The sequence below is a fragment of the Fringilla coelebs genome (genome assembly GCF_963513975.1).
Source record: "Fringilla coelebs genome assembly, chromosome: Z".
NCBI lineage: Eukaryota > Metazoa > Chordata > Aves > Passeriformes > Fringillidae > Fringilla > Fringilla coelebs.
Genome location: NC_140031.1, coordinates 37,164,152 through 37,301,828, shown reverse-complemented (window position 1 = coordinate 37,301,828; position 137,677 = coordinate 37,164,152). Strand labels below are relative to the sequence as shown.

The 137,677-nt window shown below is 40.2% G+C and overlaps 4 protein-coding genes across 17 annotated transcripts; 3 read left to right on the top strand and 1 right to left on the bottom strand.

Annotated features, from left to right (window-relative positions):
- Nucleotides 1–72,989: 72,989 nt before the first annotated feature.
- Nucleotides 72,990–78,249, bottom strand: RMI1 (RecQ mediated genome instability 1). Its single transcript, XM_084225448.1, has 2 exons — nt 78,136–78,249; nt 72,990–75,725 (listed from the first exon to the last, which is right to left on the bottom strand). Exon 2 carries the CDS (start codon nt 75,701–75,703, stop codon nt 73,814–73,816), a length of 1,890 nt encoding a protein of 629 aa, XP_084081574.1. The 5' UTR covers nt 75,704–75,725; nt 78,136–78,249; the 3' UTR covers nt 72,990–73,813.
- A 51-nt stretch (nt 78,250–78,300) lies between these two features.
- On the top strand, nt 78,301–99,136 carry HNRNPK (heterogeneous nuclear ribonucleoprotein K). Of its 14 annotated transcripts, none has more exons than XM_084225458.1 (16): nt 78,301–78,426; nt 80,829–80,907; nt 81,012–81,091; nt 81,962–82,071; nt 83,400–83,456; nt 84,961–85,004; nt 85,888–85,961; nt 86,447–86,574; nt 87,513–87,641; nt 88,102–88,409; nt 88,758–88,812; nt 92,584–92,634; nt 96,392–96,413; nt 96,491–96,573; nt 97,033–97,202; nt 97,955–99,136. In XM_084225458.1, exons 3-16 carry the CDS (start codon nt 81,043–81,045, stop codon nt 97,986–97,988), a joined length of 1,314 nt encoding a protein of 437 aa, XP_084081584.1. In that variant the 5' UTR covers nt 78,301–78,426; nt 80,829–80,907; nt 81,012–81,042; the 3' UTR covers nt 97,989–99,136. The 14 variants fall into 14 exon arrangements, with proteins under 14 accessions (XP_084081584.1, XP_084081581.1, XP_084081577.1 ...); XM_084225455.1 differs by having other exon boundaries at nt 81,009–81,091; XM_084225460.1 differs by lacking the exon at nt 78,301–78,426 and adding an exon at nt 78,470–78,699 and having other exon boundaries at nt 81,009–81,091; nt 98,016–99,136.
- A 740-nt stretch (nt 99,137–99,876) lies between these two features.
- On the top strand, nt 99,877–106,657 carry QNG1 (Q-nucleotide N-glycosylase 1). Its single transcript, XM_084224851.1, has 4 exons — nt 99,877–100,315; nt 100,906–101,165; nt 104,576–104,771; nt 105,998–106,657. Exons 1-4 carry the CDS (start codon nt 99,979–99,981, stop codon nt 106,228–106,230), a joined length of 1,026 nt encoding a protein of 341 aa, XP_084080977.1. The 5' UTR covers nt 99,877–99,978; the 3' UTR covers nt 106,231–106,657.
- Nucleotides 106,658–109,121: 2,464 nt separating this feature from the next.
- On the top strand, nt 109,122–137,087 carry KIF27 (kinesin family member 27). The gene is made up of 17 exons (XM_084224746.1): nt 109,122–109,440; nt 111,394–111,594; nt 113,731–114,659; nt 121,113–121,256; nt 124,263–124,469; nt 125,023–125,198; nt 125,585–125,718; nt 126,947–127,102; nt 128,111–128,316; nt 129,196–129,393; nt 129,741–129,854; nt 130,852–131,028; nt 131,636–131,848; nt 132,864–133,070; nt 135,457–135,655; nt 136,093–136,257; nt 136,846–137,087. Exons 1-16 carry the CDS (start codon nt 109,143–109,145, stop codon nt 136,236–136,238), a joined length of 3,705 nt encoding a protein of 1,234 aa, XP_084080872.1. The 5' UTR covers nt 109,122–109,142; the 3' UTR covers nt 136,239–136,257; nt 136,846–137,087.
- The last annotated feature ends 590 nt before the right edge of the window (nt 137,088–137,677 follow it).

Genomic DNA, 137,677 nt, shown 5'->3' with positions numbered 1-137,677 from the left:
TTTCCTGTAAAGCTCAGTTTATTAACTTAATCCCCAGAAAAGTTATAAATGTCAGTATTGCTATTACTTGTGATTTTTTATCTCTGGTTTTATATTGTTAGGTATTTTCCTTTGGCCTCATCCACCTAGGTAATTCATCCTCAATTTTCAGTGGTTTTAAAGGATGTTGATAATGCTGATTAGGACAGATATATAATTAATGTAAATCCATTCTAAAGAAAATGCATGGATTTGATCCATGAGTTTAATCCAGCATGCTGGTTATAGCAGGGTTTGGATTTCAAGTAAGTTTAGAGTCTGAAATAGAGTAATATAATATTTCAAGGAAAATTAATCAGAAACATTAGTTCTTGCTGTCAGAAAAGCACACCCCAGATGATTTACTCTGTTAACAAATAATCACTGGCTCCTTCTTTGCTACTCCCTACCATGCTCTATCAGTTTTTAAATGGCTGCTCTTTCCATTTCACGATTGTATGCTGGGTAAAAGGGCTGCTTGAGCTAGTAAATACAATCATGCATAAACTGCTAAAAAAGCCATTCATATAGCTGAAGGTAGAAGCCCTCCTCCCACGGAAGAGATGTGGTGTTTTTCTTTTCCTTTTTAGGACTCCTCTATAGTTGGATTAGATGGAAAGCAATTTTTGCAGAGTATATTTAATATTTCTCTACACCTGCTCAAAGAGATTGCCCACCTGCTTTGATGATGGCTTAATCTAAAGACAATATGTGTGGGGCATTACATCTTAAGTGTAGCAAAAACTGCAGTGAAAGCAGTAGGGGATTGCTACCAAGTACCGTCATGTGTTCTGGTGACTGTTTTCCCTCTATCCTTGGGATGGTGCTAGGAGTCCAGGGTAGAACTTTCTGTATTTCTCTCAACACAAATGTGGAATAGTGCATTTCACCAGCTTGGAGTTAACCTGGCAGCTTGGACCCTGAACTATCAGTGCCCAGGAACACATTTCTGACAATACCAGCAGCAACAAATCTGCATCACAGACCTCAAAAGACAAACTTGATTTAATCAAATGCATGCTAGCACGTGATGGGTTGACCTTGTGGTGAGATGGATGCCAGGTGCCACCAAAGTTGCTCTACCCTTCTCCTGCTGTACAAGCATGAGACGATCCAATGAAAGGTTTATGCTTGAGATAAGGACAGGGAGAGATCACTCACCAAGTACCATCATAGGCAACACTAACTCAATTTGGGGAAGATTAATTCAATTTATTGCTGATTAGTTCAGAGTAGGATACAGAGAAACAAACCCAAATCTTAAAAACACTCTCCCTGACCTCCCTCTGTGCCTTGTGATCAGTTTTACTCATGATTTTCTTTACCTCCATCCCCACCACCCAGCAGCCCAGAGTGACGAAGAATTGGGGTTGTGGTCCGTTTATCACATATTGTCTTTACCCCTCCTTTTTCCTCAGGAAGAGGAATCCTCACAGTCCTCCCCTGTTCCACTGTGGCATCCCTATTATAGCAGACAGTCCTCCACAAACTTCTCCAATGTCTTTGAGTCCTTCCATGGGCTGCAGTTTTTCACTAACTCCAGCATGTGTCCCTTCCATGAGGTGCAGTCCTTCAGGAACAGGCTCTTTCAGTGTTAGTCCCCAACAGGATCACAAGTCCTGCCAGCAAACCTGCTCCAGTGTGAGTTCCTCTCTCCACAGGCCTACCAGGACTCTGCTCCATTACCAACTCCTTTTTCCATGGGGCCATGGGTCTTGCCAGGAGCCCTCCAATGTGGGCTTCCCACAGTATCACAGCTTCCTTTCAGCATCCTCTTGGTCTTGGGTGGGTCTTTTCTGCATGCTGTAGGTGGATCTCTGCATCCCCATGGACATCCCTGGGTTGCAGGAGCACAGCTGCTTCACCATAGGCTGCACCGTGGGCTGCCGGGGAATCTCAGCTCTCTACCTGGACCAGCTCCTGGCCCTTCTTCTCCACTGACCTGGGAGACTTTTTCTCTCATTTTCTCACTCTTATCTTTTGGCTGCTCCTTCTGCAGCAGATTTTTTCGCATTTCTTAAATAGTTATCATAGAGGCACTACCACTGACATTGATAGGCTCAGCTTTGGCCAGTGGCAAGTCCACCTTTGAGCCATCTGGCATTTTCTCCATTGGACAAGCTTCCAGTAACTTCTCTAAGAAGTCACCCTGTAGCATACTTCCCTCTTCCCCTCCACCTGGCCTCATAAATCCAGTACACACTCTACACCTATAGGCTCAAAGATGTAAATGAACATTTTGTCAATTCATAAATCACAGGTAAAGTCTATGTGGAGGCAGCTCTGTTTCAAAGGTCTTGCAAAAAGGAGAGTTTAACTTTCTTCAAAGTTAGCAGAATGGCAGTGCATAATAGGTTAGAACTAATGAAGGTGACAAGTGAATGAAGCATTAGTGGCATGACTCAATTTCTCACCCTCACAAGCTACCCACTGGATGTCAGTACATACCTAATAGCTTTGTGCTGTAGCTTTCACAGGATGTTAGTCACTAAAAGTCACTGGTAATAATTCCAGGAAAACTTTTACGCAGTTTTATGTGCAACAGTTCCAGGAAATCTACTGTATAGCCTTTATCATGCTCAGAACATGTACAATCAATGAAAATTACTCTTAAAGTAAGACAGAGTTCTCTCTCGACCCAATTTAGAAAAGTACTGAAATATGTAAATTAGGGATGTCTGGCAGGTAACAGGAATATTTCTCTTTTAATTGGCTAAGATAAGGGGCAGATAGAAAAAACAAGGACATTTTAAAAACAAGCTTTTTCCAATTCTACATATCACAGCAGCCATTGCAACCTATATACCTTTGTGAACAAGTGAGTAGTTGACTATATGTTGTGACTATATGTAGTTGACTATATGTTAGCTGCCTGCTGGCAGGCAGCTAAACACTACCCAGTCACCTGTTCATTCCCTGCTGCTACGTGGGACAGGGAAGAGAATTCAAAACAAAAAAAAAAAAAAAAAAAAAGTAAAATTTATAGGTTGAGGTAAAGACTGTTTTAGGCACTAATAATAACCATCATAATCATCAATACAGAAGAAATAACACATAAGGCAATTGTTTTCTATCCACTGACTGCTGGCTACTCAGCCCCTAGGCTGCAGCTCCCAGCCAGCCTTCCCCACAGTTTATAAACTAAGCATGACACCATATGACATGGAATATCCTTTCAAACAGCTTGAGTCAGCTGTTCTGGCTCTGTGTGTGTCATGGTTTAGGAATGGTACTCCCCAGTATAGTGCTCTCACTGACACCCTCCAAACCACATCAATCACTCATTTCCCCTCCCTTCCCCCTGTGAGTGGCTGGAGAGAGCTGGGGACACAAAAGGATCACAGCTAAGACCAACTTACTGGATTCAACAATGAGATAAGAAAATAAACAGTAAGAGCAGCAATATGAAGAGCAAAAGAAAGGGAGTGATTCTCATGCAAAAATGCCACCACTACAGAGCACAACCTGTCTGCAGGTACACCACCCCAACAGCTCTCTCAGCATCAGCAGAACCACACAACTTTTCCCTCTGTGTGGAAATCAGCATTACCCTACTGCTCCTCACTTACTCCCACACTTAACACCTCAGCAGAGACTCCCTTCCTCTGTCCCTCAGCAGTGATGTGAGGTGGTATAAAATAATGAGGTGGTACAGAATAATAAATTGGTATAGAGCAACCACCAGGTCCTGGACACACCCTCTCCTGGCTACAGCAAAAATGAACCCTCTCCTGTCTGGAACCAGGACTGTTTTATCCCAAATTCTTGTGCTCCCTCCCAGCCTATTCACTGTTGGAGTGGTACAAGAAGTTAAAGTTCTTGACTTAGGGTAAGAACTACTTTAAAAAAATTAAAACATCAGTGTGTTATCAATACAATTTTCATCCTAAATCCAAAATACAGCATGTTACCACCTATTAGGAAGAGAAATAACCCTATCCCAGCCAAAACAAGGACACAGTCAAAGAGGCATGTCATACATAGCAAATTATGAAGACAAATTAGTGTTCTCCAAAATAAGTACCACCTGTGAATAGAGTGAGGCAAGATGCCAAGGATACAGAATATTCATCCCAGTTCTTCTACAGGCTGAAACTGGTTTTGCTATGCAGTGGTCAGTCTACCTCTCACTATGCAGTGCCATAAATTCATTGTTCCTAAAAGTTGTGAGTCTGTGGATCGCTGACAAATTTCCAAATTTTGACTAGAAACACCTTGCATTAAATGCTTAGCAGTGCCATAGAGGTGTGAAGGTGTCTCTGAACCTCAGCCCCACCAGCTGTTGTAGAAGACATATGCGTATCAAGGGCATTGGTGCAGGGCAAGGGAAGCTCTCCATCCTTGTGAGGTACATGGCATGGGGAGCGCAGCCCTGCTTTGCAGTCACCAGCATAGCTGGATTTGCCCTGGGAGCAGTTGGTGTGTGACAATTGTGGCCACAGTTCATCCATGTGGTACCATCTCAATTCTGCAGACCCACGAAATATTTAGGTCTGCTGCAACCCTAGGCTGTTTTCTGGTATCAACATAAAAACAAGCATCAGGTCACAAAACTTTCATATATGAGCGGCTGAATCAAATTCTCTTCTCATTTGCATCAGTCTAAATTTGGTGGATCTTCACTGAAGCTGGAGCTGTCATACACTTACGACAATGTAAATCAGACAGGAGTTGTTTCCCCAATGAAAGTACTTCATAAAATATTGTGTATTGTATGTGTACAGCTGCTCATATGCTTCTGTTTTGCTTTGAGAAGCTATGCATCCGAAACATGAGAATACAAAGCTAGAAGACTAACTGGTGAAAACCAGTTCACTCTTTGGGTTTTAAGGTTTTCTAGAGGGAGGGAAAATCAAAGCATTTTCTGGTTGCTATGGTATTCTGCAGCATAGGGATTCACTGTAGCAACCAGTGCATTACGTCACAAGACATTGATCAGAATGCATATGTTGCCATGGTTGCCACAGTGAATATTTTATTTTTGCTATATTGATTGATGCCTTTGATGTCAGGTGGCTAGAAATATGAGGGAGATGGGAGCACCCTACATGACAATCTGCTTGTTCCCTGACAGCAAATATGGACGGCAGCTAAGGATCACATTTGTCTAGATGAAATGAAAAAATTTTGAATTTTTATATGCAAAGTCCTGTTTGTTGCCAGAATTAAACACAGGTAAGAAATACCAAATTTGGGTTTGCTTGTTTCCTTGTTCTCCACTAGCTAGGGAAGTGTTCCTACCTCAGCATCAATTGCATTACAATGTTTGGAGTCCCCATGCTAGGGAGAATAACCCTATACATAATATAATAAATCTGAATTTGTGTCCACTTGTGAGTTTTGTACCCCAGGTTCACTTGTGAAAGTTTCTCATCTCTGTTCCTGATCTGTAAAATGAAGCAGTAACCTGGGTGTACTGCTGGAAGTTGTGTTAAAACAAAAATTGTTAGCAGAAATGAGTGGAATTTTGCAGATGTGGGATTATACACCTGGGAAATCCATCTGTGTGATTCTGTGCTGGAAAACTAGGAGAAACTATACATTGCATGCATAGTTTCTGTCTCTTATACATGGATTGAAACAGATACAATTTGGTACTTTGCCTGAGCTAACAACCCTGTTTTTTGGTTCAGAAACAAGACCATGGATAGGTTCATACCAGTGTTATTTCCTCTCTCTGAAGAAAAGCTTTCACACTGCTGCAGCATCTCAGTTCAAGCAACTGCAGGGACACAAATTTGGTGTCCATACCAAACAATTAGTTACATCACACAATCTCACCTCTCTTCCACATTGTTCATAGCCCTAAATAATCCAAGTTTCATTAACTGCTCACTGAAATTTTCTTACAAAACTGTCATTTGACTCTAACTGGCTATGTGGCCATATTACAATAATTATTACATAAGGAAAATCTCTGAAGTGTCTTGTCTCTTTATTTGGAATACTTTCTTTGTTAAAGGTACTTCCCCAAGGAGCCACTAAAAAAAGGCTTTCTCTATGTTCAGTTCAGGAATACCACATAGAAGACATTCATCCTCCACAGTTTTTTGAATAATCATGCTCAGGCATTTCAAAAAAGGAACTGATCCTTGCAGCTATGTGCTATTCTTGTAGACTGCTCAGCTGAAGTCAGCTAAGATACCCTCTGTACCATGCATATTTTCCACTCATTAGTGATTATGGGACCTGGCTTCACCTGAAACCTGTGGTAGGAAAAATAAGAGATCTCCCCATAACAATCACTTTACCCCCTATGCTACTTAAGTGCCATAATAGAGCTGCAGCAGAGCCCAGGCTGAGACTTCATTTCCCAGGTAACTGTTGAGTTCCCAAGCATCTTGCTTCCCTCTCTTCATCCTTTTTTACTCTGATCATTTTACAGAAGCACTCTTCCCATCTCGCTTTCTGTAGCGGCTAATTTTGGTTACCTTTATTTAGATGTCACACACCACCACGGGAATGCTGGAGTTTTTCCTGTGTTGGGTCACTAGATGGCAGAAGAGACTCAGTAAAAACTCTTCCCCAGACACTAGATAGGGACACAAGTTTGTAGCCCTTTTATTTATTGTGTGATCCACTTGGGGTTTTTGTTGATCAAAATTTAGCATTAAATACTTTTTTCCCCTGTTTTCAGGGTTTTTTTTTTAATATAAAAAATGAAAATGTGATATTCTTTGCCTAAGGCAGTTTGCTTTTAAGGGGCCACTCTGGGCACCTTACAGCTCCAATTCCTGGAGTGCCTCACAGGCATTCCTGAAGATCATCTTTTCCTAAAATGATGCGTGCTGCTTGCCCTACATTTCTAATGACGCTTATAGGTTCTGGTGAAGGGTGTTATTGCCTGTCTGTAGTAATGCTAGCGAAAGTACCAGAATTAATTATGGAATACATAAAATTTAGATGCTGAAAGAACTTGTAGAAGATGGAGGTGTGAAGAGGGTAGTTGTGTATCCTGCTACAAAATCCTCATTCTCCTTACCTGTGGGTAATATGGGTCTAAAAGTTTTTAAAAATTATACATGGCCTAGAATAGCAACAGCAATAATTGTTCCAAAGTCAATTTTATTGTAATCTCCACCACCAGTGCATCTCTTACCTTGTCCTCTACCTTCAGGATTGCTGGACACAATAAGGCTTTTGCAAGCTGATATTGATGCCTAAAGATTTTTGCATTTTGTGTATATCTGTAGTTTTATAGATTTTAATGTATAGCTGTATAGTTTCTAATTCTTTGTCACTTTAACATAGTAGCTGCACTTTCCAAGATATCATGGGATTCTTCTTGGAATTCTGCTTAGCCTTGCTTTTTAGCCTAGCAAGAACACATTGTTTTCCACTTAAAAGACATAACAAGAAAACCCCTGGAATAACTCCATTGGGGCAAAACACAGGGGGAAATTGCCTAATCAACTGTTCTTCTAATAGGACAATATTTGATAGGTATACATATCAACTAACCCTAACACTATGTGTGCATGCTGCCATATTGTGCACCTTGAAAGGCTTTCAGTTAAGGATTTGCTTATATATAATAATTTTAATGCTGCTTGGGAAAGATAGGTGTTTTATTCCAGGCAACAATAAAGTTTTCCTTTGTTGCTTTGTAGAGGTAAGGTGGGAGAGAGGGTTCAGACAAACATGCTGGTAATGACATGCCCTTGAGTAGAAGTGCTAGAAAATGGTACCCTTGGAAAGGAGTGGGAAAGTGATTGTGGAGAAAACAATGACAAGACATCCTTATGAGGTGTACTCATTTACTCAAGTAAATGGTTTGTTTCTGGAGTACTGATTGTTGCAGTGTCTGGCAAACTCTTTATTTACAAGGAAGAGGGAAGAACAATGAACCTTCCTTGCCTTCCAGAGGTACTAGAGCTTAATTGAGCTTAAATGCTTACTTCTAAATACAGCAAAGTAATCCACTTTTCAGAGCAGTAACCTGTTCACAGTGAGTAGCAAGAGCTTCAACAGAATTTAAAAGGCTCCTTAAAAAGAGATTGGATGGGCATAGTATTCTCAATACCTAAATAAGGAGGTCTCACCATTTGTTTCACTCCAGCTGTGAACGGTTTCATCTAACAACATGAGACAGCAGCTACTGACCTTGGACTGTTCATCTGTCAGATCTATGACTGGTAATGGGAACTTCAGGAAAGGCATATAGAAGATAAGAGCATGTATTCCTCAGGAACCATCCAAAAAAAACTCTCAAAAATTTTGAAGGGCTAAAGTCCTTAAACAACAATGTACTGTTGAGAGCTTAGATAGATTTGGCTTTCTTGCATTAGCTTTTCTTCATATTTTCTTATGTTATTCTATAAAGCCTGGTGTGTATGTTTGTCAACAGAATGAACTGAGGGCCTTGGGAGCAGTACAGGATGGGTGGTGGATTTGCTCTTACTAATGATGCCTTGAGAGGCTCACCTGGAACAAAGACTAGACAGAGCTAAACAAATATAGTGGGTATTTATTAAAAGGCCTCAATGGATACACCTTGGGCAGTACAAGAGCCTGCCCAGGACTACACCCAAAATGGCCACAAAATAGATGACTGGTCACAGGGTCTCACCCCTTTATAAGTTTTGATCCATTTACATTTTGGGGTTAATTGTCCAACTACAGCTTCAGGTTATTAAGTCCCATCCTCTTTGTTTGATCTTGAACTCGCTGTTGTGTATGCTTTTGGCACCTGAGGCTTGTAGCAGTTGTCCTTGGTCTCAAGCTGGAAAAGGATCATTTTGTCTACCTACCCTGTGAAGACAACTTTCTAACACTTAATATGAAGTTCAGAGTTACACACCAGGGCAGCAGAGAATCTGAAAAATTTGAAAGATAAAACTCAAGGTATCACTAGCACTACCCAGCTTTGATCCTTTTTTTTTCCTGGTCACCTCAACTTGACTGCTTCCAAAGACTTTGCCGAATAATGGTCAAAAGGAAAAAACTAAAATGTTGATATTATCCACCATAGTATTTTCTCTATTTTTTTTTTAACAGGGAAATTCTAGACTTTAAATAGAAGTAGATTTACTTTCCATAAAGCTTGCTCCCCGAAGTTCCTTCAAAATATTAATGCCAAGGGGAGGAACTTTCTTTTCCACATCTGAGTATATTGCAATAACTATAAATAATTTTTTTATCTAACCATTGCTATTCTGATCTATAAAGACCTTGTCCTTTGTAGATCTTTAAGGATTCAATAGGATGCTCAAAATGTGCCAAATTTGTTTCTGCATTAGAAGTTATCTTCACCCCCTCCTTATTCTTTAAATAATCCCTAAAATAGCAATAGGTGCTTTCAGCTGCATCTAGATTTATTTCTTCTCTAAGGCAAGATCTTCGATCTGTGCAAACATCTCCCAAAATCCTACAGCACAGAAATCAGACAAAAATGGATTCTGCACTAGGCTCACTTGCATGTGCTTAGGCAAAAAAAGTATTTTTCAATGTCTTTGACTCCCAACTAAAACTGCATTAGGTGGCTGCAGTTGGTGAACTGCACTCTTTTCATGCTTTATGCTTTCCCAGTTACATTTGTTACAGTTCTACACAAACCCAGTCAGGTAGTTTACTCATTAGCCTTCAAAGAGAGAGACAGCCTAATACCTGAGAACTATTTGACTTAGCTGCTCTAGTAGTCAATAAAAAAAAAAAAAAAAAAGAAGAAGAAAAAAACACATTATCTGACAAGCAAGAATTTACCTATGAAAGTATGAAAGCTTCCATTGAACAAAACTTGATAATGCTGTCCAAAGCAGAGAAGAATGTTAATTTTTCTCCTGGTTTATTTTGGTAGGGCAGATGGAAGAAACCAGTTTTCAAAATACAACAAATCTCCCACTTGCAGATTATCTTTGCAAATATAGACATTTCAGAGAGAGAAAGTTGAGTCCTAAGGTGCTGACACGAGTGACTGAGGAATTATTATGGTGACACTGGGAACTCTTACTGTTGTCTTTGTAAAAGTGATTTCATTTGGGATTCTTGGAAGATCCTCTTATGCTTGCATGCCTGACATGGTTTCAGCTAGGGTAGAGCTAATTTGTTCTCAGCAGCTGTTACAGGGCTGTGTTTTGGATTCAGAATGAGAGTGGTGTAGATAACAATCTGATGTTTTGGGTTTCTGCTAAGTCATGCTTATCCTGAGTCAAGGACTTTTTTGTTTTTTGTGCCATGCTCTGCCAGTTAGGACATACCCAAAAGAAACTGGGAGGGAACACAGCTGGTACGGGTGGTCTGAACTCACCAAAGGGATATTGCAGACCACAGAACATCGTGCCCAGTGTATAAACTGGGGGAGTCACCAGGAAGGGCAGCTGATCTGGGTGTGGGAACAGGGTCTGGCATCCATCATAGGGAGAGATTAGGGGTTGAGCAAGCAAGCGGGTCTGTGGTGCTTAATTTCCATCTGGGCTTAAACTACAACAATGCCACAGAAAAAAAGGAAAAAACAAAAATCAAAACACCAAAACACCTGCTACTAAATAAGACTATGTTGATGGTACCTGTTCTGTCTGATGGTACTGTTTCTGGCAAAACACGTTCTAAAACACAATAGGTATAATTCTGAGTATATTCCTTTATCAGGGACAATAAACAGGCACTGACCTCCTTTTCAGTCTACATTATGGAAAGAAATAGACCAAACTCCAGAGAGCTTTTGATCCAATTTTTATGGAGCAAACAGGAGAACATGTGTAGAGCTGAAGACAAAACTGGCATATGCAATGGTAATCATAGAAGCACTACCATAAAGTCAGTACAAATTAAGCAGCCAGTAATGATACAATGCAGAGCATAATACAAATATGACCAGGCCTCCTTTCCTAAGTACGAGTATGAATGTGTTACATTTGTATATTATTTGTGCAGTGCAGTCCTCAACTGCTGGTAAAACCATATGCTGCAACCAGACAATCTCCTGCTTTTGACAACATTTAGTGGCCTGCTGCTAGGTCTATATCAGTCAGATCCATTGCTGGCAATGCATTAGATACAAAGGTCTCTTTTATTATCAGAGATGGGCTCATGGGGCTTTCTTCACACCACAGAAAACACTGCCTCTCAGTGGTTTGAAACTTGAGTTTTATATACATATGATTTTTGAAGAGACTCACACATAGCTGTAGAATTAGCAAGATTATACAGGGTAAGTATTTTGTTTTAACCAATCTTAGCCCTGGTGACTTCACCACAAGTCTAGGTAGACCAGGACTGAGTACATATGTCTCCCATGGTGCTGCTGGCAGCATCTGTGGGGCCTAAAGACTGTCAATGAAGGCAAACTTTTCATAAGCGTTTGTAAAGGGAGAAGATGGAGGCAATTTTGTTTTGAGGTTTTGTTTGCTGAATTTATAACTTGTCAGCTTGATAATGATCAAAAGTGAAAGAATGATTTTGCACTATCTTGTTTAGTTCTGTGCTACATTGGTTCTAGGACTGGCCAATGGGATGTAGATGGCTCTGTGCTAGATCTCCACTGTAAACCAATATAGGTGCTGCCATTAGAGCTCTTCTAAAATCAATGTCAGAAGTTACAGAGCTGCTCTTGTTGGAGCACTTCAGCACACAAGCACAAAGGAAGTGGTATATTCTTTTTTATGTGGCAAGGTTTTGGTAGTGAGGGACTGCATGTTTGACCTTTGTGAGAAAAGACAAGGGCTGTCCACATGTCAGACACAGCAAGCTCCAAAATGGACCCACCACTGAAGTCCACATATTTTGTACATGAAAATACATCCACAGACTATGGGCAGCTATGGAAAATATTCAGGTTGGGAAATTGTTCTGAATGCCCCAGCAGACTGGACATGAAAAAGAAAACAGTAAACAAATTCCAAGTGCTGTCTATTAATAAAGAGTTAGAAATACCAAAAACAAAACTAATGTAAATATTACACTTTATGCTATCCTTCTGTCTCACTAGAAATATAGAACAAGACAGTTTAATAATATTATTTAACAAAAAAGGGGCTACATTAAACAGCCTGCTCCTTCTAATTAGTGTGATCATAATCTATGCTATTTTTTTTCACGTAAACTCTTAAGAGCCTTTAAGGATAAAGTTCTTTTTTTTTTTCATTTCAGATACTTGAGCTGCAATGTGCTCTTGAATAGCTAAAACCTGCCTGGTAAAGTCTAAAGGAAACAGACATCTGCAGAGGCAGGCTTTGTTTCTATACCTGTACGCATTTCTACAGATCTCACAAGATCACAGAATTGTTAGGACTGGGAGGGACCTCTGAAGATCACCCACTCCAACACTCCTGCCTAGGCATTTCAGTCATGCTGGCACCAGGGCTGCCCTGTGGTTCCACTCCCAAGAAGTTGGGGTGCAACCACAATAGAAGTGACCAAGCTCAGAGCTGCCATGCTGCTGTGAACATGTTAGGAGAGTTTGGGGACAGTTTTCAAGCATGTCTAACTTACAGGAGACTTTTACATGCTCATCATCAAGAACTATGCAGCCTGGCCAGAATGGCCAGAGAGGTCAGAATCCAGAGTCTTGTACATCTGATGCTGAAATGGGATTTGCACCCCTCCCAAACTGTGCACCAACAGTGTTCCCTGGGGAAGCTTGTCAGAAGACTTTCCATGGGGTTTAGGCTTGTGAGCTGTGGTGCTCTCCGTCATCAGCAGAGGGGTTTTTTTTCCAAATGTACCTTCCTCATCATCATTTTTCTGCCTAAAAATGGCTTTAAATTTGCTTCAGTCTGCTAGAGCATTGGAATCCTATGATTCTTCCACAAACATATGTCAGGAAAGAAAATTATTTTAGAAAACAGCAAACAACCAGCAATGATGGCATGGGGCATGCAGGATTGAATGAGAAACATTCTCTGGGTTGAGAAGTCCATGTGACAGTTTTGTACGGCTCATCCATCAGGAATAAAGTATCCTGAAGTATCCTGAAGTATGCCTACTACTCTAGGTAGAGAGTACTGCCTATTCCTCTGGATTTCAGCTCAAGTCAAGGACAAAGCAGCAATTTACAGGATTTGTGGAAGAAATGTAAAGTTTTATGCCATGGAGTTTATTGTAATTATATGCTCTCAATAGGTGAATGCTACAATTGAAAAGAAGTTTGAAATCTTCACACTGAAGGATCCTAACCACCAGCTCATCATATGTATGTTTTTAAGCCATTTCTAGTCATCATTTACTACTCAGATCTGAAAAATCCTCTCCATGCTGTTTACACTGTGAGACTGTAATGATCCATATGGCATTGGTGACATACTGACATATGTTGTAGCATATGTTGTGAAAATTTCTGAGCATCAATCTTCTCCTGAGGAGCAGGAAGCTGGGGAGGCAGGAAAGAATGTGCATCTCCAAGCAGAGAAGGCATGGACGCCTCCTCCTGCTTTAGTGTTTGTGGTTTTGGCAGATGTTTCTTTAAGTCTGCATCTTAAATCTTTTCAAGGTTTTCAAACCTCTTTTCTGTCCTTCATGTCTGCTCTGACCCTTTTGTGAAGGAGCTTTCCAAAGGTCAGTGGGCTCACTCATCTCACCAGCATCCATGGAATGGGGACTTCCCTGCTCCTCTCTCCATTCTCCCTCTGATGCTTTTCTGTTTCTTTTCTGTTCTCACCTCTGTGGTTCCCTGTATTTCCTTGTCTCTCTTTTCAGAGGCCAGAGTGTGTTGCTGCCTCCCAGTTGACCGCTTTCCCTCTGGGGGACAAGAGGGAGGGCAAGGGGTGCCACAAGGAGGAAGGGGTGAGGGGAAAGAAGTGGTGGGACACATGGTGTGGGTGGGATGGGAGGGAGGGCTTTGACCTCTTGAGGAGCACCCAATTTCAAAGCTGTTTTTGCAAAACAAGAACCTAAACACTGCTCATGAGCTGAGGACTGTCATACTCCAATAGGATTTCAGTACTGTGTCCTCTGGAAATACTCAGAAATACCTAAAATTTCTCACCAGCCCAAAGGAAAAAGATGACAGCAGTTAAGAAACCCTGGAAAGTGGGCCTGAAATACAAAATTCAAACTAGTAGGAAGTTAAAACCTCTCTACATTTTCCATGCAACTATTATTTTCTGAGACAGATTTTTCAGAACACACTTGGGTTTTCCATATGATGGCTGACACCATCACTCATTTTTGTTAGTGTTCTGTGTTGGTACTTCCCAACATGCCAAAATTATTATGTGTTACACAACTGACATGTGATAGGTTCATTGCTGCTTTCAATCAATTTGTTTAAAGCTGTATTTTTTCTGACACAGATAGTGGCAAAGGCTTAAATTTAAAATTAGCTTTCAGACAACATTTTGACAATGTGCATGTCCAGAAAAATGTGGAATAACTCCCATCAATGTTGAAAATTTGACTCCTCCATCTCTCATTTGTGAATCTCGTTGTGAATGTATATATTTAATTTTGTTATCTGATATTTTCTGCAGTTCTTGTGTCACCTGGTTTCCAAAAAATTTTAAATTTTAAATAATTAAACACAGAGGGGTGACTGGAAATGTTTTTCAGAGCTGGAATTAATTTTTACTTTGTCAACTTCTTTACTCTCTGGATGGGTGTTTTTCTATTTGTCTGTTTGTTTTGTCTACCACAACATCTCTTCACACAGCTAGAGTGTATTTACTGTGATGAGAAACACTCTAGAAAGAAAGGCTTGAAACTGGCTTGCATCTATGGGCCAACACTTTGTGGGAATGACTGATCTCACTTTTAGCTTCCTGGTTTTCAATTGTAAGTTTTCTGAGCTCAGGTTTGCAAAGCATCAGAGAAGTGACAAGCACAAGATTTGAGAGAAGATGATAGAATAGTAAGTGCACTCACTTTTCATCAAGTGAGTTTTCTGCAGTAATCATTCTTGAGCCCAAAGAGACCTATTACTTAAAACATCCATCTCTGGAAAACTCTAAGCTTCAATGTGAAAATGGAATATTCCAACCCTCCAAATTTTGTGTAGACTTTCAAAGAGGCATATTTGCTCTTTTGTCACCTCATCATCTCTGGCTGATTGAAAACTCATCTCTAACCTCTTCATTCTCTGAGAATAATGGGAATTTCATCTACTTTAGAAACTTCTGCCACCTTCTAAAATTTCCTCTTTTTTAAACTATTGCTTCCTTGCTTCTTTTAGCTGGTTTTAAGCTGGCTTTGCTCCACTCATGTCCTACTGACTCAGCTGTGTGCTGTTTGTGTAGTTCTCCACTTTTAAAAATACTTTTCTGAGCCCATTGGATACACCACATTCTATTTTCTAGCCCCTTCTCATAAACCTGTTGAACAGTTCAGCCTTTCTGACAATTAAGCATATTAGGACCATCCAGTCACAGTCATTCCTAGGCTCTTGGTATCCGTCACTCACTGGTGGATTTCATCCTTCTCCTGTTTTTCTAGTCTATTTTTGAATAGGGAACAGCTGTACATATATGTAATTAAATGTCCATGTAACTAATATCTGACCATAAAAGGGGGAGGAGGCCATGCCAACAATTAGGAAGTTTTCCTACCTACTGCTCTGTGAGAGAGTCACAGTAGTGTGGGGCCTGTTTCAAATGCAAGCAGAGTCAGAGGAAGTCGCAATAATTTCAGAGAACTTTTGAGTTTGACAGTAGCTGAGGTGTGATGTGTTATTGCAAAATTATGAATTAATAGATCTGTATGTGTAAAACGTTGATTAAGTTATCTGTCATTTTATAACCTGAAGCACATGAATGGAAAAAACATAATGTATGTGAGTTCTTGAGATGCCACTGTCAGGGGAAACTGATGGGGAGGAGTTTGCATGTAACAGATACTGCGTAGGCTTAGATGTTTGACACAGTCTTTTCAAGGTCACTCTGAAGTGAGATCAAAAATATCCACAGTAAATATGTGTTTATACAGGACTAAGCAACTAACATGTTCTTTTATATGATTTACATCTGAATTAATGAATAAAACCCATGGGTTTTGCCTCTTTTTCCCTGAAGAAACTTTAAGAACAATGAAGCTTTTAAAACTAAAGTAAAGAGATGCCTATTTAAGGATTTTCAAATGGAATTTTTTCAAAGCGTAAAATTATGATTTATTGAAAGAGAAAAATCGTTACTGGGAGTTATAGTAATGTAAAATTATACTGAGGAGTTGATTACATAGCAATCATAAGTGACTCTCAAGCGTCCCTGCCAAATTGGAACCCTGAGGGGCTGAATGCTTGTTACTACCCTCAGTGGCAGTGCAGTTCATGGATTGATGGGTTTTATCATCCTTTAAAAAGAAATACTTTTCTGTTTTGGTTTCAGCTGGCATACAGTTAATTTCTTCTCAGCAGCTGGTACAATGCTGTGTTTTGGATTCAGGATGAGAATGGTGTGGATAACACACTGATGTTTTGGTTTTCTACTAAGTTGTGTTCATCCTGATTCAAGGACTTACTCAGTGTCTCATGTTCTGATAGTGAGTAGGAGCACAAAAGAAACTGGGAGCGAGCACAGCTGGAACAGGTGACTTAAACTGGCAAAAGGGATATTCCACACCATAGAACATCATGCTCAGTGTGTAAATTGGGAGGAGTTACCAAGAAGAGCCACTGATCTGGGTGTGGGAACAGGGTCTGGCATCCTTCCATGGTCAGTGAGCAATCGCATTGTGCATCACATCTTTTTTTTTCCTTTTTACTACTATTACTATTAACTATTATTACTGCATTTCATTTTCAATTTATTAAATTTTGTTTTCTATTATTTAACTGTTCTTATCTCAACCTACAAAGCTTACCTTGATTCTCTGCTCCATTTTACAGGGGGAGAGTGAGGAGAGAGTGGTGGTTGACCAAGAGTCTGTGTGGTTCTTAATTTTCAGCTGGGCCTAAAACCACATGTCCCCTCTTCCTTCTAATATGAGAATGCAAGTAGGTATAATTTCTACAGATTGATTCATTTATCTTACTGCAATTTGTTCTTTCTTCCATTATTAATTCTTCTTGCCAAAGAAACTGAACAGTCTGCTGTCATTTGGGCCGAGATTAGAAAGAAAGGGATCAAAGGAAGAAATGAAGTGGATGGAGTGAAAGAAAGGTTGCAGAATTGAGTAGAAGCATTAAATTTATAGGACCAGGATGATGAAGCAGAAATAAAAATCAGAGAAGACCATATTAGGACATTAAATAATTCAAAAGCCCAGGAAAACATGCAAATGCAAGCCACAATTACAGGGACGGATTTTTTCCCTATGCATTAAACATCTTTCTATGGTATATTTCCCTGTGAAGAAAAAAAATGACAAAAGGATAGCAGATGATCCAGATTAAGAAAATATTGGGCCGGTTCTGGCCTACACAAAGTGGATGAAAACCTTCAGTTCTTTGCTATGAGCACTCCATAGATCTGCTAAGTACAAAGGCCAGAAGGAGCTGCTTGTCTCAGAGTAACAGGAGTATCTTTCTAAACTATTAACTGGGAAATACGGTGAAAGGGTTCAGTCTCAATGCCCTGCCCTTCAACTTGGGGACCTATTGATTAAGGTCCATTAAAGTATTTCTTTGGCATACTTCCAACAATCTATTAAAATTATCACTATAAGTAGTATTTTGCACACTCAAGAAAAAGACTCAATTTTGCATCTTGAAGAGACTTTTCTGGTAGGTCTGAAACTTTTTCAAACATTTTTTGAGTTCAAGAATTTGCATAGTATTGGAATAATATCCCAATATTACCGGATGGAACGTGCCTGGGCCCGTCTGGCCCTTGCTGCTTGACCAGAGGCAGCAGCTGTGGTATTTCACCACAGAGATCCCTCTGGCTGGCTGGATGTTGCAGCTGGGCACTTGGGACAAGTCCAGGCTGGTAGGAACTCAGGTTTACCTCTGGTGAAAGTCCTTAGGCTAGGTAAAGAAGAAAGGAGAGGATTCTACCGTAGGGTTTTAATCCAGAGCTTTATTCCAGGGTCTCAGATCTCTGAATCTGGTAACAGCCACAGTAGAATCCGGCCACATGGTCTCCAGGTCCTTTTAAGCCCAGGGGGAGGGGGAAGGGAGAGGATAGGTGAGCCACCAACCAGGTGGGAGGGGGCGAGTCTCAGGGGACAATGACACTTGGACAGCCCAATGGCCCAGGGCTGAGAAGCTTCTATTGAACTTCTGCCAATCACACACCACCCTTGCTGGAATGTTAAGCTTGATGGACATCACTTAGGAAGAGGCAAGGGGAAGGGAAGTGAGAAGCTATTGCTACCTGGAAAAGGACTGGGAAGCCTAAAACAGGAAATTGCAACACACTGCAACAGTTGAAATTATTGTTTCCTTAAAAACTTTTTTTTTTGTTTGAGAAATTTGCATTTTATGAGAGGAAAAGGATGCTTTGAATAATTCCAGGCTCTAAATACTAAGGAAAAAAGGCTCATTTGAAAAATCCAGTGCAATTTGCTAACATGGATGCAGAACCCATTTACTGCTGTTTCAAAGTTAAGACTTTGTAACCAAATACTTTATAGACTTCATGACTAATGATTCTTGTTACTCACTTTGATTAACACAGGAAAACATGTTCATTATTAAACAAATAAAGTCTGTTACAAAAGTTTATCTACTTGTGGTTTTCAGTAATGTGGAAATACAGATTTAAGTCCTCCGGAAATGCCTTTGCAGATAGATGACAGGATGTTGGATATGTACAGTCTCAATGAGGATCATGCCAAATGTCTTGGCTTGTCACCATGTTCAGGACCATGGTGAATGTTGCACAGTAAATGGAACTCAGAGTTTCTTTAAATATTTTATAGAATTTATATGGAAAAACATCCAATCCAGCTGTTTTCCTATAATTCAGTGAATTAATGATCTTCTTTACTAATGCTTTTTCTAAGTCAGCTCTTTGTGTATGTAGGCATGTGGAGGGCACTTGGAGGCTGTTAAGGAATGCATTAATTTTATTTTTATGTGCATCAGAGCAGTGATTTTTCAAGTATATATAATCAGAGACCTGCCTAAAGGCTTTATCTTTTTGATTGCTTAAAAGTTATTTCCTTTTATCTTGAATTTAAATGGACCTCGCTTTAATATTGTTGCTTTGTTTTCTAAGTACTGCCCTTTTAAATGCCAATGTACAGCATATTCTACATTGGGACTGGAGACAATTTTTTCTGTAAAAGCTGTAAAATGGGAGACTTGTCCCTCTACTACAATAAGGTGTCCTTGGGTTTTACATTTCACAAATCACAATTTGAGATGGATCAATAATTGTTGGCATTTCTATAACAACCTACATTTCAGGAACTTAAAGCACTTAAAAAACCCCCATGACCAGAGGCCTGAGAATGCCCTGAAAATGTTAGTAATAGTGTGGTGTGTTATTTTCTCCCACATGCAGGGCTACGTTAACATACTTTAAAACTGAAAACAGTGCAAGCAACTCTTCCTACTTTGGGTGCAGTACTATGACTGGAACAGAAAATGCAGATGTGGCTGTCCACAGTCCCTGAACAGCACCTAAAGAAGTCTGAAGAGGTTCATCTGTGGGATTCAAGGGGAGAAGGCATCTACCTGGGTCTGATGGAGAGCTGAGGTTTTTGGATAAGGTTTATTATATAACAGTTGCAGGGTAAGGAAAAGCATTTATACGAAAAAAAAGCTTGTTATTTGTTTGAACGATACTATTGCAGCAAAAATCCTTTGATTAGGCCTTTCTCACTATATCTGTAGTATACCAATGCAATGTATGTTACTTTCTAAGGCTCGTCTCCTTTCAGTATTTTTTTAGATGTAGCTTCAAGTGACTTGGCATTTCTATTTCCTTATTTAAGCTCCAAAAGTTTAACTGGGATCTTCCAAATGAAAGCTGATCCACTGACAAAAAAAAAGATATGGCTGGAAAAAATCCCCCAAACAAAAACGAAAATGAAATGTAGGGGGAGGAAAATGTTTTCTTTTCTTTAAGTTTAAATCCTTTATTTGAAAATAAATATTGCTGCTGAAAATATTAGTAATAGGGTCCAGAGACCCCAAAAACAAAAGTCCTTTTTGAAGTCTGAGAGACTTGGAAAATCCAGCTGGAATAATTTATTTCATGGTCATATTTCTTTACTTTGAATGATTTAACATATCTGGAATAGAAAGCAGTTGATGAGAAATGTCGGCCCTGGATATGGCAAATAAAAGAAATGACCATGTTTGCTAAACTGAACTTAGTGGTTATGTTCAGGAAATTCACACTTTTGCACTCAAATATATTTGCTTCATCCTAATACAAACTATCCCCTAATATCTGTTGCTGAGGTTTCCAGGGCAATAATTTCTGCAGCCCATCTGCTGAACTGAGTTTTCCCTGGAGAATTTACTTGCTTTTGGTACTTGTGCTCCTGCAACTTTGCTGCAGGATGTAAATCAAACAGAACAAAGAGCAAATCTCCAAGTATTTCCTGAGCATCCAGCGTTTATACACTCCCTGATTTTTTTCTCTTTCAAATACTACTCTAAGCTGCATCCAGTACACTGGATGAACACTGACATTGTTCATTCCCTCTTATGAGAACTGTAAGACTGAAATCTTATCCTTTGTACATACATTACCAAACAGGGGGATCATTCTCTCTGAAATATAAGTATTTTATAACAGTCATGGTGCAGGTGCAGCTCTATTTAGTGAACATGCAAACCGTGGAGGGACTGAGAAATAGATTATTAAACAAACAGTACCTTGCAAAAATAAAAGGAAAAAAAGGGAGGAAATTACCACTTTCAAATATTCCACTTCCCAGGAAAATTCCAGTTTTTGATGACTCTTTGTCCAGTAAAATCCATTTATTAAGCTGAGCAAGACTCTCTCTGCATGCTGTGGCTGTCTATTCCAAATGGCTGACTGCCAGCAGTTTTGTTGGGAGTGGGAGCCATCTGATATTACAGCACAAAGAGAGCAAGTGCATCAGCAGGACATGGGGATCAGAGAACCAAATGGTATTCAGAGCACAGCCTGTGTTTTCTGTGCAGTTTGAGGGACAGCCCAACTTGAACAAAAGCATGATTTTGTTGGTAACCATCTTTTATCCAATGGGCTGTTTTTAAGCTCTAAAAATGTAAAAGATGTGCTTGTTAGTTACAGCTTGTTAAATAAGGGCTTGAATAGCTCCAGTCTCAGTCAAACAGTCCTTCAACACAAGAGTGAAGGAGGAAGACAGAATCACAGAACTAGGCTGGAAAATCACTGTGTCCAATGAACCAACACCACCTTGTCTCCTAGACTGTAGCACTAAGTGCCACATCCAGTCTTTCCTTAAACACCTCCAGGGATGGTGACTCCACCGCCTCCCTAGGCTGCCCATTCCAATGCCCAGTCACCCTCTCTGTGAAGAGCTTTTTCGTAATGTCCAACCTAAAGGTCTCCTGATGCAGCTTAAGACTGTGTCCTCTTGTCCTGTAAGTGATTCCCTGGGAGGAGAGACCAGCCTTGACCTGCCTGCACCCTCCTTTCAGGCAGCTGTAAAGAGACCTTACGCCTCTTTCTGATGAGAGCCTGTCACACTGTGTGTTAGCCTCATGCTGCACTTTCCTCAGAGCCAGACTTCAGCACAATGTGCTCACAACTCTTCACATATTCTGACCTAGAAGTACTTTCCAAGTCCACTTGTCTCTGTCTGAACAGTAGCAGAAAAGCTAGCAGAAACTTCAACCCTTCAAACATTCCCCCAGTGGAATGGGGGAGGAGCGAAGGAAGTGAATTGGCAAAAAACCTTTCAGATCCAGGTAAAAATTAGTCAGTAAGAGAAGGAGCGGGAGAAGAAAGGAATACATTGAAGCAAAACAAGTGGTGCAAAACCACTCACCGCCCCTTGCAGGCAGACTGAAGCAAAACATGGCCAAGGTCTCAAAACCCTCTCCTCTTTGTTTCATTGCTGCCTGTGTCATGACACAGTGTGGAATATCTTCTTGGTAACCCAGCTCATCTGCCTTGTTGTGTCCCACCTCAACATCCTGCCCACCCCCAGTCCCCTCACTGGGATGGCAGAGGGAGAAACAGAGAAGCCCTGGATGCTGGGAAAAGCTGTTCACCAATACAGCTGTGTTATCAGTATTGTATTGGCCACAAATCTAGAACACAGCACTGTGCAAGCTGCTACAAGGCCATTAATTATATCCCAACCAGACTCAGTACTCTTGTTTTTTTGCTTTATCCCCACTGCAAATTTCTTTGACTGATTTTCCATAGCTGAAAAGGGAGACACCATCATGTGTTCTGTGACTAAGGGGATTGCAGTACAAACTGCTTTGGTCCCTCTAGAAGTATGGCACAAGTCCTGCAGTAGTCACAAGACCTAGCCCATGAACAATAAAACCCATGTCATACTCAGAGCTACCAACAGTTCCACCAAAGGTGAGGGATTGGAGAACAGTGAATAAACCTGCATCCAGTCAGCTCAAAAAAATTAAACTGAAGTGTGCTTTCTGCTGATAATAGCTCCTACAGATTCAGAAAGAACCATATCATTCCCTGGAGGAGGTAGGCTCTGACATAAGACAGACGTTGCTGAGCAGTCCCTAACAGGCAGTAAGTCTGTATCTTTTCTGAGATCACCCCAAGCTGCCAATGTCTGCACACTTTATCAGTGTAATCCCCACGGCTGTTTTCCAAACAAGACAAAACCCAGAAGAGAGCGTAGTTGCTGACTGGAGGTCCTACACAGGCGTGGGTGGAAATGTGTTTAAACAAGAGAGCTGTTTCACATGAGGACCAATGGGTAAGCATCCTTGCAAGAAGGGCCCCAGTAACGTGGACCATTGAGGTATTGTGTAAGGGCATTCAAGAATACAAAATTTTGTGCCAAAGTACCAGCTTGAATCCTCACCATACTGTTGGTCTAATTTGGGTTTTTTTAATATATTTGGTATGAATTTGCACTAATTTTAGTGAAACATGATCATTTAGGGAGTTTTTGGAATGAAAGCTGAAACTGCATATTATGAGATGGCCCTAATAAATGAAAGCTGACCTGCCACTGAAGCAAGGCAATGCAGGAGTATTCAGGCTCTAGAAATATGTGCTCAGGTAACAAATAATAATACTACTAATAGTTACAGTTCGAGAACTTTTGTCCACATTCATCTTAAGTTTTATTTATGTTTCTGTGTGAGTTAATAGGACATAAATTGGTAAAAGTGGCATAATTCTCTCTTCAAATAATTGAATTTATGTACATATATTGTGCTGAAAGAGACAGAGACAACAAACTTAAAAAAAATATGAGCTGGCTTAAATATCGCTTTCAAATTCACTCAAATAATGCCTAGGCATCAATTAATTTATGTGACTGCCAGGTAGGCAGGTTCTGATTTGATTTCTTTTCTTAATCAATGAAAAAACATATTAAACACAAAAGAAAGAGGATAATTTCAATGTTTCCATTGACCTAAAAACTAGCACTTTCTGACAAGAGAAAAAAATGGGAGTCTGATTTCTTAAGTACATCTAAATGAACACAAATCACTTAAGATTGGGCCATCAAACACCTTATCAAGCGTCCATACTTTATACTTATTAACACTATTTGTTGCTAGTATGATACAAGGCAGGTTTTACTAAAACTGAGCAGTAGGATATTAAGGGGTTTTTTTAAAGGTTTTTCTATTTTGCAAAACAAATTGCCAACATCAACTATTCAAAATGTACAAGTCACTTCATACTTTCAAAATTATAGTGGGATTCGTGACTTCAAAATGACAGATGGATTTATATAAATTCTACCAATTTAAAACATGGCAAAATGGTTAAGTGCTTTGATTAACTCTAGGAAATGTTTAGTGTTTCTTAAATCAAAGCCTAATACCAATTAGTATCTGATCTTGGTTTTGTTTTTCTTGCAGATGTTTCAAACTGACAAGGAAAGGCAGTTAGTGCCTAACCTTCTGTTCAGTTACGTTGCTTATCCCCAGTTGCCTTTTCCAATTTATGCTAAAAACCAAAATCCTAATAATAGTTTTTGAAGCATTATTCCATTCCTAAGAGCCAAAGTGAGGTCTGTTTGAGTTTACTTTGTACAACCATTTTTATTTGAGAGCATGTGTACATGCTGCATATTTGTGAAACACAGCTACTGACAGAAAGATCATCAGCCTGGGGTTGAAATGGTCTAAAAACTCTGCTTTGTCCAAGTTAGCAACATGTGTTGTATTTTCATCTTCATTTGCATATATTAAAAGCTACGCATGCAAAACAAATTCCCCTTTGTGGAGAATGAACTATGTAAATGCAATTTATATCTTTAATTTGGACTTGAAAATTTAATACATTCAAACATAAAAAGGTTTTCATGCACTGAATATTTCTGAGGTGGTTTAAAATGCTTAAAATAAATATTGAGCAGATGACAGAAAAACTTGCCCTCCAGATCACAAAAGCTGTTTTAAAAAATAATTTAAGTGCCCAATTAATATTGAGCACTCTGGGATTCTAAGCTATTAATTGTGCAATCCATATAGGTGACAGGCATTGACAGAAATAGAATGCAAATGGGCAAGGCAAAGGCACGTTATAAATTTTGCTGTATTAAGAAGTACTTGCCATGAAACAAAAGAAATTGATACAAAAGAGAGTTTGTTCCAGGTCTTCAGCTCCCAAGTTTCCTGAAGGCAAAGGTTGTGTATTGTGCTCAAAAAACCTTTTGTTTGAAAGGATTGTGTCAGTCACAGATGATCAAATGCTTGTTCTCCGAGACAAACATACTGTGAGGTTGCCACACTGTAGCTCTTTGGGATTGTACCTTTCTTTTGACCATTAGCTGTTTCAGCTTCCAAGCTGACCCATATATCAGAACTTGTTCAACTTTAACAGATGGAACTAACCTGTCTCTGTATTTTGTTTTAAAGTTTAAAAAAAACAAAAGTTGGACTGGGTGAAATAAGGTAAACCTCTCAAACAAAATGTATACCAATTTGTTTTCTAGATGAGGCAGAGAGAAGGAAAAAGCTCATATCTCTGTAATTACATGCTCTCTATGTTTTCTGAAGTGCACTTTAGTGTATATCAGGGATTATAACATGCTCTTATACAATTGTTCATCTTGCCTTGCTTTGGCCAATACTCCTTATCTTCAGTAATGGATTAGTTTTCATCTTTTTCATCTAGACTACAATCAAAACCCTCATGTTACTTTTCTGAGCACTATATTTACTACAAAATTGTGTTTTGCAACTTCAGCTTAATGCAAATCTAGTAGCTGCATAATGTTTAACCTTACTATGTGTCCATCCAACTGAAAGTGAGTCTGAGGAAATCAAGACCAGAAATGTGAGATCCAGGCTTAATGAAATTTAACCAAACTGCTGGTGGGGTGACTTTTGTAACCTGATGCTGATGCTTCCCAGACTGAAGGTGCTGGTCTGCTCATAAAGGAAATTAATTTATTTGAACCAAGGGTTCTGGCATGACCACTGAAAAGATTAAAATAAAAAAGCTAGCATGTGGGTAGAAGGTCTGTTAGGTGTTTGACCACCTGGCATTAGAATGTAATGATATCAGGGCTTGAAGAGGAGGAAACAATGCTTTGGAAACTGCTACTGACCTGAACAAATGGTCCCCAGGAACATGGTGTATCAGCATCAGTTTGTCTGTACTTATGTACATAATTGGTGTTTCAAGCCAGGCTGAGTGTGGCATACACTAGCAAAAGCCAAGAGCCAAGAGATTTCTCACACTCTCAAGGTATTGATAATTGATTAGTATTGATTGGCCTGACAGTCAGGCTTCTATTAAAAATAGAAATGTGTTGAAGGCAATCAGTGATTTTTAAGTAAATACCTTAGTAATTACCTATATACAGTATGTTCACCCAAGTGTGAATTAATCTAAATTTTTTATTGCACATTGTAATCACAGAAGGTGCATGTGATCTGAAGGTGCAATCATTCATAAACTCTTAATCTCTCTTATTTATAGTGGAAGACAAAAATTACCTGCAGAGGTAATTGTACATTGGCAGCATGTTCTTATAATCTTCATGCACTGTTGCCAGGAGGCATAATGTTCCTGTTTCCATATTATGAAGTCTAGATTTGTTTCATGTTTCTTGTAGACATAGAAGTTATATAAGTAAACTGCAATGACAAACCACTTAATAACTGTTTAGACTTCTAACACATTCAAGTCAAGTCCTGGATTTTATGAAATTGTGAAAAAGGAAGAGAAGAAAAGTATTTTCTTTTAAAATGTTTAAAATTTTTAGCAGAAGGCTGTTTTTCAGGGCTCACTGAAATCATTTAAGGCTTACTAAATTACTCTTCTGGTAAAACGAAAGCAGAACTTCATGATTTTTCAAATCATATTGAGTTTGGATAAGAGCTATAACAGCTTTTGAAAGAGCCTTTTAGTGCTCCAGCAGTGAATTAATTAATTGATTAATTAATAATTTTGGAATAGGGAGTTTGCATCTTGCTGATTTTTTTTCTGAATCACTGCTGGCTATCTTTTAAGTGGGATTCTTGTTGAATAGGTCACAGTATTTAGGAAAGTTCTGAAAATTCTAGCAAAGAGCATTTTCAAAGACTATGTAAGTTTACTAAGTCTCAATATTTTAAACTTCTCTTATGTTATGGTAACCATATAGTTCCTCTGTACAATCTGTAGCAGGACTGTAGCACAGGAAAAATGAGGGAGATTAATTCTAGCAAAGCAGCTTTGTATGCAGCCTGCCTTATTTCACTGGGGCAAAAAGAAATGGTAATGATACAATGGCAACCAAGTGCAATGAAGCACAACTCAACAAATGTTACCAGCTGGCTCTTGAAAGAGTTTCTAGGGTATACATTTCTCCATGTTTTCTCTTTCTGTCTCTGACCTCAAAGCCAATTTTTACAAAGGAGGTTATATGGCATAGCTCAGCAACCTTTGGGAGCTCAGACCCTTTCTTCTCCAAAGAGCCTGGGAAGGCTTTTGCTGATAATCAAAGACACTGGTATCCCCTTGTGGCTCTTTCGGTTAAGTATGGGAATAACTGATAGTGGCTTTAAAGATGCCTGGGACTGAGCCTTTTAAGATAATAACTATGAGGAGATACCACGTGATTCTTTATAAAAATGATCCAGAGTGACACTACAGAAGGCATCACAAGGAGAGAAAGCTGGAGAGGTGTCCTCAGTGACAACCTCTAATCCCACTGGGCCATTTCTTCTGGGGTGAGACAAGGGAGGGCAGACATCGCACAAGCCTGTGGCAATCAGGGTCATCAGCAGCAGCAGCTCGTGGTAACAGGAGAGCAGGATGCAGGGGGGGATGCCAAAGAGCAAGAGCTCACCTCTGAGTTACAGCCTGTCATGGGAGAAGAGGAAACAGAGTAGGATGGAAGATGAACACCAGCACAATCACAGCAACTAAGTGGAGACTGGGAGACCGTTCAAGAGTGAGAGCCCACTCTTTACCCCAGGGAGGGGGGCATGCTCACAGAAGGAGTGTGTGAAGGGAGAAAGAAGAAGGGAGAAACATGTCATCATGTTTCTTTGAACTATTACAAATATTACAATTTTACTTGTGCAAGAAGGGAATGTATTCTTTCACAGAACTGAACCACTAAGAACTAAGAGGAGTGTGGGAGATCAGACAGCTACAGAGGCTGAGCTGGGTAGTGCTGCAGACTTCCTGAGCCTGGTAAAGTGGAAGCCGTGGGAGAGATAAACTCAAGGCGAGAACAAGAAATGAAGACATCATGTCTGGTCACTCTGACTGCTCTGACAAGAGAAGATGTAAGAAGGATGGCACAAAAGAATGTCACAGCAACTTGATAACCAAAAGGGCTGTCTTGCTAAGGGAACAGGGGCAAAGGGATCCAAGTGGAAAATTTTGTACAGAAGTTAGAGAACTATAAATACTAGTGATTAGTGTAATAAAGTGATTTTGCTTGCATAGCATGGTCCTTGTACTTCAATCACTGCAGAGAGGCAAGAAAAATTCTGATGTGACAGTTCCGCCACAGATCATGTATTTCTTGCCCAAAAACCTGACAGGAAATCTAGTATTATTCTAGTGAACTATCCTAACCACTCCTCTGTGGCATGAGTGACCTAGAAAATTTTCTTTGCCCAGAAGAGTGGCCTAATGCCAGTTTAAAGTGGCTCCTGTGTAGCAGCTGAAAAACAAGGCCATGCAGTACTTCACTGGACCATATCTGTGAAACTTATATTCTTCCTCTCATCCCTACTCTTCACAAGGACCCTTATCTTCTTTGTCTATAGAGAGCAGCCAGCCTTCTCCTTCCCTACCGTCACTCATAGGACATGCCCATGGTGTCCTGGCAAATCACCCTTAGTATAGCATCTGTTGGGCCTGTCAGGATTGCAGTTCACAGCCTAAAGAAAACACCAAAACCTCAGAACCTTCAGAAATCCAAAGTTGCAGCACTTTATTTCAGCTATAACTAACTATATATAATTTTGACATTTACTGTTCCCAGATATTTTTTTGTATAAAAGATTGATTTGGAAGATGACTAACACAACTCCTCTCCTTTAGCTGCAGGATTTGTAATTTAATTACAAAATTCTCATGTCATTACCATTAGTGTGTCTGTCAGAATTAAAAATTATTAATGTCTTTTACATAGTATGTAAACTTTTCCTGCAATATAATAAGAATTCTCTTTTACTCTTACAAATTCAAGCGCAAAATTCCCAGCCAGCTTGATTTTCATTTCTTTTAGCTATAATATATTACCCCAAATATATTACCTGTAAGAGAGATGAAAATTTGAAAATCAACACAGTGGTCTTTCAGCATAAATCATTATTGGAAATTAATTAGAGTTTACCTCAAGTAGAAAAGCCACATATTTATTGTTGATGGTGTTTAGCAATTACATCTTGGTTATTTACAACAACAACAACCACCCCCTTTTTCTGCTTTGGGACATGACATTGTGCTTCAGAGTGTCTAACACTGTTGTGGTATAGCTTTGGAATAAAAAATTAAGAATTTTTCGTATCAGTAACCACTTACCCACAGAGAGAGCTTGATAACAGCATGATAGACAGAATCCATAATAGAGCTAAATAATTTTAGCATTAATCCCAGATTTGTTTACTGGTAAGGAAGTTATACATGACTGTGACTACAGAAAAGGAGAGGTTCTCCCCATGGATAGGATCTGCTCTAGCCATGGCAAGGCCACAGGATCCTTCCTGATGCTGCACAAACGTGGGGTGCCCAGCACCTGAAGGGATGTAAGGTGCTTCTGACTACCTATAATCCTCTTCTTATTCTGTCTTAGTCAAGCAGACACCTTCTTATGTTGGTTTTTTCTCACCGAGATTCAGAAATATCCCTTCACTGGCTCACTCTCACCTGACTCCACTTTCCACCCCTGCGCAGAACAAATCCTTGAGTAGCAGGCCAATATCTCTAGAGCAGATGGCTTGGCACTTCTAAAAGGTGTATTTCTCATTAGAACTACAAATAAGACTGCCTCAGTTTTTCCCATTAGACAGCCACCCACAGGTTCAGCTCCAGACAGGCTGTACCAGATCCAGCACACATATGGAGGGCAACAGATCTACATCCCATCACAGAGTGTTTATCTATCCACTTCTTTTGCACATAAACATTTGTGAGCATAACAAATCACCTTGCTGTCAAAGTTGCCAGATATGCTATATCCTCACTGTGCTGGATGCTTCAAGAGGGCATAGAAATTGTCCAAACAGGACTGTCCAATATTTTTGAGGGCAGTGATATTTTGGGAGCAGTCTTTGGCTCAGCAAATCTGTTTGCATTCAAATGCATGCAGAAATAGATCTTCATGTTTAGTAGCATGTTTAAATGCTGAATATTGTTAATATTTAAAAGAGCACATCCTCAGAAAAGGGAACCCAAAATGAATTTTGTCTTCTACATTTTCATGGGGCTCTCTTGCTTTCCTGGCTTTCATTTAAGTAATTTATTTGGATAGTGCCAGGGTACGGTGGAAAACAGCTCAGGAGCCATTTCTAGTTTGGGCACTTCTGATGGCTAAGTACTGGCTTTTCTGAACTGAGCTCTATTGCTCTGAAATACTTAAGTGACCACATGAACAATGCTTTTCTTTAGAAGCTTAGCATGTATGCAAGAAATTATGAAATTCCCACCCCAAAGCTGGTGAAAAAAGCTTGCCTTGCATAGCATCTGTTGTGATGCTATTTTGAAGCTAGAAGCCAGAAAGCAGTTTATAGCTATTGTTATTTTCAGATTGTTCTACAGGTGGCATGATTTGAGTATTATAGGATGGGAGAAGGACATCAAAACAAAGCTAGATATGAGTGTGTTTGACTCTGTCTTCCAAAAAAAAAAAAAATTTCCTGCAAGGTAGGTGTCTTTTTGACAGGTCCTTGGGGCCACAGCAAACGAGCACACTAAGAACAGACCAGTCTTGCTGACACAACTTCCAAGATTCGTGCTTGAGCTGGGAAATCCACTTTAGTTTGAAATTTGGACACACAGATCACCAGTTTTCTTATATCTTATATATCAATATATGATTTGCTAATTTTACAGGAACCAAAATCTGCCAATAAAATACAATAGAATATTTATGTTGGAAGAGACCTACAGCTACCATCTAGTCCCCTTGCCTGACCATTTTAAAACAGTTAAAACACATTTTTAAGGACATTGCCCAAATGCCTCCTAAACACTGAGAGTTTTGGGACGTCAACCATCTCTTTATGAGTCTGTTTCCATGTTTGCCTACCTTCCTGGTAAATAAACACTTTCTAATGTCCAGACTAACTACTCTGAACCTGAACCTACCCTGACATGGCTTCTCATGGGTCTTGTCCCAGATCCCAGGCAGAAGAAGTCAGCCTCTCCCTCTCCACACCCCCTCATTAGGAAGCTGTACAGATCAATGAGGCCACCCCTCAGCCTTCTTTCCAAACTCAGAGTCCTCAGCTGCTCCTCACAGGACATGCCTTCCATCCTTTTTTTGTCTGGCTGGTGCTGCTGTGTCTGCTGGATGGGGTCTGCCCTCCTGGCTGCGCGGGCACACGCTGCTGGCTCACCCCGAGCTGCTGCCAGCCAGCACCCCCAGATCCCTTTGGCAGGGCTGCTCCACACACACTCCTCTCCCAGCCTATACTTGTGGGGAGAGCTTTACTGCATCCCAGAATCTGGATATGTTCTTGTTAAATGTCATGCCACTGATAATTACCCAGTGCTCCAATGTCTCCAGGTTCCTCTCTGAAAGTCGTGCTGGGTTCTTCAGCCTGGTGGTCCCAGGGAGGCCACATGTTACCATCAACAAAGGACCTGGTCTGCAAACAGGCGTTTCTATTCCATATCACAAGGCATTTCCAATACCATACCTTCCTGTTGTTTCTTCTTGCATTGGTCTTAGTGCAGGTCATGTTATATATCTTTAATAATCACAGCATAGCTGGGGAGCTGTCAGGCAGCTCAGCAGACTGTGCAGTCTCAACCCCTGCTGAAAGGGGAGAGCTGGACTGCTAGAGCAGATTACCCAAAAATTGTGTCCAGTTAAGATTTGAATGAGGCCAGGGATGCAAATGCTACAACACTTCTCAAAACCTCTTCCAGTGTTGACCACCCTTACTGTAAAAAAAAACAAACTAAAAAACAAAAACAAAACAAAAAAAAAGGCAGCATTTTCTTTTGCTCAAAAGGAACTTTCTGTATTTAAATACCTGCCCATTGACCTTTTGCTGGTGCACTGAGAAGACTGGTCCCTAATCCTCTTTACTCCTTCCTCGCCCATTGAGCTAGTCATTTTGGTTTAGAAGGTTATCAGGCTGGTCACACATGATTCCCCTTCACAAGACACCTTCCTGTCCTTCACATAAATAGAAATTATTTCCAGGATTATGTCCTCCACCAGGTTTCCAGGGACTGAGGTGAGGCTGAGAGTCCTCTAGTTCTCTGGGTCCTCCATTTTGCCCTTTCTGAAGACAGGAATGACACTTTCTCTTTTCCAGTCCCCAGCAACCTCTCCAGCTTGCCACACCCTCCAAAAGGGAATTAAGAGTGGTCTCATAATGGCATCTGCCAGCTCTCACCACACTTGTGGGTACCACCCACCAGGCCTCATGGATTTGAGTGTCTGCTCTACTCAAACACTCCCTAAGATGATCCTCTGCACCAAAGGTAAGTCTTCCTCACTTCCATTTTTCCCACAGGTCTCAGGGCCTGGCATTCCTGAAGATGAGCTCTACCAGTAAAGACCAAAGCCAAGGAACAGGTGGGTTTTGGCTTTCCTAATTTCATTCCTGCACATTTGGGCAGTTTCTTCATTCTCTTGAATTGAAGTCTTCCCTTAGGTCCAAGTTCTGTTAATGAGTTCTTTGTTCGTCTTCGTAGGTATCCTGCCATCTATGCTTTAATTCCTCCTGTATGTTCTTGAGGTAATCCCTGGGCATCAGCCAATATAGCTATTGTAGTTACCTTGCATATTGTTAGTCTCATTACAGGCATTAGGGTTTTTCCATTTAAAATAAAGGAAAAAAGAGAAAATGGTCATGGCATTTGAACACCAGCAAAATTGTTATCCATATCATTATTAAAACAGCAAAAAAAAGGTCTGTATTTCAGAGGCTTTTTCTTTTTTTTTTTTTTTTAATTTGATGCAGTCTTGATTGTTCTTGGCTAAACATTTTACATATTTTTATTCATAATTTAATTTATTAAATTTTAAAAATTAATATTTTTTAAAAATATATTTTTTAAAATTTAAAGATTGTAAGGCTTCACCTTTTAAGTTTGTGTTTTGAACCTTGTAAAGTTGCCATTTACTAATAAAATACATTAATCAAGCAGTAAATGAATAAAAAGTTTACTTCCTGAGTCCCAGTTTTCACCAAGACTCAGCCTTGGGCCAACCCTGTTTAGTATCTTCGTCAACAACATGGGTGAGAGGATTGAGTGTCTTGTATCAGCAACAGTGCAGCCAGAGCAGAGAAGGGGCTCTCCCCCTGCACTTGGCTCTGGTGAGGCCACACACCAGTGGAGGTTTAGAATGAATATTGAGAAATGTTGTCAAGCACTGGAGCAGACTGCTCAAGGAAGTGTTGAGTTACCATACCTGGAAGTGTTTAAAAGATGTGTGGATATTGCATTTGAGGACACAGATTAGCAGTGAGCACGGTGGTGTTGCTGAGTTGACAGTTGAACTTAATGATCCTAGAGGTCTTTTCCAGCTTTAACTATTCAATAATTCATGATGAAGTACTGAATAAAAGAACAAGAAATGGAGGTTTTTATGAGGTTCTTGTGTCTCTCCTAATTGAATTTAAATGCTAAGAAACGGTAATGTTAAAAAAAAAATACAAACAGGAAAGACAATATGTGGAATTTTTTATTTAAACCAATATTTAATGATGTAAATATATTTTTGAGGTATCTTAAAGTATCAATTTACATTTTTATTTTTTGTGCTGCAAGTACAACTCACACGTTGAATTGCTATTATTATCTCTGGAAGTATCATTTTGAAGAACATCTGATGAGCAACAAAATCTTTAAGATAAACTTACATTTTGCATAAAGAAACTAATTATTTACTAATTAGGATTAGGATTTGCTAACCTCTCTGCTTCCATGAGCTCAGAAATACCACAGAAAAATCTGCTGTTGCATAAGGGTATTACTCATTCTCGCCACCTGCTTTAAGGATCCTTTGCCAAATCTCTTTATGGTCAGTTTTGAGACTTAAAATGAGCAAGAATTAAGAAGTATCACTTCTTCAACTGCTTTTCATTAAAAAGGTGGGGAAAACAGTGTCTGCAACTTCAGCTCTTGATTTTCACTGTTTAATAGCTCTTGGTACTTGCAGCTCTTTTTCAGTTCACTCATACAATACCTCCACATATTTGGAACTTCTTAAACCCAGGCCATGTTTACTTTTACAGAAGTAAGGGAAAAGAACCCAACTATTTGAGCACTCCCCAGACATCCAGACTTGAAGTCATTGACCACACTAAAATTATTAAAAAGTTTTTAACATTATGATGGCAATACCTTGCCCAAATGGTTTATCTGAAGTGTTTCATCTTTTTACCAGACAGGAACATTGCTGTGTTTCATGATGCAGAGAGGTATAGCTCTAAAAATCTTTGGAAAAGTAAAAAAAAAAAAAAAAAACAGTTTTTGAGTATTTACTCATTTGTGCCTAATCTCTGTGTATATGACAGCAAGATAGATCCATTTTCAGTGCTTGCACACCACTTCTATCAGCTTCTGCTTCTATGATGAGGATAGAAAGGTTATAGAGTTACAATCTACTGCCCTGCTCAGCAAAAGAAACTGCAATGCTACCAGTTCCTCTTCTCGTGAAAGTCAGAATTGTTTTATCAGGAACTGAAGTGACAGCAGTACTTTGCCCCTTGCAAATACAAATGCTGCAAGGCAAGAAAGAAATCTAATAATGGAAAAGACCCAAAGAGCCAACACATAATGATCAATTTTTCAGTTACTTAATCAGCTATACAATATTCCATATGGGGATTCCCCGGCTCTTTCCAGTACAGTGCATTAATAAATAGCAAACTTCAAACAAACACAACTAAGATACACTCCAGAAGTAAGTGGATCTTGTTAATGGAAGATTATATATATAATATATGCTTGAGGAGGTTCTCTTTGCTTCTTAACAGTGGCTGTCTGGTTAACTTGTATGCGCATGTATTTTAAATGCCATTGGCAAAAAATTTGATTAAATGTAATGCTGTAGTAAACAGGAGGCCACAGCACCTAGGTCTACAGTAAAACAACAGATGGCACAGGTTAAATCTATTTATTAGCAGTCACTTGGCAAGGAGACTGGAAAAGAGAAACAAAAGAGACAAACAGATGCCAGGTGAAATATAATAACACTTGATATAACAGTTGCAGTAAAACATGTTTAACTTTCTTGTCTCTCTTAGCCTTCCACCAGAAATTCAAAGAGTCTACTGTTTCTAAATAGGAATCTTTAAAAATATGCACAATGCTTACTCTAGGATATGCTGAATAGCTGGTTTTCTACTGATGAAAAACAGGAACATTTTTATTACTTTACTGGAAAATCAAGGACAAAAAGCAGTGCAAAATCATCAAAATGTGATGGACAGCTAGTTTGCCATGGCAAAGCTGGTTAGCTTAACTGCCTTTCTGTCTGTTAACTGCATTCACACTAAACTCCCTCCCCTCTTTGATTATTGTAACATTGCACTACAGTTCCTTCAGAATTAAGATTCCATTTTTCACAGGCATTATTTTAGTTTTCACTGTGAAGTTCCTGAAGGGATCAAAAAATGGGTTTTTTTGTTTTAACTTTGGTTTTAACCTTGAAGTCATAGTGAGCAATACAGTGGTTTATGTGTTCTGAAGAAAATTATGCTGTTATTGTTCCTTTTAAAGATAACTAAAATGCCAGTGCATTTTTTTTCAGGAAATAAAGCTGTTAACTGGTGTGCTGACAATATGGTGACCATCTCACTGTTTTTCCCCTCCTCTTCTTTCAAAGGTTTGGAGTTCATGCAAAACAAGCGAGCTTGGTTACTGTTAAATCAAACTCACCTCATACCCTTTTGTAAGTGTAACTTTAATTCTGAGTGATAATGATGATAGTAACCGTATCCCAGCCATTGTCAAAGTGAATTTCTATTTCACATGGCATCATACTCTGTTGTTGCTTCCAGGTAATGTGGCCTTTCTTTCACATGTCAGCCTTTTCAGACAGCTCCTTGTTAGTGCATAACAAGAGCTGAAAAAACTTACAAAAGTCTCAGATGACCTTTTTTGCATTGTAAAAAAGATATGTGGAATAATAAATCTATTAGGATGTGTTACTATCCATTATTCAGTTCTGCAGTTATTGAACATCTGGCATGGGGAAGATGAGATGCTTATTTACTTACCATCTGTATTAATATTGATTTCCAGCAGGCAACACAAGCCTACCACTTTCATCTGTTAAAAGGAGGCAAATGTGAAACAAAAATAATTTAACTAATACAAAGAGATACTGATTTAAATGTTATCTTTAAAGATTGTGCATTACGTACCTTTTCTTAAAGCATCCTTTATACAACATTTCTTTATGGACTGGAAACAAGACCAAGAAGGATTGTGAAAGGTAGTTTATCTCAAGTTTACAGAATAACAAGAGGTATAACGCTGCAGGTGAATATAGTCAGATAAAAATAATTTTGTTTTGTCTAGCTGATATCATCCAGAAGAGCTGAATCATGGTGATTTTCAAATATAGTTAGGAAAAAAAAACCAGAACAAAACACAAAAGCAGCCTCTTCTGTAAATTGCAGTTATGAATGCCTGATAACGTTTGACCTCTGTTGGTTGTTGGTTTGTTCTATGTCTTTGGCTTCCAAATTTAACACCTTTCCATTTTAATGTGCAGGCTAGAGATTTGAAAGAAACATATGGACAAGTCATGTTCAGAAATCACCAGTAACTTGTAAAGAAATGAAATGTTGAACAGAATTAAGAGGAACAGATTATGTTAAGAACAGCTATAAGAACCTCCATAAATTCACATCTAAGACTGCAAATGAAACAAGTGGCACAGATGAAAATACTAATTAGTGAAGATTAGTTAGACTACTATTCATGAAATAAAGGAAGATTATGCACAAATTCGTGGATTATTTTTCTTTTTTCTCTAATGTGTGCAGGAGTGTGTTTTTCCCAGCATTTAATGAACTTCTGGATGGTTCACTAAAAACAATGCAACTTTTACATACCAAGTGGTATATTTACCAAGAACATTGAACTTTTGACCCATTTATGTCAAAGTAACCCATAATGCTTTTCAAAAAGGAATACGCAGAGAAGGAAACTAAAAGAAATTCTTATTAGAGACTACCAAGGAAGAAAAAAGAAAGACATCTAAAGGAATATGTTTTAAATACAAATAAAATTATGAAATCATCCTTGGTCTGTGTCACATGAAAGAGTGACACAGAATATAATTGGGTAGGGTAGTTGGCTGTAAAAGTACCTCATGAGATGCTCATGTGCTCAAGAGTTGGGCTGCTGAAGAACGTTGCAACAATGGTTGGGTGGATCAAACTGCCAAGATTAAAATCTCAGGAGGAGCTGTACTGGCAACAAAAGGGAGAATTATCTCTGACTTGGTGTGTATTTATATAAATGTACATGCATATAGCTGGATGGTGTAGGACTCCGACGTAATGTCAATGGTATAGAATACAGGGTGGATAATGTCCTAGTCCCAGCCACGACAGAGTTAATTTTTGCCATAGCCATGAGGGAGTGGAGCCCTGTCATAAGCAGAAGGTTGTTCTGTGCCACCTAGCATCATTGCTGGGAGTGGGACTAGGGGGCCCTCCAGCTTCTGGGAAGAAGGTCATGGTTTCCAGATGGAGAAAAGCAGATGTTTCATTGGCAGATGTTTCATTGTCTTGGACTTTGTGACCATTTTACATGTAAATCATCCTCTTTTTGTACATTTTTCCCATTAATATTGTTGCTGTTACTGCTCATTTTCTTGTCTCATTCTCCTTCCAGTAAAATTGTTCATAATCTCAAGCCATGATCTTCTGTGCATTCTGTTGGGGTGTAGGGAGGGAAAGTGAGTGGTGGAGTGGTTTTAGCAGAATTACTAAATTGTGCAATACCATTCCTAAACCACAACAGTCTTATTGTCTGCATCCCAATTCCTATATTCCTAGCCACATGTTGAGGATCGCCTCATATTGGAAGATCCTGATGCCATATTAAGTTTTATTTGCACAGAAAAATCACATTATCATATTCTGGCCACCTTAGTTTTCCATTCCCAGCAGATAAATCTCTACTTCTAGTAAGTAATCACAATATTCAGTCTGAAGCCCAGTTCAAACTGAATATTGGTCCCAGCCTGGGACCATGTTGCCTTCCTCAGTTCTCATCCTTTCAGTTCAATTTCTCACTCTACCTCACATAACGTAGTGACAGCTGTGATTGCTCAGTTACTTTCTACTGGCTCATATTGGTAAAAAAAAAGACCTTGAAGGACTAACAAATATAATCAGAATCTGAGTTCTTCGTCACAGATCTGCCAGAGACTTCTGCTGCCTGACCATAAGCTGAATTTTTTATCCTTTTTAAGGTACAAGAGTAGCTCACAGGGAATTCCAGAGCTTTTTTCAGAAAAGTCTGTTGACTTCATTATTTGGAGAAATAATTTCCTGAAGGCAGGATTTACCAATTTGTTCCTCCTCTGCTCTTCTGTGTAAGAGACAGACTGGAAAATACAGTCCTTTTTGATTCCTGCTTCTTCAGGAATCCATAGGAAGATGTATATCGGACAAAGATTGTTATACTTCTGCCTGTGAGACCAGTGAAGAACACTAGAAGTGTATGGCTGCAGTTCAAACATCAGCTTGAATCTCCAGCAAGCCCTAGTTAGTTTTGGGGCATGGGAAACAGATAAGGAGACACAGAATCACATTTGCAGTCACTTCTGAGTGGAAGCTACATGGGCTGTAGCTTGGGCTCAGGGACAGTATATTGAAGTTCACGGAGAAAAAACTGTTGATTCTGTTTACAAGGGGATATTAACTTGGGGTTGTGGCTGCAGTCTTTAAGAAACAACATATGTCACACTTTTCAGAGTCACATATCAATAAACAGGTAAATAACTCAGTTCCACGCCTCTCCTGGTTTACTGCAAAAATGAAAAAAAGTACATATCTGTATTCATATAAAAATCTCTACACCTACATACCTTCATGTTTTCATCTAGAGAAACCAACACTTTCATGATTGTCTTGGTTTGAAAGCCAGGTGTCTGCTAGGGAAGGTGCCTCCCTTGGAATGGAAAATGCAAACCCTCTCCCACTGAATTATTATAATTTTGAAATTAAGGGGCTCTCAGGCAAAGAGGTGAGCGTAGGAGTGGCATTTCTTTACTTGTGTGTGTGACAAAGCAAACAAGCCCGCCCGGCCGGGCGCTGGCCCCAAACAGGGCGCGGAGCCCCGGCCCGGCCGCGGGCCCTTTCCCTCGGCTGCAGCTCCGGGCGCGGCCAGCGGGGGCGCTGCTGGCTCGGGGGGCGGGGCAGGGCCGTGACTCCCCCGCGGCTGCAGGGGGCGCTGTGGCGCGGGCGGGGGAGCGCGCGGTGATGGCGGCTGGGCCCCGATGGGAAGAGATGGAGGAGAGGCTTCGCCTCACCAACCTTGGGGCAGCTGGTCCCGCTGCCCCAGCAGGACTCTGAAGAGCACCAAGCCGGGACGGCGGCAGTCTCGGCAGGCAGGGGGTGCAGGGCTGCAGTGCAGCAAAAACTCGGAGCAGTGCCAAGGAGAGGCGGGGGCGGGACAGCGGCGGCCCGGCTCCCAGCAGGGCAGGGAGAGGCGAGCTCGGGATCCCGGGCACCCGAGCAGTCGGGGATGGGTTCCTCTTTTAGGAAGAGATGGGTGATAAAAAGGTCTCAGTTCAGTGGCTGCTCTCACGAGCAGGGGCTCACCCACGGCAGAAGAAGAAGCTCCAGGCTGGGCTCCGGTGGCAGCAGCGAATTCCCTGCCCCAGGCAGCAGCTCCAACCGCCCTCCTCCGACACCAAGAGAGAGAGGGAGCAGCTGCCCCAGCCCCGTCCCTTACCTGCCCAATTCCTGCGGTATCTCTGCCCCTCAGAGAGAAACTCCCAGACAAGAGAAGTGCAACCAGATGCCCTCCTCCCCTGAGCTTGGCCACTTCTTTTATTTACTTAAATACCCAGCTGTTAGTGCTTCCTAGCAGTTTATAGGGAAAAAATTCTGTAAGTAAAAAGGAATGAAAGGAAAGAAACCTAACCCCAAGAATGATGATAAGCATAGTGGCCACTCAGATAAGTCTACATCTCTATATAACAGGAGGTTTCAAAAGGTCCTTCAAAATGCCTGAAATGCTGGAACAAAGTTTTAACTTCTTATGCCTACATACCTGCCTTTCTTGAGCTAGATTATAATAAGTAGGTCCAAGATAATTAGACCTACAATCTCCCACTTTAGTGCCAGTAATGGCATTTCCACCTTATTGTTTGCATCCTAAGTTCTGTTTCTGTTCCAACCAACCCTTTGACTGCACTCAGAAGCACCCCATTTTTCCAAATATTTCTGAAAAATCTCTTCCCATACTGATGTTATAAATGATCAAATTGACAGCCAAATTTATAAAAAAAATTAACAAGGATTTATTAGATCAACAACAAAAATAGAATTTTGAAAAACCACCACAGCCAAGGCAGCGTCAATTCTGGAATTTGGCGCTGGTGAACCTGGATCCGACTGACAGGGTGCCGGCGCATCCTCAGTGGTTCAACCTGACTGCTTCATGCCGCTACCTTATATCCCGTTTATTCTGCCTGAGGCAGAAATGACAGAAGGTTCTTTTGTGTCCCTTCGCATGTAGAACTGGGACCATACAGAGCAGAAATATACAAAAGCCAGTCCAGATATCCGGATGGCTGTCTGAAATTCCCCAGAATAGCCTTCTTTCACATGTAACAGAGTGGTGCCGGTGCTTGAGTTGGTAGATGCAATCTCTCCAGGTGCAGGTTCTCGTGAATGGCTCAGACATTCCTGGGAAGTCGGTACTCAGGGGCGGGCAGGAAGGTTTCATTCTTATGTTAACGGACTTGATATTATCTTAACAATGTCCGGGAACTAATTGAATAGAAATAAGACTCTGCTCCCAGCCAGAGTAGTCAAAGACATGAGTTGGATCTTACAATATTTTATACACATATATAGCATGAATTATCTCTACTATATACTACAATCCCTCCCCATTTATTTCACCAATTTAATTCATGCTTACAATTTGTTAAATTTTCAACTTTCTACTTCTACCTGTCACTGTTGAGGGTTCCTCACAAACCGAGTACTCTTTTACACTATTTGGTACTCCTCTTTTGGGATGTCTTGATATATCACATTACTCGTTTCTCCAGTTGTCTGTTTCTCAAACTTGGCCAATGCCTCTGCAGCATTGCTGGCATACTTTCTTTCTCCCAACCACATTATCTTGGATGCATCGCCTCCGGAAGATCCCTCCGAGTCTATGGGAACTATTGCAATCTGCATTCCCCTGACCACGGAGTGGATCAGTCTGATAAAGCATGGAATCAGACAAGGGAGGAATAGGATTCCGGCTACTGAGCAGAGCACAAAAAACATCACTTTGTTCTACCATGTCCCATCAAATAGTTTGTCCCACCATGAAGACTGTAAAATAGAATTCCATTTTTGGACCAGGACATGGGCCACCTTTTTGATTTCAGCTGCCAAACCTCTTATGGTCTACCCATAATCATCAATCTTGATACAACATTCTGGCTCATTGAATTTTCCACACACTCCCCCTTCCTCGGCCAGCAAATAGTCTAGAGCTATTCAATTCTGGTACACAAAAGCCCGTACTGGGTGTGCTGCCAACTTGGTAAATCCAGGGCTTTGGAGGTGTGATTTGAAACAATTTCCATAACTGCTTGCAGTCTAATCAGTCTGTTCAGTAGATAAATCAGAGCCCTATACCCATAGCTTCCATCCTGAGCCCACGTGGCCAGCCCATAATAGTCAATTATTCGTGCCGCTGGCCACTCTTCGTCCCCCAAGATTGTTTACTGCTTATCACCGGTATTATCTTTTTCAGACCTCTCCTCTCCCTTCTCAGGGTCTCGTATAACAGAGCCCCTAACAGATTACTTTTTGTTCTCGGGAGAGTAAAGAAAACGGGTTGGATCATGCCTAAAGTGCAAGACCACTTCCACCTTGAGGGTAACTCACTGTATGCCTTTTTACCACATATCCAGTAAATTCCATCAGGGGCTTTCCATTTAAGATTTATCTTCCCTGGGTCTCCCCAGTATTTCCTCACACCTTCCAAGGATTGGAAAGGGTTGGCTCCTGGACTTTTGACCCAACACAATCCTATTCTTTCATCCCATTCACAATTTTTATCATTTTTCAGGCTCCAATACCCCAAAGGAGGGGCTGGGTGCCAGGCTCTGCTCTTCAAATCTGAGTTCACCATCAGGGTAGATGCACACAGAGTGTATCCCACCATTTCGGTGTATTCTCTTCCCTCCCGACTGACACAGATTGTGCTAATCACCCTTTGATCCAAAATCCACCCCTCAGGTCTCTGCACCAATTTTGAGACCCTTGGATTGTCCCATTTCAAGAGCTGTTCTGGAGCCAAACCTTCCCCTTTCCAAGGCTATTTTTCTGCAGATTTCAGCCTCCCACAAATCCAACAATTTGACAAACCCAATTCCGTTGCGATTTCTTGCATCAAATCAATGAACAGGTTTCTGTCTGGGGAAGGTAATTCCCCATCATCATATTGCCTTTCCAGTACTTCATACGGCTCACCCAATGTTTTCAATTGTTCCTGTTCAATTTTCTGTCTCCTCGATTCTGACTCCCTTTGTTTCATTTCCTGAGTTACTTCTCTCATCTTTCCCTCAGGATCCTCATTAATTTTATTTTTCGCAAAGCAAACCACCCTATCATATTGTAGGCACACCCTGTCATCGTTAGCCGGTGCCAGGTCCAATACCAGCATGTCCTTGTTCAGAGTAATCTTACTGTCAAATTTCATATTCTTTGTTACCCAGTACATTTTCCCATTCATCATACATATTTCCAGCCTCACGTTATCATAACACAATGGGTTCACCTGGTGAAATCCAATGAAAATAGATTCTGTCTTCCCCCGACACACATGGTTCAATTACGCTGGTTACAAATGGGGGTTGACATCTGTTCCATGTCTCATTTCCTCCTTTGGTGCCTGTGATCATTTGACTGTCCGTTCCTTAGCCCAGCCTCAGGATTGATACACCAAGTCCCGATCTCCAATTCACATAATTTTACCCAAGTGTCATTCCTCCAACAGTACCTGCCAGTTCCCCTGAGACGTTCCCTTTGTGGCTTGGTATGCCGAGTGTCCCCCTGCCCCTGTGACTGGGACCACCTGAGTGCACTTTCCGCACTCATCCACAGAGCCCTTGCCTCCGCCTTTCCTTGGGACCTTAGTGCCCAGACTCTGCGTCCGGCACATGGCTAGGCTCAGGCCAATCAGAATTCCCACTAGGCATGCTCCTCTAACTTTGCCTCCGCCCCCTGGGGTGCCACCAGCGGCAAGGAAGACCATCTTCACGGCAGCAGGAGTACTCTTCAGGGAAGACGCCCTCGGACCTAGTCACATACCTCCTCTTAAAGGTTCCCGACCGTGATACCCTGATTGCCTCGGAACTGTACAGGACTCTGATGGATTTCCGTCACTCCATGTCCAAGATTTCTGCTTGAGATCTAAGCTTCCCACGCACCCCGTTTTGAAAAATGCGAAACCATTCCTGCGAGTCCAATTCAATGATGCCCAAATTGGTGGCTAAGGTCAGGATACGGTCAAGCTCCCCCTCTAAACACTGGGTACACAGTCCCTTTGGCCTCTGTCCCCTTCTGCAATGAACCACAAAAGCCCCCTGACAATATTCACACTTAAAGTGTACAAACGGATAGCATACACAATCTGACAGTATACAACTCGTTGTTTGTCATTTATGGGGACATTGGAGTCTGATCTTCAAGTCGCCAGGGGAAGAAGTGACCCTCCACTCGGGTGCTTCCTCCTCTGTTCGACCTTTTTCACTCTAGACACATGTGTCCAGCCTTTCTCCGCGGTCCGAATGGCTGTGTCTGTTGTCAGGAGCACAAGAAAAGGATCTTCCCAGTGAGGATAGAGCAGCATCTCTTTCCACACTTTCACAAACACCTTTTTCCTTGGTTGGATTTTGTGAATAGCGAACCCCAGAGGAGCACTCTATGCTACTGTTCTCTGTTTTCAGAGTTTCTGTAAATTTCTGTTGGTTGCAACCAGATATAGTTGAATCTGACTGTCCTCAAAACTGGAGTGTCCCACCAGCGTTCCATGTTTATATGGCATTCCATACAGCATTTCGAACGGTGAGAGCCCTGTTTTTGAATGAGACATGGTTTGGATATTAAGCAATGCCAAGGGCAGACACTTCAGCCAGGACATCTTTGTTTCCAACATTAATTTAGATGACTGTGCCTTCAAAGTTTGATTCATTCTTTCCACTTGTCCTGAACTCTAGGAGTGCCACAGAGCGTGGTACTCCCATCGGATGCCCAGTGCATCGGCCATTTGCTTAATAACCTTTGATGTAAAATGTGTTCCCTGATCTGAATCGATGCAATTCACTTCCCCATATCGGGGTACAATTTCCTCTAGCAATTTTCTGGCCACAGTCTGGGCTGTTTCCCGTGAGCTGGGGAAGGCTTCCATCCAATGAGTCAATTTGTCTACAATTACCAGTACAAATTTGAACCTTCCCACCTTTGGCAATTCTGTGAAATCAACTTGAATTCTTTCAAATGGTCGGTACACAATGGGGCGACTCCCCAGGGCAGCCCTTTTGGCCCTTGATTTGTTTACCTTTTGACAAATCAAACACCCTTGTACCTCTTGTCTTGCCAATTCATAAATTCCCTTGCACCCAAAAAATTTCAAAAATTGCTCTGCCAGGGCCTGTGCCCCCCAGTGCATTTTCTGGTGTAATTTTCGTTAAATCCTTCTGGTAAAACCTCTGGAAACTAATTCCCTCCCATCAGGTAACCTCCGCTTAACTTCCTTCAATTCACCTCTGATCTTTTCATAGCATTCGATTTCTTTTTGAGAGAGCAGGGGTGGGTCGTCAGGGGTTTCTTCCCTTTTGATCTGCAGGGTACTTACCACCATCAACACCAAGGTTTTGGCCTCCTGATCTGCCAAATTGTTCCCTCTGGTCCAGAACTGAATTCCTGTCTGATGCCCCTTCACATGGACCACTGTAATTTCCTCCGGCTGTCTTAAAGCTTCTAAAATTTGCCAGATCAACTCCCCGTGGATGAGTTCCTTTCCTCTCGTGTTGATCAGCCCCCTCTCTTCCCAAATTTTCCCAAATGTGTGAACCACCCCAAAAGCATACCTTGAATCTGTGAAAATTGTTCCCTTTTTCCCTTCCAGTCCCTTCAATGCCCTCAAAACTGCGTACAATTTGCATGCTTGTGCGGACCAGCTCGCATTCAAGGGACCTGCTTCAATCACCTTTCCTGTTTTCCCATCCACAACAGCATATCCCGACTTTCTTTTCCCTTCAATTACTCTGCTTGACCCATCTACAAACCACTTCTCCCCCTCATCCAATTCTTCTTCTTCCAAATCCTCCCTGATCTTGGTTTGCAGCTTGACTATCTCCACACAGTCATGAACCAATTTCTCTGCAGCTTCTCCAAACAGAAACTGTGCCGGATTCTGCGCAGTCGTTGTCCTCAATTCCAAGTCCTGCAAGTGAATCAGAATGGCTTCATATTTTAGCAACCTTGCATCAGTGAGCCATTTGTCTGCTTTCTGCTGTAGTATGCCCCGCACATTGTGCGGTGTGAACACTACGAGAGGTGCCCCGAAGGTCACTTTTTTTGCCTCTTCCACTAGCAAAGCCACAGCCACAATCGCCTGTAAACACGTGGGCCAACCCCTGACGACCGGGTCTAAAAGCAGAGACAAGTACCCCACAGGTTTCCTGATCCCCGCCCAGTCTTGCGTCAATACCCCGTGTGCCGTGTGATTGCTGGTGTCCACAAACAACTGAAAAGGTTTCCTCACGTCAGGGAGGCTCAGCACTGGTGCTGCCATGAGTGCCTCCTTGACTCTCCTGAATTCTTCCTCATCTTTTTGCGTCCATTTGATCCAATCTGTGGTGAGTTACTCATAGAGAAATTTCACCTTTTCACTGTAACTTTCAGTCTACTGCCAGCAGTATCCCAACAACCCCAAAAGCTGCCAGACCTCCCTTTTTGTGGGGGTGGCAGGGCAATAATCCCTGCCACTCTTTCCGGGTCCAGTTTCTTTTTGTCCTTAGTTAACCAATGTCCCAAGTACCTGACCTCCAGCGCTGTGAACTGTAACTTTGACTTTGAAACCTTCAATCCCCTTTCTCACAGGAAATTCAAAACTCAATTGTGCTCACCCTTACCTCCCCCTCCCCCTGACCAGCAACCAACAAATCATCTACATGTTACAGAAGCTTTGTCCCTCTGGTGGGTACAAAATTACTTAAAACCTGTTCAAATGCCTACCCAAATAAGTTTTAAGAGTCCACGAAGCCCTGAGGCAACGAAGTCTACCTGAGTTGCTGCTTCCTGTTCATCTCTGGGTCCTCCCACTGAAATGCAAAATAATCGCAGCTGTTCTCGGCGAGAGGGCAGGTCCAGAAAGCGTCCTTTAAGTCAATTACACTGTACCAAGTGTCATCTGGGGAGAGGTTGTTCAGCAATGTGTAAGGGTTTGAGACCGTGGGGAACAAAGTCTTAGTCCTCTGATTCACAGCCCGTAAATCCTGCACCAGCCTAAAGCTGCCGTCTGGTTTTCTGACTGCCAGAATTGGGGCGTTATGCCTTGACATGCACGGCTCCAGTGTGCCTTTCTTTATTAATTCATCGATCACTGGGTTCAAACCCCTCCTCCCTTCCATGGAGGGGGGATATTGTTTGACACGTATGGGGTCTTCTGGTCTTTCAATTTCCACCCAAATTGGTTCTATGTCCAGCCTCCCAACTTCCCCTGGAACATACCACACCCTCGGGTCTATCTTTTCCTCATCTGGAACAGTGAGACTATAAAGTCTTATTTTGAGCTGAGATTTCTTCGCCGCTAACCCCACTCCCAGAGCAACCATCATATCCTGCCCCAGTAAGCTGAAATCTGTGTCCTTTGCCAACAAAATATTACCATTGTGCTTTCTGCTTCCTGTATTTTTTTCTACATTTTTAATGATTGGGACCTCAAAAGGATCCCCTTTTGCCCTAGTTACCATCATGGAGTCAGCGTTCAGAGAACACCCCTTCGGTAGCTGTAGCACTGTTGTCCATTCCGCCCCCAGATCTACTATAAACCATATTTCTTCTTTGTAGGGTCCCACTTTTAGTTTTATCAAGGTCTCTCTAGATGTTCTAGACTTCCGACTGAAAAGCCCCTGACACCCCTAATTTTCCTGAAACATTGCCTGGTCTTTGGCTCTGTTGGGACAATTCCATTTAATTTGCCCTTTCTGTTTGCAGTTAAAAACACTCAAAATCCTGCTTCTGTTCACTCGAGCCCTTTTCTTGAGATGGACCTGGTTTCTTTGCCGGCACCTTTTTTGACATATCTTTCCCCCGTTCCTGCTTCTGAGCCTCTCTTACCACCGCCACCAGGACCTTGGTTTGGATTTTCTGCTTTTCCTCATCCCGGCGCATGTATACTTTCTGGACTTCCCACAACAGTTCCTGCAATCCCTGCTCCTGCCATCCATCTATTTTTTCCAGCTTTCTTCGAATATCTTCCTAAGATTTTGCCACAAACTGTGTTTTTAACAACACTGTCCCCACCGGGGAATCAGGGTCTGTTCCTGAGTACATTCTCAGACCTTTTTGGAGCCTTTCTAACCACTCTGTCGGGGTTTTGTCTTTCTCCTGACATTCCTGGAGCACCTTGCTCATGTTCTGCCCTTTCGGTACCGCCTCCCTGATACCTTGAATAACCATATTTCCTAGATTTATCATCTTTTGCCTTCATTCCTCCATCTGGGCTTCCCAAGACAGCTTTTGGTTTGGCCATCACTCCTCTCTGGCTCCCCTATTCCAGTTCTGCCTCTCCCAGTCCCTGATCGCGGCTGACCGGATCATGTCCCCAGTGATCTTAAGATCGCTTGGAGATCCTCATAGGTGTATATGCTGGTTCCCAAAAATTCATCCAACCTCTCCGCCACCCCCAAAGGATCATCCATTAATTTTCCCATTTCCTTTTTGAACTCCCTTACATCACTGGTGTCAATCAGGGTGTGGACATATCCAATCACCCCTGGAACTGTCAGTACCTCCCTTAAGGGATAGATACCAGGTTTTTCCTCCTCATCCCCACTCTCCCCCACAGTCGACCTCCTTGTTCTCCATCTTGTCCGACATGCCAGGGGAGAGATGTCCTTAGACACGTCTACCTTTCTCTCCTCGATTTTCGGAGATGCCTGCAGCGGCGGCTGCGCTGCAGTCGAGTGACCATGTGGGAAAGTGGATCCCACCGCCTGCTCCGGTGGTGGTGCATTCGCCTGGGCTTGCGGAGCCCCCGCCTCAGGAGGCATCCCTGGTGCCGCTTGTGCCTGTGTGGGATCGGGCTGTTGAGGGGCCACAAGGTAAGGGAGTGGAAGATTTTCCAACGGTTCCCATTCCCTCCCCACTTTCGCCACGCGCTGGCGAGCTCACAGTGGGTATAGACCCGAGCAAGCATGCCTCCACATGTCAGTGTACTCGATTTCCTCAGGATCCCATGGGCTGCAGCCAGCCACGAGGTCAAACACTGACTCACAAGTCCCGGTTTCGAATGTGTCGAATATCAGCCAGACCACGTATTGTCCAATCTCCCTCCCTCCCCATTTTTCCATACAAAAATGGATCATTTTCTCCTTGGACTTTCCCACCCTTCGTGGGTTCTTGTCCCAGTGTTCTAGCATCCACCCCAGGGAACTGTCTCTGGAGATTTCTGGTAGACTTCTTTTGGGGACTTGAGAGGGTTTCTTCTGAGTTTTCTTCTGGTGCCTGCTCTTTCTCAACCCCCTTTACTCAAGGAAAGTTACAATTTTTCTTACCTTCTCTCATTTCACTGGGACATTCATCTCAAGTCCCATTTTTCACTCCCATGTCAGATTTTCCGGCTCACGAAAAGCCGCCAGCCTGACCAAGTCGGACAGCAAACCGCTCTGCCGACTTTTGAGCCGTTTTCCTTACTTGTTTTCTCCGGTTTCAGAAGGTGGATGGGTTCATGGAATTTTCCAGGCTCATCTCTCCCCTCCTGATCCCAAACATGACCAGTTTTCCCCCTAGACTCTCCCTGAGCCCCAGGTCTCATGTGTTTCGAACAGAAACCTTGCACTTCCCCCTCGCCTGACCACGTCCCTCGCGGAATGGTGGAACTGCCGCCTTGGGGTCCGCACTCACCTCGTGACAATGTCACATCTCACACACGCGTCCGATCACACTCCACCCAACCACACAATACTTACGGTTTTCTTTCTTGTGTGGATCTCTTCGTGCATGTTGAATTTTACGGATGAAAAAAACCTCAGGTCTCGGAAATCTCTCTAGATCTTTCCCATCCGAGAATCAGGCCCCCTATCTCCCTTGGCTGTGGCTCTGTTTGCAGCACGTGGCTCCAATTACGATTTGTGGCTCCTGTTGCAGCTCTTTTTGTGAATCTGATTGGTTTCGGAATCCAATCCCCGCTCAGGCCACTGAACTCAGCGGGGGGACCCCTGGGTGGGAAAAGGGGTTCCCAAACCCCAGTATCAGATCACATTGGGTTTTCACCAAATTGTTATAAATTATCAAATTGGCAGCCAAATCTATAAAAAAAATTAACAAGGATTTATTAGATCAACAACAAAAATAGAATTTTGAAAAACCACCACAGCCAAGGCAGCGTCAATTCTGGAATTTGGCGCTGGGTGAACCTGGATCTGACTGACAGAGTGCCAGCGCATCCTCAGTGGTTCACCCCGACTGCTTCATGCTGCTATCTTATATCCCGTTTATTCTGCCTGAGGCAGAAATGACAGAAGGTTCTTTTGTGTCCCTTCACATGTAGAACCGGGACCATACAGAGCAGAAATATACAAAAGCCAGTCCAGGTGTCTGGATGGCTGTCTGAACTTCTTTGGAACAGCCTTCTTTCACATGTAACAGAGTGGTGCCGCTGCTTGAGTTGGTAGATGCAATCTCTCCAGGTGCAGGTTCTCGTGAATGGCTCAGCCATTCCTGGGAAGTCGACACTCATGGCCCAGGAAGGTTCCATTCTTACCTTAACGGACTGGATATTATCTTTATGATGTCCGGGAACTAATTGAATAGAAATAAGACTCTGCTCCCAGGGTGGTCAAAGACATGAGTTGGATCTTACAATATTTTATACACATATATAGCATGAATTATCTCTACTATATACTACCCTTACAAGCAATACAGTAGCCTCTCTGGAACTGTGTGTACACTCATTAAAAGACGGTAAATGTATTTCTCATCTGCTCTTTGAAACCCAAATTCAGAGGCTATGTGATATAATAAGCAAGTACCATGAGAAGATTGTTTTGAAACACAGCCTGCATCCCTCCTCCCAGCGTTCTGAAGAACCAGACAGACACATTTGCTCAACACAGCAAATCTTTGAGAATCCTGTTGAGCACCAGTAATAATACTTTTATTAGTATTAGATATTAGGACCCCAGAGATAAGAATTTATTTTCTGGTTTTCCAAGCCAGGTTTTACTGGCTGCAAAGGTAATTTTGGAAGCATGTAGAAATTCCTGCTATTGTTCTAGGACATCTTCACCCAAAAAGACTAACTGACCATATAGTAACATTCTAATTAAAAATTTGACCCAGAAAATCTCCAGCACAAACTTTGATAGGGTCAAAGAGACTTCCAGACTATCTTTTCGCCTTAAAAATTCAACCTGGAATTTATGAGTTTGAACAGTTTTTTTTTTTTCCGTTCTTGCATGCTGTTGGCCAATTAAACCATGTGAATTTTGGTTTGCACATAGCCATTCAAGAGTCAGAATACACTGAAATGTGAATTTTGTATGCACATATCCATCTGTGTGAGTCAGAATTGAGCCTGGTCACTGCTCAGTTCTCTGGTGCCAGGTTCCATAACATGCAGTGGGCATTAGAGTTTCACACGTGCTGTACAGAATGGTTGCACTGATTCACTTAAACAATTAGAGAATGAGTAAAAGAAAAGGGTTACCCATTTTTTTTAAAAGGTTGCAGAGTTGAGCTAGTTGCTGGCAGAGGACAGTTCTTTGTTAACTTCACGTTAATAGTTGGTCCTTAACACTCTCTTGTTGAGAATTCCCCTTTTTATCAGTACCACCCTGCCTGCAGCCAGGTGGATGGCCCTTCTTGGACAGTGCAAGGAGGGGACACCGGGGGACATGCAAAATAACCTCAGACCCAGAAGCAATGAGAGAGGACCCCCACCAAACCCAGAAAAAACACCCCGAAAGCAATGAGCCAAGACAGAATTAGGAGTTCGAGGTGATGTCTGGACATGAGGAACAGAGTCCAGACCCTGCAGAGATGCTGAGAACTTTGTTGCCCCTTGCCCCAGCCAGAGAGGATCTTGGCTGGAGCCAGGACCCTGAGGGACAAACCAAAAAAGGGAACAAGGGGTATCCCCAATGCTCTGGTGAGGATGGAACCCCCAGCTCTGCCTACTAGTGGACAGAGATGCACTTTCCTCCTCCTCCGAGCCACTCCTGGGAGCAGCGGCGGCGTGAGCGCCGACCCGACAGGCCTTCCCACCTGAGCTGATCATTTTTAATAATGGCATTAAAAAAGGAGAAAGATCTCCTGCCCTATTTATTTCAGAGAAGACTTCTTGCTATCTTAATGAACTTTCAAGTATCATTATTACGTACCAATAGGAACATTATGACGTTCTGAATATGATTTATTTGTGGCGTCACTACTTTCAGCAAAACTAAAAATGGATTGGAAGTCAAATTTGAATAACCTTAGATCATACTTTCTTTGTACAGGTACATCACAAGTAAGATCAAATTGATCACAAAATATCTAAATCAGTAAATCTGGTTGCAGCATTTTCAAAAAATACATTTTATATATATATATATATATATATATATATATATATATATATATATATATATATATATAAAATGTCTTGATTGTCCAAGCTGGTGCGTATATAAGCTCTATGGAGTTTTTGTTAGAAAGGTTTTAAACATCCTAAGTTGGGCAGTTTTTTCCACTGAGAGAAGATGAAATTGAAAATCTGAATAATTTTTTCAGAAAATGCCCCAGCCAGAGAGACAAACCAAATAAGGCTTGTCCCTCAGGATCAAATGCAATTTTTCTTGTGAAAGTTCTTTAAAAGTTTTGGTTTTACTCCAGCACAGAAGAGAAACAAACTTCAGAAGTTTGACTGTTATAACGGCATGGAATTCTAGCTTTTTACCAGCTATAATAATATCATTGTTTTCCAGAGGATTACAAAACTAGACTTCAAATATTTATTCAGATAATGGTATTCTTTAGAGCTCCCTCTGCCAGGGCATCTCAAGAACAATTAATTAAGCCTTGCAATATTCCAGCCATGAACTTCACACCTGCAAACTACAGAAAATACAGAGATTTAATAATTTCCTGACAAACTAGTAGCCTACCCCCATATCTCCCAACTGTTCTTTAAACTGAACACAGTGAATATTATATTCTAGGAGCTAATAAGTATCATTATGCTGACAAAATACTACTGTTCACAAAAGAAATCTCTGTAAGTCTCAGAGGAATATAAGCCAAAAAGAACCGTTATTTATTTAGGCGACTTGCTGTCTGTAAGTAGGAAAGTTCAAAATAATTCAGTCTCTTTTTAAAAAAATAAGTCAGTTCAGTGTTGAATCATCACCTTGGATGATTGGTTCAAGGATCTGGAACACAGGTAGTGTTTTTCTTGGTCATTTCAGTAGCAAGAAAGAATAACAAAAGTAATTGGAATCAGTCCAACACATGGATATGAGTCTGATGTTACTGGAAAAATGAGCTTTTTGACTGTGGGATGGTATTTTTAACCTCTGGTCTACCAACATCTGATGGGATGCACCTTTCTCAGAGAGGGAAAAGGGTTCTAACACAGGAGCTAGCAGCACTCATTGATAGATCTTTAAACAAGTTTTGGAGCAGGTAGGGGACAAAACTGGGCTTGCCAGTGGTAAGGAATGGCATGGCATGCCAAAACTTGAGGAGCTGACTGCTAGAGGCATCTTCAGTCTGCTCCAGGAGGTGTTAACTACAATGAGTCACACTTGAAATGTTTCTACACAAACATATGCAGCTTAAAGAGTGAGCAAAAGGAGCTCAAAGCCTTGGTCCAGTCCTAGAGACATGACATACTGGCATAAGTGAATCCCAGTGGGATTAGCCCTGTGAGTGTTGTGCCATGTTGGATGGTTACAGGAACTTTAGGAGGGATAGGTAGGTGGTGAAGGTGGGTGACATTGTGTGTAATGGAGCACTGGAATATATCGAGCTTGCAGTTGTCACTGCTGAGAGCTTTTGGGAAAGGATTAGGGGACAAACAAATAAAGTGGGTGTCAGTGTGAGAATCTACTATAGACCTCCTAGCCAGCATAATTAGGAGTCAAAGTAACTTACCAATGAATTGATGATAGGATACAATAGTGATAATAGTCCTTTCTCTCACCCTTATTCAAGAGAATAGTCACAGAGTAGGCATCCTGACTTTGGGGAGAAAGCTCCACACAGTGATCATAAAGCAATCAAGTTTAAAATCTCTGTTGTTAATTGGAGAAGTGCCAGCAAAACTTCAACTCTGGACAGGGGTGGAGGAGACATCAGGCTGCTCAGAGTAATAGTGAGAAAGGTGTTGTGGGGAAAAAGCTTTTGAAGGTGCTGCGGTCCATCAGCAATGGTCACCTTCTTGCATCTTCTCTGAAGGGCACAGGAGATGACCAAGGAAGCCCAGTTGTTGTGATGTTTCTGGATTTCAGTATAGCCTTCATTATCGTCTCTTGCAGGATTCTTCTGGAAAAATATATGGGCAGCCCACAGCCGCATAAAGACATAATGGGATGGGAGCATCATGGGTCAGGCGCAAAGGTTCCAGTGAATGGGGGGACATCAGACTGGGGACCTGTCACTGGAGGGGCTCCCCAGGGCCCCATCCTCAGCCCTCTGCTCTTCAACATCTTCATAAATGACCTGGACACAGAACTGGAAGGGATACTGAGCAAGTTCACAGACGATACAAAACTGGGAGGAGCTGTTGACTCCCTCCAGGGCAGGGAGAGGCCCTGCAGAGAGACCTCCACAAATCAGGGGTCTGGGCAATCACAACCATATGAAGTTCAACAGGGGAAAGTGCTGGATTCTGCATCTGGGATGGGGTGACCCTGGATGTATGGACAGACTGGGAATGAGATGCTGTAAGCAGTGCCATGGAAAGGGACCTGGGGGTCCTGGCAAGTGGAACATGGGTCAGCAGTGCCCTGGCAGCCAGGAGGGCCAACCCTGTCCTGGGGGACACCAGGCACAGCATGGCCAGCTGGGCAAGGGAGGGGATTGTCCTGCTCTGCTCTGAGCTGGGGCAGCCTCACCTCCAGGGCTGGGGACTGGTTTGGAATGCCATAATATGAGAAGATCTAAACCTCTTAGACTGTGTCCAAAGGAGGCTACAAGGATGGTGAATGGCCGGGAGGGAAGCCATATGAATAGCAGCTGAGGCTGCTTGGTCTGTTCAGCCCAGAGGAGACTGAGGACAGACCTCACTGCAGTTACAACTTCCTCATGAGGGGAAGAGGAGGGCCAGGCACTGATCTCTCCCCTGTGGCAATCAGTGAGAGTACCCAAGGGAATGGACTGAAGTTGTGGCAGAGGAGGAGTAGGCTGGACATAGGACAGTTTTTTTACCCCAATAGTGGCTGGGCACTGGAACAGCCTCCCCAGGGAGCATCAGGATCATAGCATCAGCCTGGCAGAGTTCAAAAAGCATTTGGACAATGCTTTCAGGAACTTGGTGTGACTCTTGAGGATCGTGCTGTGCAGGGGCAGGAGTTGAATTCGATGAACCTTCTGGGTCCCTTCCAACCCAAGGTGTTTTATGATTCTATTCTATGAGTCTATTATTGCAATCAAGAGATGCATCTTTTATTTATTAAATCAGAGACCACTATTACATCTGAAATGTGGACTAATTATTCTAAATGCATTGATCAATTTGTTAAGAGCTTTTAGGTAAAAATGTAGAGTCTCTGTTGCTGCCACAGCAAGATTTACCTCAGTCACATTCTGCTCACTGATACAAATACCACCTCCTTTTACTTAATTTCAGGAAAACATCTCAGAAGTACTCTAGGCCAAAAAGGGATGATAAATGATTTTGAGATAGAAAATTGAAGTGCATTGATTAGGAGCAATTTTTTATGCTTTACATAATAAAAAGATGAACTACATGATTCATGGAGACAATTTGTAGAGCAACTTCTTCTCTCTAATTGCTGCTGGACTAATGTAGAAGCACACTCCTAGAAAGTAGAGAAATCCATTTACCCAATCATATAATTTAAGCAGTAAAGAGAAATAGTGGATTTTTCCATTACCTTTTATATTAGCTTTGCTACATTCCACCTGTGACCCTTATTTTGAGAGTGCTACGCTCCTTTAAACAATTCTGTAAGCATAATAAAGTTCCACTTCAACATTTTTCAAAGTAGACTAAGGGCATTTCAAAAAACCCCATAATTAGGGACATAACCAATCTCACTAATTCCTGGTAATCTACTCTAAAACTAAATTATCTGATAAGAGGTCTAATACATTCTCATCTTCAGGAGCAGGAAAGAACATTTTCTGTGTTCCCTTTGGAACAAAAATAGATGCTATTCTCTTCTGACTACTTACTCTGTGGTTGTCCCAGGATCTGCAAATTTTGTTTTTAGTATTGTTTGAGGCTTTGGGGTTTTATAACAGGAAATAGAGAGTCCTATTTAAATCAAGATAGGATTTCTTTTCTTTTAGTACTGTTCATGGGATAATAGATCACTTTTGATGCTGGAGAGATAGAAAGCATATCCTTAGCTCCACTCATTCTATCAAGTCACAGTACACAGAATAATTATCTTTGTGTTCCAGATGTCTCCACTCAGAACCATTTCTATTAATTGCTGCATAAAAAAGAATAACATCAGTAAAAACAACCCTGGGAGCAGAAGTTGATTCTGTGCAATGATTTTAAGTTTTTTTATTGAAATAAGAACTTGTTTTGAAAGGTATTTTCAAAAATACCCAGAAGGAAAATGCAAACATATTTGAAGTAAGTATTCTTCATTATTTCATATTGAAAACAAACAACATCAGTAGCAGTGTCAGGTTCCCTACAAAGCTGAAATACTTCTATACATTTTCTGATCCTTCCAATAAATGTATGCAGTAAATGCAACGTGTTGTGACACTTTAAAATATTTTCTATGTTATAGCAAGACCAAATTAATGAATTTATGCAGGAATAACAGCTTGAATTCTGCATTACACATAGAAAGGCCCCAAAAATGTGAAAAAATGTTGCAGCTTTTATGGTAGGATAATTAAGATCTGTACAGAGAAAATAAAAGAACTGAAAATGCTAGCTTATTTCATTTAATTACCGCAGCACTACTTATAATACATTAATATAGCTAATAACAATCTCATTGCACAATGCTCTGTTTTAAAACATCAGAGAAACTTGCAACTTCCTGAAATCTTTATTAATCTTAACTGCAGTAATTCAAAACCAGTGTTAAATATCAGCTACTTGTCTAAATACTGATTTGAACGCATTATTTAGCTACTGTAAGAGCAAAACTAGCATAGATACATCAGCGTTATAGTATTTGCTGATGTTTCAGCAGTACCTAGGGTTTTAAAACAGCCTCACAATTGCCTGATTGGGATGTTAGGGAAAAAAAAAGAAGTTAGTAAATATAAATTTTGCAAAGACACATTTTAATTAATATGCTACACATACCTAAACATGGGAAGTAATTTTTTAAAAGTAATCAGTATCTCAAAAAAGGGTCAGTAGTTTTGATCAGTCTGCTGCATGTGCTGGTAATCCTACTACATATAAAGGATTTACTGATGATTTAAATAAAATGAGCTAAGTAAATCACTCTTGAAAGGACTTCTCCAAATCAAACAGAGCTCATTACCTGCTCCAGGAAAACCAAGAAAAAAGTGAAAAATAGGCTATGGTGTCCTATTTCAACAGCAGGAACTGGATTAGCAAAAACTGTCAAGAAAGAACAAACTTGAATTTTAATGTCAAAAGACACTATGATAAGCAATTATCAGATTTGGACAATGTAGACATATACATAGATAGATATAGGTATAGATCAATATATACTGATGCTTGAAGCAAATTTACTAAAGAAGCAACTTTTGCAAACTAAGAGATACTGTATTTTAAAATTAGATGGTTACTTTGAAGACCAAAAGACCTCAATTTTTTTAGCGCTGGAAGTAGTTGTCAGCACTTAACGTCTTTGTGGATTCAGTTGCGGATTTCATAAAAGTTTCCCTTTCTGCTACGGTGACCATATCTTCTTTTCTTGCTAATGAATTGCACAGGTTGCAGACCCAAAAATTATAACCATGCAAAGAAGCCCATTTTATATCAGAGACTGCTAAGGGACAGAAAATGGGTCAGAAGAAGTTCCTAGCATCAATAGAACTCAGCTGGCAAAAAGTACCTTGGTGATTCTACATGATAGATACAGATATTACACAGCTGTGGATAAGCAAAATTGGCACATTTATAGGTCATCGTCCATTTTTGTTAGGGTAGAAAAAGCCTTTCAAATAAATCCACTTTTTGTAGGTCTAACTGCTTCCACCCTGGGATAGCTTTAGGAATATCTCAAGTGTTGATATTCTTCAAAAGGAAAACATTCTGTATTTCGGCCCTAAAAGAACTTTATAGCTGCTTATAATTTTACAGTCATGGGAAAAAGCATTTGAAGGGATCTACCTTTTTTTATCTTTCTTATCTCTCATAGGCACTGCATGTCCAGCCTGGCTGCCTGTCCTTTTCTGCTGTACCATCAAACTTCCATTTATTTCCAGCTGCCAGTTTCTGGAGTTCCAACTTTTAGCATCTGCCCATTTATCACCATCTTACAGTTCTTGTTCCGACCCTTTCCCATAGCTGTTCAAGTTTTTCACCTTTTTCCCTTTTTCGTCTGCAGGCCTCCACATAACCAAATTTCCTTTTTCCTTGTCTATCTGGGCCTTGCCTGCCTCTTATATCTCCAGCTTTGTTCTGTCCAGGTACTCATCCTCAGCATCTGGACAGCCCTTTACAAAAAAAAAAAAAAAATTTGTTGTAGTGTTCATGCTTTCTTTTCCTCTAGCCTCTGCCTTTTCCTTACTTTCTGTCTTCTGAAGAGTCAGTCCTCTCCACTTCATTTGCCCATTTATCTCCTTCAGAAGTTGAGGTCTGCAGTGCAGGAAAAACTCCTCTCCTCTTAACTATTGTGCTAAACACCAGGGTGTCAGTGGTGCCAGGGACAGCATTTACAAGGAATGTCCTCAGCAGACATTTCAGTTTAAGAGGCAGTCCACATCATGCAGTCTAGTTAAAGCAGAGTGCCTTTAAAGGGAGGGGTTGTGTCTGTAAAGTGGATACCAACACAGACCCTGCTTTCAGTAGATTATTTATAACATAGTGTACACCAGAGTAAGATGGTGGTGTTGCCTCTCTTCTAGCTGTTATGTTACCTGAAATCAAATAAAACACAAAATCCTTGACTTATGTAGGAAAGTGAGTGTGGAGAAAAATTTTGAGAGTATGCCTCCTCAGGCTTGCATATCAGGAACAAAAATGTAATATTTTTGAGATGTAGTATAAAAAAGTAGTTACACAAGTAGTTACTGATGCTTCTTGGGGCAGAAATACCTACTCTACTCTTGCTATTGTTTTCCTGTTAACTTCTTATTTGTCACTGAAAATTCTAGAACAAGAACGAAACATGACAGAAAACTGCTGCATTCTGATAATCTTCATCTTGTAGAATAATCACCCCAAATTGTCTTCAGGATTGTGAACCAAAAAGCAGAAAACCAGCTTTTTCTGTACAAAGAATTTATTCTACTTGATTTCCTGTATCCTGAAAGGGCAATAAATTGGAGACAGCAATAAGTTACTGGGGTACCCAACCCCCTGAGGTGGAAGACAGGAACAGGGAGCAGAATGAACCTCCCACAGTCCAAGGAAATATGCTCAGTGACTTCCTAGAATGCTTAGAACCACACAAATCTATGTGGCCAGACGGAATCCACCTGAGGATACTGAGGGAGCTCTTGAAAGTGCTGTCTGAGCCATATTCTATAATTTATCATTAGCCCTTGTCAAATGGGGGATCTTAGATGTCTGTAGGCTGGCCGATGTGATGTCTGTCTACAGAAGGGTCAGAAGGAGGATCCAGAAAAGTATGGGCCTGTCAGTCTGACCTTGGTACCAGGGAAAGGCATAGAGCAGACCATCCTCAGTGTCATTGCATGGCATTTGCAGGACAGCCCAGTCAGGAGGGGCTTGTGAAAGGCAGGTGCTGCTTGAACAACCTGATCTCATCCTATGATCACCCTACGAAGGGGGTGATCCACTTAACAAATGAGGGAAAGGCTCTGAACATTGTCCGCTGGGACATTAATAAAGCCTTTTTCAACATTTTTCACAGCATTCTCCTGGAGGATCTGGGTGTCTATGTGTTGGGTGGGTCCACTGCTCACTGGGTTAAAAATTGCCTGGATGAATGGGCTGAGAGTGTTGTTGAATGGAGTTACATCCAGTTGGTGGCCGGTAACTACAGGTGCTCCCCAGGGATCAGTATTGGGACCATGCCTTTTAATATCTCAATCAAGGATCTGGAGGAGGGGGTTAAGCACATTTAGTAAGTCTGCAGATGAATTAAGTTGGGGGGGAGTGTTGATCTGCTGTAACGTAGCAAAGGCCTGCAGAGGGATCTGGACTGAGGCTGAGAACAACAGTATGAGGTTCAAGGAGTAAGACAATGGTGTGGTCAGCAGGACTAGGAAAGAGATTGTTTCCCTGTATTTTGCCCCAATGAAGCTGTGCCTTGTTTTGGGCCCCTCACAACAAGAAGAACATTGAGGGGCTGAAGTGTGTCCAGAGAAGGGCAATAGAGCTGGTGAAGGGTCTGGAACACAAGTCCAGAACTTGAGGAGTGGCTGAGAGAGCTGGGGGTGTTTAGCCTGCAGAAAATGAGACTCAGGGGAAACCTCATCACTCTCTACAGCTCCCTGGATAGGAAGGTGCAGCCAGGTGCATGTCAGCCTCTTCTCCCCGGCAACCAGTGACAGGACAACAAGTAACAGCCTCAAATTGCTCCAGGAGAAGTTTAAATTGGATGTCAGTAAAAATTCCTTCACTGAACGGGTTGTCAAGCACTGGAACAAGTTACCCCAAGGAGTGGTTGAGTCACCATCCTTGGATGCATTTAAAACATGTGGAGATGTGGAAGTTAGGGACATGGTTTAGTGGTAGATTTGGCAATGCTGGATGAATGGTTGGACCCAATGATCTTAAGGATCTTTTCCAACTGGAATGAGTCTATTATTCTAAGTAAAGCATTATTTCATATCTTAGGGTTAGAATTAAGGGTTAGGGATTATGGAGTTTGGTTTAGGGTATTACAGTTTTCTATTGGGGGTTATTAGGTTTGGTTTATGTTTCCTTATATTATGTTTTATGTTTTTACTATTACCTACTTAAAAGTTCTAAGTGAGCATAGAGAAACAGTATACGACACTTCAGTTGAAAAAATCGCAATTACAAAAATAGTACAAAGGATAATGAACTTACAATTCAAGAAGAAAAACTGGAAAGAATGTGAGAAAAACTCGTGTGAGCAGTACACACAACAGTAAAGGTAGAAACTGGAAGATAGGATTACATTATTGGTAAGGCTTCTGTGTGACTGAGATACTTGTTCTTAGCAATATAACTAGTTCTGTGTATTTATTTTTCTAACCTAATGAAGATTTTCCTTAGACTAGCTCTATCTATCCTTACTGAATTTATCAGTTATCAAAAAGACATTTCAAACAATACTATAATAGCTACTTCATGTAGCTTTGCTACAAATACCAAATGATTATTAATACTGTGATGATTATTGTTATTTATAAATGTTCAATTAGTGTTTTAAATCAGTTCTCATACTTCGATTAACTTGTGTGGAGATTTTTGTTTGCTGGGTTTTTGGGTGGTTTTTTTAACAGTTTAAGTAATAGTAATGATATGTGGATTATGGCATTAACTGTATTTGCATTAGACTGTGCACATACCAGATTTTTTAAAAACAAATTAACCCAACTAAGGTTTGTGGCATAACAGAAAAATGTAAGAATTCAAGAAAACTAGGAATTGATCTTATATCCAAAAAATAATTTTTCTTTGCACATAAGTGTTGCAGTACCTGAATCAGACAGACAAGTAGTACATTTTAACAACATTTTATATTCACTAAAACTTCTGATTATCTGGCTTAGTCTGATTGTCTCATTTTCTTGATTTCCAACTATTAAGTGCAAAGATACAACCTCTGGCTGAGGATGCCCACAAGCTTAAGATTGCTGAAAGAATCCAGGAGGTAACACTTTCCCCGTGCCATGCTACTCTCCACACCTAGTACTAGACATTTTCAGACAAAATACTGGACTACATGGGTTATTGATATTAATCTTTACAGGCTTTCTTTATTGTTGGTTATATAATTAAAAATATTAAAAATTTCATGTGGTTGCCCTACTATTCCACCAAAAGTTAATATATGAATTCTTGTGTATGAGTATATTTGGTTTTCTATACACTGGAAGTGTGGAAAATCACATTTTGTGTTTACCATATTATTTATATACTTTAGTAATGTATTCTGAGAACTCATTAGGATAGATGGATTGAAAATTCTCATTTAAAGTTGAATAGTTGTTTAGCAACTTTAAAATTTAATTAGAACCCTTTCCTGCATTTCATTATGAGGTTATTTCATAATTACCCAGTAAATAGGTCCTACCTATTTACTAATGCAGAAATGACAACACATGACACTGCTGAATTACAACTACACAGCTGGAGAAGATACCTATTAAAGAACAGATAAATGCATTATTTTAAAAACATCAGGGGAAAAGTCAGCATCAAGAATCCTTCCTCAACCTTCACCCATGCCCCCCTTCACTGTTGTAAATAGTGCTACAAAATTCAGCATGCTTGTCTATATTCTAATTAGAACCAGTTAATTATTTACTTATGCAGCTTAGAGGAATTGGGATCTTGGTAACTGGAAGAAAGCTATGCTCCTAACCAATGGAAATGCTGCAACAGACCCTGTACTCACTTTTGAGTTTAGTCCAGTGAGTGAACAGGATGGTGTAGAATTGGGTTCAAAATATACCAAGGCACACCACATTTTGTTTTTCTTTGGGAGTAAAGTCCTAAACATACAATTCTCTTTGTTTGTGTAATACCTGCATTGTAATACCCTCTGAATTCTGACAGAAAAAAGAAGTTAGCATCATGATTCAACACTGTTTAAAGGTTTATTAAAGGTAATGTTTTATTACGTTAACAGTTGGACTGATGATGTTAGAGACATTTTCCAACCTAAACAATTAAATGATTACCACCTCTCAAAAAGACCAAACACATTATTATTACTGTTACCTTATTTTTGTACTCATTCACAAAACCACAGTATATACTTTAACACTTCTAAGAAATTAGAGTTCAGTGGAATATTTATGAGAAAATAATGACTCACTGTGCCTTTCTCTTTCGATAGGAAAATTTCAACAAGAAACATACTGTAGATACTAAGCCCTCTCAAATTAAGCAATTTAATCCAATTATTTTGTATACCTTCACTGATAGCTTTAATCAGTATTAATATGTATGATTTTCATTCTTAGCTGCTTCACAGTTGAATTGGGCTTTCTACAATCACATATAGTTTTCAACATCACAGAAGGCTTTGATTTTCCCTTTTCCCATCCTTCTTTATTATTCTTTTCTGCTCCTAATAAAGATCATTTAATTATTTGGTTCGTGAAAGAAAACAAAGGATACAGTAAGCTCTTTCTCATTTTGATATTCATAGCTCTACCTCTTAGCTTCCTTCACTTCAGTTCTTGACTTCCTGCTTTGTATATTTTCATCCTATTTTCCTCCTGCTGACTCCAAAGGATTCCTGTTGCTATTCTTCAGCAGAACAGTGGCTATGGTTCCATACACAAAAAGCTGGCACTGGTATGCATTCTCCATGTCCCTCCCCCTGCTTCTTTCCACCCCTGCAGCATTTCCTCCTTTTTACCTCAGGGAACTAATTCAAGCTAAAATCCAGCCCAACAACTACTGAGAATTTTTAACCCAGCAGCTAATGATGATGGTTTTGATTGTTTTTAATGCAGACATAGAAGATGGCATGCAAGCATGAAAACAGGGCCAGGAAGGGTTTTATACCTTCTTGTAGTGGCCAGTATGGTTTATACAGATCTAAAGCAAATGCAGAAGTAAGCTATGAAGTGATCAGTTCCTTAATCTTTTTTTCAGTCAGCCAAATTCTACCAAAAATTTTAGGAGCAACATGGGTGTTATTTTATTAGCTAGGATTATTACATGACTTTCTGCAAAAATGACACAAATTATATCAGCTTACACATCTTTATACCAATACCACAATGTCCAACAATCTTCAGTCTGTGTCAATTCTACCACAAATAATTAATTGCACTAAACCTGTTCCCCATAAAACCCAAACAAGTTCACTTCCTGTGCCTGAAAGGCATGAGGTTACCCAAAGCATCTGAGAGGTTCACAGGCTTCTTCTGTAGAATTAATATACAAGTTTTTGATTTCAACAACATTCCAAATGAGGCAGAATGGTTAAAAAACCCATAAAGCAGCATGAAGATTTTGGCAGATAAGTTCTGTTACGAGAGTCTCCAACAAAAGTTTTGCTACTGAATGGTCTATGCATTTCACTAGAGCAAGATCAAGCACACCATATGTGTAAAGCACATTGTTTCCTTGCCTAGAACAGCAACCTTAGTTTATTTAAACAGACTTTTCTACAGAAACCAAATCAAATTAAAACCAGTATATGATGCTTGGGCTTTTTAAAGTTGTTTTATTTAAGCTTTTGTTTTTCCCCCTCCAATCAGTACAGAAGCATCTTGCTAAAATACACTTTCTTTAAGGTACCCGACTCTCTACAATCACCCTTTCCTTTTCCACTAAAAAATTCTCCTTCTCTAACAATCCCTTACACTCCCAAAATGAAGTCAGAAACAAACACACCATTTCCCAGTATTAGAATATACTTCTGTCGTTATAAAAATTTGTTTTGCTTACTTCCATCACAAAATATCTTTCTTAAACATTTAAACGCTTGTTATAACACAATATGAAAGTATTTCTCTGGAAGATGTAAAGTTGTAAATTACACTGAAGACATACTACTGGATTCTTAGAATCAAAACTATTCACAAAATAATGAGTCTTCATAAATAACATAAACTGTGGATTTAAATCAGTTTGTTAAGGTTATCAGAAGATAAATATTTTTCTTAGCACATAATTTCATGTATCTCCAGATGAGAAAAAAAACTTCTATAAAGAAAGCTTCCCACTACAAAGAAGCAGCAACCAAGGACTTAGTATTTAATTTCTATCTACAAGTTAATGGTTTTGTAAAAGTCCCATCAATACATTGCATACAGTTGAAACATGTCAGATTCTGTGTCACACAGATAAATTACTACTAAAAAACACGGAAAACATATAAATATGTAGACATGATGTGTTATGCATACTTGTTTCTGTCTTTGTAGAGGGATTAACAATCACTACTTGTGTATGGAGAAACAGTTCCGAGCTGTCAATATTCACAATTATGCTTTATTTTTGTACATGTACCCAGGGCCTAATGTACTGATTATTATAAAAGTCATTATGGAGATATCATTAGATCAAACTAACTCCCAGTTCTATTTTCCAAATAATAGAAATGGAAGAATGGTCACTGAATCAGAAGTTTTAAATGCATTTGGGAACAGTCACCTAACCAGTGTCACTTGATAGAAGAAAACCAGACTTTTAGGGCTTTTAGGTCTCTTGATTAGTCATCAACCATCACCAATATTTGACAGCAGATAAAGTACTTGGCTAGAGATTGAGGATTATTTCACACTGTCCTTTCTTATTTTACATTTAAATATTATAATTCATATTTTACAACACTGGTATTAGAAAATAAGGTCATAGATAAAACATAATGTTGATTTTAAAAATATCATGAGCATTAGCCTCATGTTCTTTCATGAATAGCAACAGGCCCCATAAGTAAGACACCTACTTTTCTCCTATTTTGTCTTTGCCTATACTATCCAATGGGATCCCATAGCACTTAACAGCTTATGCTTGCCTTTGTATCTGACGAACTCTAAGACAAAAATTAAAATCTATATGTAAGTGCTCTTCCATATTTATTTTAAAGTACTATATTATTTATACAGGCCCTTACTGCACACAAGCTTGGCAGAATATTCTCAGCAGCTCAAACGAATTTTTCAGTATTTGCATTTGAGTCACTCTTTTGTAAATAAAAGGTTTAAGACAAAAGATGTGTTTTCATAAAAGCATATCTAATGAAAGATAATTTGAATGTTTTAAGTTACAAGTAGATCCTTATTTACACTTTCAACTTAATGGAACTTTCTAGTTTGGAGAAACTGTATGAGGGGATTACACCAACAGTTGGTACAAGGGATAAATTACCTAAACACATGTTTAGGCAGTCAGCAGCATTAGGGGCTGCTGTATTTTTTTATGACAAATGATAGATTTGTTGCTTAATAATACTGTAATAATACTAGAAATAATACTTGTCCGAATTTTATATATAGTACATATCTGTTAAATTATGATTGTTCTGTAATTATAAATATAACAAGAGATTGTCCTAGGAGCAGGAAAATCAGTTGTGAATATTTAAGTTAAAATTACATTTATTTCCTAAATCCTGTTAGTGGAGCACAACACTGCCTCTTAATTATCACAAATCACAATCTTTTCCATCACAGATTCTTTCAATATTTTCACCTTAGCATTATTTTAATTTGAAAAATGCTTTGTGAAGATTGTTATTCTGTCATTACTTTAAAAGTGAGAAAAGACTTTAATCTTCTGCAGTTAGCGGTCCCATTGGATCATTCATGGACTGTGATTATCAACACCAATAAAATAAATCCTTGACCCTTTAAGCGGAAAGAATAATCTGCTTTTCATAGAATAATCATAGAATTGCCAAGGTTGCAAGAAACCTTTAAGATCATCCAGTCCCACTGTCCAGCATTACCCCTGTAATAACCCCTATATCACTAAACCAACACCAACGGCAACAGACTCCTCTTGAGCACCTCCAGGGAAACCTATTTCCTGATCACCCTAACAGTGAAAAAGAATCCTTCTAATATCTGATCTGGATCTCCCCTGTCTCATCTTAAGGCCTTTTCCTCTCGTCCTCTCACTGCTGGCACGGTAGAGGACACCAGCCCCCACCTCTCTACACCCTCCTTTCAGGGAGCTGTGGAGGGTAATGAGGTTCCCCCTGAGGCTCCTCTCCTCCAGACTAAACAAACCCAGATCCCTCAGCCATTCCCTGTAAGACACATTTTCTGTTCCTTTCACGAGCCTTGTTGCCTTTCTCTGGACACTCTCCAGCACCTCAAAGTGCTTTTAGAAGTGAGAGTCCCAGGACTGAGCACAGGATTCAAGGCATGGCCTCACCAGTGCCAAGTGCAGGGGAACAATTCCTGCCCTGGTCCTGCAGTCAACACTATTCTTGATACAGGCCAGGATGCCATAGGACTTCTTGGCTGCCTGGGCACACTGTTGGCTTATATTGAGCTGGCTTCAACCAGCACCCCAAAGTCCCCTTCTGCTGAACAGCTCTCCTGCCACCAGCCACTCCTTCCCCAGCCTGTAGCACTGCATGGGGTGGTTGTGACCCAAGTTCAGGGCACAGCACTTTGCCTTATTCAGCCTCATGAAGCTGTCATTAGCCCATTGATTGAGTCTCTCCAGGTCTCTCTGTAGAGGTCCCCCCACCCCCCCATAGAAAAGGCTATTTTCATCCTAGAAGAAAATTGCAACATACCAAGTATGCAAACAAAAAGTTGTTTAACATGACAAGGTGGACTATACCAGGTAAATTACTGTATTGGATATCTCTGAAGTTTATACAAGGAATTAAGCTAAAAAAATCTAAGTCAGTCTGCAGGGAGTTGCTCATTTAGCTATTAAGAAGCATTAAGTATGGAATGTCTCTCAGCTCCATCTCCACCTACCATAAAGGGGCAGAAGATTAGATGCTCTCTCTCAGTCAATTGCATTGGAATTCCTACTGCTTTTTGAATAGTCACAGAATTGAGGCAAATTTTCTTTACCACAATGACTCTGTGAGAGCTCCCCTGGTACACAGGGAAATACCCTTATCCTGAAAGGCCTTTAATTTTTTACTCCTTCTATGAATATCTCTCTCAATTCACCCAACTCAGCTCACCTCTGAGCTGAGTAATAAAAAAATGTTGTATTACCAATTCAGACAGTATTGGTAAAGCCTGCATTTTGCCTTTTTTATATTAACTGAACTTTGCTGAAATCAATGTTAGTTTTGTCCATGAAAATAATGTAAAAGATGTTTTGGTATTCAGTTGTCAGAAAGCAGTAAGTTATATATTACCATGGCTTTTTAAGTAGTATCATCTAGCCAAAAATGTTCCTTCAGCATCTGCAGTGCCACTACAGTAAAACTATTTTAAAGCTAGCATTAATTGTGACTTGTATTACAGCCTAAATAACTTACAGCTTACAGAGGCAACACAGATCCTGGAAGAAGCAGGTGATCCATGAGCAGATGACAAGAAGCCTACTTGTCTCAGTCCCTCTGGGAGCCTCTCAGGAACCCCAGGCCAGGCCCAAGTTGGCAGACACAGGAGAAGCAACCCCAACTGCGGGCAGACACTCTCTGTGCCCCGAGGGTGCTGGGGGCAGCCAGGCCGGTCACCTTTGCAGCAGGAGGGACACCAGAGACATCGGTGGAAGAAAGGGGCCAATTCTTAGCAGGGGTTAATCCAAGGTTTTATTCAGGAGCCAGGGGAGCTCCTGCACTTCAGAGGGCCTCCTGCTGAGAGCCCCGGGAGATGTGCCGAGGGTTACATTTATAGAGAGGTGGAAACCAAAAGTAGATAATATTTTACCAACCAATAGATGACCCTACGGGATGGGTACTAAGGGATAGACATTTAGGACAGCGTATAAAGCAAGTCTTGGGGGGCTGACCGCCGGCCTCTGGCTAATCACTCGACGTCTTGAACCGAAGCTTCAAGATGGAGGGGATGGGATGCTGAGTGATTGACAGAGAGGCAGGGTGGGGATTTGGGGATGATCTCATCAAGGGAGAGGAATTACATAGGTAAAGGGGGTACAGTCTGGGGTAAACTATTTGGGAAAACTACAGAGATACAAAAACCAAACTACTTCAAAGTATTACAAAGTATAAAAACACACTATGAGCCTACTAACTTTCCCACTACAGTATCTGTAGAAAGGTATTACAACCTACTGCGAGTAATGGGACAGGGAATGCAGTGATGCTGACCAGAACTTGTTGTGGGCTCAGTGACCCCCATCATGTCATGGCTAACCCAAGCAGGCAAGGTCTGTGCTCTGCACAGCCAGCGCAGCCTTCAGGCTATATCGGGCTGCGCAAATCTCTTGGTGGTGGGACAAGCTCAGGCAGCATAGTGTTGGGGAAGCCAGCGGGCAGCTCATCTCGACCAAGCTCTTCTACCAGAGCTTATACCACCTGCATGGCCTTGCCTTCATCTGAAAGTACTAGTTTTAATAACTAGTTATTGGAATATTGGGACACAAGACAAATGATGGACTTTGGACCCGGCTAGCATAAAAGATTTGATAACAGGATGCCTTGGCAAGAACAAACAGAACTTTGAGAACTAAATCAAATTGCAAGAAGATCAAATCAGACAGATTTACCGAAAAAAAGAAAATTACATCAGACTTCTACAAGCAAGAGATGTTTAAAATGTGTAAGTTTGTTTATGTGATTTTTAACCCAATCATTGTAGTAAAACATCATTGGTCTTCCTAAAATACTATATGAGCAGTTGTACTCCACAATGAATTCAGACTCTTTGACCACCTCAGAGTCTTCCCTGTCTTTCCTCATCGCTGATAACTAGTGTTTTAAATGGTATTTTAGAGTAAGAGTGTCTTTCTTACTGAAATCATATGTATCACCACCTCCTTTGTAGGAACAGACAACTTCACCCTGCAAACACATACAACTCCCCATGGGACCAGAGAGGGTGCTGGCTCATGTCCCACAAGGACATTCTCGATGACCCTAGAAAGGTTACAGCAGTACCTGATGAGTAGTAAAAGGCAAGTGCCACACCCATGTTCCAGGAGGAGGATCCGGGGAATTACTAATTTGACAATCTGACCTCAGTCCCAGCAGTTAGAGCAGATCTTCTCTGAATCTATACCTAGGCACATGAAGGTGACAGTATTTTGAAACAGTCATGAAACAGTGTTAAGTCATGTCTGCCCAAACTAATTCCCTCTAGAAAGAGGTGTCTGATTCTGTAGATAATGGGAAAGCGGTAGAGAAGCTTCCACACATGGCAGGGAGGGTCAAGAAAAGAAAAGAAAGCAATGAAAGATAGAGAACCAGTACAACACAGGTTGGATACGTGGACTTGCAGAAATATAAATTCAACAAAGACTTATGCAAAATTTCTTCATCCTTGCAGAAATAACTCCATGCAACAGTATGGGTTGGGAAAGAGCTGTTTAGGGAGCTTTAGAGTAAGAGCTGTGTGCACCTGTCTGCAGCTTAACAGAAGTCAACTGTGCGACCCTGCATTTTCAGAGAGCAAGCAGGTCTCAGAGAGCAAGCTGCCTTTTGCTTTCATCACTTGTGAGGCTGCATGTGGAGTGTTGTGTCCTATTTAGCATTCTCTAGCACAAGAATACTGCTGACAGTGAAGCAGGTGACCAGCAGACACTGCCAAGGTGGTCAGGGAGATGGAGCACATGCCATTTCCTGGAAAGGATGAGAGAGCCAAGTTTTTTTAGCCTTAAGAAGCAGAGGCTGAACAAATTCTAACAGCCACACACTGCAATTTCACCCTGTTAGAAAACCCAGTAAAATAAGGAAAGAAGTCCTTAAGGAAAAGAGTAAAAGTGACAGACTGTACAAAAGTCTGTCATACATACACATTTAGATGAGCTGTTGATTTGTAAGAAACTTACAAACTCTTCTGTGGAGTTCACCAGTTGCAATGTCAGTTTAACTTCATCCTCTTGTTTGCTGTTATTACTATTGGTATTCTGTTCCTTCTAGGAGCATAACACGAGAGAATTGGATCTGAAATGAGACGTGTTACCTGCATTTAAAGTCCTTTCTGCCTTTCCCTCTCAGATAAATACAATTTAATTTTCCTTGCCACCAGATAATTCAGAAACATCATACTGTAAATCATTCTTTCCTCCCTACAGCAAAAAACTTAAAGTTGTTACCTTTTTATTCAAAACAGGAATGTCTGATATTATTACAGTGAGACATCAAGAAATAGGTCTTTAGAACCAAATGTTATGTTTACGGTTCCACCTAATCATGTTCCATTACCATGAAAATTTCTGCTTTTGATATGACCTGAAATATATAATTCTTCTACTGTGAACTTGCATTACTGATCAGTCCAGAATATCTTCTAGGAAACCCCTTAACATTCTCCACTCATACTTTGAAATTACATTATCTCATCTAGCTGTTGGTTCCTGAGCGCACTGCCTGCATTAAACAAGAAGGAGGTTGCTGGGTTATAGTGACATGCATATTTGTGGCCAAACTAATATCCAGTAGGATTGGACTAGTTCTCAAGCTGTTTTTTTCCAGCCTACTCTATTTGAAAACCTGCCATATTTCTTGTACCAGTCATGGCCTCATTCCACAGTTTGAGTGAATACCTTTGAAAGAACTAGGGCACAGCAAAGTTTCTGAAAGCCTTCTGTTTTCTACTAGTTTCCCTTAGTGACAGAACTTTTAAAGGACATTCTGATGCAGGTACCTGGCACTGCCATAGCACATTCATTAGTTTCATTTTCTTGAATAACCATAAGGCAAGAACTGACTTTCATTGTTAACGGGGTAACATCCATGTCCCCATGTGAGAATATTGTAAGTTTAATATACTGACACTGAATTAATTGAAAGTTTTCACTGTGACCTGTGAATGGGTTTTTTTCACCAAAAAAGGAGCTTATTTTCACCATTAAAAGGAAAGCATTCTTGAAGAACACATAACCTGAAACTGCAATCAGATACCCTGCAAGTGCAGAAGTCTACTTAGCACCTGAAACAAAGATAACAAGTAGTTAGCTGGTGACATACTGTAGACAAGAGACGACAGGAAGTGCCAAGGCTGCCTTCTGCCAGAAGGCTACATGTAACTTGTGAGAGCAGCTGCCATGACAAATGCCTTCAGCAGCTGCTGCAGGAGTGCTGTTGCACTCTAGAGAAATGAGGCCATACCTCTGCTGGGGTGGCAATCTGTGTTGCGAATTCAGCCGGTTAGAACAGTGGTTATCTGAAGGGCTCTGACACACCACTGCCAGGTACAGTGAGGCAATATATGCACACCAGGCATACACACAGCACCAAATCATTATGAATGTTAAGAGAAAAGCTGATTCTGAGAGCAAACAAATTGGATAAGGCAAGAACCAATGACTGCTATGCATAGCCACACAAACCATTTTCTGTTTGACATCAGCTCTTAAATAAGTATGCTCTCTCAATATAACTAATTCCTTTTCTTGTTGGAAAAACTATGCCATATTTCTCATTAACTCTAAAAGCTTGAACACAGATCTGGAAGCCTTATTCACCAGAAAATCACACTGAAATATCTGCAAAACAGTTTTGCTGTAAACAGCTTTATTGAGATCTTCTTGCTTGCACTGGACCACAGGCATGACAGTGGCTTTCCAGAGACCATATGTTGAAAATGAAGACAAGGACAATGGGGGTAGGGGAGAAAAAAATGTCAGACAAGTAACATTGCCTTTAAGGTGGGAAGCTGAGGGAGGGAGGAAGAGAACAGTAGGTACACGCAATTATTGTAGCCAAGATGGCTAAATATTAACACAAATGCAAAAAAAGAGGGGCAGTTGGGACTTCATCATCTAACACAACACTTAATTTGATTTTGCAATTTGAATAACATGACTCTTGCTTTGCACAAGCAGAATAAAATCTGTGAATTATTTGTGCCATTTGAAGTCTAAAGACTTCATGCTAACACCTCTTACATGCTAAACCAAAAACTTCAAAGGAAGTTTCCTAACTCATTATGGGAGAAATATATCCATAAAACAGCACTGAAGGTTTACAGTCAGCTCTATTAACTTCTACAAGGCTTACATGAAATGAAACTTGGTCAGTTTCCTACTAACAAGCAATTTTTTCTGAAACTGTAACTCAAGACCCAGTAATATAGGTTCCAGACAGGCAAAAGCTTTTGCTGTTACAGTTCAAAACAATGTACTCCTCCCAAAACACTCAGAAAATAAATCCAGAGGTGGCTCATGAGGTTACAATTTCCTCAGGTTCTCTTCACAGTGGGAGGGGCAAGGAAAGAAAAGGACACAGGGACGTTTGTGTTTATAAAAAAAGCCTAAACCCCCTTACACCTCAAGCATAAAAACACCCAAGATGTCCCATGCTTCACCTTCCTTCTTACTTGGCAAATTACCTCTAGTTTTCCTTGGAGTCTTCATGCATGGTTCTCAATTTGGGATTGAGCAGTAAGGCTATACTGACAATCTGTCACAGCAAATCTCTATGGCCTAACAGACATTGTTGAGAGAAAGAAAAGGCTCTGAAAAAATATAATGACAGGCCAATTAAAAAGAAACCACTCTGCCAGCCACCAATTTTACATTCTTTGCAAACACTACCGACACTGGACAGAATGCTCCTGTCACTGGTTCCCCTATTCCTGCCAGAATATGTATTCTTTTGAATCTACAGGGAAAGAACCCAACTCAAACCAATTAAATAAAGGAAAAAACAAACAAACAAAAAACCCAAACCAAAACAAACCAAAAACAAATGAAGGGTAAAGAATGAGAAGAAGCAAAAAGAACAAAAGACTTAATCAAATAATTTCTTCTACTCTATACACTCAACGAAATATTTATTTTTCTTTCAAAGTGACTAAGCAGCATCCACCAAAATTTAAATGAAAACTTTATTATATTATTTTAGAAGCAGAATTTTTAAAAAATCAATCAAAATTAACACCAGCAATAAGTAAACTATACAACATGTGTGCAGCAAAAATATTTGACTGCTCTGTAAAGGTTGGTCAAGTAACTATAAGAGTTAGTGAATGAGTTGCCTCTGGTTTCAAAACTACTAGCAATGACTAACATTAACATGACAAAAAAATAGAATCCCCATATGTTATGATAATTTTCTGCTAATAAACACTTTAAAACACTTGGCTTTCTTTTAAGTTATCTGTAAAAATATTTTAAATCTCCTTTTTGCATAGGATTGGATTTTTTTCCTCACACCTGAATATTTAGAAGACAATCTTTCATTTCTCTATACTTTAGGCTCTTGCACAGTGAAAATAGATTTGAGTCTTCAGATTAGCATAGACAAAAGAGACTGTATATAATTTAAATTTATTCAACTGATTTTCTCCAAGAAAAAACTGAGAGTCTCCTGCACCCTTCTTTTAAAACTTGGGTAAGTACCTAAAAAAAGTAAAATAACAAGATGGTTTGTTCATTTCATTTCCTGATAAATTCTGATACTGAGGATTACCAGTCTAGAACATGCAGGATTTTGCAGAATGAAAAAGTCAAGACACAAATATTTGAAATCTTATTCCAATATTGTCACCATAAGAAACAATCTGCCCAGTTTTGCTCCAATGAGTCATCTCCTCGTCTCACTTCTACATTATAATTCCTGATAAAAGGCACACCACTTAACTTGAACTTTACCTTTCAAGAGTTCTTCAAGGGAAATCTGACTTAAACATTTCCTAATCTAATAGTAATATAATAATAATAATAATAATTTCCAAATCTAATAGTCTGCAAGTTTGCACATGTTATTTATTCAAACGTTTCTTCAATTGTTCTAAATGCCTATCATCAGTATCCTGGAGAATTAATACAGTAGCTTTAGACTGAAATGGATTGAACTCAATAGTCATCAAACAACAAAGATCTATCAGCTGTTTTTGACATTTCTCTAAACCATCCTTAAGTTTTGGACGTAAAGCAGGATCCTTTTTCAGCTTATTAATTTCAGGCACTGAAAAGCCAATGAAACTTGTTAGAATATCATCAGCAAAATCTACTTCAAGATAAGCAGAGCCATCAGAAATTTTTGCCTTTATACCCCAGGACCCATTGCTTTTTGTGAGGTTTCCAGTGAGAGTGACAATAAAACATTTAACTTTCAGAATTGTAACAGTTTCTGGTTTTTTTGCAAGGAGGAGGGAAATATATGTGAAAGGGGGAGAATCTAAATCTAAATGTGCCTCTACTGCCTTGCAAGGAAAGATCTGTGAATCATGTCTTTGCTGATCTCGTTCTGGATCCATTTTTAAGGAAAATACCGGATCATCATTTAATACCCTGCTGTCAGAAGTGTGTTGGTGTTTACATCTGCTCTCATCTAGGTCTGTATAATTCTGCCCCTCTTCAGGAGGAGTTTCCAAAGAGAAAGCTGATGAACTGCAGGTCTGAGGTAAGCCCTTGTGTGGCAAAAAGTTACTAATGCTATTTTCATCTTCATCAAACATTGTTCTTCTCACGTTCTTTTCCTTGCTGATAGCTTCCCTGGGCTTATCTCTTTCATTCACATTGTCTTCTTCACCAGTCCCATTTAAAGATGAATTGCAGGAGCTTCTAGATGTATGTGGAAGTCTGCCAGTAATTAAACCCATGGTTCTGTTCATCTCCTCTGGTGGCACTTCTTCCATTTCTCTTTGCATCTCTTCTTCCAGAAGAAAGTCATCTTCTGAAGGAAAATCATTTAAAAAGCCATCAGCGTATTCTATGGGAGGTGCAACTTGTTCATTTGAGTGAGGCAAAGGACTTCCAGATTTCTGTAGCAAAACATTTCCATTGTGTACAGTCAGTGAATCTGAGGCTGTATTAAAATTGTTGCTTCTGCTACAGTATCCACTTTCTAAAGATGTTTGGTTGTTTAAAGTAAATTCATTATTTTCATCAAGGCTGGCTAAAAGCTCTTCATCTGAAGGGCCAAGAGTTTGCTCTAACTCATCCACAGGCCTTGAAAAAATCTGTTCATGTCCAGCTTGTCCAACAGAATTAGGGTTTTCAGCTTCTCCAATTAACCTAGCAAGAACCCTTTCCTGACAATAATCCTCAAGAAGAGCATCAACTTCACCACCCAACAGTTTCACATTTTCTGGTTTGAGCAGAAGAACTCCAAGACGATATGCAATATTGCCCTGCACAGTGATTTTTGTTCCAGGAGGAAGGTTACTGCAGAGAACGGGCACTGGTTGATACTCCATGCCCTGAATTTGATGTATGCCATCTGTTAATTGTAGCATCAGCATTCGAGTAGGCTTTGCTTCCCAAGGCTTCTGAAATGTCTGAGTACTGGCTGTCACTTCTTCATTTACAGTGCTTTTCCCTCTTAGCTTCTGCAACTGAGAATACGCTGGCTGGCTAACATCCACCAGTGAATCAATCTGTATGGAGAAGCAGCCTGATAACTCTCCCTTGGGAGTATCTAAGATGCAGTTAGGCAAAATGGGATATTCCAAGTCTCTCAGATCGGTCAGAAGCCATTGCTCAAATACCTGCTTGTTAATCTGAGCTTGACTTAAAGTACTACCACTATTTTCTTCCTGGATCCAATTAATACATGCTTCCAGCCATGTTAAAGGGACTTTAACATGCCATGTGGATGAAAGCCAGGTTTCCACTCTTGCTACAATGCTAGATGTAGACATTTTCATTTATAGTAAGAGACTGAATTCCCTAAAATGGAATTAAAAAAGACATATTTAATCTTCTGACAAAAACTGAAATTATTACAAGTTTCATGCTTATATTGTATAAAAAACTTAAATTGAAAACAGTTCTACAGACAATGAAATTCACAGGCATTTCCAACATTAAACATTTCAATCAGCAGAAAAGGTATGTGCAATTATCATCATAAAAGTTATGTGCAAAATATAAGAAAAGTATGGAGACTTATACAAGCAACCACACTTCTTTTCTGATGATTAAACAAGAAACATATAACTGAAACTCTTTTCTTATAGATTGAATGTGAATGGACAAAAAAACCAAAACCATAAGAGCAGTAGGTTTTAGAATATATTTCCTCTTTTTCTATGGTTTTCTTTCTGTTAACACAGTTTACTTTAGAAATTGACCTGAGATGCTACTCTCTCACTTCACTAGCACAGTTAAGAACAAAAGAGGATCTATACAACCAAGCTGAGGGCTATCAACACCTATATCAGAGGAGTGACTTTCAGTCCACGACTAAAAACTTTGCACATGACAACAGAAAGCTGGCTTTGAAACATTGTTATCCAAAGACCCAGTGCAGGACTTGGCTGCAACAGTACCAAGTCTTGGCAGCTATCATTTCAAGGATATCAGTGGCTAATTAACTGCTCGTTGGTTTAGGAAGTAGTTCTGCACAAACCGAGTAGAACAGAAGTATTTTAGTTGGAAGCGATTCTGAATGATCATTTAGTCCAACCACCTGACAAATTCAGTGCTGACCAAAAGTAAAAGCATGTTACTAAGGATATTGCCCGGATGTGTCTTAAAAACTAATAGGTTTAGGGCATCAGCCACCTCTACAGGAAGCCTTCACTGTTTGATCGTGCTCTCAGAACTAGAACCATTCAGATTGGAAAAGACTTCCAAGAGTCCAACCATTGAGTCCAACCTCTGACTGAACACCACCACCCTGCCAACTAGATCATGACACTAAGTGCCATGTCCAATCACTTCTTGAACAATTTCAGGGATGGTGACTCCATTATCTCCCTGGGCAGCCTGTTCATTGCTTAAACACCCTTTCACCCTTTGTGAAAAATTCCTGACGTCCAACCTGAATTCCCTTGGTACACCTTGAGGTCTGTTTCAGCAACTGACCCCCACCTTACAACAATTTCCTTTCAAGTAGATTGTGGGGAGCAATAATGTCTCCCCTGAGTGTCCTTTTCTCCACCACTGCTCCCTCAACCACTCCTAACACCACTTATTCTCTAGGCCTTTCACCAGCTTTATTGTCCCTGGTAAAGAAATGATTCCTATTGTCAAGACTGAACCTTCCCTGATACAGCTTTACACTATTCCCACATCTCCTGTTGCTGGATGCCAGGAACACACCAGCACTCTCTCTCCAGGTTCCCTCCTCAGGGAGCTGCACAGAGCAATGAGGTCCCCCCTGAGCCTCCTTCTCTCCAAACCAGACAAACCCAGAGCCCTCAGCCACTCCTCACAGGATGTGCCTTCCAGCCCTTCCACCAGCTCTGCTGTCCTCCTCTGGACCATTCCAGACCTTCTTCCCACCCTCCTCAGAGTGTGGGGCCCAGCGCTGCAGACAGGACTCAGGGTGAGGCCGCACCAGGGCTGAATCCAGCAGGATGATCCCAATCCCAGCTGGCGCTGCTGTGTCTGCTGCACCCCGGGATGGGGTCTGCCCTCCTGGCTGCGCGGGCACACGCTGCTGGCTCACCCCGAGCTGCTGCCAGCCAGCACCCCCAGATCCCTTTGGCAGGGCTGCTCCACACACACTCCTCTCCCGGCTTATACCTGTGCCCAGATTTACTGCATCCCAGAATCTGGATTTGTTCTTGTTTAATTTAATGCCACTGACAATTATCCAGTGCTCCAATCTATTTCAGATCCTTCTTCAAGGCTCTTCTCCATTGAGAAAGTCAGCAGCACCTCCCAATCCGGTATCGCTAGCACACCTGCTAATGGTGCCTTCAACTCCTGCATCCATCTCAGTACTACAAACACTGAAGACACCAGGTTACCTAACTGTGCATGGGTCATGTTCAATCCCTTAGAAAGGGCGACCGAATAACTCAATCTCTTTACAGGGCACAACGAAAACAAAACCTACACTAAGTATATTTAAGAAACACCAGGTGTGGGTTCTTCTGTGTTTATTGGGGTATTTTGGCATTATAGCCTTCAGAGTGAAAAAAAGAACATCCTGCCTCCAAGCTCTCCCCGAAAGATCAACAGTTCGGAAGACACAACCTAGCTAGCCCAAGTAAAGCACCAGCTTTCAACAGAGGAGGTGAAAAGCCTGAGGGACGGAAAGGAAGCAGAGGCGGGGGGAGGATGAAGACCTGAATGAGGACAGGCCGCAGCTCGCAGCCCCTCAGAGGGACCGAGAGCTCCAACTCACCAGGGCGAGCGAGCGAGCGGTGGCAGCGGGGCGGCCCCGGCTCCCGCCGGCCTGAGGGACCGGGCAGCGCCCGAGCCCGCGCTCCCCAAAACCGCCGCGAGCACCCACCAGCCAATGGGAGGTACGCGTCGAACCATCGCGAGAGTCTCGCCACAGCCGGGGCCAGGCGGCACGCACAAGGCGGGGTTTTAGCGGCCGCCATTTTCTCGCCTCACGGTTGCAGCCGCTCCTGCTTTTCTGGGCCGGCACCTCGCTGCCCGCGCCGCTCCCAGCGCGGCTGCCACAGCCCAGGTAGGAAAGGCAGGCCGGCAGGCCGCGGCACGGGTCTAGCGGCACCACCCTTTCCCCGGGCCCGTCTCGTCCTTTCCCTCACGGAGGGCGGTGCGGGTTGCGGCGCCGCCTCCTCTGCTGACGGGCAGCGGCCTTACCCAACGAGGCGACGGTGGCGCCGCGCGGGGGGCGGTGGCGGAGCCAATCGCGGGTGGCGCTGGTGGATGTGCGCGTTGGAGTCCGGGGCTGCTCCCCTTTCTCTCCCGTACGCGGTGGGGCCGGCGGCGGGCGCAGGTACGCGCAGCCCGCGGCGCCGTGCGACCGGGGCCGGCGAGGAGGGGAGGCGGGTGGGAGAAGGGTACAGGCCGGTTAAGGCCTTGCCTGTGCCGGTAGAGCCGCCGATGTACTCCGCTCGGAGACGCGGCGTGACACAGCGGTGCGAGACGGCCTGTATCTCCTGTCCTGGGGCCTCCACTGCCGAGGGTTGCCGTAGCCCCAGGGCTTTCGTGGGGTCGGCGGTAGAATGAGGAAAACGCTGCGTGGAGGACACGGATGTGTCGCCGCCTCGGCTGTTGCTTAGGGCCCTCAGGCGGCCTCTGTCCCCGTTGCCCCGCAGGGACAGCGCGGGTTTCGCAGCCTCAGCGGGTGTGCTCCAAGGGCAGGGGCGCGGCGGCCTCTGCCGCCTTCCCGCGCCCACCCGTGGTAGCTGTGCCCTGGGAGAGCTTCTCTTGGGGATTATGGCGGGCGCAGCGAGGGCGCTCCGGGCCGCGGCCGATCGGGGGGCGGGGGCTCCGCATCGCGGCCGCGCCGCTTTAGGGGGAGGGCGGAGTGCCCGTGGCGCTAGGACTGACCCTGCTCTGCCCTCTGCGCCGGGCTTGGAGCCGCCGGGCACCTCCTTTGTGCGCCCGAGCCGAGCTGGGTAACGCTCCCCGCGGCCGCGTGGTGGTGGCGGCGGCCCTTCCGCTCCCGGCTCCGCCTCGCAGCGGGCCGGCGGGCGCCATTTCGGAGGGCGCCATTTCCGTTGCTCCGCGGGGGTGCCGCAGCGCCGCCGCGCTCGCCCCTGTCCCCGCCGCGCTGGGCGGGCGGCTGGAGATGCAGGGAGGGAGGGGGAGAAGAGAGGGGCAGGCGAGAAATGCCACTGCGCCTTGGAGGCGCTCTGGCGTTCCTCAGATCTTAGGTCTGTGGTCGTTGGTTCTACCTCCCGTGTCCGCCAGGCCTTCGATGTTCATAAGGAAACTGACTTTGTTAGTTATGGGAATGTCCTCGGTTTACCTAGCTGAGCGAGATTACTGAGAACACATGACGTGTGAGGAAGTTTGAGTAGGAGAGACTAAACCGTGAATTGTAACTGCAGCTGATAACACTTAGCTCCCCGCTGCCTGAAAATTATTGAGATGGTTGGAAATAGACTAACCGATGTCTGAATGGGCTATTACAGTTTGTCTGTGTTTTCCTTACTGCCTGTCCGCGTAACAGCGCAATTTTGGCAGTGTCTTCCTGAGATCGCGCTATTACTAAACTTGTGTATGCCTGTTAGCCCGCTTCAAGTAACTGGAAATGCCGGCATGTGTTGGGAAGACAGAGCCTGCTTTTAGCCCCTACAAGCCGGGCAGCAATTATACAGCTGTCTGAAAGTACGTTTAATAAATTAGAATCAGCTCTCCCCACCCCCATTTCCCCTCCCCCGATTATGGATACAAGAATGAGTGCCTGCTGTTTGTTGAGGCAATGGAAGTTAATGGAATGCGAAGGGAAATATGTGATTGTTTGGCTGTATTTGTAAATCACATTTTTAGTGATAGTAAGTTGGACTTTTTTTTTTAGGCTTCTGACTAATGTGACTTAGTGGCTAGAAGCAGGTCGCAGTCTGTCGAGTAGGATGCTTTTGGAAGTTTTAGGGGGGTGTGCATGCAGTGGGTTGTACGTAACTGTAGAGGGTGATATTTTTAAAACCACGTTATTTTAGTGTAGTTGGAAGTTGTAATTTTTATTTTATTCATCAATTGTAGTTGAGAGGAACACATGCTAGTGTGCTGGTTGAGAATTTGTAGAACAAATGCTGATGATTACCGTAACAGGACTTTTTATTAAGTGTAAATAGTGTTGACCTAAATAGCAGGACCAGATTTTGGTATAGTGCCCTTTAGAAAGTGAAACCAAGACACATATCATATAATGTTGAGATTATGTGGTTACTTAAAACTTAGTACGCCCAAAAAGTATAATTCAGACATTAAGAGTTTATGTAAGTCTACAGATTTCACCTTTAACTTCTCTTCGTGGTATGTTTGGCTTAGCTATGCTTTTTCTTTTATAAGGAAAAAATTTGCAGCAATAGTTTGGTCAGCCCTTTGGTTTCTGACTGTAGCAGAAGCACACTCACAACGTGGGAAGACTCACACTGATATATGCTGTTTTCATAGGCTCTTGAAGCAATAGGCTGTTGGATTTTGATCCCGCCCAGAATACTTGAGTTTTTGTCAGCAAGGATATATAATAGCGGTAAGTTCTAGCAGCAGGCATTTATTTTTGTTATTTTTTTCACTTCAGCGTGAGGTACAGTTTGTCTGTTGACAAAAAAATGTACTATCTTTATTTTCCAGCAGGTTTTGTTTGCCTACATAAGAAAAAAAGGCAATGGAGACTGAACAACAGGAGGAGACCTTTACCAACACAGAGACAAATGGTAAGTTTTTTAAAGGACTATTCATTTTTAGAAAGACTCTCTTAAAAATTTTAATATTTCAAAGAATTTTATAATTATTTACCTTTACCGTGTGTTTGCATCAGCAGTTATTTTGTGTTCTGCATTAAATGTCTTCTATTTTAATTAATGCGTCATTAATTAAAATGGGCACTTGCTTTTGAAGCATACATAATCTTTCTGTTGGTATGTTTTGGAAATGAGAACTGAAAGTTATGACTAAATACTGAAAAATATTTCATAACTGTATGAAGAATGTGAATATGTATGAATGCTGTAGGGCATATCTGTTAATTGCATTTTGTTCATTGTAACTGTTACATGCAGGAGTACGAATATATGAAATACTGCTAAAGCGCTTAATGGAAAATTTCTTGGGAATTTCGAGGGAAGTTTGGGCATTATTGTTGTTGATTTATGCCCGTTTTTCCCAGAACATCTGAAGTGCTACTTTGCTATTATTTCACCAGTATTTCAGTGTTGGACAACTACATTTGAGCTTTATGCCTGAAAGATTTTCCCCAATTGAAATTATAAAAGCATACTTAGTGGGTGATGTTGCATTCTTTTGGACATGTCTAAAATGTTTTGAATTTCTTACTGATTGTGTGCAGCATTCTCATTTAAGCCATAGTTCATAGCTTTCTAAATGCATTTTCAGGTGTTAATCAGTAAGAAAGCTGTTGACATGAAGACAGGTTTCTGTGCTGTGGGTGCTTAGAACAGACGTCTGTAATTAGTTTTGTGCTAGTAGGAATGAATGCAGTAATAGTACAGAGCATAAATGTGGCATGTGTTCAACTTCATTATGACTTAGAAAGTTAAATAAATGTTTATGTTTCCCCCCTATGGACCTCTCTACAGGCAAACGTCCTGCAGAAGATATGGAGGAAGAGCAGGCCTTCAAAAGATCTCGGAACACTGATGAGATGGTTGAACTGCGCATTTTGCTTCAGAGCAAAGTATGCTTTTTTTACTGGCTTTGTGTGTAGCACTGTTCGAGATGGTGGTGACAAAGCATATGTTGAGATAAAAGTGTGGAGAGATTATGTGCTTTTTTTTGAAATGAGGTAGTTTATTAGGTTAATTTTCAATATATAGGAAAGATAGTTGTAGGTGTATTGCAGTGGCATTGTCCTCTGGGTTCTCTTAAAAGGGTAAGTCCCTAGAGATCAATACAGGGTTTATTAAAAAATATATACTTGCTAAGAAGTAGACCAGTAAACAGTCTAAGATATTTTTCCATTTGAGTGGAAGGTGGCTATTTTGAGGAGAATGACTGTATATGAGTCTTTGAAAAGAAGGTGTTTAGAGGATTATAAGTAAGTGATTTTAGGTTAAATATGTTAGATGAGAATTTATGATTTTAGTGATTCTCCCAAATAGATCTACTACACTTGTTCAACAATATCAACAGGAAGAAGTATGGGAGTAGTTCTTCAGGAATTGCTGTGATTTTGTTGACAAATATAAATAGTTAAAAAGTTGGTGTGTATGAATTTGCTCTGGTGTTTCCAGTTGCTACAGATGATTTATACTTTCTGAAGTATCTGTCTTTTGTGTTGGTGTGAAAGAATGTTGCCTGAACTCTGTGTGGCATTTCTCACCTATAGCCAAATTACACGGAGTACCATTAAATGTTTTGCATGCCTTTAGCATAAGGTATGTGTGTAATAAAAGCAATATTTTTTGTACAATCCTTGAAAGAACCTGCTAAAAATGTGGTTTTCCAATTTGTATTTATTTTTGTATTTTTCAGTTTATTCCTGTTAATGGGAGTGGCTTTAATGAAGTTGGTGGCTGTTAACGTTCATTTCAGCCTTTTTGAGTTCATATTGCTCTGAGAAATTAGTTACTTTACTCATATGCAAAACAATTAGCACTTGAAATTATCAAATGTTTGGAGCTTAAAAGTGGAATTTGCAAATGTCTTCAATATGGGGGATAAAAAACTGATCAGATAATGGAGGAAATAATTGACCTGCGTTACAGTCATTTTATTTGGTTTTTCTAATAGAAGTAGTCTATGAGAAGTTCAACATTGGCAGAATTGCCTAAAACTTCTTTTTAGAATTGAAATATTAATGGCAAAGCTGAATTATCTTTCTCTGTGTGCTGTGTTCCATGGTTGTAATAGTTTTTGGTAAATTTTTTTAATGCCGAAGCGATGCCCCCCCCCCCCCCCCCACCTCTCGGGCCAGCAAAAATAGATCTGCTGTTTTTAGTCTTGAGTTAAAAACTTAGTCTGTGCTGTGTTGTCATAATGTAACTTCTGAAAACTATTTTCCAGAATGCTGGAGCAGTGATTGGAAAAGGTGGCAAAAATATTAAAGCACTTCGTACAGACGTGAGTATATATGAGTTTGAACTAATTTAACACCACTTCTTTCAGAGCACTACATCGAAAACTTGATTGCGTGCATTTCTAGAAATGGGAGCAATTCAACTCTATAGACATCCAAGTTACAATCCATTTGTATTGATTGTCAGAGTAGATGACAGCTCTTCAGTTTCTGTTTCAATTAAAGCCCAGCTTGATGCATGGGAGGAGAGGTTTATGTTAAATCTCTTCACTTTTTAATAGGATTCTGCTAAATTGATCACTTGAAGTGAGTTACTATCGTAATTAAAAATATTGACAAAACTTAAACCCCTTAATAGTACCATTCCCCATATGTGTGCATCAGTTATAGTACTGCTGAAACCCTTGCAGGTGGCTGGCTTAACCCAGTGATAGAGGAATTCTTTAACTTCTTCAAAAAAGCAATATGAAATCATCCATCTGTTTCTTAACAGCTTGCACGTGAAACACAAAACCATTAATATTAAGGTTTCTTGCTTTAAATATGAGTATAAAACACTAAAGGAACATTGTATTCTGTTACTTGGAAGTATTTTTAAATGCTCTTGACTTAATGCCTGTTGCATTTTACAGGGGGTTGACTCTGGTGATTAGACACATGCTCAGCGTTAATGTTGTGTATTTATAAAACTTGGCAACACTTCTTGAATTCCATTTGTTTACACTCCTGTACTTAACATCAGCTACAATTTCAACAGTTTTTCCAATCAAGACACTGTTCAGCACAAGATTTGGCAGTATATCATTACAAATCAGTTCCAACTAAGTTCATAAACTACCGCAACTAGAGTTGAGATTTTAGTTGAAATGGTCAGGAATCATACATATGCTCACTAACTTTGGCAGCTAGTTGTTCCTCTTTTTTTAGGGTTTTTTAATCGGGTTTTTTTTTTCTTTGTTTGTTTTGATTTTTTTTGTTTGGTTTTTTGCGTAAATCAGTATGTCACCTATGTCCAGATAATTTAGATTGGTCTGGATCACAAACTCCCGATTTGCCCAAGGTTCTAGTACTATCAGTCTCGACAGTTTTTGCGTCTACCCTCATGAGCCAGCCTGCTACTGAAACATCATTTATTAAAAGTAAATAGTAGTTTAGTCAGATCAAGTGACTCATTTTTAAAGTCCATACTGTTAGGCCACAGTCGGTGTAGCAATCCGTTATTGTGTTAGCCTTCAGAACAACTTAAGCTTGTTTCGTTAATTGAGAGTAATGAGTATAGTTTGTATTAAATTAAAATTTATTGCTTTTCCCCCTTTTCCCTCTCCTTGTTTTTTTGGCCATATATCTCCGTTGCCCATGTACTGGATCGACTTGCCCCTGCGTTGCCCACCATGACGTTGGCCCATCCGCCCCTGAACGCCCATGTGAAAACCCTGGTTGGCTATGCCCAAAAATGTGCTCGTTGCCAAACGGGTACCATACTTGACAACTTCCGATTGAATACCCATGCCCAATGCCAACATCCACGAACGCCAATGACCAATGCAGTACAATGCCAGTGTTTCAGTCCCAGACAGCAGTGGCCCCGAGCGGTATGTCCCAACAGTTTATGCCTCACTGCCTGAATAGAAAGAGAGAAATGTATTTTATTACCTGCCTTTGATATAATTAAATAGTATCCCCTTATAGACGGTGTATTGTTTTTTTTCAAGTTTTCTGTCTTATTTTCCCCATTAAGTCTTTTTGTCACTGAACTTTTACGTGAGTTGCCCACCCAAACAATCCACTAATTTTATTTCAATGGAAGGAGCACAGCTTCAAGTGTTGCATATTTGCTGCATTGTAAATCAGATTGGTTCAAAATAGTCTCTCGCTCTGTCTTTGTGGCCCACCTTGCTCCCCTCAACATTGCCTGTTCATAATTATTTCTGATGAAGTGCTAATTCCGGTTCGCTTTCCTTCACTTCTCATTTGTTTCGTCTTTATTTTGTCTTGCATTTGTATTTGTTTTCTTGGAGGGCCCATTAGTAATCTGAGTTCCATAACCTTATTCCAGATACAACGTTCACCACTTGTATATCCTCACATTTAATATGAGAAGGTGTGCCAGTTCTACGAATGTAATAGCGAGGGTATCCTAATTAGTGGTGGCGGGGAACATGAGTATTCACTTCTACTTTTCAGTTCTGCGTCAATTTCTTGCCCACTTAATTTGAGCCCTTCCAAAAGCCCATTCTGTCTTTCTCTCTGCAAGACCTACCTAATCTTAAATTTCTCATGCATATATACTGGGCATAAACAAAGATGCATGTGTTGTAAATTGAGCAAACAGGTTTACTTTAAATGGGGAATACTTGTAAACTCTTCTTTGTAGTAAACCTTGTTAAAATTTTGTGTGTGATGATGAAAAGAATTTACTTCTGCTTTTTTTTTTTCTACCTTCTCCATATTGTCTGTCATTGTGGCTTCCAACAGCATCTTGAGTATAAGTGCAGATATAGAGACAATTGGAGAAATCTTGAAGAAGATTATCCCTACTTTAGAAGAGGTATTTATCTTGAAATTTTCTTCTGTTTAGAATGAAAAGATTAGCTTTTGAATGAGATTGTTCTAGAGTATTTGCTACTTTTTAAACACAGGAAATTAAAAAAGTGAAAAATGCCAAAAGCCTTTTAAAGAAGGATTATGTCTGTCATGTTGGCATTTTTTGGGTAGAGGGCAAAGTCTATAATTGTTTATTAAACTAACATTTTGAACAGCCTTCCTGTTTTCTGAAAAATAAGTGTTGCACTATTAGATTCCTTCTTAATTTATAGCAAACGGTGCAGTGTAATTTAATAAATAATGTAAAAAATAGGGAAAACTGATACTTCACGTTGAGGTGAGGTGTTTAAATTTTTGTGGTTGTATCAAAAGAAATACACAACTACAATTCGGCAATGAATTAAATCGCCCCATTCTGTTTATAAAGAAAAAGCTTAAAACCCCAAATACTGAATTTTTGTGATTAATCTTTATTGCTTCTCCCTATATGCATCATATTTACAGTATCAACACTACAAAGGCAGCGACTTCGACTGCGAACTTCGACTTCTTATTCACCAGAGTTTGGCAGGAGGCATTATTGGTGTCAAGGGTGCTAAAATTAAAGAACTCAGAGAGGTACTTGCTTTTTGTTCTTCTGAGATTTTATTTTGTTCAATAAGCAATGTTTTCTGTTTGTAAGGGGCACATCTAAGCATACATGCTTTTGGTGTTATGGGACAGACCTGGAAGTTGCAACTTCCTCACAGACGCTCAGAAGTCTGAATGTCAGTCGCAGAGGCAGGACTTGGTTAAACATATTTTTGGCAGAGTACTGTTTTTAAAGACAGGATTTTTACTTCATTTTATTAAAATTGTATTCATTTCTCCTTTTAGACTAAACTGCTGCATAGTGTAGAATTTTTCTTGTGGTTGAACACACAAAATAGTTGAGAATGAAACCATCTCCACAGTAGATGTACTGTGGAAAGACTTCATGTTTGCTTTCGTATTTTTTTAATTCTAACTCCTGGAAGACCTTTTTTTTTTTTTTTTTTTTTTTTCTTCTTTAAGTGAAAGAGTAAGATTCTAAAAACTTAATGGTCTCTATGAGCTGAAAACACATGGTTGAGTTTCTTGGCGTTGTGTCAGGCAGTTTCAGGTCAGTTCAGGTATAAGCCAATACTTGTTTGTATGGATTAAGAAAGGCAAGATAACTAGACATAATCCTAGCAGCATTGCTGTCCTAGCATCCAGAGCGTGTTTAATTTGAAAGGTAATACAGCCTGTAAGCTCACAATGGTTATGTGGTTCTTTTTCTAATTATGCATCGTCACTGCATCACAATTAAAATAGGAAAATATTAATTTTTTTTTTCATCTTAATACAAAACTTAGAGCAGCAAGGTCTTTAAAGTATGTGATCTTCAAATTTTGTGTGATAACTCAAAAGCAAGCATGCAGATTTAAGTGGGTGGGAACTCAGTTGTCTTTTGAATTATTTTTAAAATACTGTAATAGTTTTGTAAAGTTTTTAAAAATATATTTGATAATCTTGGATTTTTTTTTCTTCTGCAGAACACTCAGACCACCATTAAGCTCTTTCAGGAGTGTTGTCCTCATTCGACTGACAGAGTGGTGCTTATTGGTGGAAAACCTGATAGAGTTGTTGAGTGCATCAAGATTATCTTGGATCTTATCTCTGAGGTAATGCTTAATAAATTAATTTTATTCTTTCAGTGGTATTCATGAATGTTTTAGACATTAACAGGATGAAAAATGGCGTCTTTCAGTTTCTAGTTTAAATTTAGTACCTCCTACTTTCCCAGCAGCAAGTGACGGACAGTTACAAACCTTGGGAACCGTTTCTGTTGTTTAGAATTAGGGTACACCTTATGAGCAATTTTTGGTAGTCCTGGGCCATTTATGCTTTGCATATGATCAGAATGAAAAATTCGAAGAGGAAGGAAAACAAAATGTATCTGCCGCATCTAAGTAGTTTTACTGTCGTAGTTAAGTTCACAGGAAGCACATCAACATCTCCTTTCTTGGCAGCATTGTGAAATCAAGAACATGTTCCAAATGCATGAATGTGTTAGTTTAAATAAATATGCCAGTTATAATAGAACCGTCTGATTTGGGGAATTGTTCTGTTTGTTTGTATTAGTCTCCAATTAAAGGACGGGCCCAGCCTTATGATCCCAATTTCTATGATGAAACATATGACTATGGTGGCTTCACAATGATGTTTGATGATAGAAGGGGACGGCCAGTGGGCTTTCCAATGCGTGGAAGAGGAGGTTTTGATCGAATGCCCCCTGGTCGTGGTGGACGACCTATGCCTCCCTCAAGAAGAGATTATGATGATATGAGCCCTCGGAGAGGACCTCCACCACCTCCACCAGGTCGTGGTGTGAGAGGTGGCAGCAGAGCTCGTAATCTTCCTCTTCCTCCTCCACCACCTCCTCGTGGCGGGTGAGTTGTTGGATAATTGCATTATACAAAAACTCGTGTTGTATATCTGAGTCATATTCATATTTTCAGTGATTTTTCCATGCTTCCATGTTGGTAGTGATTATGCAGGATTGAGCCTGTATTAGACCAAGAGTATTTTGAAATTTACTGAAATTATTACCTGCTGTGATGTAGTAAGTTGCCAGGACTATAGTCAGTAGTTCTGGAACTTCTCTTATTCAGTACTGGGGTAGAGTAGTTTGATACTAAGTTATATGTGAACCCTGAATGGGAAAATTCAGATAAGAATAAACAAGCTAGTTTATAACACATGTAACACTATTAACAAGCTGCTGTCTTTTTTGTTAGAGATCTGATGTCCTATGACCGAAGGGGCAGACCGGGAGACCGTTACGATGGCATGGTATGAATTTAAAATCTGCTGTGTTGTGTCCCTAAGCACAGTTAGCATGCTGACCTCCTGTTGCTGAACTATATTCACTTTCATGTGGGACATTTATGGTTCTGATGGTAAAACCAAAATGTTTTGTCCATACCAATGGTCCTCCTGTAGATGAATGTTTGAGGTGTTAATGGTACTCTTCTGTTTTCTTCCTTTCTCCCTGTCATCAGAAAGATTCAGTAATTTTGATTGTGCTCAGCTCTGTAGGTTTTCTTGCACTCACTGTCTTTCAGATTTTTTTAATCAGCATCACAAAAATGGGAGATTAGCAATTGAGAGATTTTTCAGATAGAGAAAGCATGTCAGAACAGTGTTCTCTGGTGAGTTACACAAGCATTCTTAACACTAAAGGTTGGCAAACATGAGCATTGATACAGTAATAATGCACATTATGGAAGAATATCTGAGAAAAGCTCTAATTGATGGAAGGCAATGGCTCTTTTGAATAAATTCTTCTATATTTTCTAATTTCTCTGCAGAAAATCCACTCTAAATTGCAAGTGTTTTGCAGGTAGAACCACTGCTTAGTTGAATCCTACATCGGTTCTTTCTGGGGGGAGAAAGAAATCTCTTCCTGTGTGGAAGCTTAAAACAAAGGATACAGATAGTTTCTATGTTGCATTCTGAACTACCACACCCCAGCAGCCAGCTGCTGTTCTGAGACGAGATTCCTCTTTCCTCAGTAGGAAATCCAGGAGGTTCTCCTGGTTTCAGCTGGGATAGTTACTTTCTCAGTAGCTGGTCCAGTGCTGTGTTTTGAATTTGATATGAGAATAATGTTGATAACAGGCTGATGTTTTTGTTTTTCCTATGTAGCATTTATACCAAGTCAAGCACTTAATTAGTGTCTCATGCCCTGGCAATGAGTAGGTACACCAAAGAAGTTGGGAAGTATTATAATCAGTACAAGTGACCCAAACTGGCCAAAGAAATATTCCACACTAGAGAACATCATACCCAGTATATAAATTCATGGCAGTTACCCAGACAGGGGGTCCATAGGGGTTTGAGGATGGGGTCTGGCAGTGGTGAGCAATTGTGTCATGTATCCTTGATTTTATTCTTGTTTTGGGGCATGGTGGTGGTTTTGGGGCATAGTTCTTTCCTTTTTTTGTTAGTTTTCCTTGTTTTGTTTTTTAATTTCTTCTCAGTTACTAAACTTTTGATTCTTGTCCTTGTTCCACTGGAGGTTGGGTGGGGGTATGTAAGCAAGCAGCTCTTTAGGGCTTAGTTGCCAGCTGCTCTTAAACCACAAGGGAAGTGGATCTCTTAGTCTTTTCTCCTCTGGCTTTGTTTGGTACTTTCTTTAAGATGACAGGTGATGCATTATTTTTTTTTTCTTCTAAATTAATGTAGAAGATAGAAATGAAAAAGAGCTGTGAAATGGGCTACCTAAATGGGCTTCACATGAACTCCTTGGGAGTAAGAGTTACTGGAACTCCAAATTGCAAGAATGTCATGTGCTTATTAGCAATAATAAAAGGAAAGATTTGCGGTTATAAATATTTGCAGTCACAAAAAACCCCCTGTTTCCCATGCTACTCTACATGCTAAGAAACTGGAAGAATGTACACCTCCAAGATTCCTTATCTGTATTTACATGTTTTCAGAACTCAGGTTTTGCGTTCTGTTGGCAGCTTAAAAAGCCTGTGCTAGTATACACAAACTTAACAGCCTGCCCTTTTTTGGGTATTTGGTTGAGCACAGTCTTACTTAGCTTGACTCTTGGGCAGTAGTGTGTTCTGGTTTTGCTCTATTTTTATTCCAGTTCAGCTAGAATAGAAAATCCATTTTAATTTAGGCTTGGCCTGTCAGGTTGACCTTCACTTTGTCATGAGTTTCTACACACAAGTGGAGTAATTTCTGCTAATTTGATTTCTTTCATGGAAAAAAAAAAAAAACGCACTTTTGTTTCTTTTTCATAGTGAAGCTGCTCATAACTTTGGCTCCTTTGTGACCAAGTGTTACAGCCAGTTAAAGTGAGGATTACTTCCCAACAAAGATATTTAATTTCTAGTTTCAGTTAATCATGATCCTAGTATCCTAAATTGTGTAAGCAAAAAGGTAATTTTCACACTGAGTGTGACATCACAGCTTCAAGTACAAAAGATAAAGTCCTCCTGTGCTACAAGCATCAAATAGAAACTGTTGTGTAGCTAAAAGTTAAAACAAAACCAATATTACCGTGGTTTGTGATGGAAAAAGCTGCTCTTAGAGAGTAGAAATGCTCTTTTCACATGAATTCTATCCTACTATCCTACTACCTACCTATCCTAGGTGTAATAAAAGGCAACAATTGAGGAACGTCTCAAAAATACTGGAAAAATTTAATGTACAAAACCAAATTTTTTGCCAGTTCTCTTTTTCACTAAAGGCAGAAGGATTGAACAGTTGACAGTCTTTAAGACTGGATGCTGAACTGTGGTTTTTCCTGTTCCAGAGATATGACTGAGTATTGACAGCTTTGTAAATGCTGAGATAAGAAAAACCCATTTTGATTTTAAAAGATGGGTAAATTCCTCTTGGTCATACAGAGTTAATCACTAAAGATGATACTTGTCTGTTAGCCTGGCTTAAAGTTGTAGTATAAATATGTACTGCTGTTTAAATGCTCATTTGACTTAGAATCTGTTCTGAAGCTTTTTCTCCAAAGTAGAGACTTGTTTATCAGCATATAGAAGTGTAACTACTACAGAGTGTAACCACTCCAGATCAAATCCCATGTACCATAAGGGTATGGTGATCTGAAAAATCCTGAGTTTTCTGTATTTTTTAACACCCTTATTATCAGGGGCATGTAAAAATCAGTAAAAGAAGAATGTATGACAACTCTTCTATTTATTTGTGCAGATGTTGGAAGGAAGTAACAAATTTTTACTTTCCTAGGTCACTCTTAACCAGAAAAGCTTACTTCCAGAGAATTTGACATCAGTTAGGACTGCATGCAGGGTTTTTTATTATATGTAAAAGTTGAGCTCTTTGCCTTATCTAGCCCATCTGTCATTTGGTTTCTGTCCCAGTTCTGAGTAGTGACTAGCACAAATTAGTCTGCAGCATAAAATGTTCAATATGCTAAGACACCCAAAATTAGTTTCAAAAACTAACTTTGCACAAATAAACATCACTTGATGGAACTGTAAAATTCTGAAAGAAAGAAGTGCCATATATCATATGTTTTAGAAACATAGCTACGTTTCTAGTACAGTTAGGCAGCAGTAGGTTGTTAGTCTACTTACTGGCTAGATGTTCTACTATCCAGAACATAAGAACATAAGAATAGTAGAACATAAGAAGCAGTGTCCTTCCTGCTTAACCTGCAGTTGGCATAATCACTTGCAGTTACTTGTTTCAATCTTGCTAAACCTTTTCCTAGTAGATGGCAGAATTAAAAGATTGATAAAGTATTTTTACATGTAAAAAAGGTTTTCTAAAAGAAAAAAGAAGGCTTAAGTTTTGCCTTGCCATTAATTTCTGAGCTTCTTAGTGAGAGGAGACATCTGCTAATACCATAGAAAGAGAAGGAAAACAGGAGTTTCCCATTTAGAGTTACTTACTCCAAAGTAAAATTAAAAGCCAGTGAGTCTTGAAAGGGGTCTAAATCACATAATTTCAAGTCTTTGTTATTATTATAAGGGTTTCTTCATACCACTTTGTATTCTGTTTGGTTGCAACATTCTCTAAAAGTCTGTGTGACCTAGATTTCCTTTCTTCCTTTTACGTTGCGTCTGGAAGATGATGCAGTGTCATGTGGATGCCTGTGATGACATGCAGCCACCAGAGTTGGTGAGTTTATTCAGCTTGTTTTTTGAAAACTGCTTTATTGAATGAGTTAAATGATAAAGCACGTTTAAGAGATTGAGTGTAGTCCGCGGCAACTTGCGGCTATTAAAATTTATAAAGCCATTCTTCTGACTTTAAATTTAGGGGCAGACTGAATGGTGTGTCCTTTGAAGTCAGGTAATGTTAACAGAAATGTGGAATTATACAGCAGCCTGGTGAAAATAGAGGAGCTTTTCTGTACCTCTTTTGCCTCCTTTACACAGTATTTTCATTTTGGTGAATGGTAACTTTCTCCATAACTGATGCAGTATAGCTGCATCAATTTATGATTTATGTTTTGTTTTACTTCCGTAATGTTGTGGGATTTTATTTCAAGCAGCAAATATTTAAAGTAGCTTCTCACTTTTATTTGTGAATCAACTGTGTTTACCTATCAATCTATTTGAAAATATATCATTTGATCAGATAGGTTTTGGGGTCTTATCACAGAATTATGGAATTATTTTTGTTGGAAGTAACCTTAAGGATCCTTAACGATCATCTCATTCCAGCTCACCATGGGTAGAGAACCTTGAACTAGACTGAGATGCTCAGGGTTCCATTGACCCTGGCTTTGAACACTTCCCTTAACTGGGAGTCCGCAGCTTTTCTGGACAACCTGTTCCAGTGCCTCACCACCCTCACAGGGAAGAATTTCTTTCCAATACATAAATTAACCCAATGCTCTTTCAATTTAAAGTTATTGCCCCTTGTCCTTCCTCTACATTCCTGTGTGAAAACTCCTCTCCAGCCTTCTTGTAGGCTGCCTTTTGGAGCTGGAAGGCAGCAATAAGGTCACCCTGGAGCCTTCTCCTTTCCAAGGTGAACAATTCCAGCTCTCAGGCTCTCTTACAGGAGAGGTGCTGCATCCCTCTAATAATCTTTGTGGTCCTCCTCCAGACTTAATCCAGTAAGTCCATGCCCTTAATGTCACAGCTGGATGCAGTACTTGTATTGGGATCTCAAGGCTTGACCTTTTGATGCAGTCCAGGCCCAGAGATTGCCACTCTGGGTTGTGAGTACTCATTGCTGGGGTAATGTCCCACCTTTAACCCACCAACATCCTGAAGTTCTTCTGGGCAGGGCTGCTCTCCATCTGTTCATCCCCCAGCCTGTGTTGGTATTGGAGGTTGCACCAAATCAGGTGAAGCACCTTGCTCTTGGTCTTGTTGAGACCAATTGAATGAGATTTCCTATGGGCTCACTTTTGGAGCTTGTCCAGGTTCCTCTGCATGGCATCCAGTCATTGAAGTCTGTCAACAGCACCACTCAGTTTGCATACTTGCTGCAGAGGTACCTAATCTGTTTGTGTCATTGATGAAGGCATTGAATAGCACTGGTCCCAGTAGAGGCCAATCTCTGAGGGAACACCACTTAATGTCTGTTGAAACTCTTAGCCATTGACACTGCCCTCTGGATGTAACTATCCCTATTCAATAAACAGTCTACCTGTGGAATCCATCCCTCTCCAGTTTGGAGGGAAGGATGTGGGGACTGTGTCAAAGCCTTTACAGATGTCTGGGTACATGGTACCTGTAGCCCGTTTCTTGTTCAGCAATGTAGTCACTCCATTACAGAAATTACAGAGTACATCAGGTGTTGACAATGTCTTGAAGATGGCAAAATGCTGCCAAATCATTATACTATTGATTAATTCATATGAAAAGTCAGTTCTTTGCTTATATACACATCAACTGCTATCAAATTCTATTGTTTTGTAGTGTGGAGAGGCAGATGCAATCAAGGAAGGTTGTTTAAGAGAAGTTAGTCCAAAAAGGTATCCTATGGCAAATACCAGCAGCAATATGCAGTATGCTATGTGATCATCTTCTCCATTTAACCTTAAGCAGAGTCCTTCATTGTCTTGTATTTTGGACTCCACTGTGAGCTCTATTATGTTGTCTTATAATATGTATTGCTTAGTAACATGATTAGACAATACAGGTTGCTTAGAGACAGAGGATAAGCTCAACACTTTGATCTGAATAGCTTCCATTTTGATGTAAAAAGAAAGGTGATAAGAAATATTTTTTGGGAAAGTTGTTACTTTATAACATCTATGGGCCCCTGCTTGTGAGTGGGTGAACTTGACTGACTGCCAGGAGCCACCCAGGTGCTCTCTTGCTCCTTCCTTAGTACAGTGAGGGGAGAAAGTAAGACTGAAAAGTCTGGCTCATGATGGACACAGGCAGATGACTTACTAATTAACATTAGTAAGTGAGTAGGCAAAACAGAGTTGGCTTGAGTAAGTTTACTGCCACTTTGAGTAGCATGGTGAGAAACCTAAAAACACCTCTACCCATCTTCCACTTCTTCACAGACTCAGCTTTCAATCCTTCATTCCTTCTATTTCTCTGCCGTGAGTGGTGCAGGGGTGATAGGGAATGGCAGGTTCCCAGTCAGTTCATCACACCTGTTCATCTCTGCACTGTTCCAGTGTAGGGTCCCTTCCATGGAATAATGCAGGTGGAGCTGCTCAAATGATCTGTTTCCAGTGGACTGTGGTTCTTAGGGAACTGTTCCAGTGTGGATCCCCTTCATGTGGTACAGTCCTTCAGGAACAGACTAATTTGGTGTTGGTCCTTTCACAGGGCACAGGTATCTGCCTGTATGGCTTCCTTATGGGTATTTCTACCTGCTCTCACATAGCATCCCTACACTGGGCAACAGTGTAGTGATCTGCTCCAGTGTGGTTCTCTCCATGGGCTGCAGGGCAGTCTCCATTACAGTTCCTGAAGCATTTTTTTCATCCTTGCTTACTCTTGCAGTCAGTGCCCATTGGAAATTTTTTAAAATATTATCACTGAGATGTCATCAGCTTGGCTGTCAGTTTCAGCTTTAGGCAGCCTCCTTTCAGAGACCCCAGGAATCTCTTCAGAAGTTGAATTTGAGAGAACCACATATATTTATTCTTTGCTTCTGTAGCAAAGTATAAATACATGGTTTTGCACACTTAGAACACATTAGATGAACTGAGAACTTGATGTCAAATGCAAGTTCACAAATCCTAAAAACAACAGGGCCAGGAGTGCTCGTTGCAGTCGTTTACATTTGGTATGTGGTGGTTCAAATGTAATAGAAGTAAGTCATGATTGTTTCTTCTAAGATGTAAAGGGTTTGTAGCATAGTCAGAATCAGAGGTGTAGATGTAGTAGGACGGTTTGCTGGACAGACTTCTTGCCCCAGAACTGGAGACTGGAGTGTGTTTTGAGCTGTATTGGTAGTATTAATGAGGCTCTACTCTTGATTTTGTAATTCTAATGTTTACTACAGAGGTCACAAGTAGATCAGCATCAACTGCTGTCTACAAGAAGCTGAGATGGTGAGACTGCCTTGGTAAACTGGCATGGCTGAATTCTTTGTCATTTTATATGTTATTCTTAGAGGTTTTGATAGGGCAGGATAAGAATCACAGAATATCTGGAGTTCGACAGGACCTACAAGAATCATTGCATCCAACTTGTGGTCCTGCACAAGATGGCCTCTGGTCCAAATGGACCAGAGGTTAATGAAATCTCTTCCACCCACCCCTTTTGTTTCTGGTCTTCCATCTTTGCCTCTGGATGTCCTTGATGGCATAACAGTGGTGTATTTGTATCAAATTGAGGGTTGTGGTGTTTGATTAAATGGGTTCAAAGTTAACAATATAATGCTTAAGATAAAAATGTGTTAATGAAACATGTCTGTTCACGTTAATGTTTTTTTCTCTTTTCTCTTACAGTTTGAGGGTGGCTCTGGTTATGGTAAGTGTTCATATAGAATCTTTACATGTAGTTCATTATGTAGTTACTAAAGGGCTTGATGCATACACTTAAATCAGATTATTCTTATGCAGGGGGGCGTGGTTCATATGGAGATCTTGGTGGACCCATCATCACAACACAAGTAACGATTCCCAAAGATGTAAGTAAAGTTGATTTGCTTTCAACTCATGCTTTCTCTTAAAAAAAAAAAGTCACAGCCATTTCTCAGACTGTTTAAGTAAATCAGAAATATTTAAAAAATTGATTAAGTACTTCTGATACAAAAAGAGTGTTTCTAAATTGCCAGCAGTGTATTGCTTGACTGTTTGGTTTCTGTCTTCAGAGATACATTAAAGGATTCTACTTTTGATTAATACTCAGTAATAGATATGGTCCTTGTAACCCTTGTTTTGCAAATGACAGCTGGTTCTCCCAGTTTTATCTCACTTGTGTTTATACAGTTAATACTGCAAGGGATGTTTTTAGGCTATGCAGAAATAAGCTCCATTGCAACACTTTAAACTGAATTTGTGGAAACTACTCAAATGCTGTTGTAATTTTCTAACTTTTTGGAAAGGCAGTTGTATCAGGAAATGAATGTTTTTGCTTTCTTCCCTAGTTGGCAGGATCTATTATTGGAAAGGGAGGCCAGAGAATCAAACAAATACGTCATGAGTCAGGAGCTTCGATCAAAATTGATGAACCACTAGAAGGCTCAGAAGATCGGATAATAACTATTACAGGAACACAGGACCAGATACAAAATGCACAGTATTTGCTGCAGAACAGGCAAGTTAAAGTTCAATGTTGTCCCTACTGTCAAATTAACATGTATGTTATAAAACTGCTCTCCTCTGTGAATCGTTTTATTAATAAGGCAGGTTTTAAGTAACTATTTGAACCTAACTTCTCTAGTGGTAGTTTTGCCTTGATTTTCTTCTGCTCTCCATTCTAATTAAAATGAAGACACCCTCAAAACTAATCTTGCTGGAAGACATCTTAACCAAGCAGTCCTCTCATTTCTCTGGTGAAAACTGCTGCAAAAAAACTACTTGTAATAAATTACATAGAGCCTGTAGAAAATATAGAAGATTTCAGTGGATGTTGGCCTAGTTCTGTGTGGAAGACTAGTGATTTTGTTGTTTTTAGATAACTAAATTGACAACAAATCACAGTCTGCCATATGGCACAGACCATGCCTCTACAGGACAAGTTGAAATCGATTTGGGGCTGTTATGCAGCATTTCGCACCTTGCTGACTTTGCCTTTTCTGCCAAATATTAACAGCTACAGATAGCATTTTCTGTATTAACATTCTGGCTGCTATAGCAGTTTTAATATCTTAACTGGAATGTTTGGCTTTAGATTACTAATATTTAACTATGCCTGAAATACACTAATATAATTGTTAGACATTGACATTTTAAAATTATGTATTTTTAAATGTGTTAGTAATTTGTAATTTAATATGCTCTATGAATGTTGATGCAAGATGTATGGTCCATCATTCTAATACATGCTTTTTTCTTTTTCTTTTATAGTGTGAAGCAGTATGCAGATGTTGAAGGATTCTAATGCAAGATTATTTTTTCTTTTTTATAGTGTGAAGCAGTATTCTGGAAAGTTTTTCTAAGACTAGTGAAGAACTGAAGGAGTCCTGCACCCTTTTTTTTTTTAATCTGCTTCTGTTTAAAAAGCCAACATTCCTCTGCTTCATAGGTGTTCTGCATTTGAGGTGTAGTGGAATCTTTGCTGTACACCAGATGTAATGTTTTAGTTCCTTACAGATACATGGGGGGGGAAGGGCGCACAAGACTAACATTGAAATTTTGAAGTGGCAGAGAGAATGAATTCTATTTTTGTTCATTGTTGGTGGTAAATTGTACTGTTTTTCTGTAATTGTTGTGAACACCCTGCTTTTATGTTCACTGTATCTTACTTTGAAGGGGGAGAATATGGGTAGGCCACATGTCCCTGGCATTTGTTGAGAGCAGTGTGCAGAATGTAATGCATTTTTGTAAGAAACATTTTAGGATTTTTAAATAAATTTAGTGAACCTATTCTTGGTGGTCATTTTTCTTAAGGTCTGCATAAGGTCATAACTAAAATGGATACACCTTGTTTGTTTTTTTTTTTCCCCTCATAAATTAAAGTTGCTGTTAAGCTTGCTCTTCAGTTTCCTTGATATGTAGATGGAGTTATGTGGGATTTTTTTGACAAATTAAAAGAGATCGTGTGAAAACAATGACTGCTTTGCTGTTTGGGGGGGGAAAGGGGAAAATACACAAATGTGTAAAACTTGACATTTTTGCAAGTGTTTGGCCCTCTTTGCAATACATATATATATTGGTGACAGTATATAAATAAAATACTTTCAAACTTTGTGATGTCACTGAGTAAACAGTCGTAAAGTACACTTGGTTTTAGACAGCTTGCTTAATGCAGAGTTGCTCTACCATTACTGAAAAAATTGTACCTGTTTCCTGAGCTTTTGTTTGTATGGGTAGGAATTGCGATTTGGCGAGATGAGATATAACTATGTAACTTGTTTTCCATTGTATGCAAAACTTCCAACTTGTTTCCCAGATGTATGTTGAGTTCTGTAAGAATTATTTGTGAGAAATTAAAAAAAAATTATAACGCCTCTGGATATCTCATGAAATACTTTGGCATTTGTATTTATAGTTTAAAGTTTTGATTTCACTTCCTGAATAAAAACAGATTAAAAAGTTTCAAGGTGTGTGGCACATAGAGATATGATGGGTGCAGACTAAGTGAGGATTCTTTTATTGTCTTTGGTTTGTTGGTTGTGTTTCCCCCCCCCCACCCCCGATTTGTGGTGTATGAACTCGGCCTTTTTAACGCATCTGCTCTTTAAAATGGCATGGTAAAGGCGAGGAGCCTGAAACGTTATGCATAAGGCTGGCTCCAGTGGCTGAGTGATAGTTCTGTAGAAATGCCATCACTCTCTTCAGTCAGTGGGAAGTCAGCTGGCTTGGTACACAGCTTGGTACCTAAATTCTAGCGCAGTCTGCAATCAAGGCTAAGGTTTTGGGCAAAATGGAAGTTAACTAAACTAGGCCGAATTTCTCTGTTTGCTTCCGACTTGTGTATGTATGCAAAAGGGGTTTTGGACTGTCTTTTGTTTGGCTCTTTTCTGTTTTGATCGGGGAAAAGAGCTCAACAAGTCAACACGCACATTTTTTTGTTCGTTCTTCAGGTTTTTTTCTTTTTATCCGTCTCTTTTTCAATGATGGGAATCTTCTGGAAAACTTTGCTGCCATGAAGCTGAGTCTGCCCATTGCTCTGGCCTGGCAGGATTTGAGGGGGCGACTCAACATGAACGTGCCGGCCCAAGCGCTCCCGGGCCTGGGGTCTGTGCTCGCCCCCGCCCCTGAGCACCGCCCGGGCCCCGCCTCCGCCCGCGCCTGCGCGCAGCGGCAGCACCGTGGGGCGGGGAGTGGAGCGGAGCGGGGCCCGGCGGCCAGAGCCGCTCCCCGTGTGCGCCCCGCGGGAAGCGCGACGTTGAGGCTGGCCTCGGCAGCGTGCGTGTTTCCTGCCCAGCATGGAGGTGTTCCCGTCCCCCCTGGAGTCCGCCAAGTTCATAGCCGAGCACAGCAAAGATGTCTCCGTGGACGAGGAGGGAGCGCGGCGGGTGGCGGAGAGCCTGTTCGACAAAGCCTCGGCGGCGGAGTTCGGGCTAGCGGGGTGGAAAAGCCTACACGAGCTGAACCCCCGGGCCGCCGACAAGGAGGCTGTAGACTGGGTGTTCCTGGTGGACACCCTCAACTTCTCCTTCTGGTCCGAGCAGGAGGAGCGCAAGTACCTTGTGAAGTACAAGGATAAAACCTACAGCGGCTACTGGTCGCTGTGCGCCGCCGTCAACAGGGCCCTGGACGACGGTCAGTGAGTGCCGGGGAAGCGGGGCCGGGCCGGGGCTGCGGGCGAGGGGCGTCGGAAGCCGAGCGTCGTATATTAAATGAAGGCGGTGCCTCGGAACTGGGACCCGCTCTTGGGAGCTGCTGCTCGCTGTGTCGGTAGCTCCGTATGTGCGGGCGTCCCGTTGAGCTTGGGGAAGGGAACTGGAAGTGCTCTCAAAATACCCTTTGCTAGTGTGCTATGTAACCATCACACTTAAAATACGAAAACTAAGCAGTTGGGGAAAATTACATACAAAAAGTAACAACAGTTCTGTGGTTGTCTGTTGGAAGTCTGCTGTAGAGAAAAACATTGTGGGTACTCATAAATTTCGTTGTGAGCAACTCTGTGGATGCGGTTATTGCTGAAAGCAAAGGTGGGTTTAAGAGTTGATGGACTTCTTAGGTCTTGATATAGAAGTGCTTTCCTTTAGCAGACCACTGCACTAGGTCTCTATGTTATGTTATGTTATGTTATGTTATGTTATGTTATGTTATGTTATGTTATGTTATGTTATGTTATGTTATGTTATGTTATGTGATAGTCTAAATATATTATTTTCACTTTTCTGAAGGAATACCTATCACCAGTGCATCCTATTTTGCCACCATGACGCTTGACCAAGTTAGGCACGTATTTCGCTCTGACACAGAAGTGCCTTTGCCCTTGATTGAAGAAAGACACCGGGTGCTGAACGAAAGTGGAATAGTTCTGTTAGAGAAGTTTGGAGGATCTTTCCTCACCTGTGTTAAAATGAGTGAGAAGAGTGCTCAGAAACTGCTACATCTTGTACTGGAAAATTTTCCTTCTTACAGAGATGAAGCTGTATTTGAGGTAAGCTAATTCTAAAGCTCTGGGAAAAAAATCCTACTATTTAATAAAAGTAAAGACACTTGATAGTCCACAACTAGTCAGGACAAGAGTCACTTTCTTTTTCCCACCAGAGGAATGCCTTTTTTCTCACATGCTGTCTTTTTATCAATTTACTGTAATTTATTTTGGTATACTCTGAGTTCCCAGTTAGATCACACCTCCTTTATACTCCTTAAAAATGCATAGTACTTGAGATAATTGCTGCCTGAAAAATGGGAATCCTTTTTCTTTTTTTTTTTCCACTTCCCTTGAATGGCTGACAACCCTCTTCCCACCATCTTCTTTTTCTTTTACCTTAAGGCTCTCTGCAGCTAATGAAGGAAGTGAAACTCTGGTAGAATTAATGCACAGCTACGGGGACTCCACCCTCTAACGGCTGTTGATTCAACAGGCATTACTCAAATCACTACAGATTAGAAGTAACCCACAGTTTTACAAATGTTGACAGTATACTGAAGCGTTTACCGAAAGAAACTGATGGGAATTAAGCAGGGATCATCTGATATTTTTTCTCCCAGTTTTCACCTATACAGGCATGGTTTTCATTTACACCTGTGACTTACGTAGCAGCTCATGTGCTCAGTTGCAAGTGAAGTAGTACTGAGCTGTTACATCGTTAAATCTAGAAGACTTTGTTAATGACAGTACAGCCTATACTACTGGTCTGTGCAGTCTTATCAGCTTCTTGGAATTCCAGTCACTGAAGCTTTGAACCTATTGCATTTATTGCCCTTCAGTAGGAGGTATAATTTTATTTTCCTTTGTCTCCTGCTGTGAAGCAAAATATATTTATATAAAAAAATCAGAGGTTCTTTTGAATTAATCTTTGAAGCTACTGGTTTCATTTATTTGTGTTTATTTGGGTTTTTTTTAACATAAAAAGTAATTTTTTGACAATTTTTATGATCAAAAAGGAAGTATTTTCTAAGTAAAGTGATATTTTCTTATCTTTATAGTGACTGTATTCATTGATGTTATATCTTTCATGAGATGATGATGAGTGCTTTATAAAGCAAGCCTCCTTAAAAGCAGCAGCAGACTACAGAATGAAAAGCTGTTCCAAAAATGATCCCAGACCGTAAGCACTGACTTAGTAATAAAGCCTGTTGCATGAATATGGAAGCTTTTTTTCTGCTTTCACTAAACAAGATGTGTATTTTGAAGGTGGTGACATGGATCACATTATTTTTATGGCAGTAGGTTGAGCTCTCACAAGTAAGACTTCTAAAGGGTTAGGTGCGAACTGGAAAGAGGATGAAATATCCAACAGCAAACCAGTGCTTTTCAGTAACTCTCCAAAGGAGAAATATACAGAAGTTAAGTCCTATATTAGAATCATACTATCACAGGCTGCTACAGCTGACCTTCTAGGGAAACTTCTAACATTAGCACAATTATTTGACTGTATGTTTTTCCAAATACATTTACAAAATACTTTTAATAATTACACATGTAATCCCAGAAATTGCCAGTGTTAGTTTTTCTGAAAAACAAAATGCAAACCAAGACAAAAAACTCCAAAACATTTTTTTCTCCTTGGTGGATAATTCATATTTAGATGCTGTGCTGCATTTGATTCCCAACAGCAGTTAAAGTTTTAGACTATATTGTACTCATATATCAGGGATTTTGTGTTCTGCCAAAGGCTTAGTAGAGTCCTTTTTGATCTTCCCCTGTATTGCATGTATTCATCTTTTACTTACCATGCATCACCTGGGACTGAGGTTGTAAAATTCTCATGATCCTATTCTTTGCTTTTTTTTTTAATGTCTGTGCTGTCCCATTTTGGTCTTTGCCAACCCAGTACTCCTCATTTCTTTTAATGTCAGTAGCTTATAATTAGATATTAGCACATTGTACTGCAGAGAAGATGCAAAGTGTTCCTGTGTGTGGTACTGTTTCCTGGAAAGGCAAAGTGCTGCAGAAAAAAGATAAAAGAGATATAGTTGTATTGCCATGTTGAAAAAGTTCCATTTTTGATAAATTGTACTATCTTTACTGTCTTTCACAGGCAGAATAAGAGACTAGGTAAGGGTTTAAGGGACCATACCATAAGTGGGTCCAACCTCCCTGCTCAAGCAGGGTCATCCCAAAGCACATGGCACAGGATTGTGTCCTGACAGTTCTTGTGCATATCCCATGAGGGAGGCTCCACAATCTCTCTAAACAATCTGTGCCAGTGCAGTCAACACAGTAAAGAAGTTCTTAAGTTCTTCCAATTTGACATGTAGTATCATCCACCTACTGGTTTTCCTGCTTTCTGATAAATAGTGGGAAAATTTACTCAAAATGCTTCATAGTCTTTTTCATATTCAGATTTTTGTATAAACTTAACATGTTCTGTACAAGGAAAAATTTAACAATGAAACAAATAATGAAACAAATTATAAATGTACCTGCTCAGTGATGAGTCCCAGACAATATTTTTTTCCTAATTAAGCTACAGCATGAAATGAAAAGTTCCATTCTAATTCTGCCTTCCTCTACTCTTGTGAAATGGTGTGGTGCTAGAGACAATCAGTATTTTACTACTGGAAAATTCCTAATGCTGTGAAAGAATGACACCCCTTACTTTGGGGACAGTAGGAGCTATGATAAAATTAGGTCTGTTAATTGTTTACTTCTGGTTACCACTTCTCATGTGCTGTTTAAGGTGGTGTTTTGTTATTTAAGGTACAAAATCACGTATGTTCTCTAGAAGTAAGTTTGTGCATCTATGTCAAGTATAGAATGAGGCATAGGGAAGGCAGAAGTTTTGAGGATGTTTTGGAAGTTGTTCTTTGAAATGTGGTTGAACTTCACAGTGTTTTTGGAGAATATAATTCAAAGACAAAAAATGTGATTTGCTGTCAGGAATAGTTACAGCATCTTGGCAGTAAACAAAGAGGAGCATTCATTAAACTTTTCACCAGAATTCTATTTCTTTAACAGTACAGATAAATCGATTTACAAAATGTTTTAATTGTCTAGTACCATACATGCCTATTATGCTTCTCTTGTCAAAATAAAAGGTTGGATGGACTGCAGAGTTTCTGAAACTTAATGCTGCTGGACATTCAACTACTGTGTTTACCAAGTGGCAGTAAACAAATGTGAATGTGTTCTGAGATGCAGGCATCTCATTCTAAACAATTTTTATTTGCTGCAGTAACTTTTATTATGTTACTTTTTTATTTCAGTTTATTTATGAGCATTCCACATAATCCATGTTTGTAGTTTGATATTGTTTAGATTTCAAGATATTTAAGAGTGTTGCAGTTTTATTCTGTTCTAGCTAACTAATGTTTGCTTAACAATATGACATACTTAATGTGTTATTTGCTATCTTTATTGATCATGCACTTAAACAATCCATAAATGTCTTTCTTTAGAAAAAGAAGGTGTCTTTCTACAAAAGGGCACAAATACTTGTGGCTGACACATGGAGTGTTTTAGAAGGCAAAGGAGATGGCTCTTTCGATGATATTTCCAGTCTGACAATATTTGCTGACTACAGAATTCCACAAGTTCTTGTTCACTTAAAAGCAATGAAGTATTCTGAAAAATTAATGAAGAAACTACGTGAAGGTTTGTTCTGTCCTTGCTAATATCAAGTAATCTTACTGCCTGATATTGTATACTAAGGCTAGTTCTAAAATGTAATATGTTGTCCATGTAGGGGTTATGTGTCAGTTTTTTTCCTCCAGGGATTTCTTAGGTACTGGTGAGGAAACAGGAAGGAACTTTTTCTCTAACCATGATCTTGAGTGATATCTCAGGGTTACTTTTTTATAAAGACCTAACTGTTTTGTGGATTAAACATTGATAAGGGTGAGATTAAAGACTCAGAGATAATTTGAGTTTCTGAATGAATTTCTGAAAAGCTGCTGTTGGAAAACCACTTTTCAGAATGAGAATAGTTACAATTTTTGAAGTTTACATAAAAGAAGCAATTATTTTTGTCATTAATTCAAATTTGTAAAAGCATGGGAATTCCTCTGAACTGCTAGTTAATAAGGAAAGTAATAAGAATCCATTAAAAAAATATTGCTTTAAATGAAGTTAATTGCACATGACTAGGATTTAATTTTTTAAGCATGGTTTCATCTTCCCAATATTTACTAACTATGAATTTTAGTGAATAAAAATAAGCCAGTCTCTTTTGCACTGTAAAGTGACTGTATTTAGATGTAGAACTGCTATTAGGCAATTTCAGAAATACTCAGGAAGATAAACAGATTAATGCCGTCGCCCATGATCTTTAAAAGAATGGCTGTTCTTTTAAATGTCTATAACTAAATAGACCTCATAGACATTTTATCCTTCCATGAATCCTAATGAGAACATTCCCGTTTAAATAATTCCACTGTTTCTCTTTACGTTCAGTTCTTTTGGGGGGTTGTTTGGTTTTAATTTTAAAATTTTAGACTTCAGTCACCCTGGTAGAAAATAAACTATGAAGTATAATAATTACATACTAAAAAGTATACTATAATAAAAGACTATCTTTTTTTGTCTCTGTAAGCAAAGAAATGATTGTATGATTTGCAGTACACCCTGCTCCTAAAGCAGTTCCTTAGAATACAGGCTGTTGCTTGAATTGAATGGGAGGGAAACTTCTAACTGCAATATGGTAAAATTAAAGTAACCATTAGAAAATGTATAGCAACACTGTTAACAGTTGCTGGGTAAGTCATGAGAACTAGAATTCTAGAAGAGAATAAATGTGAAGTGGGAAAAAATTCACAAATTTAGTCAGTCCTTGGCCTTCTGTCTGTTCCATGTAAATGGATTGCTGTCTCTTGTGTCTGCAGGAACACTTTTCCAATCTGGAGACAAAGAAGAGGTAGAGATCCGTGGCTGTTCTATTTGGTGTTGTGCGTTGATTTGTAAGCACCTTCAGGAGCTCTATCAGAAGAAGGGTCAGGACATGCATGAAAAAATCAATGCAGTTTTACTCGATTATTATCTTTGGGATTATGCCAGGGATCACAGGGCAGAGATGAAAGATATCCCATTCCACCGAGTACGGTGTATATATTACTAAGTCCAGTCCAATAGCTCTTGTATTGCTGCCTTATCTTTTGAACTGCAGCTCTGCTTTTCATATGGTGATTTGTCATGCATTAATTTGGAACTGTTAAATCAAATGCTTGTTTTCTAGTGATACAGTAACAATGTGCCTTTTGTCCCCCCATTGTTTTATTACCTTTTTGTTGCCTTTCTCTTAATCTTTTGCGTGCCCCGACTACAATTAACAGTGTAAACTTTGCAGGTAACCCATGTTAAGGTGGGGTTTATTACTCCTGCTTCGACCTTTGTATTGGTGTATGTGGCAACCTGCGCGCACAGCCAGGTCCTCTGGTGTACCTTGGTTCTTGGTCCCTCCCTGCTCCTGCCTGTCCCCTGTCATACCTGCACAGAGGTAGCCTGTGCGTGGTGGATGATTTACTGCTTAGAGATGGAAGTGTAAGCCGTCCAATCATCGAATAAACAGTGCAGTGACAGACGTGCTGTGGGGGTGTATCTGTGTTTTTACTGCTAGGGGTGAGATGGGGGGCCTCGGTCCATGCAGTGGGGGAGGTAGGAAGGGAGGGGAGGAATCACAGAATCACTTAGGTTGGAGAAAATCTCTGGGATCACCAAGTCCAACCTGTGACCAAACACGACTTTGTCTACTAGACCATGGCACTGAGTGAGTGCCATGTCCAGTCTTTCCTTAAACACCTCCAGGGACTGTGATTCCATCACCTGCCTAGGCAGCCTGTTCCAATATTTAATCACCTTTTTGTGAAGAAATTTTTCCTGATGTCCAACCTGAACTTTCCCAATCACAGCTTGAAGCTATTTCCTTTTGTACTGGCACCCGTTCCCTGTGAGAAGAGGCTGAATGCCATCTTGCTACTCCTTCCTTCCAGGCAGTTTTAGAGAGCAGTCAGGTCCCACTGAGCGTCCTCCAGGCTAAACACACCCAGCTCCCTCAGCCGCTCCTAACGGCACTTTTGCTCCAGACCCTTCCCCAGCTCCGTTGCCCTTCTCTGGACACGCTCCAGACGCCCCTCACCGTCCTTCCCGGGCGGAGGGGCCGATACCCGGGCGGGGCGGCGAGCAGGCCCGGGAGCCGCCAGCCGCGCCCCGCCCCGCCCGCCCTCGTCCGGCCGCTGGGGGCGCTGTGCGCGCGGCGCGGCCGGCATGGCGGCCGTTGCCTAGCGAGGGGCCGCAAACAGCGCGGGCCGCCCGCCGCCGCCGCCGCCCTCGCTGCGGCCCGGGCCCGCGGCACGGCACGGCACGGCACGGCACGGCACGGCACGGCACGGCACGGCACGGCACGGCACGGCACGGCACGGCACGGCACGGCACGGCACGGCGGCTCTAGGGCTCCCGACACTCAGGCGTGATACGATCCCGGCTGGTCCTCAGGTTTGGGGACGTTGCAAACACGGAAAATCCGCTGGGCCGCGCTCAGAGCATCCCTGCAGGCGAAAAGGTTGCCTGTATGTTTGCCTCTGCCTTATGGCAGCCGCGGGCGTCGACACCCGAGTATCTCTCTTGCCTTGGCGTACTGGGAATGCTTCATATTCCCGCGTTCTTTTACAAAGTAGATTCTTAGGAAATACGGTTTCACTCCCACACCCGGGACATGGTTTGTTAATTTGTTTGTTTATGAATATAACGTTAAAAAGAGAGTAAGAAATGTTGGCGCTTCAGAGCAGCACTTGCTAGGGGGAAAAAAAAATAATGCACCCGGGTAACTAAACTCAATTATCAATCAAAAGGTGTTTTTAATCTGTAGTTAGTAAGTTTATGTATCTGTTTCTGATTGGCCATGTCCCTAATGATACAAGTAATTCTCATTCTCATGCTTGGCTGATTCGTTCTTGTGCTCAGTCAATAAAATGGGGCTATTCTTTTTTCAGAGTTCAGCCAAGTCCTCTAAAAGGAGTAAAATGAAATGCAAAAGCTCTTCTCTTTGCTGCTGTGAGATAACAATGTTTTAAGGTATTAGTTTTCAACAGATTTGAATTTTGGGAGCTGAGCTGATTTCTGCCAGTTCAGTAATACAGCTTTCTTGAAGACAATGTGTGTGAGAGCAGGAAGTTGAGCAAACTTTACCTTGCATGACAGAAATTCTCAGAGTTAGCAACAACAATGGCAAATATGTGTGTGGGATCCCATGCAGATTTTTGAATAATAGTGAAAAACAGCTATAAGGAAAGTCAATTCCTTAATATTTACAAGTGTGCAATGCCTATGCTGTAAGAATGAATATGCACCAGGTAGTATAAGGAACCATGTATGCAAAAATTATAATTACTCAAAAATAATTACATATATGCCTAAAGTTTCAGATCAAAATCAGAGGAATGTTTTACATGTAGTAAATAGATACATTTAAAACCACACTTCTTTGTGCTTGTTGAGTTAGAAATGATTGGTGCTTGATAAGTGGAAGAGGGAATTGAAACATGTATGTATATACTTCTGCAGAAGAAGTTTCTGTGTGACTGATTTGTGTTGCCTATGCAATATGAATGCAGGAACAGGGAAGTGAGAGGATCCATTGTAAGCCTTTGCTTTATCAACAGTGTTCATTAAAACTCATGCAATATTGTTGCTTTGTTTGACTGTATTATATTCAAATAGGAAATCAGGCAACTTTCAGACTTAAGTCTGCTAACCTGGAAATTAATAGATGCAAAAATAATTTATTAATTAATTATATAGTTATTAATAAAGCTGCAGTTCTATCAGGTACTTTTCAAAAATGTAATGGTACTTATATGTTCCTTAGGAAATCTCAACTTTTCATTTCAGGAGATACATTATTTTGTATTGTATAACATGGACAACTTTTTTTCTTAGTTGCAGACAACGTGAATGAGCTAAACAGAGCTGTGGTAACAGATTTCTTCTTGACTGTGTGAATACTGAGTGGGAAGCACAGTGGTGGAGTCTGGCATGGAGGAGATCCCAGTTAAAGTTGCAGTCCGAGTCAGACCTCTGCTTTCCAAAGAAATACTTCATAACCACCAAGCATGTGTCAGATTAGTCCCAAATGCTAAACAAGTTATCATTGGAAAGGACCATGCCTTCACTTTTGATTTTGTATTTGGCAAAAACTCAACCCAAGAAGAAGTTTATGCTGTTTGTATTAAGCCTCTTCTAGTGTCTCTGACTGAAGGATACAACGCTACAGTGTTTGCATATGGACAGACTGGTTCGGGAAAGACTTACACCATCGGTGGTCACCGCATTGGTAGGCTATAGAAAGGTTTTTGGGTTTTGGAGTTTTTTTAATTGGTAGAGGGGGCATTTTTGCAAGTTAAATTATTACATAGCAGATAATGCTGCATAATTTTAAGGACGAAGGAAAAAACCTGTAGTAAAAAAACCCCAAAATTTCCGAAGTTTATGTAATAATTCACATTCTAAAAACTTCTCCATAAATTAGACTATACCAAAAATATCTAAGAAAAACCCAATTTGTTAAGTATTCTTTCACATTCCACATTTTAACATGCTACTTATATTAGAAATTTTACCTTGAAAATGTCTTCATTAGGCACTTAATTGTTTACTTGCTCATTCTGTGTTGGATTTGTTTGCTTTTTGGGAACTTTTGAGAGAAATTTCTGTGACATCAGAGAAATTTATTATTTAATTCTTCCAAATGGATATAAATAGAATATTGTAAATATCTTGGTAGAGTCTTCCTTTTGTTTAGAATCATAGGATCACAGAACCGTGTAGGTTGGAAAATACCCCTAAGATCTTAAAGTTAAAGTTAAGATCTTAAACCATTAACCCTGCATTTCCAGATCCACAACTAGGCCCAGTCCATTGCTTGACCACCAGTGAAGAAATTTTTCCTAATATCCAATAAACCTCCCAGGTGCAGCCTGAGGTCATTTCTTCTTGTCCTGTCACTTTTTACCTGGGAGAGGAGACTGACCCCCCTCCTCCCGGTTACACCCTCCTGTCAGGTGGTAGTAGAGAGCACAGCCTATCCTGAGTCTGCTTTTCTCCAGCTCAGACAACCCCAACTCTCTCAGCGGCTCCTCCAGACCCTACCTCAGTTCTGTTGCCCTTCTCTGGACACACTCCAGCCCCTCAATGTCCTTCTTACAGTGGTGGGCCCAGAACTGAGTACAGCACTGGAGGTGTGAGCTCACCAGTGCCCAGCACAGGGGGGCAATCACTGCCCTGGTCCTGCTGGCCTCACAACTGCTGGTACTGGTCAGGATGCCATTGGCCTTCTTGGCCACCTGGGCACACACTGGCCCATGATCAGCTGCTGTCAACCAGCACCCACAGGTCCCTTCTGGCTGAGCATCTTTCCAGCCACTCTGCCCCCACCCAACCTGTAGTGCTTAAGGGATTGTTGTGACTCAAGGGCAGGACCCCACACTTAGCTTTGTTGAACCTCGTAACTCTGGCCTCTTCTGCTTATTGTAACTTCACTTCTGTTCCCTTCACTAGTAGTTAGTAAATGTTCCTATAAGTACCATTGCTAGCTAAATTGTTTTGGTAGTGGATGTCACAGTCTCAGGCTGATCATAGCTCTGCAATTACACCCTTTTAGTTTAATGAATATATTTACTAAATTAATAGTTAGATGTGAGCAACCCATTAGTTTTTTGATAAAAGATATTCTTGGTATTGTCTCCTAGGCAAACAGCTTCCATAGTCTTGGATAAAGAATACAGATTATTAATGGAAACATTGTCCTATGCTGAATATTTTAAAAAAAAGTAGAATTTGGCACCAGTGTTCCATGTCTATGAAAAAATAGGAAATTACTGTTAATGTTGGTCATAAATCTTGTCTGACTATGTTACTGATGATTTTGCTTTATATAAGTAGAATTTATAGTTTCTCAAACCCTTGAGATATCATTGCTAACCATATTGAGTAGGGATAAAGAAGAAATCTGTACTCTGAGACGTACAGTTTTAAAGCAGAATTCATATTTTTCATAACTTCCATAACTATAAAATTATGTCATTTAGAACTTAAATTTGAGTCCTAGTACTGGATGCAAACAACACACAAAAAAAAATTTACAAAAATCCTTGTGAACAATGAGCTCTTCAGATTCTTCAATGTGTTGCATACTGAATAGCGCAGGATTTTCTCTCAAATTTCAGTCTTTGTAATTTATATGACAGAATGACTGCAGTTCTCTGTGACATTTGTGCTTATATTTTAGCATCGGTTGCAGTGGATGAAAGGGGCATAATCCCACGGGCTATTCAGGAATTATTTCATCATATTTCTGAACATAGTAATATTGACTTCCGTGTGAAGGTATCCTATATAGAGGTTTACAAGGAAGAACTTCGAGATTTGTTGGATTTGGAGACCTCCGTGAAAGATCTACATATTCGAGAGGATGAAAAGGGAAATACAGGTAGGATTCCAGCTCTCAAATTTGGTGTTTTGTGCTTCAGTTTGTGTCCAAATTACTCTTGCTTTCCCTTGAAAGTGCTTATTCACTACTAATAAATAAAACGAAAAAAAATTAAAGTTTCTGAATATAAGTTCAGTTTAGCTGTTTGGGGTTTAAATGCCTGTCAGCAATATAGATGTTCTATTATTTGGATGGGAGTGGCAACAAATGGTAAAGTAAATAACACAATTATTGTTTCTGCAAGTTCTGTCTAGAAAATACTGTGTGATTATTCACTTGAATAAATATTTTAAGATTAAACCATTGCTTCTTCCTTCAAAATTACAATTGTTAAGTCAATTATATTGTAAATATCTGCTCCCCTTTTACAATGAAATGAGTAGAAGAGACCACTTCATTAAGAGGAGGGGAAGTAGATATTTTTAGAGGTTTTGAGATTAATACTTGCAATGTAGGTATTCTGTGAACCCCATGAAAATGCTAGAAGAATACACATCAGAGGTATTTTATTCTGAAAGTACCTAATCTCTTTTAGGTTTGGATTTTTTAAATTTATATTCTAATTGTTTAGTCTTATTAAACTGTTATATTAAGCTGTCATGGGTTTTTTGTCTGTATCTGGGAGAAAGCACTAGTTCAACACAAATCTTGCAGACAATATCATTGCTTCTAAAGGATCCCACAATATATTTTAAATCATTTATTTTCTTCAGTACAGTTAGAGTCAGCTTCTTGTGCTAGGACATTTTGCATTTCTCATTAAAAGAAAAATATGATGAAAAAGATGATTAGTAAGAGTACTTGGTAGAAGTACACTTACACTTTATTAGATTACTAACAGATACCTGTCCCAAAGGCCCAGCTATCTGCACTATTCAGAATAGAAATTATTTTCTTTGTGCAGGCTTGGAATAATTTTTACTAACAGTTCTTTTTACTATTAGTAATTTTACTAATAGTAAAATTACTAATAGTAAATTAGTAATTTTACTAATAGTAAAATTACATTAATTAGTACTTTTTACTAATAGTAATTTTTACTTTATAATTCTTAGTCTTTTTTTTTAACTGACAGAATATCTTTTGAGCTGATTTTGCTCATATTTTTTCTAGGTAGCACCACTCTGTAAATTGTAAAGGTAATGTGCAGTGTGCAATGTGTAAATGAGTAGTGTCCTTTGTCTAAGATACTGTTTCAAATGTTATGGCACAATAGAACCCTACATTCAATATCTGCAGGTTTCAGAATGTCTTGTATCTCATGCTTTTCACATATTGTCTTGGTTTGGAAAGACAGTTGCCTGCTAAAGAAAGCAGGAGCTTCCCCTGACATGGAGAATGCAAACCCTTCCCACCCCTCCAAATTGCTACGAATTTTAAATTAAGGGGCTCTCAGGCAAAAAATATGGGAGCAGGAAACAACAGTTCTTTAATAGGGAAGGGGAAGAAAAAGGATACAATAAAACGATGCAGTACACTACAACAACACTGACAGAGTCAGAACACAACCTGACACCCTGTTGGTCAGGGTGTTGGTAGCAGTCCACTTGGAAAAGGGGCTGCAGTCCTCCTGGAGTGTCAGGTGTGGTTCTGTTGGAGCAGGGGAGTCCTGTAGAAAAAGGGTGTATTCTTCCTCCGCAGATCTGTGGAAGAAGAAGCAGCTGCTGTTCCTCTGGAGAATCCAGTGGGAAGCTGTGCTGGTGTTTCAGAACCTCCAGATTATACCTGGGCAGCAATGCTTGGCTCCTCCCTCTGGATGGAGCATATAATGGGATGTTATAGTTCTTATCAGCCGTGCAGTGACATTCAATAGCCTGTTATCAGCAGATGTCCCCTGCCGAGGGAGGAGTGATTGTGATCACTCAGGGAGATAAGGAGAAATTGCCCGCTTGACACCAGACAACTGCCATACCCATGGTAATAGAATACATCTTGCCTTGCAATCTGGAACAATTGTTATCTTCTATTTCTATAGCTGTGTGCTATGATCTCATAGGTAGGTCATAGCCATAGCAGGCTGGTATGTTTCTCTGATACATTATTATAGTTATTGCTGTAAACTGTTGCTGAAGAATTATCATTGTAAACTATTGCTATTTAGAATTTATTAAATTATTCTTACTTTGGTGTTTGAAGTGATTGTCGGTGCTAAGGAATTCCAAGTAGAATGTGCAGATGAAGTGATAAGCCTGCTGGAAAGTGGCAATGCAGCTCGTCACACAAGCACAACACAGATGAATGAGCATTCTAGTCGATCTCATGCCATTTTTACCATCAGTATTCATCAGAAGCAGTCTGCAGAGTATCACAATGCTGCACAGGATTCGATCGCTTCAAAGTTTCATTTTGTGGATTTGGCAGGATCAGAGAGGGTAGCAAAGACTGGAAATACTGGTGAACGCTTCAAAGAATCAGTTCAGATCAATAGTGGTCTCTTGGCCTTGGGAAATGTCATCAGTGCCCTTGGAGATCCAAAAAGGAAAAATGTACATATTCCATACAGGGATGCTAAAATCACTCGTATTCTGAAAGACTCGCTTGGAGGAAATGCCAAGACTGTTATGATAACATGTATAAGTCCATCCTCACTGGACTTTGATGAATCTTTAAATTCCCTCAAATATGCCAACAGAGCAAAAAACATTAGAAATAAGCCAGTAGTAAATTACAACCCAGAAAAAGACCGAATTGATGAAATGGAACTTGAAATCAGATTGCTTCGGGAGGCTTTGCAGAGCCAGCAGGCCAGTAATCAGCATTTACATGATTTAAATGAAGAAAAAGCCCGTATCAGTTCACTTGAGGAGCAGCTCTCTCGCCTTCAGGTCCAATATTTCAGTTACAGAAATTGTGTAGATGAAGCCTTACCTTTTCTGATTGATTTGAATGATGATGTTAGCTTAAGAAGAAGTCAGCGGGACAGGTTGCAGAGCTGGATCACTATGGTACAGAAAGTAAGGAAGGAAGCTCTCACCATCCAGGAGACTGACACACGGACTGAGACCAGCCCAGTACCACATCACATTACAATTCTTCAGCTGAAGAGGGAACTAAAGAAATGCCAGGTATTTAATTATAAGCTGTTTATTTAAATGACTAAGTAAAAAAGTAATCTGACAAAATTTGAACTATATTTTGAAAGATGGATAAAATTTTCACCTGCACTTAATTTGACAAATTTAATTTACAGCTTTGTAGGATTTCATTTGGCTAAAGTCTGGGACACAGGTGTTCTGTAATGGATGTTTGAATACACGATCAGTAACAACAGAGATAAGTGAAGTGATGTTATATTTTCTCTAGTCAGTTTCAAGATGATTTGTGAGGCTGAGCTGTTTTATCTGTTAGATATTTGGTTTTAGCTATGCTAGTATGCTAGGTCTGGCTGAGATGAAGTTAGTTTTCCGTCCGTATAGCATCCCTGAGGGTGCTGTGTTTTAGATTTGTGACCAATACAGTGGTAATAAGACAGTAATGTTTTTGCTCTTGCTGAACAGTGTTTTGTACAGTGACAGGCCTTCTGTCTAAATAGATTGGAAGATAGATAAATAGATTGGAAGATGCATGAATAGTTGGAGACATAAACATGAAGCAAAGCAGATGAAATGAACTAATCAGAGAGATTTCATACCATATAACATGATGCTCAGCAATAAAAAGGGAGAGGAGGAGGTTTAGGGAGACTTAGCTGTATTTTGCCCAGAACTGGCTGAGCACTAGTCAGCCTTGGGAGGTGGTGGGCAATAGCTTTTGCATCCTCTCTTTTGTTTTATTTTCTTTGTCTTGCACTTCATCATCACTTACTGATCAGTTTCTATCTTGACTCACGTATTTTCTTGCTTTCACTTTCCTTTTGCTCTTCCTCTGTCCTCCCAGGAGATAGGGGTAGGGGGAAGTTAAGAGATGGCTCTGTGTGCTTAGCTACCTCCTGGGGTAACCCACAACAGTCTATTTTGGAGCCCAACCTGTGGCTCAAGGCTTTCAAGATAATAACAGATTCAATTATAGTGTGCTAGAGTAAACTTGTTAATACCTGTTTATGACTGTTGCAGGTCATGAAGCTGCATATTTGCTTTGGGTTCTAATTTGTATGTGTTCTTAAGTATTTAGATGCTTGATTCCTTTCTAGCTGTACAACAGCGTCCAAGAATCATTAATGGTTTTGTTTGCTCTTTATCACTTTGTTTTCCTTTGCTTGGGAGAGCTATGACAAAACCACTGGCCATCAGCCTAATCTGGTTCTTATGTAGTGGCTTCTGAGTTCCTTCATACTGATGTGTTGTGATCCCAACTTTGATTATTGTTCATAAGGTTAAACAGCTGTTTGGGGTTGCCACATGGTTTGAGCATGCCAGGGACATGCTCTAAGGTAGTTGATCCCTGGGGTGTTGGTACATGTGGGAGGAGTTGGACAGGAGTGCAGGGCCATTGCTGCCTCTGACAGCTTGTGATTTCATATCTGAACAGGCTCATTAACCCGTCAAACTAATACATTATTTGAAGGAGCGAAGGTAAAACACAGTTCTAAAGCTGTGTTGGATGCGCCCCATGCCTATAAAGTCAGTGTCCAGTGCCTTAGAAATGCAAGAGGGTCTGGTCTAAAAGCCCACAAATAGGCTTGTGGTGGTCTGAGACTGAGAAGGTGTCTTGGTCTGAGGCCACAGACACTAAACCAGAGACTGAACCCTCAACTGTAATAGCTGATCTTGTAGTAAAGAAACAGTGGAAGCAGAGATCAAGTTAATAAGAGAATAGGCAGGTCATGCTCAGAGGAGAGAGGAAGAATCAGAACAGGCAGCCTGTTCCACAGCAGGATAGGAAAGGAAAGAGACAGAAATCATGAGAGGCAGAAGCTACCTGCTCCCTGTCCATGGCCTACCTTCCAGATAATGTGTAAAGATTTTGCTTGACAAGATGAGCTAATTGCAGCCTGGTTGCTCCAGAGCTGGAACAGTAGGGCTAACAGTCTGGAACCAAAAGGTAGGAGAACACAGTTGCTGGGATTTTTTGCTAGGGATTGTAAGACTGACAGAGGGATTGGAAGAGGGTCAGCCACCTCCAGGTTCCAGAGGTGACTCCTACTGAGCATGAAGACAAACTACTCTCCTAATGAAGATGTTGTCATCCAGTGAGGCATGTGGACTACACAGAGCACTATACTTAATGTTTGAGGGAATTAGAGGTGGTGGAGGTGATCTTCAGTGACATGGACAATAATCAGGCTTTGAAAGATCCAAACAATGTACAGTACACACAATCTGAGTGGCTGAAGTCTATACAGAGCACACAGACATCATATGACAGCAACCTAGTAAGGCTGAATTAGGCTGACTCTGTGGCACCAACTTGGTATAGAACAGTTTGCCAGCCCTAGAGATTTACTGAAAATCTCTATTCCCTCTCCTTGATATGGGCCTGCATCTCAGCTGTGGAAAGATTGTTACACAAGGTCCAGCAACTCAGAAGATAATGTGGATAATCTCTTTACCCACTTGCTTGGGTAGGCCAACATATTGGCTACCATGGCCAGGAATTCCTCTGCTTAAGGGAAAGGGAACCATGGGCCCATGACAAATCCCACCCTACAGTTCTATCTGCATGACTGTGAAAAGGATATGAGAAGTGGGGCTGTGCACCTGTTTTGGTCCTGGAACTCTGCACATAAAGCAGCCTGTACATAAAGGGGGAAGAGGCAGTGGTTTAAAAGGGTCTTCCAGGAAGATTACTGTTTTGGTTGCTGTCAGCCAATTCCTGAGATGCAGTAGACCCCTTCCTTTTTCTGATACTGATTCAGTGGACTTACAGCTCTGTGGGTTTGAACCCCATGCCTCTACCTATGTGTTACAATCTGCTCTAATCACAAAGGAGCAAAGAGAAGTCTCTGTGAATAAAACAGAAAGAAATCTTTAACCAAACAGAGGTTTGATTAGTCCCTAAAATGAGATTAAAACCAAACAAGGTTTTATGTTGATACCAAAAAATTGATATATTTTATTTAACAATAAAAGAGACAAAGAGAAAGAAAGAAAGAAAGAAAGAGAGAAAGAGAGAAAGAGAGAAAGAAAGAGAGAAAGAAAGAAAGAGAGAAAGAGAGAAAGAGAGAAAGAGAGAAAGAAAGAAAGAGAGAAAGAAAGAGTGAAAGAGAGAGAGAAAGAGAAAGAAAGAAAAAGAAAGAAAGAAAGAAAGAAAGAAAGAAAGAAAGAAAGAAAGAAAGAAAGAAAGAAAGAAAGAAAGAAAGAAAGAACGAACAAGGAAGGAAAGGACGGACAGGGAGAATTACAGAAACAGATTAAGTAGAAACATACCACCCCTCCATGGGTCTTAATGACGTCTCATAGATCCCCTCTGTCTGGTCTTCTTGGTGGGGAGAGTCCCCTGCCAAAACCATAGTATCCAATGGATTAGTATACATTTGGGCCAGGTGGCCAGGTGCCTGCCCTGAGGGGGGCCATGTTTGACACTGTCCCTTGAAATACTTTGGGTCAGTTGCATCATTTTGTATCATGAGCAGTCCTCTGGCACCGGGTCTCGCAAACCCTTCAGGGAGCCTTTGATGAACCCTGATGCCCCCTTAGCTCCCACTCATGTGAATGTCCCATAGACTTGACTTTCCTGGGGTGGGAGGCCCCACAGCTGAGCTAGTCTGCACAACGGAGGGTGGGTGTTCACTGCCTCTGACCAGAGGTTTTCACATGCACATGAAACCCTCCTCCCCCACCCTTTGATGTGGGGGAGGATCTTCTGCAAACCTGGCAACAGATAAGCCTGGGACCATGGCCTCCACCCTGAACCCACTGGGCTTGGCTCTTCTGTGAATGCTCTCCCAACTTTATCCATTACTTCCCAGGCCTGAGGTGCTTTAACCAATTCCTTTTTTTTTTTTCACTTTTCTACTCTCGAATAGCTTCAATCAGTTTAACTCACGGAGTTTCAATCAGGAGGCACATTCACTCTGGGTTTTGGTGGTGTTGCTTCATTGTACAGTTTTCCGATAACAGGCAAAATACCGTAATGACAATGTTTAAGCCATGTTTTACATTCCTGACTAGTACAATTCTGATAAAACACCAGTGTTTTAGGTCTTGCTGCAGAGTGCTTGCATAGCATCAAAGGACTGACTCTCTCTGTGACACCAGTGAATAGATAGGCCAGTATGCCCAGGGACCAGGCAGATGACCCAAGTCAACCAAAGAGATATTTCACATCATATGACATACTCAGAAACTGAAAGGAGGAGGAGGGGGATTTAGCTGTCTTTTTGCACAGGAGCTAATAGACATCAGTCTGCCCTCTGGGGGAGGCAGAGTGTGATTTGCTTTGCATTAATTAACTATCTTTGCATTACTTGTGTTATTTTCTCTGTTCTTTCACTTCACCTTCACTTACTGTACAATTTCTGTCTGGGCCCACAAGTTTTCTTTCTTTAACTCTGCCTTGGGACTGGGGACTTTGAAGTGAGGGAGCGTACTTAGGTAAGTTAGTTATCCTCTTAGTTAGGGAGAAGAAGAAGAGAAAGAGAGAGAGAAAGAAAGAGAACTTTCCTTTCTCTTGGAAGTGGGTACTTAGTTGCATACCCTCAGCAGTTGTCTTGTGAACCCAGAAATTGTTTTGAATCCTGGGAAGATAATTACTCTGTCAGAAGCATTAGAGATATAATTACAATCCAGGTATTTTCAAAGATATCAGTGAATTTACAGATAACCCAGGGACTAAGTTTGCAACTTTTGTCTAATATTATCTAATACTATGTATATAATATTCTAGTCTGTGTAATATTACAAAGTTACAGTCTCATCTCTTATCTCTGAGCAATTTCCTAAATTGTATTTCTTCAGCTATGGTCTCACAAAACCTCCTTTTCCATTACCATGCCTTTAGCTAACAGAGTTTCTCAACAATTTGCAGATTTGCCTAATCACTTTCTAACATTTGCTTTTGTGTTAAACATCAACTTTTGCTTTTTGGTGACATCATACTTCTTTGTGGTTTTCCAAGTTAGGTGAAAATTTCAAAATATCTGGGAGTCTTAGCATGCAGATATCCCATGAGGATATCGCTAGTGCCGATTAGCTGTTTCTCTCACAGCAGGTAACAGTCCTAGAGATGACCTCTAGGGAGAAGAGCTCTCAGCCTTCTGAGAACATGTCTCCTAACAGAACTGACACATCATCAAATAAATAATTCTTTTTGGAAACATCCCCATATACATTTAGGAAGTACTTATATTGGATGTGTTGAGTTAAAATGTTGACTGTAAACATCAAAAGAAAAGAAATGCAGGTTATTGTTCAGTGAAAATAATCTCAAATCAAAATTATTTTATTACTTAAAACAACTGTATACCAGGTGGATTCTGAGTGAAGTTCTGAGGCCAGATGAACACCTCAGAGAAACTAATTTGAGTTTTGTCATGTGTGGAAGGAGGCAGTGATCCAATAAGTTAGAATTTTGTCACATCAACCTATTTTTAAGTTTGCAACCAAACTGATAAAGCTATAGATTGTTATCAGGCAATTGCATAAACAAATTTTGTATTTTCTTTGTTCTCAAGCAGTCTAAATCATAGCTTTTTTTCTCCTTCTTGATTTTTTTTCTGTGGCTTGTTTTAAACCTCTGTTTCCCTGTTTCAAAACAGTGTAAAAACTGAGCATAAACTTAGCTTAAACTCCCTTCCCCGGGGAGTATGTCATCCACAGCCAGGAAGAGATGGTTAGAGAAAGGCTAAAATAAATGAGACACTACTGACTCCCGAGCAGGGTTTGAATATGGACAGGTTTAATAACTACTAGAGGACCGCTTCTTGTCTGTACATGCAGATTTCTTTGCTAGCAGCTATTGTTGCTTGGATACTGCTGTCTTACATGATATTAAAATACCAGATTGGCTGTAGCTAGCACCCAAACTCATTCATATGTCCACCACCAGGACTCTTGGAGAAACAAATAGGAAGAGCAGGAATGCAAAGGGTTGTGGGTTGATGTAATGTTTCAATACTTTATCTTTGGCTTCTGCAGGCTTTCTAGAAGACTAACAACATTTGGAAGTCTCCATCAATCAGTATAAGTTCATTCACAAAAACATATGAACAAGCATTCTTGTGTTTTCTTTAATCTTTAAACTGTTATCCAAGTTGCAGATTGAGGACAGCTGTTCTTATTGTTTTCATTAGAGAACAATTATTAACATTATTAATCACAAAATGCTGTGATCTTGTATCTATATGTAACAGCATGCTAAAGAGAATAATTGAATTGAATATATGCTTCAATAAATTAGGTTTGGTTGTGAGTACATTATCTCCTTGGGAAGAATGAAGCTTGTCAGAACAAAATCAATAGATGGAACAGAAGTGAAGAAATAGCTGCTAGAAACTGCAGATAACCACTTAGACAATTTGCTATACTTACTTCAAGACTTTGCAGTTCTGGTCATGTCTTTTAACAACAAATGAGGTTTTATTTTGTTGTAGGAATAATAATGTTCCTTTCACCCAGCTGAACTTTTCTTTTATTATCTAGCAGGTACTAGTTATGGATGAAGAACTATTTAGCCAGAAGAATCATGAAATGCAGGTACTGCAGAATCAGATAAAGACATTACTACAAGAAAAGAGAGAACAACAGGAATTTTTAAAGGAGGCTCAAGAAACACAAAGATTACAGGTATTTTTCCACTGGTACACATTTATCTGCATTGAACCTTCCTTCTATCTTGTGAATATATTCAACAGGTCCCTCAGAATTTTTTTTTACTTATTACCAGTCAATACTGGGGACATTTTTTTTTAATTAGAGCTGTTTCACAGAATGAGTTGGGTTCTTCTAGTGGGTGTATCACCATAATATGATTCCTGGAGACTGTATATGAGCCTAGCTGTGCCAAAGGCTCCTGCATAACTAGAAGTGAGCCATTCATGCTCTCCACGCTTCCTGAAGCATAACACACAGCCCTCTCCCCAGATTTATATCATTGTTAAGGAGATTGTTTCAGGACAATTAATAGATTAGGATTTGAAAGACTTTGAAAGATGCTTTAGAATTGAAAGAAGACTATATGGATACTATAGAATAATTTAATTGAAAAGTTGTATACAAACTTATTTTGTTATAGCTTTATTAAGAATTATTGTCCCCTTTTGACTTTATAAGACAGAATTCCATCCTGACTTTCTAATCATTTACCATTAGAGAAAACTGAGTGACACGGTGGAAAGTGAGGTAGTGACAAAAAGGCTGCTTGGCTCTTTCCTTCTGTAGATCTTGAATTTGCTAATGAAAGTACTGTGGCTAATATGTTCATGACTTTTAAAAGTTGAGAAGACTGCACCTAAAATAGTTAATATTCTGCTGGTGTTGCCAGACGTGCGGATTACAGATAATTTATATGAATTTTTAAAAGAGAAAAGCATAAACGTGGATAGCTAGTGCTCTTCTCCTTATTATACTTTTTCTCCTTTTTCCTTTTCCTTTCTGATGGCTTGGGGAGAGTCAGTGCATTAAAGGTAAGTAAACTAGTCATGATCTTTTTCTTCCTTCTGTCACTTTCTTTTCTGTCACTTCTGGCTAGACGTTTTTTAGCCTGAGCGCCATAGTGTCAAGTTATACTGTGATAACTCCTTATATTGGAGGATACAAGGTAGTTGTCACAGTGTTGATAGAAGGTTCTTTCGGTATCAGGGGCAGAGAGCTTTCAGGCACCATTTTGGCATTTAGTTGACTAAACTGACACTTCTGTTTAAAAACTTAAAATGTAAAGCAAGTGCTTCGGTCAAATATTTTACATTCTATTCACAGGCATATGTAATTTAATGGTACATGATAGAATAAGGACTTCTAGAATAGCAGGTATGAGGTAGGAGCTAATAAATGTTTATACACATATGTATTTATGCAATGGGTATTACACTGTGGAGTTGTATGTGCAATTGTATCAGGGACAAATAGCTTCAAGGTAGATCAGTTGGCTGTTACTTCTTCCAAAATGGTAACAGATATGATATTCATACATATATTCTATTTTCTATGACATAGGAATAATTTGTATTGTATTCCAGCACAATGTCAACTCGTAAAGCATTATTTGTATTTGGAAGGAACTTTCTATCTAAGACAACAACATTAAGAATGAATAAAAATGTGTTACTCAAAGTAGAAGAATGCAGAATGTATCATGAGCTATATTTCTTCCCTGTTGTTGCTAGGCCAGATTTTAACCACATTCAAAAAGAACCAAAAATTATAGAGTGAGTTGAATAAGGGATATAATCTTTGCCTTATGGATGAATCAGTTTAGATAAGTACTTTTGAACAATGTATGGAGAATGCTGTAGGAGAATCAGATAAGGTCTCCAATTTAGCATTATCAACAAACCTGAGGCTGGGTGGAAGAAAAAGCAGCAAGTGAACCTGGGATCATATACATGTTTAGTTTATTAATACAAGTAATCTTTGAAGTGGAATTGTACCAAGTGGAAGAGGAAGCCCATATACATATTTAATTAATAAGACCCAGAGTGTAAGTTTAATTTAAAAATATTTGTTTAATTAAATATTTGTTAAAATATTTAATTCTCATTTTATTTCTCCATAAACACACATACAAAGCAAGCATGAGCTCCTAATGATGTCATCCACTTCTCACTAGATGCCTGGATAGGCTAACGCAACTAAACCGGGTGTGCTGAGAGAGAGAGATTTCAGGTCAGAGTCACAATTTAATAGAAAGGTTAAAATAAATGTAGTGATACACATGAAAACTGGCTTAGACCCACAAAGTTCAATTACACCCTGCCATCCTTTTGGCCAAGGTAGTGGTTGCAGTGCTATCAAGTGGTGATTGCAGTCTTGTTGAAGTGATGGCTGCAGTCAAAAGTGGTGGTCCTGTGGAAGTTCTGGGCCTCATCTGGATCTGTCCAGGCATGATGGGGGTTCCAAGTCTCCAGTTATGTATGGTCAGGTTCAAGGGAGAGTATTCACCACCTCTCCCAGGGTGGTCAGTTGCACAATGGGAATGATTTAATCCTGAAAGTCATAGGATATTTTTGGGAATCATTGGTGGTCTAAGTTGTTACAGCTGTCCATTATGGTGGTGCTGTTGAGCCATTATGGGCCATTGGCAGAGATGACCCCTTTAGGATCAGTGGTATTTAATATCAGTGGTATATAATATCAGTGCTGGTATTTCCCCAGAAGGAGTTAGCACTGCAGAGTCATATGTGAAGAAAAAGAAACACTACCCTTCTTACAGGGTTTGGCTCTTCCCCCTTATCTCATTTAATACCCATCTTGTAACCTGAGGTGTCAGCTGGGCATCTACTGGACATCTACTGCAAACGACCCATCACTAACAGTTTGTCAGAAATGGTGTAGAATAGTCAATTTGGTTATGCCCCACACTGGCACTCTCTCTGTAACCCAGGACACCCAGGTAGGTCTTTCTGAACAAAAGTGTGTCTAAACTTTATTGGATTGGGGAGTGGGAGGCAGGGAGGGGATTCTGAGACTGATATGTCATAGAATTCTCAGTTTGTTGCAGAATTTGCCTGTGCCCTGCATAATAATTGGGGGTCATTGGTGATTTACAAGACTCATGACCTTTGTGAGGAGCTAGAAGTTGAGAATATGGTACAGAGCTCAGTTTTGCTTTTGCTTTATTTTTTCTCCCATGAGATTGAGAAAATGGTGGAACAGCACATAGTCATTGATCAGCTAAAATTGAAATTAGAGAAGTTTACAGATGTGAAAGCTTTAGATTTCCCAAGTGCTTATGAAGATGGGCCAGCTGTCATGGCATTTGCTAGGAGGCGCTATGGTGTCCCAGTCACAAAAAACCTGCTACGCCCCCTTCACCTGCCTTCAGAGACAGAGATCCAAAAGGTAAGGTCTACCCAGATCTTCTCCCTTCTACTTTGTAATTATTATAGGCCAATCATTAGACATGACGTGATAACATATGATGTCTTTCTTAGATACTGCTGCTTTCTCAAATACTGCTGGTTTTCCCACTAGTTTTGTAGCGGGAAAAACTAGTTTTGTAACATTTGTTTATGCCACAATTATCCAAAATATTTAGGCTCAAAGTTTCCACCTACAAGTGCCATGGCTGTCATGTTTTCACTCCCCAGCTGGTTTTCTAGGGGCTTTGAGGGTGCAAGTATGAAACATTATAAAAAATGAATGATTATTCTTACCAATATGTTGAGTACATGGGATAATGAATTGCTACCAGTGCCCTCTTTCACGTTTGGAATGACTCCTCTAGGCTCTTGCAAAACATTTTGTTACAAAGGTATTCAGAGTTATTATAGAAAACCTGTGTAATTTTGCTTACAAGCTCAGGTGGTGAAATATTTTTTAAAATATGAGTAATGAATTGCTAAATTATTGCAAGTATTTTTACCCATCACTATTTCTGTGTGCTTTTTGACAGGGATATACCAGCCCCCCCATCATGTCTCTGGCCCAGATAATGGCAGAATTCCATATTCGCAGGCAGATTATACTGAGCAAGTTAGAAGATCAAGATAAAGTCCTTCACTGCCACCTCTCTGATCAGAGTGATGAAGAGGAAGACAATACAGGCAGAGAAGAGAAAACCTCATATAAGTAATTTTTTGTTGTTCTTTAACTTTGGTTACAGAAAAATGTATATGAAAGGCCATATTAGTACCTAATCCTTCCATGATATGAGATCATCTGTAATAATACTTACAGTAAAACTGTGGGACCAACCGGGCATACTGCAAAATAAATTTAATATATGTAGGTTTAGCAAAGGTTGCATAATCCTTGCTTGTGGGTCAGGGTCTACATTGAAGACTGGGGGATTGGGTGATGGTGTGTGTGGGAGTGGTGTGGATGAGGAAGAAGGTAAAAATGCTTTTGTAAGTTTGAGCTTCTTCTCTGTTAAGATCATCTAGTTTGCATGATGCTTAAAGAAAAAAAAAATCCCAATGTATTTGCAGAGTAGCATGTTTATTGTTCTTTCATAGGTGTTCCATAAACCGAACATGGACACAAAATCATAAATCTCTTTGCTTCCTTCCTGATGTAACTGACATGAAATGCCGAGTAGATGAGGCTGGTTTGTCCAATAAATCTGCGCTACAAACTGACACAACTACAGGTATAATGGGAGTCATTAGAGCAAATCTTATTACAGTATCAGAATATGCTGATTTATTGAAATTATGGATATTGATCTAGTACCAATATCCAACTGTGACAGACAAACTCTCTAACAGTTTGAAGTTAGAAAGTGTATGTTTATTGCGAGCTGGGCTATGTTTGTGTGGGATGGCTCCCAAATACGCACCACAATTTACAGGTGATTACAGAGTCCTTTTATCTATACAAGTATTGAATACCCAAAATACAAATGCATATTCATAACTTTGGCACATCCCATTCCCCACTTCATATGGTAATTAGTTCAAAAGCCATTAAGCATGCATAGTTTGTTCCTTGAAATGGGTCAGTGGTCCCGTTCATTGGGAGGGGTCCCAAAATGAGGAAGTAAATGAAGTCTTCCTCGTTCTGACCTTCCTACCTTCTCAATGCAAATATGACAAATGAACCCTTGGTAGAACTCCCATTCCCCATCTTCAATTGGTCTCAGAACAGAGGAGGCCTACAATTGTCTTATGTTCCTAAGAGCTATTTATCAGTTTCTATATTCTTCATTATAAACGCAGCTAACCAAACATTGTGTTGACAAGCAATTATTAGTTATCTACTAACTCTTAACTTCAGCAAGGCCTACCCATTTATTTTGATTAACTCTAATAAAGCTTATCTCTAACTAAAACTTCAGCTCGTCTAAAATCCCTAAATTCCTTAAAGTTTATGTCTCAATGCAATAATGTCTTCGGCACATATAATTAGTGTTCCCAGCAAAATATGTGCATTTGTTACAAATGTTATTTTGGTTATAATTCAGTGTAGGTTTTCCTACATACTATTTATGTTTTTCTTTCCTATTCTGAAACTGATGTTAGTAACCTCTAAGTAATACCTACTAGCCGGAAACCAGTTCACTTATCAAAAAGCTAGTGACATATAAATCTTTAGCACTGCTTCAATGAAAGACTATCGATGCTATTATCTTACCAGAAATACTGAAGTGGTTTTTGGAATATTTTTCAGACTTAGGATCTTGAAATGCAAGTGTGTACCATCCTTTTTTTTCCTGCTTAGACACATGGCAGGGAAGAATACCCTGCTTTCTTCTCTCCTTTTGATTCTTGTACTTCATATAGAAGAACTGCACACAGTCAATATTGCAGAGCACTACCTTTTGAATACAGCATCTATTCCTGATTTTATAACTCTGTTTTGGTTTGTTTTTTTTTAAGGTGAAGAGATTGACAGCCTCCAGAAAATCCATGTTTTTAACATGCAGAAGTTAAAGAATTCAGAGTTGAGACTTGCTAAGGCTGAGCAAAAAGTAAGAGAACTTGCACTTAGTATCAAAAGGAAAGAGGAACTTATTAAAGAGTTAGTAAGAACAGGTAAGTGGCTACTGTAGGAATACTGGATACTGTAGGGAATCAAGATGTTCTGAAACAAAGGAAAAGGCACTGAAAACCTAAAGTCCTGTATGTCTAAGTTTTTACATAATTATCTTAGACAAGAATACTTGTAACAACCTAGAAATCCATAGATTTTGCTAACTACTTGCTGTGATCACACTGAAAATTTTGATTACAGCCTACTCTACTATGAAGATTGTTTTTTAAATATTTTTTGTGCTTTGTGTTTTTGCTTTTATTCAACAGTAGTGTAATTTGTAATGTATGGTCAGTGCTATCTCTTTGTAGATGTGTATTTGTGACATAATATTTGGGATTGGAAAAAAGATACATCATTGTATCTTCTATATTCTATAACAGTAGAGAAATGGGAGTCAGAAGTGGGTGCAGGAAAAAAAATCAGTGTCCCTGGTAGCATACATCCCTTACACAACTGTCATGATAGAGAAACTAGCCTTGTGATGACAGTAAGGATCTCTTTCTTCAACCCCTTCAATCATACTCTTCTCTTTTGTTCATCTTCTCTTGAGGTAGTCTGAGAAAGATTCTGTGCCATCCCAGATTGCCTGAATGGGACAAATCACAGAGTAGAAACACAATCGAAGATCATATACTAATTATTAAGCTGAAAGTTGAGTAATAAATAGATGGCACATTCTTCTGGGAAAAGAAAACAAACAAAATTATGAAATACAGAATAGCCATTTTGTCAAAATCTACAGTAGGCAGAAGAATTTTACTCTGGCACTCAGATGGCACTTGATTTGGTGGCATGAGGTGACTCATGAAATGTTCCGATTTAGCACTCTCTTTATGTCCATTTCAGAGTTAGAAGGGAACTGCAGGTTCCTTTAGTGTTGGAAAATGTATCAGAAATTACTGACATAGCCAGAACAAAGTAAGTAATATTTCAACTCCAGAAATGAGTATTACATTTCAACTGATTATCATGTTGGTTTTAAACTATTTGTATATGCTGTCTTTAAGGTAAGGATGCTCAATCTGTAAGCAGGCAGTATTCTTTGAAGATAAGTAAACTGGAGCAAGAAATTGACCAGGCCAAAAGAGAACTGGCTGAAATACAAAAGCAGCTTCAGGAGCTGGACAGTAAAGAGCTGAGAGATATTCCTGAAAAAGTCATGTTACAGAAAGAGTGCCAGAAGAAGATGGAGGCAGCTAAGTTGAAAGTGCAGGTATTTCTGATCTGGTTATTATGATTTGCAAATCTCTGTCTCACTGTCTGAACCTCAACACTCTGTTTGTAAAATTCTTACCTGTTTTACATGCTGGAAGCTGGTTGGATTGCAGTAGCTAGTGGGAAACTTAATACTATTATTCTCAAAATCCTGGTTAACATCTATTTGGTTAGATACATAAAATACCTTCTTGGTATGTAAGAGGCTAAGAAAGTATTGGGAGATATAAGATTTCCATACATCATTGTATCTAGTCCAAAAGAGGAATTTATCCAAGAGAGTGTATTACAAATTTATTACTTGCTAGAAATAAAACTGATGTAGTTTTACGGAAATACTATATAAATTGTAGGTCTAAGCAAATACCTGTGATGCCTTGCAAGATCAGGCCCACACAGGCATATTTTTTTGACACTGACCTTCTATTTTTAAGTTCTGCTATATCTAAGTTAGTATTCTCTATAGGAACAGCTTAGGTGCTCTGTGCCTCTCAACCGTAGAATGACAGGTCAGAAAAGTTCTATAAAGAAAGAGAGAGTTTGCTTATTGACTTGAACGTAGGACCAGCATTCTGACCACCAGCATTCTGGCACCAGCATTCTGACACCATTGTGTTTCCGCAAATTTTCCAGAACTGTGGTGTCTGCTAGATTTCAGTACTTTTGCTGTACTGCCAAGCATGAACCGTACCTTTTCATGTTTATTTCTGCCTGTGCCAACTTCACCAGATAGCTCAGAACTGCAGCAATTACAAGTAATTGTTTGGGCAGAAGTTAGTAAATCTTGGTGACCCTAACAATTCAGTGAATGAAGCTGAGTCATATTTTAGTTACAAGTTTTCCTGCTCTTAAGCTGAAATTTGACATGAACATTCAGACCTTGCAGAAGAAGCAGCAAGACACCAAGAATTTGGCTTCATTATCTAACCAAAGTGAGAGAGAAGCAAGAGAACTTGAGCAGAAAGTAGCTCAGATGAAGCATGAGCAATCCCAGATGCAGAAGAGACTGTGTGAGGAGAGGGAAAAGAAGAAGCAACTGGAAGCAGAGCTTCAGCAGGACCAGCAACAAATGAAAGTAGGATTCTTCCTGTTTCCCTATGACAAAGATTAGGATGAATATTTTTTGCCCCTGCTTCCCCAGTAAACTACACTACCAGGCTTTCCCTTATTTTCAATAATGCCTTAATGAATTTCTTGATAAATGCATCAAAGAAATTGTCTACAAACATTTTACATTAATCTCCATATTGCCTTTCTCTTTCAGCTTTTTTTTTTTTCATTTTATTACCTGGTGTGTAGTTCTGAATAGCAATTTTATAAATTTAGAGTCAGTATGTCAGCTTATATCTTGGGGGGGACTCTCACATGAAATGTATTTGACTGACTGATGTAGGAAGAATGGTGTTTTTTGTTTTTTCAAAGGAACTTCAACTTAAGATGGAGCAACAACAGAAGATCCTTAAAATTAGGGAGAAAGAATTTGCTGCTTTTAAAAGGAAGAAAAATAATTCAGTGGGAGCTCCACAGAAACTAGAGGTAGTTAATCTATTCCAAATATATGTGACCCCAGAAATAAAAAAAATCTTTCTTCATCTCTATTTTTGTAAACTATTTGTATGAAGAGTATTCCATCCTAGTTGTTCTTTTTTTTTTCCATAGCAAAAATTGGAAGTAGAGCCTAACAGCTCTTGTACTGTACTCTTTCTGAATGAAAGAAAGGAGGGCCTTTAGTGTCTTCTTTTTTTTTCCCCCTATAATTTGTCAAAAATACTGATTCAGAAACCTGTGAATTCAGCAGATTTGGTTATCCAGTAGGTTTGAGGGTGACCTTGATGTGCTGTGTTTTAATTGTTCTGTGGGTTGTTCAGGTGTTTTATTTTGTTTTGGCTTCTACTCCGAGATAAATTACAGTGGTTTCAGGGTTTGGTTGTTAATAACAGGGTTAGAAAAGTATGTATCCTGTGGAGCAGTGCCACCTACATTATTTCAGATATGGACACTGAAATATGAATTACCCTAAGTCTTTAAAGGTGAAAAGAAATTTAAAAAGTTAAATAAAGGAAACTTTTTAGCCTTAACAGGAATATATCCTCTGATAAACTGTGGCTTCAGAATAAATTTATAATGGACCATGCTTGCAGGTCCAACGAAGAGCTGGTTTTGGGCCATTAAAATGCAATAAGGATAGGCTAGCTGAATTTTTGTGGTACCATCTAGACCTAGTTGCTGTGCTTGGGTAGATGACATCTATGTTAGTAGTTTTAAAAAAGATATTTTTTAGAAAAGATACTGCATCTGATACAATTTTGTTTATATGAGATGTAGCAATGTAACATTGCTGAGGCCCCTTTTCAGTCAGTCCAGTTTCTGTATTATTCTGAGTAAGGATTCTGTGGCAGAATTAACACTGACATTAGAAGTTAATGTCTTCTACAGTTTTATCAGTGATTCTGAAGAAAGGTAAAACACATTCATAACATTCTGAGTGAAAATATCCTGGTTAATGCTCTCTGGATCTCTCTTGAAACTTTAGAAATTAGAAGAGCAGAAGAAGTGGCTGGATGAAGAAATGGAAAGAATTCTTCAACAGCACCAGCAGTTAGCAGAACTAGAAGAAGATTTAAAGAAAAGAGAAGCCATTGTAGCAAAAAAAGAAGCATTGTTGCAAGAGAAAAGCTACCTGGAAATCAAGAAACTGAGATCTAGTGAGGTGATTAAAGAAAAAGCCACAAAACTCGCCACAGTCATAAGGCTAACTGAAAGACTGGTGGTGAGGGAGGGCAGATAAGATAGCAGAAGAGGCTCAAGGGACAGTATAGACTCCTCCACAGTCTGTACCACTGTGATGCAGATATTATGTAACTTGACCAATTGTCATTTAAATTGTAATTAACACAATAATTTCAATTCACTTTTCTCTCCAAAATTGCAACAATGAAACAAAAACCAGAATCAAAGAATTCTGAACTGTGGAATTGTTATTACAGAATATTAAATGATATGATATTTATGATTTATTATTTATGAATATGACTATCTAGAGAACACAGCAGGGAAATGTCTTGCAATATTTACTTTCCGGTAAAAAGAGTGAATACAAAGTATCATTGTTACATATAATGACTAGTGCCTTTAATTTTTATTATGTAGAAAGCTGCATCTGTCATTAATGCTATCTGTCCGCTCAAAGTAAATGAGGTCCCATTACAAGAAACAAGCAATTATTTCAATTCAGAATGTGGCAGTGTTACTTACTTTTTTTCTACCAAAAAGGAATATCTCATTTTTATATCTGTGATTGCTGTGGTTTTTTTTAGGCTTTGAACAAAGATAGTATGAAATTGTCTACGCGGTTAAGTATGCTGGATCAGGAGCTGTGTGATAAAAGTATGCAGCTTCAGGGCAGCACTGCTGACAAGTCAGACATTCTGGAAAAAATTCAGTCTCTCCAAATGGAAAGGGATCAGCTGCTCAGAAGGAGAAATAGTATGGATGAGAAACTGAAAGATGGTAAAGTGTTGTCAACTGAAGTAAGTAAGCACCTCTCGGATAAATACAGGTTTTAGGTATTGTTTGATAAAAAAGAATTCCAGTCAGAACTTAAATGTCTCCAAATACCAGGTAAGCTAGAAATAAGGAACAGAAGTTGGATACTTTTGTAAATAGCAATTTTAGAGTACTGCTATGATAGCACCAATTATGTACTGGGGAATGAAGTTTTAAGATCAGAGAAACATAAGTCAGATTGTGTCTTGCCAAACTCTATTGGTCTAAGAGTCATATAATGAGAAATAAGGGAACCAGAAGTTAATCAGTTTATCACAGGGAGGCATTTTAATGGCAGGATACAGAACAAGGGAGGTATTCACATAGATGCCCCTTGATTTTCTTCATAGAATCTTGTGACAAAAGCAAACTTTACCTGAAGGACTACATAGTCCTACAGTGAAAATAAGTCATATTATCTGGATGGCCCTTTACTTGGATTTGATCAGTATTGTTATGTTGAAGATAAAATAAATTCATATAAAATGCACAGATTACTTTTAGGTCTTGAGAAGCAATATGAGACTATGGCTGAGGTGATAATTTTCCAGAAAGACTCCTACTTGCCTCACTCATCAAAGTCTGCAGTGCTTCAGGCCAGGCATTTCTGCATTTCTGCCACTTTCTGCCATACACACGTCATGGTCACCAAACTCCTTACTAACTGATTGATTAATTCATTAATCCAACAGAAAACTAGTACATTAAAAAAAAGAATGGCATAAGTCAAACTGTGGTGAGGATGAGGGAAGAATAAAAAGAGAAACATGACTTACAGTATTGTGATGAGCCATTTGATCAACCTCTGCATTGTGGCAGGAAAAAACAAATGTTCTAGATTTGCACTCTACCTCTTGTTTTCCCCTCCACTGTCTGTGCTACAACTAGTTCATCTTACCATAAAGTTTACGTTCACTCTTGAAAATGAAGTTAAAGATGTCTTGAAAGATTGATTCTGAGCTTTTTGTTTGTAAAGATGTCGCTCGTGTTTCTCTGCAGGAAGAACATATTCTTTTCCAGCTAGAAGAAGGAATTGAAGCCCTTGTAGCTGCAATTGATTACAAGAATGAAAGTATTCATAATCGCCAGCACTTACTTTGGTCATCTTCTCAGAATCTTTCACAGAGCAAGCATAATGTAATAGGGAAACTAGTTTCCCTGTCTGCTGCTGATCTCAGAGCTATCATCATCAGTTATTTCAACAAGGTTTGTTTTGGCTAATGAATACTATTTTATCCCACTTTCTATTACTATTCTAGATATTAAGATGGTGGCAGGAAATAAAAATAAATTTAAGAAGCTTAAGCTTTTGGTTAATATATCTTCAGGCTACATAGATCTGCTATTGTTTTTAATTTTTATGTTAACTAACTTAAATAGGATACTTGTGGGTTAACTTTCTATATCTTGTTTTGATAGATTAGCTAGAAACATGCTACAAATCTGGAAATTACCTTGCCCTTTTCCAGTGCTCTGTGTTGCTAATTTAAGGAGAAACAATGTGTTTAAGTGGTGGTGTTGTATTCAAATTCTTCCGGACTGCAGAATTTCAGAAAGCTTCATAAAGCTCAGGCTGCTATTCCTATTGTGTTTTCCCTAAATCTGGTTGTGTTGGTTTAACACAGCCTGGCTTTTAGAGGGGGCAGAGGAAGCCACAGAAGCAGCTTCTGAGAGAGGAAGCTGCTCGAAGCTTCTGCTGTGTTCAGCAGAGCCAATCTCTGAAGGCTCTGACAATGGACATGTTGCTGGCCCAATTAGAGAAGCTGGTAATGCCTCTGTGATGACATATTTAAGGGAAAAAAAAGTGCCCATTAGTTCTTTTCAGAGAGCTGGAGGGCACCAGGGTGGCCATGTGGCTGCCGTGGCTGTGTGACCACTGCCACCTCAGCCTGGCCAGTGGTGAGCTGTGCCTGCCTGGCCCCTTCTAACCCACCGTGCCACCGACAGAAAGGCAGGGGCGGTGGTGGCAGCAGCTTCTCTTTCCCGGCACCACCACACAGCCCCGTGGCTGCAGACATCTGACAGGATCTGCAGGGAGCTGTGCCTGCCTGGCCGCCTTTAGCCGGCCGTGCTGCGGGCAGAAGGGCAGGGACAGCGGTGGTGGCATCTCCGTGCTGGCGCCCCGCATCAGGAGAGGCGCTGAATGGGGCCAGCACCGTGGTGGCTGGCATTGCCCTTGTGGCCAACAGTGAGGGGCATGGCGAGCATTTCCCCAGTACACAGAGCCCAGATGAGATCAGCCTTTTAGCACTGCAAAATCCTATAAGAACTTTTCAATGGATAGAACTTGAGAACAAACAGACCTGCAGACGACAATTTTCTTCTGAGTCAGAAAAAAAGTGAAGACACATGAGGAGAACAACATGGTGACACTAAAGTCAGTGAAAACCTCTTCCAGGAAGAGGAGGTGCTCCAGACATCAGAGCTGAGATTCTTCTATAAGCCGTGGTGAAGACTAATACAACAAACTTTCCCCATAATTCCATGAAGTGCATAGGGGGATGCAGAGATCCACTCACAGCCCATGAGAAAAGGTGCTCATGCTGGAATAAGTAGATGCTGAAAAGCTGTAATTTAGTTGGAAACTTGAACAGAGAGAGAAGGTAGAGAAAGAGAGCCCTTGCTTTCAAACTAGAACAGCTTATCCTTAAAAGACTACACTACACCCCGTGAACTAAAATGACCCACACTGCAGTTTTGGAAAGATGGTAGGGACAGCAGGTCGGGTGGGACTGCTGCTCATGAAAATTAGAACCACACTAGAAAAGTTCGCAGAGAATTTTCTCCAGTGGGAAGGACCCCACAGCACAGTAAAAGAAAATTCTCTCCCTAAGTGAACTGAAGAAAGACTTCAAGTGAAAAAACTGAGCAAAACTCTCACACCCTGTCTCCCTGTGCTGTCAGTGGAAAGGAAAGGGGGGCTGGAGGGGGAGAAAAAGAGTGTTTTAAAACTTATTTTAGTTCTCATTATCCTCTTTTAATTCTGCTAATAAATTTTTCATTATGCCATTTAAATTTGAGCCTATTTTGCCCTTAGAGTGTTTCTTCCTGGTCCTTATCTCAACTCATGAACACTTTAGTTTTTCTTTCCCCCTCCACTGCTCAACTATAGCAGGGGAAAATGAGTGGATCGTTTTTCGTGAGTGCCCAGCTTTTAGCCAGAATCAAACCATGACGCCAGTATAAGCTGATACTTTGCAGTGCAGCTACATGCTTAGAAATCACACTGACATCTGGAAACATAAATAAATGCATTTATTTATGTCATTATGACATGGTGTCTTTGTGACCCTGGGTGAACTTTTGGTAATTTTGTAAAAAAGTTGTCTGTGGGATGCAAGTTGGAAGTCTTGAAAGCAATGTTCTTTCAGTTTAAATTTTGCATAGGGTATTAAAAAAATCCACTAGTCCATGTGATCAAAATGTATGCATTTTAGTTTTGAAGAGAGTCAACCTGTAACAGTGGCATGTCTATAAGCTTAATTACTTGTAGAGATCCAGTGCTTTTGTATGTTTTAATCTATTAGACTGTAGGGTGAAAGATTTTCTTAAAACTGCTTGATAAATCAAAATAAATGTGTTTCTTTCTAAGATTGTTGGCCTGCGTGAGTCTGAACGAAAATTACAAGTGCAGATTGAAGAACAGGAAATGAAGTCCATACACCAGAAAAACATGATGCGTGAATTAGAATCTGCACTTGAACACATCAAGTTGCAGTGTGACAGGCAGCTGACTCACCAGCGCCAAGAACATGAGAAAAAAATACAGTTTATATTGAATAATTTCAAAGGTATTTTCTTCTTGGGCGGGGATTATACACCAAGTACTTTCTTTGGTCATTAACAGGTAAATACTGAAAAAACAAATAAGGTTGAGAGATATATTTTGGCTGTCACTAATTCTGTCGCTGTGTAAGATCTCAAGGAACAGACACATGGTGTCCGTATGAATGCAAAACAGAATACTTTTTTTTAAACAGTACTGGGATTGTTCTATTTTCATATTGAATTTACTGATATCGAAAAGTCGTTAAGATACCAGTTCTGTTGATCTTGATCTTCTAAATACTATTACAACTAAAATGTGGGATTGGCACAGCCTTTTTGATCTTATGTTAGTTAAAACATGCACATTGCAAGCAAAATGCCATAAAGATACTCTGTCTAGTTGGGCATCTTGATTTTTGACACAGATACTTGGTTCTTAAACTGATTTTATTTCTCCTAGAACGAAACACTGAAGGCATTGCAGAAACCCTGAAAGAGTATGAAGTAAAAATTCAGCAACTGGAAAAAGATTTATTTTTCTATAAGAAAACCAGCAGAGAACTGAAGAAGAAATTGAAGGGGTTTCTTGGAGAGTCATCTGAATAATTATTGTCATCCAGTAAATGTAAGCATATTATCTGATAATGTTTATGCAATTGTCAGTAGACCAGTTGAAGAGTGGTGAACACACAAAACTATGTCAGATAGCTGTAAAACATCATATTTTTACTGTAATAACTGTTCTTCAGGAATATATTCTACCTCTACCCCCGTTTCAAGTGAGAGACATTTGTTTATAGCTGTAGCTGTAGCAGTGGTGTGCCAATGGTTTAAATTCTTGTTCTGTTTTCTCTGGGTTTTAACAATTTCAGCATCTACAGTCTCAAACTGTTATGGTTAAGGCAAAGGAATTTTAATCTCTGAAAGTATCTGAATCTATTGCTGCTAACAGCTTTGTTATATGCCATGCATTTGATTTCTTAAAGTTTCTGGGAGATTATGAATGAAATGTGCCACACTTGCAGTTGCTAACTTATTTTTGGGACTTACTTACTAAAGCTGAAACAGCATTTACACACTTGAAGGGGAAAAAGAAGTGGTCTCTATTGTGACTCTGTGCTTTGACATAAAAAACCCCAACCAACTGAATAAATCAAACACAACAACCAACCATTAGTAGAAGTTTTTAATTGTTTCATGTCCTTCTTGCCAGAATCCGATGTACAGCAGAGCTATTCATGTGGAGGAGAAAAGAAGGTTCAGTTTCATCACTGTTTCTGTTGTCTCATACGTCTCAATGCCAGCACAATACCTCACACACCCAATAAAGCCTTCTTGGCCTGTTGGTGTTTCTTTTTAAGGCTCAGCAAGGCTGGTCCTTCCTCCCAATGGATGCTTCTGTTTCTTTCCACTCAGTGCCATGCCTTCCTACAGAGAGATGCTGATCACACACTTCTACTCCCAGAGTGAATTAGGGCTCAGCTCTTTCCCTCTAGGCAAGATAATAAGTCTGCATATTCATTACTATAAAGCACACTATCAAACTGTGAACATGAAGATTCTAGAGACTGGATAATAAATGAGCATGGGAAAGACTATTCTGTGTTTAGTATACACAGAAGCATGTAGTTTAGGATATGTATCTGTGTGGGCAAATACTTATCCTTGGCAAATTGTAGCAGTGGGAAGAAGGGAGAAGACCCCTGTAAATTTCCAACTTTTTCCAATGCATATATTTGCAAGTTTTATAAGAGGTACTCTGCATTTAGTTATTTTTCTTTTTAGTACATTATGAAACATGTTGTTATACAATGCAATAAAACCATAATTTGTTACTCGGCTTTAGAGATGATAAAATCCCTGTATATTCCAGTCAAATTTGTTGAATGTCTTTTGTGTGTTGTACTAGTATAGTTGCTATTTTTCAATATATTAATAATTTCATATTCGTCATGGTTCAGTTGTTTTTAGACTGCTTACTAGGATACATGACAAGTTAGAATGGTGAGCCTTGTATTAACAGCACCTTCTCAGATGAGAGTAAT

What these genes read in the sequence shown, in the direction of transcription:
- RMI1 (XM_084225448.1), bottom strand. Translation starts at nt 75,703, where the DNA reads ATGAAAATGTCTACATCTAGCATTGTAGCAAGAGTGGAAACCTGGCTT.
- HNRNPK (XM_084225458.1), top strand. Translation starts at nt 81,043, where the DNA reads ATGGAGACTGAACAACAGGAGGAGACCTTTACCAACACAGAGACAAAT. An exon ending in TATCCCTACTTTAGAAGAGG is followed by an intron (nt 85,962 to 86,446) that starts TATTTATCTTGA and finishes TCTCCCTATATG; the next exon opens with CATCATATTTACAGTATCAA. An exon ending in GAGACCGTTACGATGGCATG is followed by an intron (nt 88,813 to 92,583) that starts GTATGAATTTAA and finishes TGCGTCTGGAAG; the next exon opens with ATGATGCAGTGTCATGTGGA.
- QNG1 (XM_084224851.1), top strand. Translation starts at nt 99,979, where the DNA reads ATGGAGGTGTTCCCGTCCCCCCTGGAGTCCGCCAAGTTCATAGCCGAG. An exon ending in CAACAGGGCCCTGGACGACG is followed by an intron (nt 100,316 to 100,905) that starts GTCAGTGAGTGC and finishes ACTTTTCTGAAG; the next exon opens with GAATACCTATCACCAGTGCA. An exon ending in AATGAAGAAACTACGTGAAG is followed by an intron (nt 104,772 to 105,997) that starts GTTTGTTCTGTC and finishes TTGTGTCTGCAG; the next exon opens with GAACACTTTTCCAATCTGGA.
- KIF27 (XM_084224746.1), top strand. Translation starts at nt 109,143, where the DNA reads ATGGAGGAGATCCCAGTTAAAGTTGCAGTCCGAGTCAGACCTCTGCTT. An exon ending in GGATGAAAAGGGAAATACAG is followed by an intron (nt 111,595 to 113,730) that starts GTAGGATTCCAG and finishes TGGTGTTTGAAG; the next exon opens with TGATTGTCGGTGCTAAGGAA. An exon ending in GGGAACTAAAGAAATGCCAG is followed by an intron (nt 114,660 to 121,112) that starts GTATTTAATTAT and finishes TTTATTATCTAG; the next exon opens with CAGGTACTAGTTATGGATGA.